General features: G+C 42.9%; 5 protein-coding genes across 18 annotated transcripts; 2 read left to right on the plus strand and 3 right to left on the minus strand.

The window, feature by feature from the left end:
- Positions 1-374: 374 nt before the first annotated feature.
- On the plus strand, positions 375-19,798 carry LOC106495145 (elongation factor 2-like). The gene is made up of 15 exons (XM_067315914.1): positions 375-460; positions 5,635-5,849; positions 6,530-6,711; positions 7,162-7,373; positions 8,463-8,644; positions 9,639-9,744; positions 10,243-10,356; positions 11,517-11,655; positions 13,032-13,227; positions 13,489-13,747; positions 14,476-14,583; positions 15,043-15,396; positions 15,806-15,988; positions 17,237-17,369; positions 19,407-19,798. The coding sequence occupies exons 1-15, from the start codon at positions 458-460 to the stop codon at positions 19,598-19,600; spliced, it is 2,580 nt and encodes an 859-aa protein (XP_067172015.1). The 5' UTR covers positions 375-457; the 3' UTR covers positions 19,601-19,798.
- Positions 19,799-21,514: 1,716 nt separating this feature from the next.
- On the minus strand, positions 21,515-54,016 carry PIAS2 (protein inhibitor of activated STAT 2). Of its 6 annotated transcripts, none has more exons than XM_067315287.1 (14): positions 53,879-54,016; positions 45,548-46,022; positions 41,752-41,836; positions 41,042-41,092; positions 40,834-40,924; positions 35,588-35,722; positions 32,331-32,436; positions 31,621-31,694; positions 30,574-30,734; positions 29,850-29,983; positions 29,238-29,409; positions 26,823-26,962; positions 25,003-25,040; positions 21,515-23,447 (listed from the first exon to the last, which is right to left on the minus strand). In XM_067315287.1, exons 2-14 carry the CDS (start codon positions 46,017-46,019, stop codon positions 23,262-23,264), a joined length of 1,845 nt encoding a protein of 614 aa, XP_067171388.1. In that variant the 5' UTR covers positions 46,020-46,022; positions 53,879-54,016; the 3' UTR covers positions 21,515-23,261. The 6 variants fall into 6 exon arrangements, with proteins under 6 accessions (XP_067171388.1, XP_067171387.1, XP_067171386.1 ...); XM_067315286.1 differs by lacking the exon at positions 53,879-54,016 and adding an exon at positions 53,555-53,669 and having other exon boundaries at positions 21,515-23,444; XM_067315285.1 differs by lacking the exon at positions 53,879-54,016 and adding an exon at positions 53,555-53,669.
- Positions 54,017-58,869: 4,853 nt separating this feature from the next.
- KATNAL2 (katanin catalytic subunit A1 like 2) lies at positions 58,870-89,530 on the plus strand. Of its 8 annotated transcripts, none has more exons than XM_067316677.1 (16): positions 58,870-58,974; positions 66,742-66,812; positions 67,214-67,380; positions 69,756-69,798; positions 70,223-70,346; positions 71,382-71,480; positions 71,998-72,096; positions 72,969-73,046; positions 74,506-74,604; positions 75,129-75,192; positions 75,978-76,096; positions 78,478-78,569; positions 80,446-80,556; positions 87,512-87,674; positions 88,602-88,704; positions 89,058-89,530. In XM_067316677.1, the coding sequence occupies exons 1-16, from the start codon at positions 58,924-58,926 to the stop codon at positions 89,195-89,197; spliced, it is 1,623 nt and encodes a 540-aa protein (XP_067172778.1). In that variant the 5' UTR covers positions 58,870-58,923; the 3' UTR covers positions 89,198-89,530. The 8 variants fall into 8 exon arrangements, 7 of the variants coding, with proteins under 7 accessions (XP_067172778.1, XP_067172779.1, XP_067172780.1 ...); XM_067316678.1 differs by lacking the exon at positions 58,870-58,974 and adding an exon at positions 59,100-59,500; XM_067316673.1 differs by lacking the exon at positions 58,870-58,974 and adding an exon at positions 64,931-65,273.
- A 1,215-nt stretch (positions 89,531-90,745) lies between these two features.
- On the minus strand, positions 90,746-106,418 carry HDHD2 (haloacid dehalogenase like hydrolase domain containing 2). 2 transcript variants are annotated; one of them, XM_067315399.1, is made up of 7 exons: positions 106,360-106,418; positions 104,135-104,236; positions 101,262-101,470; positions 97,940-98,024; positions 93,580-93,796; positions 93,103-93,166; positions 90,746-92,027 (listed from the first exon to the last, which is right to left on the minus strand). In XM_067315399.1, exons 2-7 carry the CDS (start codon positions 104,233-104,235, stop codon positions 91,912-91,914), a joined length of 792 nt encoding a protein of 263 aa, XP_067171500.1. In that variant the 5' UTR covers position 104,236; positions 106,360-106,418; the 3' UTR covers positions 90,746-91,911. The 2 variants fall into 2 exon arrangements, with proteins under 2 accessions (XP_067171500.1, XP_013814076.1); XM_013958622.2 differs by lacking the exon at positions 106,360-106,418 and adding an exon at positions 105,620-105,633.
- Positions 106,419-108,526: 2,108 nt separating this feature from the next.
- On the minus strand, positions 108,527-112,101 carry IER3IP1 (immediate early response 3 interacting protein 1). Its single transcript, XM_067315400.1, has 3 exons — positions 111,953-112,101; positions 110,394-110,495; positions 108,527-110,024 (listed from the first exon to the last, which is right to left on the minus strand). The coding sequence occupies exons 1-3, from the start codon at positions 112,041-112,043 to the stop codon at positions 109,969-109,971; spliced, it is 249 nt and encodes an 82-aa protein (XP_067171501.1). The 5' UTR covers positions 112,044-112,101; the 3' UTR covers positions 108,527-109,968.
- Positions 112,102-125,340: the final 13,239 nt, after the last annotated feature.

Raw genomic sequence — 125,340 nt, forward strand, 5'->3', positions numbered from 1 at the left:
CGCTGCTGCCTCGTAGGCGCGGGCTCTGGGAGCCGCCGCCGCTCCTTCGAGGGCCCCGGCGGCCGTTGGGGGCGCGAGCGACCGTTAGGGGCGCGAGCGACCGTTGGGTGAGGCTCCGGGGAGGACCGGGCGGGAAGCTCGCCCCGAGAGCGGCCAGCTGCCCCCTCTCCCGGGGAAAGGAGACGCCGGGAGCAGGCGGCCAGGGACGGCGAAACAGGGCACGGGGACCCCCAGCGCCGCCCCCCCACGCACCATAGACGCCCGGCGAGCACTAGAGCGCCGGCCGCGCTGTGCGGGTGGGGAAGAAGGGGGGGGGGGAAGAGGATGCTCTAGCCCGGCAACAGCTGATCTCTGTGGTTTTGTTCCCGCCTCCCGCAGCCGGGCTGAGGCGGCAGCGGCGGCAGCCGGGAGGGCGAGTAGCGGCGGCGGCAGGTGGGATCCGGCGCCATCCGCCACCATGGTGAGTGCTCCCTTGGGCAGGCGGCCCGGTGCCGCTCGGCCGGCGGCCCAGCTGCCTGCCCACCGCGGTATTTCCGAGGCAGCCTTGCCCTTCGCGCACGTTGAAGGAGGGCAGCTGCCGCGGGGAGGGGGGGGGGCGGCCATCTTCGTGTCCGTTACCGCGCTGCCTCTCAGGTGGGCGGCGGCGGCAGGGCTGGGGCAGCCGGGCTGGGCCGGCCCGCGGCCGCCGCTGGATCCCGAAGTAGCTTCCGAGGAGCCGCGTATTTTCCCTCAGCCCTGACGCCCCCGGGTTGGCCGGGAGCGGGGCGGCGGCGCTGACAGGAGCCCGGCGAGGCCGGGGCGGCGCTGAGCGCGTCTCCGTCCGCCCTGCACCGGGGCAGCCGCGACCTTATTCACCTGCGTTTCGCCATGCGGGTGCTCACGAGGGTGTCAGGTGCACGGGGAGGGGAGCAGGGGGAGGATTAGCGGCATTTGCTTAGGAAATCGGTCTGCTAGAAACACTGCAGGGTACTGTTTTGTGTTTTTTGCTTTTTTGCTTTTTTTCCCCCCGTGGCAAACCCGTCCTGTTACTTTGAATAACAGCCGTTTTAGTAGTGTGTTTAATCTGTTCTGATTCTCTTCTTATTCTAGTGAATCAGATTTGACCAGCCTGTTTCTGTGATAAAAATAGATGCCCGCACATCTTTGCGTTTCTTGATGATTAATGCTATTGGAACCTTTCTTTTTTCATAATTTTATTCTTTTGACTTTTTGTGGTATTCATCTTCTGTTTGTTTTCATCTTTTACCAAAATGCATATCCTAGTTACCTAGGTGAGCTTCAATAAGTGGCTTCATTTTCCCTGTTTTTAGAATGCGTATTTCTGAACTGAAGCTATATAGTGGGTCATTACAATGAGAATTTGAACCTTTTTAAGAGAAGAGGATGCTCTGCAGAAGAGGAAGACCGTCTGCTCTGGGGTGTTACTAATAGCCAGTGATAAGCAGTGCTGCAGTATGGGCTGCCCAAATAATGTCATGCAGTAGTCAAAAGGAGCAAGGCCACTGTCTGGCTGTAGTGGCCGTAAAACTTGAGATTTTGGCAAAAGGGGTGTTCAGTTTTTACTAAAATATCCATGTTTCTCACTTCTGCAAATACTGCTTTCATCTTGTTTTTTTTTGCCTGCTGTTGACACATATTTACAGAAGACCTTAACTACTCAGCAGCAAGCATTTTGTGGCAAAATACTTTGATCCAGTTGCCCTCTAGGACAGCTGATCAGAAACTCTGTAACAGCTCTTTAATGAAAAACAGCTTTAAAATTAATTTGATTATTAATTTGTAATCTGGCTGTATTTTCAGTTGTATTTATGACAAAGATTTTTGTGATGCCATTGCCTCTCTCCATTATAGAACAACACACACAATAAATTCTGTTTTGGCATTTGGGTAAATCAAGTGGTAAATAAAATGTTTAAAAGTGGGTAGCACTTACTTATTAATGCCTTATGGCAGAAACTTCTGGAACATGTAAGACGTTAATATTAATACTAGAATTGAGCTCTTTAGCTGAAAGAGAGAATAATAAAAGTGCTATTTACCTAAACTTGTCAGTCAGTATTAATGTCATATAAATGATCTATGCATGATACTGACTATGTTGGGAGAATATCACTGGAGTCTTTCTGTTGTTTGGAAGCAGTTCAAAAGGCTAACTGGATCAAAGGATCTTGTTATAAAATGCTTGCTGCAGAATAGTTAAGGTTTCCTGTGTATCCGTGTACGACAGCAAGCAAAAAAATTGTCCTGAAGTTCATTCTAGACAGCAACAGGAATGTGTTTTCTGAGACATGATGAGTAAAGAACTGAAGGATGGCAGCATAATGCTGGTGAGATTGAGGGATAGAGCCATCATCATAGTAGTAAATAAGTCTCTTAGAAGGATTTTTAAGTGTTTTTCCATGAGAATCTTCTCTCTTAATAAAGACATATGTAATATTGTTAGAACTTTTGCAGTATCATACTTATTTAGACAATAGTGACATCCTGACTCTTTATTAGCTTTTGTTTTACTGAATATGGTCTGTAAATACCTTCAACTTCAAAACAATAGTTGCTGATGAATTAATTAGCTAAAGGAAATGATCAGATAGGCTCTTGGAGAAATTTGTTGCGTTCTAATGCTAGTTAACGATTTCATCAATGACCTAGTAGAAAACTGAAATATAACTACTAGTAACGCTTGCAGGTTTTTGTTCAGGTAAATTCTTTATCAATGTTAATAATAATTAACCTCTGCAAACCTAATCACTTGGTAAATTCAATGGTTGTTCAAATCAGTCTGATAGCCAAATGCAAAGAATAAAGAATTCGAGTAATTTTGATGGAGAAATTACTATATTCCAGCAAGCAGTGATACTGAAAAAACTTGAGAATATTTTGTTTAGAATATATATATATATATAAACTCTGTATTGCATTATGTATGTGTTCTGAGTAGGGAGCAGTGAAGCTTTTGATAGCTTTTGGTTTCTCTAGAGGTTTTCTTATACCTTTGGTTGATAGCCAGGGAAGTCTCATCTTCTGCTCCAGATGGGCTCTATTCTGTTGTAGAAAGTAGTGTCATTGATGACAACAGTCTTACCCTTGAAACTTTAGTTAAGACTTTAGTATCCTCAGCCTGGGCCCCTGAATGCCATGAAGATAAGGATCAAAACTTGGAGCTTTTGCTTCAGGTGAACGTAAAGATCCCAGCTGGAGAGTAAGGCTTCACTGTTTTTAGGCCCAAATCAAGGATTTTACAACTCAGATACCACCCTAACTCAGATTACAAGAACAGCTTCAGCAGTCTGTGAGAACATCTAGTCCTTTAGGAGGAAAATGCGCATGAAGTTTACATTTAGAATTAATCTAAGTGGACATGTGTAGAAGACCTGTATGCTTAAGAATAAGGAAGAAATAAACTATTGTTGTCATCTCTGCTCCTTGCCCCAAAAGTAGACCACAGTATTGCTTGTGTATATAAATATATTGGAAACTCTGAAGACAAAGGAAAAATACAGATTTTAGTTAAAAGTGAAATCTGTACTAATTAAATATTTATCAGAACTAAATGTCACTGGGTCTGTTAAGAAAAAGAAATGCATAATTAACAAATACAGAGAGCTGGTAGGTATACTTACCAGCACTTAGTATTTATTTAAATTATGAAATACAAGTATTTGGTACAGCTCTTTCTATCATTATACTTAATTCTTGATAAATACTGATTTTTTTTTTCTTTAGTACAGCACTATTATAAATGGAAAAAATGTTGTTGAAAGAAAAAAAATAGTGCTGCTGTTCTCTTTAAATGGAAAGAAGAAAGAGGAAAGAAATATTTCTAGGTCTCAGAAAAAGTATGTGAATTTTAAAGTGCGTGAGACTGAATGCCACGACAGCCTGGTACAGGCTAGAAAAGAATTAAGTATAATTGGTGTTTATTAAACTGAAGGATAATCCAACAGAACAAAATGTAAAATGAAGTGCCTGAGGTGAATCACTAAAAAAACCTTGGGCATACTCTAAAAATTTTCTTGTTTGTACTAAATGTTCTTTAACAGAAAACAAAGCGGGGTTGGTTTGGGGTTGTTTTTCCCATTGGAGACTTTGGGGTAGGAAGGGGACTTTAAACATAGGTTAAAATGGGACAATAATAGATTTTGGGGGAAAGGCCAGGCTGCTGTTTGGTTTAGAGAATTTTTATCTCTTAAGAAGAATTTACTTAATTATAATTATTCCTTTTTATTGAGAGCCATTTTCTTGAGAAAATGTATAATGAGAAAGTTGAGCTGAATATCTGAAATTACTATAGGAATATGCGGTAATAAAGGTACACATCAGAAGTGTATCTGTTAATATATAAAAGCCCTGTTTTGCCTTGCAGGTATATTTGGAGCTCAGCTGATTCTTTTTATTAATATCTTATTGCAAGAAGACAGGTCCCCTGTCTTCAGATGTGCTCATTAAGACCTGGACTGTTAGAAACGTTTCTTGGTGTAGCGATACAAGCGTGTGTTTCTTTATTTGTGTCAATTATAACTAAGTTAGTTATAATAAGTGTAGATGCAGAACCTATTTAAGTTTAAGTTTTTCTTCTGGTGCATCTTTTTTCCCTTGAACAACTAGTATAAACTAGTGTGGTATAATTATGTGATTTGTGTGTGTGTGTTTAATATTCCCCATCATTTTCTTCTCCTTGTTCTGCCATTTTCCATATCCCTATGAGCACTTCATACATTAAAGAGATTTGCAAGAATAATCCTGTTAAATGTATTCCTGTGACCTACGGGTGACGCCCACTACAGAATGAGAGATTGGTGTGGATTAATAAGATCTCATCTTCCACTGTTAAGTTGTCACATGTTTAATGCGTATTTACCAGGGTTTCTTAGGGTCAGGATTTTTTTCTTCAAATTGAATGGAGGAAACTGTCTGCTTTTGAAAAGAGATGGAATAACTTAGAGAAATGAAAAAAATTCTTTCCAGGATGTCTTTTAGGAGACAGACTCTGAAATTTTTGCACTTCATTAATTAAATCCTTTTTAAAGAGGTTTTTGACTGAGGTGGAGCACCAGTGTCTACGGATAATATATTGGCTGAAAAAGCAGAAGACCCAGGCTGCTCTTAAAACCAGGAACAATGGCTTGAAACAATATCAAACCTAAAGCTAAAATATTTCTTCTTTTTTTTAAATACCTGAAAAGCCTTGGAAGGTGGAGAGGGGGGTGTGGGAGGAAAACTTGGCAAAGTGAGGGGCGGTGGTGGGAGGAGAGGAGCAGGACACGTGTGGAAGCTGTGATGAGAGCTGCAGCTTGTAGCTGTATGTACTAGCCCTCCTGTAACATTTGGTTGAGATTAGCTGTTCTGCCTCCACAGGTGAATCCTTCATTTTTCTGATTATTGCCCTTTTGTGATACTAAATATAAGCTGTATTTTAAGTTATGCCTTCACTCTTTGTAATTATAAAACCATGCCAAAAATGTGAATAAGTGTCTGTAATGCTAAGCTTAAAATTATGAACAACTTCATTTCCTCTTTAGATGTTAATTTAATAACAAATGGTAAGCATTTAAAATGTCTCATCAACTTCTGTAGACTTGAAAAGGAAGCATCTTGTCGTCTTGTCTTTTTTTTTTTTTTTTTACCCTCATTCAGGTGAATTTCACAGTAGACCAGATCCGGGCGATCATGGACAAGAAGTCCAATATTAGGAATATGTCTGTGATTGCTCATGTTGATCATGGCAAATCGACATTGACAGACTCGTTGGTGTGCAAAGCAGGCATCATTGCTTCAGCCAGAGCAGGGGAAACGCGATTCACAGACACACGGAAAGATGAACAAGAAAGATGCATCACAATCAAGTCTACGTAAGAGTTTTTCTGGTTTTTGTTTTTTTCTTTTTAGTCTGAAGACTGAAAAATTGTTTGCTCAAAGCCTGTATGCTTTCAGTTTCTTTTTTAAGCTGACATTTCAATCAAGCTATATATTATTGAACTGAAGTTCACAGTCCATGTCATCTATCTTCTGAGTGGAATATAGGCAATATTGGAGTACAGCTTAAATGATTTTCAGAGACCATTCTTACCTGCTCCTCAATGTGGAAAAAGATGCTTTCAGAAAGATTCTTAGTAGTGACCTTGTTTTGTTTTGTTTTTTATTGAATTGCTTACAGACTAATATACCGTTCCCCCAAGCAACTGCGGTGGGCTCTGTCTTGTTAGTATTACCTCTCTCTATGATAACTGCAACTGCAAAGTTAACAAGTTGTAAAGTGATTTGGACTGTGACTCTACAAGTGTCTGACAGCAATATTGTGATATGACCACTATTTTGAGGTGCTAATTTTGAATAAGAATAAAAATTAATTGCACCCAAAGCATTTTAGATCCCAAGAATTTTATCAACAGAAATACTGAAGTCTTATCGTGGTTCTTCCTTTTCTTTTACGTACATCAAGAAGGTATAGGTGCCTGACCTATGCAAGTTTTAAAATCAGCAAATTATTAAAAATTATTAAATTGTTAAAATGAACTGTCTTCTCTCACAGGGCAATTTCTATGTATTATGAACTCTCAGACAATGACTTGGCCTTTATCAAGCAGTGCAGGGATGGTTCGGGTTTTCTTATTAACTTAATTGACTCCCCTGGACACGTTGATTTCTCCTCTGAAGTTACAGCAGCTCTTCGCGTCACCGATGGTGCCCTTGTTGTGGTTGACTGTGTCTCAGGTAAACATGCTCTTCTAATGAAAAAGACTTCAATGTATTTTTTTTCTTCTTAAGAAAAAATCACGAGTGATGCATGAAGCTTCTTTCTTTGAAGCTTTAACTTCTAATGGCGTGAATTTTAATTTGTAATTTTATTCCCTGGCCTTTCCTCTTACCTGCATCTTAGAGTAAAATCCATTTTGTATGGGGCTTGCGGGTCAAATGCAGAGTAACTGGGGAGACAAAATCCATCCTTCAGCAAAATCCTAGGGCATGGAGCTGCCTCTCGTTCTTCTCCTTCTTCAGTTAGAAAATGGAGCAATGCCTGCAACCGAGTAATGCAAGTTGCAGGGAGCACTGAGACTACCAATGAATTCCCAGTTAGAATTTTATAATCACCTTTGCAAAAAGTAGGTTAGAGACCTTGGCCCTATATATAATACACATTTTAATTGAACTTTATTTTTTAAGGAGTTTGTGTACAGACAGAGACTGTTCTGCGGCAGGCAATTGCAGAACGTATCAAACCAGTGCTGATGATGAACAAAATGGATCGTGCTTTGTTGGAATTGCAGCTGGAGCCTGAGGAACTTTACCAGACATTTCAGCGTATTGTGGAAAATGTCAATGTCATCATTTCCACCTACGGAGAGGGTGAAACTGGACCAATGGGTAATATTATGGTAAAGAAAACTTTAAAACTTTGCTTTGATTGAAATCCTATTTTGGAGAGCAAATGTCAGCCGTTTGCCTGGGGGAAATTGCTGAGAGGAAGCTATGGCTTGAAGGCCATAGGACCAGGAGCCAGAAGATTAGCTTTGTTTTCCTGACTTTGCTGCTCAGGTCACTTAAGTGACAAGAAACATGGCCTTTCTGCTCTTCAGCTTCCTACCTAGGCAACCATGAATCCTTTTCCTGGTTTCTTAGGCAGATGTCTATTTAGCAGTTTACTATTAATTGCTGGCTGATAAGAAATTTCATTAGCTATTTTCTGATCTGAAGATGTAGGTGTTTTTGACTCTACCAGTACCTACATCTCAATATATTAGAGATTGGGAAGAAAGATTTAAAACTAGAAACACGAATATTATTTCCTATATAGCAGTTGAGAATAATAAGATAAAAAAAACACCGTCAATTGAGTCTTTTCTGATGGTCCAGCTGTTAGAATAAGGGACTATCAGAATAAGGCTGCTTTGGATATATTTTCTTTTTCCACCGAATAGCTGCACGGCAGTCCTTCTCACCGCAACCAGAGTTGTTGAACCTGCTTCTCGTTGCTTAAATATAACTCTACTGAACGTACTGCAGTATCGTCTAGTTAGTGCAACGGGGGACTCTTGGCTGGGTTCGTAGTCTGGTTGTTATACTACACTAATCTCGGCCATTCTTAAGTCATACCAGTTTTATCTGCAGGGCAGAAGTGAGCCACCCGTATTTTAACTTCCAGAGAAAGTTCGCTAACAATTCAGATGATATTTTTTACAAAGTTATGATCTTTCAAATCCCACATAGGACTTTACAAACATATCTGTGAAGTTTTTGTTTTAGCCTTTGTTATAAATACTCCTGCAGTGTGGGACAAAGTAAGACCCTTGCTTCAAAGTGAGATTTAACAGACCTATTTTAGGGGAAATATTTCTCTGCGTTCTGTCTCTTATGTTCCAGAAAATATTTGGCATCTTCACTCATGCTACCTGCCATTGAAAACAATTGAAACGTTTCAACTCGGTGTTTTGTGAAATGCATTCACTTTTTTTCCCCTTTTAAAGATTGATCCAGTTATTGGTACTGTTGGGTTTGGCTCTGGTCTGCATGGCTGGGCATTTACTCTGAAGCAGTTTGCCGAGATGTATGTGGCCAAATTTGCTGCTAAAGGTGAAAAAGCACAACTGCCTCCCGTTGAGCGTTCAAAGAAAGTGGAAGAAATGATGAAAAAGCTCTGGGGTGATAAGTAAGTGACACAGTATGGAATGAATGTAGATATCTGCTTAGATACCACAGTGATGCTCTTTAAGAATATCACAGCGATGCGTATCAGTGCATATTGAGTTCATGTTTCTGTAAAACTCAGCTTTCATGGGCAGCTTAGAAAGCTAGTCAGAGACATGATTAGAGACAAGAATTGGTAACTCTTGCAACGGTGTATTTATTTATCCCCAAAAGACAACCACTTGTAATACAATTATGCCGTACATGCATTTTTGGTCAGTTCTGATAACCTACTCCATAAAAACAGAAGATTCATTCTCAGAACTTCAGACTGGAAATGCTTTTATTGAACTGTCTAGGTAAAATTAATATGCAACGAGAGATTACAGACCAAGTCCAAAGTCTTTTGTTACTAATGAGTATTTCTATGAATTTAATGAGCCTCAAATTGTATCTCGTAAAAGATGGAATTAATTTCAAATTAGATCTGTATACAGCTTGCTGTTAACTGACTACTTTATGAATATGTGAAAGCTCAAAGAATATTAGCCTGTCTTCTGGTGTCTTCTAATTAACCTACCTTGACTTGTTTACCTCTTGGGATACTCCAAGATTTGTCTTGCATGGTATTTAAATGATTTTAGCAAAGCTTTAAAACACAGTTGCAGGTAACAGGATGGAGTAAAAGAATTCGTGGAAGCTGTTTTGCTTACAGTACCAAGTCCCCTGTAAAAGCCTAAAAATGCAAACCGAAGTCAGTGTATTGAAGTTTAGTAAACAAACAAAAAATGACAAAAAATCCCTCCCAAAACACCCAAGCCCCTCCCTTTCCCACACCAAACATCTAACAGTGCTACATTCAAATAAGGATTAGCCACTCTTCTGCTATTTTAATAACTGCTTAAATATGAAACTTTCCAAAGTTTTCGTTCTGAAATAACTAAGCAGAAATTTTCAGGAAAAGTGGGGACTCCTGAAGTTCAAACTGGATGAGTAAAAATAAACATCTTCTTTAGATATTTTGATCCAGCAACCGGAAAATTCAGTAAATCAGCCACTAGCCCAGATGGAAAGAAGTTGCCACGGACGTTTTGCCAGCTAATTCTGGATCCTATCTTTAAGGTAAAGCAGTGTTCTGTCTTAATTTTATTTAAAGGCTGTAAGGGGAGACTTCTTTAGTTTAGCAGGCTAACTAACTCTTGGAAAAGCCTAAGAGTCTTGCCCTCTCTCTGATAAAGTAGATCCATGTTTTCTGTAGATGCTAGAAAAATGGTGAGGTAAAAGAAGTGTGCAAAAGGTGTGAGGGAGATAGAAGACAGTAAATCAAAATGCCATATTTTAACACTAAAATTACACCTTCTATATTTTGGCAGATTAAAGAAATGTATGTCTCTTTTGTGTGAACCTCTTCTGGTAGGAGTTTGGAATTTGCTTTGAAATTAGAAACATTTGGTATTATCTGTTAATCTTGAGCTGTGTGACCCTTGTGAGTACAGTTTCTCAAACAAAAGCCCAGAACATAGAGAAAGCCAGAAGGTTTTCAGACATACAGGTTGTTTAAGATACATGTTAAGTAAAAAATCTATATTATATATTCCAGTCACTATAAACTTGTTACAGATCTTTGATGCCATTATGAATTTTAAGAAGGAAGAGGCAGCCAAACTGATAGAGAAACTTGATATCAAGTTGGATGTTGAAGATCGAGATAAAGAAGGGAAACCCCTTCTTAAGGTAAAATGGCCTTTCTGCTTTCTTCGAATTGCCAGAGTGGTAGCATTTCTTACCCTTCAGCTGTGTAGTGAGAACAATCTTCTAGGTCCTTCTAAAATCCAAGAAAACTGTCTTAATTGTCATTTTATAATCTGATCAGTGGTTAACTTGTGCATCTGGAATGTCACGATTTGAACTAAAGTACTCTGTGATGTGCTGTACTGAATTTTCTAGAGAGAGAACAAGACTTAAGCATGTTGCTGCATATGAAAGACATGCCTTTTTTGATTTAAGAAGAGAGATTTAATTTTGTACATCAAAAGAAAACAACCAAATACCCTTTTCCCTCACTCTTCTCAAAGTGTAAATGCAACGCTGATAGAAAGCGTGCGTGTGGCCGCGTGTGTGTGCTGTGGTTATATAATCGGTCAGAAATACGGCTTCATGGTTGGCTCTCACACGTTCTTATATTTTCAACAATATTGCTGAATTCTGTTAAACGTTTTGAAGAGTAATGTCTGGAAGCATACGGTCACTCTTTATGCAGCACTCAGTGTGAAAAACAGAGACTTCAAGAAACTCTGCCCAGTTCCTGTGCTAACCCATGTACTCTTTAGGTATGTTAAACCCCACATAAAGGGGGCCGGGGGGGGAAACATGTGGGAAGTTCTTGAATTAATCACTGGAGAAGGGGAATCCAGTCACATCACTGTGGCAAATGGATAGAGATTTAATAAAACATTTGTTTTTATTTTTATCTCTGTATATAGATAAAATGCGATTATTTATGGAGCTGCTTCTTTCTGCTGTTGTAATCTGTCAGATTACAAGGGCAGAAGAACAAGGGTCCTCATGTTTCATTTCAGGAGTTTCATATAATCTGTAAAACCTAATCTTTCTGTTGAAATGTAGGTCACTAGCCCAAAGAAAAGAGAATATGAAGAATGTTGCCTTTCAGTAATTCAAATACATAGATGTTCATCTTGTTTGTTCTAAATATGTATTCTGCTCATTGCCTTTAACAAGATTTAAGTAATTGCAGGGAAATTTTAAGCATTTACATTACATTTAAACTTTTTACATTGCACACCTCAGTATAGCCTTTTACATGCTATCCAGGAATTTTGGAGTTGGTTATTGTGTTTGTTGAAACACGTTTTAATTAGTGTTTGGGTCCCTAGGCCGTAATGCGCCGTTGGCTGCCTGCTGGAGATGCCTTGCTTCAGATGATCACCATTCACCTTCCTTCCCCTGTAACAGCACAGAAATACCGTTGTGAACTTCTTTATGAGGGGCCACCTGATGATGAAGCTGCTATGGGTAAAAAAAATATTTCTAGCCTACTAGAGGCTGTTGAAAACACAGCACCACTACTGCACAGATGAGTAAAATGGATCAACTTAAAAACGGCCTAAAATGGATTTGGATTAGGTTTTTATGCGCAATGATAATTACTAGTTTGGGACACTATTGAACAAGTATTACCAGAAGTAAGCAAAGTAAAAGCCTTGGGGTACTGCAAATAAAACCTGCTTTATATCCTGATGTACTGGATGTTGACGTGTGAAACCACGTTGTATTTTCTTTAGATTCAGAGAATGTGCAGATGAGATGAGCAGGAAGATAGAGTGTAGTGGCCTTGGATATACTGTAAAAGAGGGGCAGAACAGCAAGTTCATTACCTCATTCTCTCTGAAGCTTTGGTTATGGTCTCCTAGTGAATCCTGTGGGGGTTTTTTTGTTTTTTTTTTTTCACCTCAGTCACAGTCAGAATCATCACAAGATATTTTGCTTTCAGACAGTTCTAACATGTCCCATAATAGCGAACCTGTTGTTACTGTTCTCTGATTTGATCTCTACCTAAAGTTGCTAAGGGAGATCTTGAAGCTACTTGAACTAAAATATCATTTAAAAAAAAGGGAACCATCTCCCAGCTGTGTGCAGGTGTAGCTGAGGTCATAACTAGGTAATGGGCAAATAGCTGAATCCAAATCTGATTAAGGGCCGTGGGTCTCTCACTGATGCATTTGGAAGTACTCATCTGTAATATGGTTCTCAGCTTGAGTGCTTCCTGCAGTATCTGCTTGTCTAGGTTCTCTGTACATTTGTCACTTCCCTTAGAAATCCACAGATGTTAAAATAAATAAATCATATTTGAAGTTATTTTCAAGTGCAATATTAGCAGAAGAGAAGTTCATCTATGAGAGTGCATGTGTTTAATGAACCATTAAACTCTTCCTTGCAAAAACAGGACAGGACTTCGGGTTAGAAGTCTTGCTTCTGACCATACCATCAATGTGGTCACTGAACACCTAGCATTCTAGTACTATTTTATCTTCTGGATTCTGATGGATTACAGGACATCTTTAAATCCCTCTGTCCTAGACTTTTCCTGGGACTAGGCTGCATTAATAGAGACTAAAATAATGGAACCTGCTACCAGAAGAGTGAAACTTCTGCAGCAAGAAAATAAGTTTTAACAAAGGTCTCAGTATTGGAAGAAACAACAACGCTAATGAACCATTACCTTAACAAACTTTAAGATAGCCGTAGTTGTAATTCCTGTATTTCCACGCTTTTGTCCCTTCTTGACTGAAAGATAAGGTTCACTGAATTTTGGAAGTCGTATGTATATAGTTCTAACTTTTGAAGTCTCACAGAAAATGTGTATGATACAGATACGTGTTTCACTGCAGGTGTAAAAAACTGTGATCCCAAGGGCCCTCTGGTGATGTATATTTCCAAAATGGTCCCCACGTCTGATAAGGGGCGTTTCTATGCCTTTGGGCGAGTCTTCTCTGGCATTGTTTCTACTGGACAGAAAGTTCGAATCATGGGACCAAACTACACACCTGGCAAGAAGGAAGATCTTTACCTAAAACCTATTCAAAGGTAGATGAAAATAGTGCATTTCTTTTGAAGAGGATTGCATGCAAAAACAAATGTTTGCTTTTAGTTTTTGAGATCCTAATGAAGGAATATTTTTATTTCTTTTTAAGAGACTTTTTTTTTCTGTTTAACAAAATCAGTAATCCAGAGGGATTTTAGGCAAATAATAGGCAATTTTCCTTTTTATGAAAAGGCATAGCTTTTTGGAAATACTAAGGCTAAAACAAATATTCAAGGATTGTTGCTCATCCTCTGTCTTTATAGAACCATTTTGATGATGGGTCGTTATGTTGAGCCCATTGAGGATGTACCTTGTGGCAACATTGTTGGTCTAGTTGGTGTTGACCAGTTTTTGGTGAAGACGGGTACCATTACCACCTTTGAACATGCCCACAACATGAGAGTGATGAAATTTAGTGTTAGTCCAGTTGTACGTGTTGCTGTTGAAGCAAAAAACCCTGCTGATCTACCAAAACTAGTTGAAGGTCTAAAGCGTCTGGCCAAGTCTGATCCTATGGTTCAGGTGAGTGTTAGCTATGCTAAGTTTTAGCTTTAGAGCTGTTGGTTTGCAGTGAAATATCCAAAGGACTCAACTTTGTTCATAGAGAGCTCTTTCTGTGATCTAATAGCATGGCTGCAGACTCAAGACAGTGTTCTGCTACGATTGTTTGAGGTAACACAAGCTAAATAGGGATAAGTTTAGTCAGAATTTGAATAGGAAGATCCTGAGGAAAAATCCAGATTCTGCAAGTTAGATTGGTCTTTGAGCAGTACTCTTCTTTATATATATTTTTTAAATACTGAAATACATCAGGAGGACAGGAAGTTATTTTTTTTTTTTTTTTTTTGGACCTCTGTACCGTGCATTTTTAAAGACCTTGAGTTTCATGACAGCTGTAGTGACCCAATTAAAGACAGGAGGTTTCTTTGGCCAACCTGAATTCCCCATGCAGTTTCAGTGTAATGAAGTGTTTTTCACTTTTCACCATAATTTCCTGCATAATTTTGTTGAGCGGTATTCAAATTAGCTGCCACGCTTTATTTGAAAGTATTGTTTTGCTGATGAGTGAGGAGATTCATTCTGGATCACTCCTGAACCACAAAGAAACAATATATAGATACGTTGCTAACTTTTCCTATACTCGTTGTTGAGCAGTTTTGGGATCTGACATTTTTCTTATTTAGCCTCTGTGTTTCTGTTAATACTAATAAATTCTTAAAATGTTTACTTCCTGCTGTTTCCTGTTCTAGTGTATTATTGAAGAGTCTGGTGAACACATTATTGCTGGAGCTGGGGAGCTGCATCTAGAAATTTGCCTTAAAGATCTGGAAGAAGATCATGCTTGTATTCCAATTAAGGTATAAAAGGATTTTTGTGGATTGCAATGTACGGAATATGACTAAACATTAACCTTGAAAAATCTCATCTTAATCTGCTGGTGGTGGTTTTCTTAGAGCAGCTTTCTTAAAGCAATTAGAAACTTTTAAAAGGAGACCAACCATTCAAGTAATAATGGGAATTCGTTAGTAGTTTCACTAACGAGCTTAGAATTGGGAAGAGGTGTGAGAAAATTCTAGTGAACCAGAAAACTAAGGTGAACCATGATGGTAACTGTTGATATGCAACTGAAAATGTTGCTGTTTCTCTCGATGAGGCTGGCAGAGCATGCTTGTATGACAGTGAAATTAGCATTAAACACACTGCCTAAGGAGAAGCAGCAGTTTATTATTAGCGTTTCATTGGTATATGGAAATGATTTACATAATCAGCTTTGTACTTCAGCTGAGGAAAATCTTTTTCTTTGATTTACTTGGCAGAAATCAGACCCAGTTGTGTCCTATCGTGAGACAGTTGGTGAGGAGTCGAACCAGATGTGCTTATCCAAATCTCCCAACAAACACAACAGGCTGTACATGAAGGCTCGGCCCTTTCCCGATGGTCTGGCAGAGGATGTAGACAAAGGGGAAGTCAGTTCCCGTCAAGAACTGAAGCAGCGTGCACGTTACCTGGCGGAGAAATATGAGTGGGATGTATCTGAGGCCCGTAAGATTTGGTGCTTCGGACCTGATGGTACGGGTCCAAATATCTTAGTTGATATCACAAAAGGTGTCCAGTATCTAAACGAAATCAAAGACAGCGTTGTTGCTGGCTTCCAGTGGGCTACCAAAGAAGTAAGTATAGTTCTATGCGTTTTACTTATATCTTGTGTTACTGAAATGTATCTGAGCTCTGTAATATTTATTCATGTGAAATCTTAAGAAATTGTCTGTACCCAATGGGAATTGCGCAGGGGGTAGCTGGAGGTTGTCCACCACTGAAGAATGTGTGTCACTCATCCTACGTAATGAACAGCTTGTTATCTGCAGGCATTTCAGTGTTCATTCCAAACATGAGTTCGGAAATGCTGGTGTTCTTGGAAAGTCCTTCCTGTATGTATAGACTGCCTTGATCTGAATATAACTGTTCAGTATCACCATGAGTGACTTAAATCAGAAGGCCAGAATCCTACTAAGGGAGGGTTCCTATCTCGGAAACTGAGTAATACTACACCACTCTTTTTTCCCCCTTTCAATCCTGCAGGGTGTCTTGTGTGAGGAGAACATGCGAGGCGTTCGTTTTGATATCCACGATGTCACTCTGCATGCTGACGCTATTCACCGCGGCGGTGGGCAAATCATTCCCACCGCTAGGCGGGTTCTGCATGCCTCTACGCTGACAGCGCAACCCAGGCTTATGGAGCCCATCTATCTGGTAGAAATCCAGGTATGAAACAGGGTTTTATACTTGAGACAGAGAGAAATATATAATCATGTTTCTGCATTCTCTTCCAAGAAACAATAATAGCTGTTTTAGATCAGTGTTATAAAGACTTTATTTGAGGATACCTTTTCATTCCAAGATAAGAAAGAGCTTGAATAGAAGCAGCAAAACGCAGGAGGGAAGGTGAATTGCACTGTTCTCTATGAACTGCCAGTGCCCTTGGGAAAGTTATGATTCGTTCTTTTTTCCTGCTCTTTTTCTGTCACTGTAAATATTTGGGAGAACAAACTTTGGGTATCCTAAATACCAAGAAAGAGCAGCAAGGAAGGTGTGGGGTTTTGGGTGGGTTTTTTGTTTGTTTTTTTGTTTTTTTTAATAAGCTCTCTTTTGAGCTGTTAAACATTAACTTCTGTTGCTTGAATAATTGTTTTTTCTTGGTAAATGAAATTCTTCCATGAAGGAGCCTTGGAAATGTATTCTAAGCTAAAAGTATTTTTATCCCCAAGTACAATTGTTCGCCTATCAGTTTGTCTTAACTGTCTTAGCAGTGATTAGAAGATTTAAAACCCCGTTTAAAAATTAATTTGAGACTACACTGCTGGGTGGTGGGCAGGAAATCTGTCATCTCAGTTGCTTAAAAATGTCTTAGCCATGAGGACTGAAGAAGATGAATGCAAGTAAAGATAAAGCATGGAAATGGAGAATTTTCTCACCTCTATGACTTGTGAGACCTATCATGACAAAGGAGGGGGTTGTGCAAACTTAGTGGTATGTGTAAGTGCATGTGTGTGTTTATTTAAATAGAGTTTTATCAAAGCATTTGTCCGTCATGTTGTGACTTCTAAGATAATGTGTGGTGAGATTCTCCTGTAGTAATTGTATTTATTATAAAGAGCCAGAAAACTCTGCTTTCTTTTGCCAGAGGATAGTTGTAGGCAGTTCATTGACTCAATATGTGAACTTCAAACCAGTCTAGTTGGTATATACAGTAATTGGAGACTGCACAGTTATGAGAGGCAGAGAAGGCAGGCAGAGCTCCTGACAGATGTTTTCTTGGAAGTGAGAGGGAAGCCACTTGTTACAGAAGAGAGAAATTGCTCTCAGAAAAGAGCAAATACAGGAGAAAAATCGGGAGATCTGTGTAGAGGGATTGCCTCATGCTGCATGCATTCTGGCTGTGTTTTAATAACTGGCGATTTACTACTTGGTAGTTTTTTGTTCTTTTTTTTTTTTTTTTTTTTTTTTTAATAGTGCCCAGAGCAAGTGGTTGGTGGGATCTATGGTGTCCTGAACAGGAAACGTGGACATGTTTTTGAAGAATCCCAAGTGGCAGGAACCCCAATGTTCGTGGTCAAGGCATACCTACCTGTAAATGAGTCATTTGGTAAGACGGCTCTTTATTTATTACCCATATGCAGCTAAAGAAAGAACTCTGCAGGATGAAACAGACTTAAGAATTCCCGTTTCGTTAGCTCCAAGTTTCTTCCTGTTGTCTCTTCACATCTTTGGTTCGTTCATTTAGAACAAATAGTTGACTCCTTTGTTTCTGGCAGCCTTCTGCATTGGGCTTTCAGGCAAGCAGAGGGTGCCAAAAAGATTATGTGCAGTACCTTCTGCAAATTAAGAATTTTCAGTGTTTACCAGGTTCTGTTTCCACCATTTTTAAAAAAAGGCCTTCCTGCGAAGCAAGCTGCATGAAAGGAATTTGACTTCAGTGACAGCAGGCTAGAAAATTTTTACTGATTTTTAGTTTTTAGAAGGACAGAATGTCAGCCAGAGTAGCTTAAACAGCATTACACCTTCTTTCCCATCTTTAAGAACTACCTCTAATATAATGTTACATCTTCCCCTTCTTATATTGCCCTGAAACTTCAACTTTTCAGTGTGGTACAAGGCTGGGGTCTTTTTTTTTTTTTTTTTTTTTTTCCCTTCCCCAAGTTGCCAGAGAGCTTAAACTAATGTCATAAAAGGAAAGAGACATGTTTTCCAAACACGGAAGAACAAAAAGTTTAAACGTAGACTTTGGAGCATATGGATTACGCTGGACCCTCAGTGTCAACTTGCATGGCACGTTAACATCCAAATTCTGAAAAACTGCCTCCCTAGTTGCTTGCAAAAGCTGCTGTTGAATCTTCCTAAAACAATGATCCAAAGATACAGGGAAATACCAGTACTAAGGAGTGGTTAGAGGTCATTCCACAGTAGCAAAGCCTCAGTTCACAGGGAGAAGCTGTTCTTGTGACTGAATACTTGGGAGAAGGGGATGACATCACTATAAAGATGGGGAAAATGGCAAAGGAAACACCCGTATGTCTTCAGTCAAACATAGGTGGCTCTGTGGTGTCAGACTAAAGGTGTAGTTAGACCAGCAGCTTGTTTGTGACAGCACCTGAAAGCGAGTTCTTGGGAAAGAGGAGGAACAAGGCAAGCTTGTGTAATGCTTCCCAGCAAATCTTTTGTAACCACTTTTGAAGGCTTCCTGGGGCAGAGAGAGTTTCTATACAAATTTAGTGACCCTTGGTTGGGTTTCTCTTTATGAACTTATTCCATCTCCCCTTTCAATCAACGTAAAATGTTAGCATCCACAGCGCTGGCAGAGTTGTGCAGATCTACGCTTAGCTGTGTGAAGAACTGCCACCTTCCATGTCTGCTGAATCTGGCTCCTACTGGCTTCATTTGATGTCTCCTTTATATTGGGAAAGACCATGAGATACTGATCTTTATCCAATGTGTCCATGTCACTTATGATTTTGTATACTGCTATTATATCCTTCCTGCTAAGTTGCTGCTCTTTTCACTCTGAAGAGTCTGAGCTTGCTAAGTTGTTCACTGCATGGAAGCCAGTCCAGGGCTTTGGTCATCTCTGTTGCCCTTCTCTGAACCTTCTTCCACTTCTGCAGTATCTGCTTTTGTGATGAAGGGACCAGAACTGCACACGGTATTCAAGGTGTGGGCTTTCACGAAAAATAATAATGGTATTCTCTTCGGTTCTGTGTTCCTTTCCTAACAGTTCCTAGCATCTGACTTCTCTTTTTTGACTGCTTCTGAATGTTGAGCTAATGCTTTTGTACTTGCTAGCATAACCCTAAGATCTCAAACTCGGTGTAGTTGATTATTCAGGTCCCATTACATTATGTGGGAAATATAACTTTTCCCGTGTGCCTTTTCAGCTAAGTTGAATTATATTTGCCATTTTGTTGCCTATTTACTTGGTCACACCAGGTCTTTCTGCAGTTCTACAGAGTTGTCTTCATTTTTACCTACTTGAAATAATCATCTGAAATGTGGAGGCTTCCTAACAGTACCTCACCCAGGTTCTGGAAGAGCGTTCTTAGGGATTTGTCTGTGCAGAAATTCATAATAACCCAAAATCTTTTGGTAACTCATCCATTTTTTTTTCTTTCTCCTTCCTTCCCATTAGGTTTCACTGCTGACTTGAGATCCAACACTGGTGGCCAGGCTTTTCCACAGTGTGTCTTTGATCATTGGCAGATTTTGCCTGGAGATCCTTACGATGCAAATTCTCGTCCTTGGCAAGTTGTGGCTGAAATACGTAAGCGCAAAGGCTTGAAGGAGGGTATTCCACCTCTGGATAACTTCCTAGATAAGTTGTAACCACATCCTCTGTTTTATGTTATATGATACAATGACAGGTTTCATCATGATACTGTTTCCTCATAAAACCAGGAAAGAAATGGAAAGTTTTCAATATCGCGTTAAATACACACATAGTCTAGTTTATTGTGATTATGGCATGATCACCTACTAAAAAGAAAAGAAAATAAAAATAGTAAATGTTTGACTTACGAGATTGTTTTTGCCTGTATCTTGTCTGTGATCACTGATGCCTATAACAAACATGCATAGAAACCAGTTACCTAGGATTCTAATGGTTTTCTTTCCAGTTTGCCTAATCCACAACTGTCTTCTGACCTAGGAAGCAGCTTCCCCTGTTGTTGCACTTACAGGAATTCTTGTTGAACTGTCAGTTTATTTGTCCTCTCAATGAGAAGATGCTTACTTTCATTTTCCAACTTGAATCCTCTGTGCTCTTGAAGACTGATAGTGAAAGGTTTGCAATTACAGGTAAGTTTTCTAGCATTCAGGGGCTAGATTTAAAGGCGGATATTGAAAATCCCACCTAATTTTGGAAATGCTCAATTCTGCTGCTGGACAGGTGCAGAACCGCCTATGGTTGGTGCCATATCATTGGGCAGCAAAGTTCTGCACAGGTGGCTCACAGTTACTTCAGACAATCTTGTCTGACATGGAAGTACGGACAGCTCACAAGTCTTTATATGGGTACAGCCTTTTTACGACTAGTATTTTAGCAGCTAATTGTCCTAATGATGAAGCTCACTTATCTTTCAGAAACTGCAGAAAAAGATGCAAACGCATGAGTGGGGAAAAAAGGGCCATCTCTTGCAGCATGGCTTTCTTTGCTTGTTGGTTAGCCATGCAGGTAGAAGGAACTCCTATTCCTCACCTAAGCTTTCCTTTCCTCCTGCGGTTGGTTTGAAAGTATCTATCTTTGACATAGTACATTCAAAGCACTAAGCAGATACTTCTGTAGTGGAAACAAAAAGGTAAGAAGTCTAACCTTTTCTTCAAGATTTTCTCTTGCTAGAAGTTCTCAGTTAGACATTCTAGTGCATTTTGGCTGCAGCACATAATACTTTACTTTTTCCTAAAGCAATGTTAATTCATCCAGATACAATGGATGGGCTTGCTCAAGGTAGGGAGCACAGCTGGAGTGATAGAGGCCTTGATTAAATCCTGACTCCCCTCCCCTTTCTACCCACCATTGCTCAAGTTCTTGGTTATCTTCTGGAAGAAGGTTTAGCAAATGGGTGATGGGGCTGCATGGCAGTACTCAAAGCACTTGATGTGCACATCATCTACAAAATCAAGTGGATTACACAAGACTAATAAATACTTCCTCTGTGTACATCAGTGTAGCAATAGAATTACATTGTTTACCTTAACACTTACCTCATGCTGCAACCTATGAAAAAAATCTGTCTCCTGAAAGGAAGAAGGGCTCAAGACCCATAAATCTGCTTCTGCCACTGCTGTCATAGGTCTGGAAGGTGTAAGGCTATTGACAGCTGCTGAAGTTGTGCCCCAGATGGCTGGGGGCCCACACCTTAGGCATCTTAAGTAACCACTAGCAGGGTACCGTAGTTAACTTGCTTAGTAAAATTTCAGTCATATTTTATGTATTTTATAATACCAGGACTGTTTTAGAGCACTTGTAAGTCAGAAAAGTTTCTTTTCTTAGGACATGAGAGACATAGTTACATCCCTTCAGGCAGTTCAGCAATTGCCTGTGTCACACGCTGTGATTAGTCGTACAAACAGCATCTTCAGTACCATACCCCTTTTAAACACTTTATTTAGAATGGCTTTTGAACCTCTCAGCACTCTTCCTGTTCAAGTTACTGCACAAGTGTGATGCAGAAAGCGCTGATCAGCTGCAGGCCATTAGGCAGAAAACCTCATGAGTAGCATGGCTTTATTAGAAATAAATCATGCTAAAAAACTGAGCCTTTTAATAGGTAGAAAAAAAAAAGTAACAGATGAGGGAAAGAGAACAAAGGGTAGGTGCAATATTAAGACCAACAGGTGAATTGAAGACTGGTGTGAAAGGTTGTACAAAAAAAGGCAATGAGGAACAGTAATGCAGCATCCAGGATGGGAGTACAGGGCAGACAAAAGTTACAATACATCCTGCTTCAAGAGTTCTTATCTATGTACTTAGTTCAAATACTGTAACAGTAGGCAAAAAGCACCAAACATCTCAGACTAAAGAAATAAAAAAAAAAAAGGAACACAAGATTGGAGAAAACTGAAAGCTGGTAGCTAGGGAAAGAGTAATTTCAAATACAGTTACTCAACGGAAACACAACACTTGGAAAAGTTGCTATGTCAACATATATAGACAATACCATTATTCCAGCTCTATGGAAATGATTTGATTTTCCTGGTCTGTCACCTCTTCTGTGTACAGCCCTGAGGAGGTTATCCCTAGAAATGTGTGCATGCATGTGTGGGGAAACACTGCATACACAGAACAAAGCAGCAGATTCAGAGTATTAAAATAGGAGGAAGTTATTTCAGTCTGATTAGAAAAGCCATGATTCGATGGCTGCGTAATACAGGACAACATGTTGCTAAACCCTAAACATGTAGTTCTAGTTAGGCGGGAAGAGCATGCACCTACAGCATTTGTCTTCCAAAAAGACAAGTCTCCACTACAGCAAGTCAAACTGCAGTATTCCCAGACAGGACACAGCAGTTACTGAAGTGACGGAAGCCATGGGCAGAACATCCTAGAAAACAATCCTGCAGTGGATAAAGTACGAGAGAGACTTTGTGTCCTCACAGCTGCCATACAAAGCATGCACTTCAGTTTATCATCTGATGGGGGCTGGCATTTACAGTAAGGACCAACAAGGACTCTACAATCCAAATAGTTCTTTCTTATCACCTCTTAAAGTGGTCAGGCCAGAGAGTCAGCTATAGCTCAGGGGTGCAGAGGGGGAATTTTGGGGGTTGTGTGTCATAGTTGTGGAGTGACAGCGCACAGTTTGTATAATGCAGGGTTTGCATAGATAGCTTGTCCCCTTCCCAGCCCAAAGAACATTAAGAGGAAGAAGTCAGTTTAGGATTTTGTTGCATTTGTGAACGTGAAATCAAGAAAAAAGCCAATGCATTTACAGAGGCTTCCCCTACCTTCCAGGTCAGGAGGAAGAAGGGAGCAAGAGAAGTACAAAACACAAGTCATGGCTATTTCACAAAGCTTCATTGTCTTAAATGAAGTTTATTACAGGCCCCAGTTGAAAGTATTAAAAATTCACCAATGCATACACTTCTGCACCTTTGTCCAGGTTGCTGTTGTTCTAGAATAGTTAAGTGCCTTTTTTAATTAAAAAAAGTCTGTGTTTTTGTGTTTTGTTTTAACATTATTGCTGTTTTGACAACAAAATTAAAAACCATTCTTGGACTCCATCCAGCAACAAAAAGTCAGTTTCCCCAGAACAAGCCAAAAGGGTAAAAGCAGGTTCTGAAGGGGCCTTTTCTCTACCAGCTATTTAATGAGCAAGAAAAAAAAAATTCTAATCACTTCTGTTCCTAGTGTAGATGAATTTACTCCATTTTCCAGAAGGCAAATCTTTTCAATAAATATCGGAATAACTTCCAAGACACTGCAGTTCCAGAGACACAACAAGCAGCTCTGTGCCGTTTCTCCTGGAGTCCCCTGCTGCCCCTTGTTTCAGTCCAGTGAGATGATGTCAGGAGCGCTGCCTCCGCTGCTGGTTATAACTCCAGTCTCGCTCCTGCTCGAGGAGCTAACGTGAGTGCTGCTCTCGTGGTGACTGGTTGATGTGATGATGCTGCCAGGCGTGCTGCTTGTTAAGGTTGAGGTGAGACTATCCAAAAACATAGGAGGACAGTACTGCTTGAAACAAACAATGAAGAATGAAGAGACTAACTGCACAAGGGAAATGTATGCTCTGAAGATACATCTTCCCTACAACAAGCACAAAACAAGTTACTAGCAGAATCTCACTAAAACATGCATGGTAAGAACCAGAGTTCTGCAAACCAGCAAGTAAGCAAGCAGAGATGGTAGTCACCACCTTTCTTCCTCCTCTTCCCCCTTCTCTAATAAGTGGTCAGCTTGAGCATTTACTGGCACATAAGGAAACACCATCATGACCACAATGATCACCATTAAAAAAATAAATAAAAAGAAGCATTTGTGGACTGTCTGCGCTCCTCATTGTTGCAGGGCACAAATATATATTTCAGGCTCCTTTCATCCTGAAAGGTAACACAATACTCTTTGCTAATTCAACAGAGGTCAGAATAACTTCATCTTCTGAAATGGCAGCAGCTGTACTAGTCACCACTTTCACAGCATGTGTCATCACCAGCAATGATGCATGCAGGCCTCTAAACATTTTGCCAGTGACAAATAAGCTGCAAGTCTGATAAAAAATTTATTATTAAAATGTCCTAAAATGGAAGACAAGCTTTTTCAAAATAAAGCTGAACACCACAAGTATTTAGAAACTGAAAAAGGGTGCCAAGCATCACGGAAGAGGAGAATCTAATATAAGACACCCCCCCTACATGTAGTTCAACACATCTTAATTTCTCTTACCTTGTGGATTCCAATCTTAGAATATATATGTTTGGAATCATATATGTTTGAAACTGAGCCTGAACTGTCTGAACTGTCTAAGATGGACACTTTGTAGCACCATACTTTCTTCTGAAGTCTCCAAATGAACAGACTTCTGGTATTCCCACTTGGGCAGCTCAGATCTCAAGGTCAGGCACAGAATATTGCAAGATGCAGTAAGTGGAAAGAAAAAGGATAAAGTTCATCCTTTAAAGTACCAGAATGTCAGCTCTACAGTAAAGTCCCATTACTGCTGTTTTCTAGTGACAGACCCAGAGAGGAAATAGAGGGTCAGCTTCAGATCCTGCTGTCTTAGTTACAGAGCCAATATTGCCCTTTCTTGAAGGTGTCTGTGTGAGAATCTAGTTACACTAAGAATCATTTTTCCTAACTTTGTAATTTAAAGTTTGTGTTTCTGGGACAGAAAAGGCACCAATTAGTTACTTTTGACTTAGGACATTTCCATATAATCCAAAGCCTAGCTTTCAGATATACAGTATAAACTAAGAGCACAAAAGTCACAATGGTTGTATCCAAGTCAGTGCTATGCAAGTATCTGCTTTAGTAAGGCAAACCACTGGTGAAGAGATTTTCTTGTGCCTGGATTTATTACAGTGAAGATAAACTGCATCTTCCCTGAACGCATCCTTACTCTATTGCCAACTCTGCTTGGGGAAAATGTATGTTTTTCTGCTCTGTGGTTAGGTCTAACCAAGTGGACTGCAAACATGATATGGATGATGGCAGCTTCCTGATAGTTACTGAAGACAGCATGTTGTGAAAAACAGATTTAAAAATTAAGCCCCACTGCAGTTCAGAAACATACCTGTGAATCAACTGGGATTAGTGAAAGAAAATCCAGACCTAGAAAGAAAAGAAGGATAATTAATGTGTCTTTCTTCTGTTCATTTAGCGGTGATACAATTTTAAGGAACTTTGTTGTTGTAGAATAGATTTTGCATTTGTTACAGTTTCTAAATGAAGTATACCACTGTCACACCACTCTCAAGGACTACTTCAGGCAGCAGCAAAAGAATTATCTAGTACAAGTGGCTCTTTTTAAGAATGAAAATGACATAATGATGTATTATTCACTGGATATTGCAGGGTGGTTCAATATGGTTGCTTAGATGGAGGTTGCCAGTTGGAGCTGTTGGTTCATAATGCAAGTTTCACTGCATATTGTACCTGACTTGGCCAAACTGGGACATGAAGAGTGTCATCACATTAAAGATGCTGGAATGAAGTAAAGTCACAACATGCACAAGTCCAAAAACAAGCAGCAGGTCTCTTCCTCCACCCATGGGCAGCCAATAAGGAAACATTTCTAATATCATCCCCGTTTTGTGTCTAGACAAATAAAAGGAATGAAGAAGAGGAAACTACAAGTAGTTCAAGGTATATCCTCCAAGAGCAGTGACAACTAGCATCTGTATTAGGCACCACTAATGTGTAAGCATTTAGGGCACAGTGTTTAAGAATATGAAGACAATGAGAAATCATAGCCTTTGCTTTGTTTCTAGATCTTGGCCTCGTTGGCCATGTCAACAGAAAAGTGATAAACCTACTCCCTCCCTCTCCCCTCACTGTCAAATCTGTTCTGGACAGCAGCATCTCTCTTCCTCCTCCATAAGAGAAAGTTTTTAAGGGAGATTTAAACTCAGCTGCTTTTACAGAATTCACAGCTCCTTGTGTTCCAAAACATTCTAGAGCTTCAGGTAAGAGAGATGAACAAGATTGTTCTAGACTTCAGCTTACTCTCCTGTCCAATTTCGGAAGACAATGGGTTTCTTGACAAGAAGTGGAGGGAGGGAGCAGAAAGGGAACTAAAGAGGGCAGAGGAACGAAGGGAATGACATCCATCTCATAGCCAAACTGATGCTGAAAGATGAGGAAAGAAGCCAGAGGTGTTGCTGAGGAGAAATGGAGACAGGCAATGGAACAAGGGCAAGGGAACTACACGAGGTCCAGTTTGACGCCTGTTGTCAAGTCATCATTTCCTAGGCTCTGGGTTCATTAAAGCTGGTGGAAAACCCCAGAGTCCCTATCTACAATGTTCTTTTGAAGGAGCCAGGATAGAAAATCAGTATCCCCACCTTTTGTCTGATATTTAGCAGCAGTGTTGAAGAATACATCATAGGCATTTAGGGTATGTCTAGGTAAAGAAAGTCAATAGAGGTCAGCTTACATATTGTAGCTCACCTTAAGCTTTTTCATACAGTCTAGACAGAGACCACCACTAGAATCAGCTAGCAGAATTTCTCTATATCTAGGGTCTGGATGAGTTAGTGCCAGTTCTATAACAAAAATAAGCAGCTACTCTCCCTCAAATTTATGACATGTAACAATCAGATGTTCATATAAAGTCTAACTGAATACAGCAAAAAGCATTTCTGGCTGCCACACCAAAATGCCAATTCGAGGGTATAGCCCAGAAGCAACGTTTTTGACACCAGAGATTTGAAGAGCAATCTGAGACTGAAGAGACGGTCAGATAACCTGCCTTTACTAGACTCGTCTAGACACTGCATTAGTCTAGTACTTCATATAGTCTTGTTCCATTAAAAGAGTTAATCCCTCAATTTTTACCCACCCCACAAATTAATAAGGCTGTCAGAATAGGCATTAAAAATAGGCACCACCTACCTGGCAAGTCCGATGAAATACTGGATATTGGTGGATGATGGAATGGTACTGGGTAGTCTGTTAATGAAGGAGGAATAGCAGCAGCATCAACCGTTGTCACACTGGGCACTCTTACAGTAGATGGCTGATACATGAGAACCCTGTTTTAAACAGCATGGGAAATTACAAACAACCTGGCCGTTAGTTACAGGAGAGAAATTATGCACCGCTGTGCACTCTCATTCACAAGGTCACTATGTTACAACACAACTATAGCGTGGCTACTCACTACACAGTACTCCACTCTAATTTCCTCTTTGATAACAGTCTTCATTATAACATGACCGTATCTTGGCTCTCAACAGCAGCTGTGACATAAGAGCAAGTTGGCATTAAAACAAAGTACAGTGCTGGAGTCATTTATAACACTCTACCGTCCAGGAACAGAAATGGATATTTGTACTTGTAGAGTACCCTGGGAGGGATGGGCTGATAGCCGGAGCCAGGAGGAGGGCACTTGTTTAAAGTTCTCCACATAACTGTTCCTCAGTGCTAACCTGTCACGCCAAGGATGCGACTGACCATTATTATTCAGCCCCTGGAGCACAGATTACTAACACAGAGTTAAATATCAAACCCATCTCTACTTGCAGCCCGAGCCCAGGCTGAAGGTCGGCTCTCTAGGAGCACACCACCAGTAAAACCCGGCTGTATCCCCACCTTTTGTCTGATGTTTAGCCGCACTGCTGTGGGATACATCATAGGCATTCAGGCACTCGGCCATTTACATAAGTCTTTCATCAGCTCCCAATCCAGGTGGAAACACCAAGGAGTCCCGCTCGCAGCTGTTCGGTGTCCCTCCCTTCGGCCCACCAGCAGCGAGTTTTATCATGCCTTCCTTCCCAGACTGCTGCATTGATGCATTTGGCTACTTCTGATTGCAGGAGCCACATTTTGGACCCTCCCTTCTAAAGCACTTCAGCCTATGTTGCCTCTGCCTACAGGAGGACACCCCACAATTTTGCAAAGACTAGTGTTCAGGCAACATTGTTTACAGGAGATGAGCTATTCACCAAAAGCCTGTCTTAGGCTTACATTTGAAGAATGAAAACGTCATTTTCATACTCAATAAGAAAAAAAAAAAAACATCAGTAACAGATATACAAGAAAACTCAGTCCTTCTACAGTTATAGTTGCAGGTAGCCATCTCACACAAACCCAGGAGCAGTATTATGGAAGGAAGTCTTGGTGCCTTCTGAAACTTCATTAACAGATGTGGTATTTGTAGCTATTTTGTCTTATAAAAATAAGAAAGTCTCTTGCAGAAGGACTCCTCCACAGTCCTCACAACAAGCAACAGCATTTCAAGTATCACTGCTGAAAATTGTTGAAGACCACCAACTATTTGCTTGCCAAAGACCACACATTCCTGTGAACTAGAGACGCAGTGCACCTGCTCACCACTTCAAGAGGTGGCAAAACAGAAGGTTTATTATCATTTTAATAAAAAGACACAAGCCACTATGCTGAGAGACAGACACACACCTCACACATGCAGGCAGGACTAACCAGTGAGCCATCGCTAAAGGCTGACACTTGGATTCCCCTGTGGACCTTTGACTGCCGGGGAGCCTAACAAGTGTCCCTGTCTCCCTGCTGCGTTGGTTGTGTGCCCTGCAGGTCTCTTACACCCTATGGGGTAACAGCAACAGCTTCACAGAAAGCCACAAGCAGCGACCGCAGCCAAGTTGTACAGAATCGGGACAGAAGACAACAGTAAAGAAGCTAGTCAGCCCTAGAGGAGTCAGAGTCTTAGAGTCAGACTCGACTACAAAGACGAAGTTGGTTACAGAGGGCTTGGGAGGTTCGTTATGCTAACCAAAGGCACAGGACTGACTGATAACCACAGCTGATTACCATGGCCAAGACACTCCAAAGTTTACAGGGAGATGAAGGAAAAACTTGCGTCTTGATTCAAAACATCAGCGTGCCTCCCTTCCAAGACTGATAGGATGGATGAAACATGCAACACAGCCTAGTTCCTGGCAGCCAGAGCAAATAAAGGGCGTTAGAGACAGTGGAAAAGCCTTTACAACAACACTAACTTCGCAAGAATGCATAAGGCTTCTGCACTAGGGATAATCAGCTTTCTCAAGAGAATACTCTATTAGTTTAATCTGTTTCCTTTTCTAGGGAAAACATTCCTGCAAACACAGCAACAGTCAGTGCAAGCCTTTAGTGAGATGAAAAACTATTTAATAATGTTTTGCCTGTACAAAGGTACTGTATCAATACAACCTTCTGCAAGGAGAGGCCTAAAAATTCTCCTCTGGAAATGTGGAGCTGGATCCCAAAGAGAGACTACAAGTCCATTGGTATACACATCAGTTTATCTGAGACATTACAGAATAACAACTAACTTTAAAATTGACAAACCCTTTGGTTGGGCTTCCTTGTGTTTCAGACATAAATATGCACTTCCTTTTGGCAGGAGGATCTTCCTCTTCATCAGAAGAGCTTTCTATTGTCAAGTCAATAACATCAACTTTCTTCTTGTTTACTTCATTGGCCACGGTCACAGCACATGGTTTGCTAACAACACTGGAACCTAAACAAGAACGTAAAATGTCACTATTGCTTAAAGGCTGTTGACAGCAGCAGTTTCGATCCACAACAGAACCAAATCTCCCAAATCCTATTTTAGCTAGTCTTCCTGGTCACTACAGAGGAAGTCAGGGTCCAGGAACAGTTTTACTAGTAGCACTGTGTCATGTCAAGAGCAGTAAGCACAAGCTTTAACCTTCACTTATCAGTTTAAGGACCTTTAAAAAAAGCGCAAGCTTATATTTTCTGAAGTGTTATTATAAAAAACAAAAAAACACACACTTTTAGACATAGGACCCTTTTTTAGTTTAAATGAAAGGGTGAGAACTGTTAACACACACACCCTGCAAAACATTATCTGTACATATTATCCTGACTACAACAAAGTCTTCAAGACATCAAGCTTTTTTTGTGGGTTTGCAACCAGTACCCAGATGCACATACTTTCTATTTTGGCGCACTGTGGACTGGAGACTTTCACGGCTTCTTTCTTAGGCCTCATAGGACACCAGGAACCATCTTCTTGGAATTTAATCTCATCCACATCTGAACATTCATTTAGGATTTCCATAAAGAGCCTGAAAAATAAAAGTTAAGTTGCTTTGATTTTGATTCCAGTCTTTTGCTAAATGAAAAACAGCTGAAAAGCTAATTATGAGGAACTCTGAACCATGGCATATGTACTCTTCTCCTAGTTCACCTTACCTGAAGAACTCCAATCAGTCTTTGCGGAAGTCCATGGGCAATGTACCCATATTCAGCTCAAACATTATTGCAATTCACAGACTTCTGTACAGAAGTAGAAATCATCAGCTTTTAAACCAAGTTGGACATGCTGTATGAGTTAAAACTTAAGTCTAAAAGCTTCACAGCGATAGGTTTGTGTAAGAGGGAGACTATCTCATCCCTAGATGTCATATGTAGATTTCTCCGAAGGAGACTGGCTGTATGTCAAAAGCTTAATGATGCTGTTAGGAGATGAGTTTACCTACTTTGTTACACAGGAATAGTAACTAAAGGATTCTAATGGTTGCTTCCAGCCTAACATATTTTGAGAAAGAAAATAGTTAGAAATGGCTAAATCTCAAGTCTCAACAGTAACTATCAAGTACATTGTGGAAAAACTTCACAAAAATAAATTCTGTAATCTGCAGACCCAGTCTCTTACCCATCTAATATTAGGCTCTCATAAGCTGCCTTTTTGTCACAGACGGGACAAATCCAGGTAGGCTTCTTTTCATTCATTTGAAGATAAAGAGCAGCATCAAAACATTGCAGGTGCGTGCAAGTAACAGCCCGGCATGGGATTGTCAGTCTCATTTTCCCCAGCTGCAGAAGATGCATTAAAAGAGCGTCAAAACAGCAGGAAGCTAAGTAGGCCTTGATGGCTAACAACGAAACCAGACACACGCAGGGAGGCGCAGTCTCTTCTCACTACGGAGGTACCCAAGGTGCAGGCCTTTGCCTGCCAGCCCACCCTACCAAAGTACGCAGTGTGCTCTGAGGAACAGTAAAGCAGTCCTCAAAGTTTTTACCAGGGAGTTGGGATCCACCAGAAACATTTCAAAGACTGCAGCAGTCTGCACTAGCCTTCTATCAATATTATTGCTAGGATTTTATTTTTGCTACTAAGCTATTGCAGCGCCCACTTTATCATTTCCTTTTAGCCAAGTATTTCAAAGGGTTTTTGGGAGCTCCAGTTAAATTTCGACACAGACTGGCATTATAACTATTTTAAACACATGACTTAACAGACCAGTCACAAACATAAGACCAGTTTCTACTTGGGAAGAGAAATCAAGGCAGCCTTTCCTTGTTACAAGTTGATCAGTTTATTTTTCTTTACGGTCACTGGCAGTATAAGAGATCTGAGTTTTATTTCTCACTGTGCCCTTCAATTATTCCATCACCCTGTCCAGATAGTCTCAATGCCTCAGTACTGCCCGATTACTCCTTTTAAAAATCTCAATACACATGTAAATAGCAACTTGATTCTGACTGTGTTAAAGTTGAGGCATTCATAGTTCTAAATCACAGTTGGCTGAATGCTGCTGCAACCAGGTGCTTGTATATGCACCCTTCTCCCCCCGTATTTTATATTTAAGAAACAAAAGCCATTTAACAGTTGGAAAAGCAGGGCCTTTTGAAATCAGCCCAGTTCCACACTGAAGATGAAAACATAGATCTGTATATAGTAATTTCCAGCTTTACTTACAGGACACATCAAAGATACCCGCAGACTGGTTGTGGCAATCTCACTATCAGGATCTGCAGTTAGTTTTTCTTTAACTATTAAAATAAATTAAGAAGTTACACACAGACACCCCCATTATTTAAAATGCTATTCTTGATTCTCCAGTATACAAACTTCGTTTCCAGCTACCTAAAAAATTAAGCATCTAGGAAACTAGTTCATAGCAAATACTAAGTAACAGTAGTTTCACTATTTCAAGGCAACCAGCAAACATGGCGCTTAGTAAGACTGTTTTGATGTGTGGCAGACGCGCTAAGAGCCACAACAGTTAGTAGAGCAGACTCAACCCAACATAGAAGGAGATAAATAAGAGAGTAGTTATCAGTGAGTGAGGTACAAAGACAGGAACAGCAGCATCACTCGCAAGTGAAGAAAATACAGATATTTAGGACATCTTTTTGCATCTTACAGCCCTCCACAGCAAGTGGTGTTCCCCACATTCCTGCGAGAACACCTCGATGTAGTCTCTGGGTGTGCCTACTAGCGCAGGGACCTACCGTGAATCAGTGCGTAACAGCTCAGTGACAGCAAGGGAACCTTTGATCTACTCTGGGCAGGGGCTTTTTTCCACCCCCCATCCCCAAACTGCTGCAAGTCTGCTGCGTGTTACCAGTTCTAAAGAGCTACAACTGCCCTCAAGAAGTACAAACAGGAAAATTGATTCGACTTACTTAGCGCTCTGGAATGATCAGGGTTTCTGATACCTTTCATTTTTAACCTCTGCAAAAGCATAGCTGAAGTAAGCTGACGAACGAGATACACAGACATGGAGTAATTCTACAAAAAAAGCAATTAAAGATGAAAAGTTATTTAACACACTACCACTACAACAGCTCAGTGTTTACAAAAGTCCTAGCATACAGTAAAAACAAAACTGTGCCAGTTTTTTGCTTGATAGCTGTTTTTGAATAGCATTAACAGGTGACTTCACTGCTGTGAAAGAGTCCAAGACTCTGCCAGAATTCTTCTGCTAACCAAGTCCAATTATAGTCTTGCTCCAGTTGTGACCTAACTAAGAAACAACCTGGGCTTTTCTTGAAAAGAGGACTTGGAGACTCACCTTCTTATGCATGTGGCCTTTAAAAAAAAAAAAAAAACAAAAAAACTTTTCACGTTTGTCTCTTAAATCCTTCCTTTTTGTCAGTATTGTTCTGGTATTGGGGAGCTTAGAGACAACTACGTGTTGTAAAGGAGAGATGAACGCTTTTTCAGGTGCACGCGCAACACCTTCACGTGGCACAAAACTGCACCCATTCCTTTGTACTGCAATCTTTTTCTGTAGCTTGCTCTCCACTTTTAAGCCAAGCTTAGTTACGCCATATCCTCTCCTCCCAGGCTGGCTGTATTCCCTAGTGTTTACTACTAGGCCCCAATTTATGCCGCTTGCCAGCTTCCTTTGTGCAGTGTTCACGCTCTCTTCAAGGTTGCTAACGGAGAGGTGACTCTGCCAGTCCCACTACTGCAGAATAATAATGGTTTCATCATTAAAACAAATGCAACCTGCGATCCCCTATTTCCATCTCCTACCAGCCATCTTCCTATGGCTCCTATAATATCCGGGTACCACCCAAGAATTGTAAGCACAGGAACAGCTACTGCCATGCTCCTCCTTAGCCACCGTAGGAAAAACAGTTCTTACCTAGATCAGCAGATATAGGTACTAATGTACACATGAAACCACTCTTGTTTTGTTTTAAAAGAAGGGCCATATATTGCACTGTTTATTGCCTAGAGAATGAAATCTCGAATCAAGCCTGACCAGCTCCATTGGATTTATGCCTCCTTTGCTCAGCAGCTCTGCTCTATCAGTCAGGTGTCACCACCAGCGCAATCCTGACCTCCCGCAACAGCCGCGAGTGATCTCTCAGGCAAGCAGGACCTCTATCACAACAGCCCGAACTGACCACCAAGCGCAAGGAGGGATTGCTGAACACTTACTACTTAGCTGTACCGAAGTACTCGAGCACTCTGAACATTTTATGGACACACCTAGGAACCAGTCAAACACGTGCCAAGAACCCCTCGCCAGGTGAGCCTGCGGACGCTCCACACCATCCCTGCTTCGTGACTTCATTTAAACGAAGAGTGAAGGCTCACTACACGCACGCTGTTACTCAGAACAGAGCATCAACCTTGAACCAAAGAACTCGCTTCTCGGCGCAGGAGGAAATGATGGGACAACCACCAATTTATTTGCTTGCATGGGAATCTATTTTGGCAGAAGCAGGGGAGGGAGAGAGCACGGGGACAGCAGGAAAAGGCTAAGACCACACACACCTTCTGCAGTCATTTCAAGGCTCTCATGCCTCACGATCAGTAGGCAATCGCTTAGATCTTTTTCACACACACCCCCTCTGTTTTAGAGAAGCTTTGCTGTCAGCACTGCCCTTCATTCCCTTTTTGAACATTAACTTTCTCCCCTTTTTTTAAAGCTCCAGTTTGTTCATACATATATATCATAATAGGTTCATGCTAGTCTCACTTTGAAACATATGCCCAGTTCATATAGCTTTCCTTCCACTTTTTTGTTTAATCAAAGGCTCTTTTGATAATTGAGTCCAGAAAGACCTACAAAAATAGCCAGAGACTGAAGAATACGTAATCCATTATTTAGCAACAGCTGCAAGGAACTACTACTTAAAATCAAAGAACTAAAAAAATCCTCACTGCCTTCTCTCCCTATTAAACCATGGGGGAGGAGTGTCTCAGCAGTCATTCAGCCATTTTAAAGACTAATTCCTTTTAAACTCCGATTAGCAACTTTACATTTCCAAAAGCAGTTCATCTACAGGCCCCAGAAAGCAATGCGTATCACATTTCAGTCACCACCCCCTTCTCTGCCTCCTACCACCTGAACTCCAGCACGCGTTTCCCCCACTGCAGCTCTCCGTGAAGTTTAGAATTGCATTATAAACAGGCTTTGATTTTTTTTCCCCTCAACTCTCCATTCCCCCCCCCCATCTGCACTTTAGGAGCCCGCTCCCCCTTTCAAGTCACCCAACACCTTACGGGAATACGCTCAGTTTGTCATAAAGGACATGTTGCTCAGATATCCTACACTGCAAACGCAAGCACAAGCGGAGTCTGATCAAGCATGTCCAAGGCCCATCAAGCCCAGGGACAGCTGACGCTAACAGCCTGATACCTACCCAATAAATCCTCCCCACAACCTGCCATTTAAAAGCTTTCTGAGCTGGAAGTTTCACCTGTGTTTTGGTTCATTTACAAGTGTAGTTTTAATCAGCTCAGGCCATTTTCGGGGGCAGCAGCAGGGGGGAGAATTTCAAAAGAATAAAAGATAGAAATACCTATTAACCAGTTCTTCTTATGAAGCTAAATTTGGTTTTGTAAAGTTACTTACTATCATTTGATTAGAAAATAGAAACACCCAGAAATAAATGTCTGCACCCACACTCCCACAGCCTTCGCACATCTGGTCCTTTTAAAAAGCCTGCCCCAACAGATGTTGAGAAACATGCCTTTGAAGATACGGCTACATAACCTTATTTTCATATTATTACACCATCAAGCTACCAAAAAAAGAAAGCTTCCTTTTTGCTATTTTGTCATGCCCCAACTGTTTGGTACCATTTATCCCTCCAAAAGATTTCAGGGTCTTTAACACCCACAGTTCACATTCATACGTTTCAGGCAATCCCCAATTGCAAACCTACTTATCAAACTCTTGTACTTAAAAGGAACCTGGGAATCTATACTCCCCTTCCATGTGAATGCTGCAGGGAAGTTTTACATATGTATCATAAACTATCATGCTTCTAGAGCTTACCTCGTTTCCTGGAATTCATAATAATTTCATCCACTTATTAATAAACACCTATTGGCATGTGTTGCCAGCAACATCAGGAAGCGGGGAGAAAGGGAACGCTAGGTGAGGTTATTTGGACTACTGCCCACATTCACGGTTTACCTTTCCAATTTCAGAAGCCCAGGAAATGGAAATCTGGTTTGGCACTGCAGATGACAACCTAACTAGAGATGTTATGTTCAAGGGGCGCCCAGGCCGCTTCTGTTCAATTCCGTTTTTTGGCGGTGGAGCGTATCCCTATGGGAAGAAAGGACAGTGAAAGCGTTACCAACTCTCCCTGCTGAAAGACTTGCTAGCTTTAGGCAGAGTTGTGGAAACCAAGTAAGCCTGGAGGTTCTCTCGCCCGGATACTGAAGTCATCACTCACTCAGTCTTTGACAGACCAAAACCATAAATGAATCACAATTTCACAGCATTTGGGCTTTTAAAGTGATTTTACAGAAATGCTGAAACAATGGAAAAGAACACAGTTTTGGTCCAGGTAAGTTTACCGTAAGAGTAAAAAGCAATGGTGATGCTTTGTCCTCTCCCCACCCCGCACTCCTCAAAGATCAGAGCCCCGCTAGGACAACCTTCATGATAGGCAAGCACAGCAAGCCCCGAAGGCTTGAATTCAGCAGTTCTATTCAAAAAACACAATCCAGTCTCATACCAAAAGCTCCACATCTTCTTTAGATATAGTCACTATTTGACTTTCAGAGCCTAAGGGCTAACTCAAAAGAAAAGACACTACTGTAAGGATTCCACTTTGCCTTTGTGCCAACTATACCTAGCCCCATTTGCAACAAGCTGTCATCTGTACTTTGGCCAGCTCCCTGAAGATGAGCTGCACTTGGAATACCAGGTGTATTTAAGAGCTGAGAGGCTTTTTTCCCCCCCCCACTGTTGACAGAAACAAAAACTGGGTATTGTTTGCTCAGCTTTTTCTAGGCTTTGGTGAAGAATTTCACACTCAGGTTGTCTCTGTAGCTGTATTTTCTATGTTTGCAACCTGATTTAGAAGCCATCCACTTCCCTTCTGCTTCTAGACAAGCATATACCCTCAAACATATCATGAGCAGAAAGCACTTGTGCCATGGAAAGAAGCACCTGGCCTAACTGCAGCTTACTCATCTTGTCCCGTGTCTGTCATTATGAAAACAAACCAGTCTGTAACAGGAACTCTGAGAAACTCTGTTCTGAGTTCAAGCAGACAAAGTCTGGAGTCCCCTCTTCCAGCCTGGCTAATCAAGGAGATGGATGACGAAGAGGAAGAGCCACTGTCAAATCTTTTGCTTACAAAGCAGATTTTTACCACTTTAACCACCGCATACTGTTCTTTTCCATGTCTCTTATCAATAGACTTAGTTCTGTGCATTTGAGAGGGAAAAAAATAGTCATCTCTCATCTTACAAGAAAATAAAAAAAATAAATCTTATCGTGTATCACAGAGGATGCCAGTAAGAGATTAGAGCCCTATGTCTCACACAGGAGTACTACAGACTGCCAGATTTCATTTAGTTCAAGACAGTATTGTTCCATGATAGAAACTCTCCTAGAAAGGGTATATTGAAAAACAGGTATACTTGTATATCGTTTTACACAGAGAATAAAAAACACACATTCATAACCTAACACTTTGAAAAAAGAATTACCGGAAAAGAAGTCAGAAAATAAAAATCAGAAGTAACAGACAATCGCTGATATGTTATTTCATCAGCAGCTCTCCCACAGGGCACACAGGATGTGTTACCACGTCCATCTAACGACACGTAAATAAAAGCAATTCGGAAAACTGCTGTTCTGGTCAAGCCGATGCGTGATCTCTGACTTCCGTGGGAACCTGATCAGGAACTCCTTGCAGACTGCTTCTCTTCAGAGTGCCCAGCACAGAACAGGTACCACACCAGCTTTTTCAATAGCAGGTCAGACATCCCAGCGCGAAACCAATTCTGTCTTCCAGTTTTGGATACTTTGGTGTTTCAATTGATTTCAAAGACTAGGAATGTTGATAACTTTGAGGTTTCACTGAACTGCTAGTTCCAAGAAGGAACCTTAGGAATATCTTCACACAGCACCAGGTCACTATTTCTGAAGTTTCCAGCCACTCTCCTCTTTTGAGGTACTTGCCTTCAGAGCCAGCACAGAAGCAACACTGACTCAGAAGATGCAGGTCTTCTGTCTGGCCACATAACCATCATTTAATCCAATTCAGAATTGTTGCAGGCCTCTTCCACTCACTACAGAGTAACTGCTGCCTTTATTCTAGGAAGGACTCAATAGCTGCCATATAATTTCCTCAGTTTCCAAAGCAGCTCTACAGCTAATCCATACTTTTCCCCCCACCCCAACCACCAGCCCCTGGCTGTGCCTCACTACTGCCCTTTAACTTCAGATAGGGTGACTGCTCACGGTGACAGAACAAGGACTCGTGGCTTCCACTGCAAGATCCACCAGACCAAAGTGGTGGACAGCAGTCGCTGAAGAGTTTTTCTAAAAAGGGGGTCTCGCCCCAGATGACAAGCAACATAGCTACTATCAGGAATCTTTCCATATGTGCTCTATCACAGAACGTGGAGGCAGCAGATGTATGAGGACTGCTGACAATCTCATGTTTAAAAGAATGAATGATTTGCCCTTTCTTTAATCAGACATGACAGCTGCAGCACTTTATGGAATATAAATCTCAATCGTTTTCGCTGCAGTGGGCCGGGCCTTTCTCTATCATGGTTCCTTTTAATGAGCTTATCTGGAGAAACACAGCATCCCCCACAATATTCAGGGGAATATTTTCATGCAAACTATACCGGCAGCAGCAAGAGGTTCCTTACTGTTTGTCTCCAGACCGAGGCTACTCTGCTCCCAAGAGAGGGCAAATAAAAAGTTTCCTTATGTTTTCCAACTTTTTTTTTTTTTAATTAATAGACAGACTTGGCAACTCATATGCTTCATTTCAGTCAAGCTTTTGAAGTTTTCTCCCACAAAGCAATCATCTTGAGGTCAGATGCGATCCTGTGTTCCTAGAACACATTAAAACGTTCCCCCTTGGGCTTTTGAGATTCCAATAAAGAGTGTCCTATTTGCCTACCACAACCAGCATGGTCTAGCAGTGTTTAGTTAGCCCGCCAGTTCTAGGGTTAGCATATGCCAAAATTACTTAGGTCTTTAAGTCTTCCATGCTTCTCGCAAGAACTTTAATAGTCAAGGCAGGTGGAATCTGTTGTAGCCAGACAGGTATCAAAAGGAAGTCTGATTGCTCTTCCACATGGCCATTTCCAGCCTGCCTCGGCAGATTTAGGTCTCTCTCAAAGGAGAAAGCCAACAGTGGTCTATGGAGGCTCCCCGGGAAGAAAAACAAGCAAGCTTTTTGGACTTTTGGTTTTCGTTTTGCCTACATTTGCCATAGGAGAACTAGACAGAAGAATCAGCTGCTGTAGTGCATTACACACAAAACCCGTGTTACTGGCCGAGACACCAGCATACAAGGCTCTACACCGATTTCTTTCAAGTAAGAACAAGTACTATAAGAGATGGACACAGATAGCTGTTGGAGTGCGAGGAAACACCATGGTAACGCACGCTGGCACAACCTGCGGCAGTATCGGCACACTGGCAGCATTTCCCTGAAGTTTCGGATAAGCACTGCAAGTAAGGATGCAACTTAGAGTAACAGGATAATTCAGACACCCACAGAGGCATCAACTGCTCTTCCTGGGAAAGCCAGAACAGCGCCCATTTAAGGATTTTTCAAGTTGGAAAAACAAACAGAGTTAAACAACAGTAGTCTCTGAGGCAAAAAAATGGTATCTTGCATTTCCTGCAAAAGAAGAGGAGCCACCAGAGGGATGCAAACTGTGACCAAATCAACAGGAAAGAAAAAAGTCTGTAGCAGCACTTAGGCTGAAGCTATATCTGTCATTCAGCTCATAGTCGAGGAGAGGAGATTTCCAAGACAAGAGTCATTTATTCACCTTCTCATTGAAAGTTTCTGCTGAACAGATTAAAGAATCCTCTTTAGGGATATGCAGAAAGACCCTGTAGGATTCGGATCTAAAGCAAAGCAAGAATCCAAGTTTATGGCCAAGTTCTGTTGAGACTGACACGTTACACAAAATGGACAGCATAGCACGGCAGGATAGAAGCTATTTTAGCGAGACCGAACCAGCAAACATAGAATTGGGTCTGATGTTATCCTGTGGATGTCTTTTTGATGGGATGCTTAAAGAAAGGAGAAGGTAATCGGCAGAAGAGAGGAAATCCTGCAAGGTTATCACAGAGAACCTAATTTATGTCTGTAGAAAGTAGTGACCAGAAAGCATATGAAAGAAGAAAAGGAGACCCTCTTACACACTGAAAAGAGAGAAGATAGTGATGCAATGGTTAAAGAAGAAGGGGAAAAAAGTTAGGGATAGGAAGTTAAGGAAAGCAGAAACAAGAAGAGTCTCAGTGGTGCAGAAAGGGGAAAAAAAATCCCACACAGCTGACATGCTGCAGAGAAGGCAATCATTCTGATAACAAGGCTTCCCACCTCCTCTCCCCACCCAGTGCTTTCCAGCAATACTGGTGAAAAACTCTGTGCTTCCATCTATCTGCTTCCATCTTCTATAACTTCCAGAACTACTTCAGAACAGGTTGCAAAAGAACCCCTGTTCTATAGGGCAGGGATACCCATTTCAGAGTTGTTGGGTTGTTTTTTTTTTGGGGGGGGGGGTTGTTTTTAAATGAGCATCTTTCTTCTTCATCTATATTCAGACCTTGGGGTGACCCTGTCTAAATATTAACTTTTACAACAAGATACATCAGCAGATTAAGTGAGACTCTTCCATCCTGCAATTTCTTATAGCTGCTAACGACGTTCAGCTCCGGCATCAGCCATTGCTGGGAACCCTAGAATTTTTCCATTCATCTCCACTATGAACATGTCTAACTAGACAGATACATGACAGCGTGCAAACACGCACACAAAAGGTGATCCTATTCCTTCACAACAAGGAGGGACTCAAGCCAATACATGAGCCCAGATAGCCCAAACAGCAAGAGCAACTGTCAATCACACCAAATAAACTCAGTGCGAAGATCTACAAGGAGAATCCCCTATGCAGACACCGTTTTCTTTTGACATTGTCCTGTCCTAACTGCAGATCAGGTTTGCTGCAAGCGGCTGAAATACAATTAAGCCATGCAGTGATTGTAACATGATTAATATTAGTAATGGGAAACTGGCACAGCAAGTGCACAAATCATATGCCTAACAGCAACAGCTAGAGGAATTAGCAATAGAAATGAAGAGCTGACAGTTTAAGCAAGCTAACACTACATGGAGGAAAAAAAAAGACAAATAGCCACCAAGGGCAAATAAACAAGCTTACCGGCAATGGAAACAGCTTCCCATTTACTTTAATACACAAACTATTAGGGTAATTATCTTCTTGAGGGCAGCTTGTCTCCGCTAGGCATAACCTATATCCCCAAAGAGAAGAGGTGTCATTTTCAAGCGTCACTACATCCAAAACGGTTCACATATATGAAGACGTTGATTACATCAGCCAAGTTACAAGAGAACACTGAGGAAGATACCTTAGCTGAACTTGGACTGTGTAATCTCTCCTGCCTCCTGGCAAGAAGTCCCTGCGACAAAGAAAGGAAAAGAGAAATACCCATTTAGACAGCAAATCTCACATTCTAGTCATACACAGGAAGAACTGGCCCAACATCACTAAGCTTTGTTCTTTTTTTTTTCCCCCTTCCTTTTAATTAAGATAAAGCTATGAACAAGTCTTACAGGCCCCTACTGTTTTAGCTACTGCAAGTTAAGCAGAACTTTAGGACCATCATCTTCTATCAAGAGTTTATAGCGACAATAAAGTACGACACTGCCAGGAAGAACCAAATCCCATGCATTCTTCCGGCTCACACCATAGTTCTTATGACAACCCGAATCCTGGGACAAAAGACAAAAGCAGCTTTCCATTCACCCAGCCAGGAAACATACAGGGAAGAAGAGCTTACCACCTCTCCCAACAGCCACAATTATTTAAAACAGAGTAATTTTTAACTCCCTAGTGGTGCAGCATCACCCCCAGCTGCACATAAGTTCTGTGCAGAGTAGTTCTGGATGAAAAGAGCCTGTTACCCAGTATAATTCTGTGAGGATTACTCCTCCACACCTGCAAGCTTATGGGATGCATATAGACGCACAAAACAAACCATACCACAACAAACAACCTGTTCTGCTGAAACTTTGCAAAAATAGTTATCTACACTAGTGCCACACTCCTTCCACTTACCTGGAAATACAGATTTCTCTGACCTGCTGAGGTGTTAAAGCAAAGATAAAAAACTTCTCTTGGAACCTCTGAATACTGCTCTGTACTGAAAAAGAGAGAAAGAAAAAGAGGTTTAACCATAGCGGTTGAAGTCATTGATTAACACAGGACTCGCAACCAAGATTTCCTGGATTAAGGCACACGTCGGTTACGAATATAATCAACTTGTTGCACCGCCTGTAACTGACAGCAGGAAAGCAAGGGTACAAATCATTCATTCAGCTATATTCAGATGGCTTAATATCGCATTACACTTTGGTCCTAAGAAGCTTGGCGAGCTGCATTGTAATCCTCAGAGGGAGGAAGGATAAGCTGAAGCTTCCCAGAATTCTCACACATCGACCGAAGAACGCAAGACAATACAACACTGGATACCCGATGGGGGGGGGGGGGAGGGGAGAACCATAACAAGATGCTGACAACTATTTTAAGATACTAAGAGGAGAATGTGCATAGGAAGTTATTAATGGACAGCTGGAAATTATTTAATTCAAAAACAGCTAAAGGTAACTATGCCTTTGGGGAGGAAGGGAGCGAATGACCCCCAGTGCTAGAGAAGCCAGCTGCGCTACATGTCTGGGAATACCCTTTACTAGCATTTGGAAAAAAACAAAAAATAAATATTCAGCTTTAGTATCAGAATCCTACTTGGCCATTAGTGATGGGAAGCAATAATGTTTTGCTATTAAGGATTCACAGCATATATCCATTCCTTCTCTACTTCTTCTGGATGTGAAAAATTAGAAGTCTTGACCTGAAATAAAACCAGGTTGGACTCGTTCAACAGTTTAAAGTATCCAACCAGGAGGACAATTGTAAAGACAGTATAATTAAACCATGCAAATTTGGAAAAGCTACACTGTCACGGTACACTTCAACATTCGGAGAAGAAAAGAGCCTCTATCCAAAACATACACAAGAGGACACACCATGAAACAGAATCCAGGCGAAGCACATGCACCACCTTCCTCAAACACTTCAAAGGCACTACGCTGTGTTTGGATGCACGCACAGCACATGCGGCGTTTTATATTTCAAAATAGTACTTGAGCACGTTTTTAAGAGACCATAAAAGGGTCTTCTCTTATTGAATTGAGGAAGAGTTAAAGCAAAAAAAAAAATCCACATCTACATCCCCTCTTACGTTATCACACTAGTATAAAAGGATATGGATGCTGAGTCCTTTTAAAGAGTCACACTGATGCAGACTATATTCCTAGCTCTCTGACCTATTCTGCCTATTTGCTTTCTAAATCCTTAATTCTCAAAGACGGAATGAACAAGTTTTCTGCTTCTCAATGCACAATTCATGATCTAAAAATATTAAACAACGGAAGTATCTTCTCCAAATTTGCTCATGAATCCCTGTTAGAGTGATTTTCAGCTGACGCTCACACATTTTTTTCAACATCAGAAAAGCCCACTACTCGCCTATCAAGCTACTCTTCACACCTCGTTTCCCCACTCTTCCTCAGACACAAACCTAAGTTGTAGCTCCAGCTGCTGCCACCTTCGGGTACCGTGTTCTGGAAGGGGGCGTAATTCCAATTTGGGAGGTTGAAGGCAAGCAAGTGCTCAAGTAAGACCATCCTTTCCCCCCACCTCACCCATTTCCAAAGGGAACCCAAATGGTACAGAACCAGATGATCCCCTCTCTTATGAGGGCTGGGCAACACGCAATGAAGAGCCTATGATTTTCAAGCAAAAAAGAGGAATTCACACGCAGCCCTAACTACAACTCGGTGACACTCCCAAGGAAGCATTCTCCTTTCAGGAACAGGAGGATTTCCCACAGTGGAAGAAGCCGGCTGTTAAGAAAATTCTTTAACTTATTACTGCCATCTCTAGGTTTCATTAAGCAGAAGACAAAAGTTAATTACACAGCAGAAATATAGTGCAGAGCACACACTGCTTTCAAATTTTCCAACTGAAATATTTCAGTTGAAATACTTTTTTTCAATTGGGAAAGCAGGATTTAAACAGGACATCAGTGCACCATCGGATTCTCTTGAAATGCAATGGCAGTATTAGCCATAGAGCTGCCCAGTACCAAAGCAGCTATTGTACTAATGCATAATTTTTGACAATAAATGCCTCAGTCTCATCAAACAGGGTGTCACAATATGTAAACAGAGGTGACAGCAAGCATTACAAATAATGATTGCTACTTGAGATGCCGGAGGGTGACTATCAGCAGATGCCCTTCCTGAGGTACAAAGTCACAACCTTGAAGACACTATTATTGCTTAGGAAATTAAGCTGTTTTAGAGGATGCAAACAGCTGACAAAAAGCTGAAAGCGTTTCTATTGAGAAAAAACTCAAAAGTATGATAACTACACCAAGGCAAAAATTTGAGTAACACAACATTTAGTAAAATGGCACTGATGCCTGCTTTTGTTATTTGGTCTTTAATAAAAGAGTCCCCTTGTTATCTGTAGTCCCCAGCTACACTACTCACTTTAGATCACCGCCATTTGATTTCACACCCTAATTCAAAGGCTGTGCATCAAGTCATGTGTGCACAGCTGCATGCCAGAAAACTGCAAGTAAGGTATCCCTCTGCTGCAGTAGTACAGAAAATAAGCTAATTTCATGAAGATTTTAGCTTCAAAAACAATACCCAATTGAAATATGTATTTCTACAATCTTGAAGCAAGTTCTCTCCTACAGGTCACCCCCAAAAATTATTATACAGACTGAAACACAGGTTTGCACCTGGCTGAAGTCATAGTTACCCAGGCAGAAGTCTTACAGGGTTCAGATTCCAGTATCTATTCAAAAGCTGTTAACGAATCAAGGGGAAAAAAAAATGAAGGGGAAGTTATCACTTCCATGCTGAATCATTTGTGCATAAAAACTGTTTTAGATTGACTGGGTTACCACAAACCAGACCGTGATATGTAAGTGGATTGTACTTGCATCTTGTTGAAAAGAATTTTATTCAACATTTGCCAACTGAAGACAATAGTTACGCTGAAGTCTTACGTGGAAGTGCTTTTCACACTGCTGAGCAGCAAGCTATTATTTACAATCAGTTGGTATTACTAAATCATTACGGAACATTTTCTACCCTATACACAGGGTAAGACAGGTTGAATTTCAAGACAGAAAACAACCTATTTGCAAATAATTCAAATGCCTTTCTCTTCTGAGCGTATTGAGAAAGCTACCCAAGATTTCAAATTAGTTGGAACACACAGAGATCTACTCTGCCATACTGTACTGATTAAAATGCAAAAACAGATAGGCTGAGAATCCATCACTAAAACTGGGTATAAAAAAGCTGAACATTTGCTGTACAGTCAAAGCATGTATTTCAGTGCAATATGCCAAAACCTGCAGTTGCAGGGAGAGAGACGCAGACTAACAAACCAGTGAACTTGTTTTTCTGACACTGTAACAACTTACTACCGAACCCGAAATCCACTTCCTGACAGCCCCGACAAGTGTGCTCATTTGTACCAGTCAGATACCTCAGGTCCAAATCTTCCAGACAAATGTAATTTAATATTCAAAAGACAGGAATTTACATTTATCTTCAATTATATATTTGCAGAAGAGAACACTGCTTGCTGCAGTGTGGCTTGACAATACTGGGGAGAGAGGAGGAGAAGAGGGGAAGCGTAGAGATGAGAAGGGAAGGAAGCGTCCACTTTTCACCATCTGCAGAAAGCTTTTCATTAAGCCTGGACTTAGGTGTTGCTTAAGTCAACGTTATTTCACAGCTTAAGCAACACAGAACCATTAAACACTTACCTAGGCTTGTAGGTTTGATGAGCACATCAAGCACATCATAAAAAGGTAGGCTTTTCAGCTGGACATCAGGATGAACAGGTGGAATCGGCGGGGACGGCTGCTGCATCTCAAAGTGCGGCTTAGTGTCTTGGAGAAGCACCGAACTGACAGGCGACGAGGGAGACTGAGGCGTGACCGACGTAGACGGGAGCGGGTGAATTCCAGCAACAGCTAAGTCAGGCTCTACAGGAGAGGAACTGCTGTCCAAATTGAAAACTGCAGGTTTTATGGCCGATAAGTCCGAAAGTCCTTCAATCGTCCTTGGGTACCGACGCCTATAGAGTTCTCGGATTTTTATCTGAACTGCTGGGCTGCAGCCACTCTTCAGTAAGTGCAGTGCCCTCATCAGGAGGTCATGCTTCCGCCCGCTTTTATTACGTCCAGCAAAGCCCAGCAACACTTGTAGTTCAGAAACACGAAAACTGGATACCATATTCTAGAAAGAAAATGGAGATAAGCATAGGTGAACCAACAGTACACTAAGTGAGCCTTTCCGAGGAGCACAGTGAAGTATCTGAACTTCCACCATTCTAGTTTCACATTTATCATCTTAGACACATCTCACTCATACCCTTACCCAACACAAGAGTATTTAAATTTAAAGCAAAAGATTGAAGTGTCCAGGAAGAAGCTTGAGGTTGGCTGGATTATCTCAAAAGACTTCCAGTTCCCCTCACAAACAATTAAAACAAGAACCCATGCAGTGATATCTTGAGTTTAGAAGAAGCCAGAAGTATCAGCTCTCTCTGCCTCACTTGAAGAGGCACCAAATCAAAAGTTTAACCACTATTACCACCTATCCTCCACCATGCTTTAAGAAGTATTTAAGTTCTATATAGTTTATTTTGAAGCATCCTTTATTTTGGGCAGCATTTTAAACGCATGCATGATCACAGACAGGCGTGTCAGCTTTCACTCTTGAAGGAATGGCACAGCAAGATGGACATTTTGTTAAAAAGTTACAGCATTTCACATTAACAGACTGTTTAATCACCATAATTGATTCTTCTAGACTATGACAGAAAACTTCCTGACTGTTCTCTTAATATCATATGTTGGTACCTTAGGACACTGAAGGATCTCTTCAAAGAAAATGATCAAGTAAACGGTACTCTTATCAGAGTTTAGAACACAAACAAAAAACCCTACTACAGACTAGTAACTTGGCACATGCCCCCAGTCTTTCATTTTTGTGAGTGAGCTCTATTTTCAGAGAGGTCTAAAATTGCCTAGGATTCTGCTAAGCAATTTCCTTTCTATTTGTGTATCAGTTTATGCACCTTAAAGTGATTATCTAAAATCCTAAGGTACTATTCTCATCATCCATACCCTCTTTTTTTTTTTTTTTTTCCTTATTTGTGTGTGGGGCAGGGGGGAGGTAAGATGGCTTATTTCAGGTATTGATGTTTTAGTTTTTCCCCAGTATCACCAGATAGTCAGTTTGGCTATGGCGATGTTTCTATCAGGAAATCAACTAAGCAGTCTTCAAACTGGTATTCCCTATCCCCAACACAAATGCACCAAAGACGTAATAGCTGGTGAAAACTGTCTTATATACAGTGCCTATTCCAAGTGGCTCACCCTAACTTTTGAAGAAAGAGAGGCCAAGAGCAGATGTCTTCTTAATTTCATCGCAGCAACTTCTCGCAACAGCAAAACAATACAGGGGAAAAAAGGAGATGGAGAACAAACAGAAATCTGAAGTTCATTTGCAAGCTGCCAGAGAGGTTTCTTGCCACCCATCCTTCCCTTGTTACTTTTCCTTAGACTCATAGTCAAGCACGGTGAAGAAAATTAAACTTCTCAATAGTCTTTAAAAATAGCTTGGAGTACTATAACAACTTTATAGTCATGCCACATAAAAGAAAAATGGTGTTAATTGTAAAAGAGAACACCAATATTGAAGAATTTATTGCAAACTTATCTATAGACAGTTAGAAAGGAGTTAATGTTACTACCAAGCTTGTGCATCAGATAGGGAGAGTAAGCACAATTCTGATTCTATAATCAGAACATAAATGGATAAAATAATCCTTTACATTGAGATTAAGGAAGCAGTGCGCCCTGCAACAAACTTTCTATTACCCTTACTGCTGCCTTCGTTGCATTCCTGCAAGTTAATCAAGGTGAAATATGCAGTCAATCATGCCTGGAAACAGCTAACATTTTATGTGGAAATTCTACAAACTAGCACTTTGTTCCAAGATGGATTTCATTTTATTAGAAGTCACACGCTGACTTCAATATCACAGTCAGCAAGATTTTAAATTGAGTAACGCCTCCATTAAAAATGCTTGGGAGTATAAAAAAATACATTTTTGCCCAGCCGTGCAAAAATCTTACATGCGCTTTTGAAAGAAGAGTCTTGCAAAAGTGAATTTTACTGGAAGTAATTAAACAATGGCTTTTGCAACATTTTCCCCCGAGCGCTGATTCTGTGTTCCCTCTAAGGCAATAATAATTGCACGCATGAAAATATGGCAAGTCTGATCTACGCACTTTAGTTCATCATTACATTTACAGATATACCAAAGTGGACACACCATAATCAATAAGGTTTTATGAACGCATAACACATGCTTAGGAGCAACTATAATCATGGTACAAGACAGATGACTTCAAATAAACCTCATCAAATCATTTTCTTTTGGGGTTCCACTGGTATTGCAGAAGATCACAGCCAAGCTATTAGCATGCTTTTCACACCACCGAATCAAGATGAGACACTCAAATTGTCATGTAAATGCCATCAATTTTCTCTTAAATTCTTTACAGATACACATTCCAATAAGGTTTTTTTCAATGCAGAAGGCCAAAGCTACTTTATTTTTACTGTTTCTCCATAAACCACAAAAAATAGTTAGACTGAACTTTAAGAAAGGAAATCAGTCCCGATATGTCAAGTACTTTGATACTCCAGAAACTCCCCTCCAACCTCAAAACACATTCTTGAAGGTCATAAGACATTTCACAGGGTTTTTTTGTTTCTTTTTCCTGAACTATAGCAACAATGACTCAAGCAGAAATATTGTTTCAGAGCAGTAAGCTGTAGGTGCATGTGGAAGTGCACCCATTTAACAGGGGTGGCGTTAGGGAACCCAGGAAACGCTGACACTCCACCAAAATTAATGGAAGGCATGTTTCAGAGCAGGATAAGGGATCAAGCCATCTCTAAACAAGACACTTGGTTCTCCGCACTCCCCCTGCCAGAGCCACCTGCTATTTAACACTGTTATCGTACTTACGCGCACATTTGAATGACAGGTAGCCCAGAAAGCCTGTTCAGTTCCTGACATACGTCTGTGTAATCACTGACAACGAATACAGCTTCTGGGGCAACCTTAACTATGTAAGTCGCAAATCCTACGCTTGAAGCTGCGGACGCAATCCAAAACAACCCAAAAGCTCTAGTCGGTCTCCACCGAACAGTCCTGCTCCAGCCATACTTGCTTCTAGCCATTTTCTGGAGAGCCTGAAGATGATATAGGGAAGGAAGACACCGAGGATCAACTCCACAAGCCTCCGCTCCTGACTTTGAGCCCTTTTCCCAACCGCTCGTTAGTGAAGAGCGGCTCACTTTTGACAAGTTTTGCAGTAAATTAACATGCATACTGTTTCAGGTGGGTTACAAATGCAAGATATTTATAAGAGCAACTCATGTCTTGGGATGGTTGAAGACGACCTCTATATGCTAACCTTAAACATATTCTGAAAAATGATGTACTGAAATGTAAAACTGGAAATTCTGGGCAAGAATGAAGATGCCTCTGGTAAAATCTACATTAGCAAGTAGTGCAGTACAGTAAGAGCAGCTCTGAAGGCCAAAACCGTGCAGACAGCAGGAACATCTGATCCTCAGTATTATGGGGATTTTACTTTGTATTAAGTCTGGTCTGGTCCCCAAATTAGGTATTAAATTCTTCAAAGCTGCATGCCCCTAACACCACAATATAAATCCTAAATCAAACACTTATGTACAATTCAAAGAAGTCCCTCAAAATAAAGCTTGATCCATTTCGTTACACTTTTTTTTTTTAAAAGCATCATGAACTACATTGTCTCATTCCTCTCCCCATCACAGTAGCACAGTTTGAGCATTAATTGCTAATTATTCTCAATACATGGATATTTTAAGGTTTGATCTCTGGCTTGATTAAGTGATTGTGCATTTAGGAAGCACAGGAGAATGAAGCACAGATGCAAGATAACCTCTAATAAAACACTGTTAGTAACTTAGCTTTTTAACGATGCTGAATGTTAATTGCAACCTAAAGATCACTACATCACCAAGACAGAAGTTCAGTATGTCTAGTCTGTCCATTACATTCCATCATTTTAAGTTCACCCCAGATCAACATGTGGAGTTTGAGTGAGAAGTTAAACTCCCAAACCAGCTGGCATATATAATACAATATTATTAACATGTTTAAAATGAAAGAGTACAAAAAAAGAAGCGTTTGGCAATGCAGCTTTAAATGGACACATGCAAATAGCTCTCAGCGTTTTCTTCTCTGCCAACAATTTAGAACCCAAGCTTTAAAGTAGACGCTTACATCTGCAACATGTTATAACCACCGATTTAAATGTTATTTAAATGTTATTGTTGAGAAGACTATGTCAAGTAAGACAGGCACCTATAAGGATCCTCTTTGTCATATTATCACCATCATCTCTCTCATTCCTCAACTAGACTGAATCCGTTGGCTTCTAGAGATCAGCAGCCTGTCAAGGACAGCATGCAGACTGTCCTGTTCTTTACCAAATCAGAGTCAGGAGGCCAGCAGAAACTCGGGGGGAGCCAGGAGATGTGCGCTCTCTCTCTCAAAGCGACAAACTACAACCAAGTCACCTTATTTACAGTATTTTGCTTAGATGCAAACCATCAAGCCATATCTTGGCAAATTGAGAGTTTGGTAGGAGCTGTAATCATTTTCTCACAGACAGCCCTCAGAAGGAGCTGGAGTTCCCAGGTCCTGGGCATTATATTCTGTTCAAAAACCTGTCCATGTGCCATCTTTGGCCTCCAGGCCACAGGTTGCTGACCTCTGCTCCAAGTCCATCTTTACCTACATAATCCCTTTGACATCCACAGGGCTACTTCTGAGCAAAGATTACGGAAAAAGGTATGAGCCATGTTTAGAAACGCATCCATGAACAGCTGGTCTGGAAATTGTATTTCTAAACTAAAAAAATAAAGTGAAAAAGTGGCACTCTCCATGTCACCTCACCATCAACTCCTTAATATTCCATAAACTGATAACCTACAGGATTTAACAAACTACTAATTAATAGAGGCCTTATCTGAAGTAGCTTCTCTCTCTCTCTCCAAAGCTTAAGGTCTATAAGGGTAAGCCTTATCTTGGCCTTTTTTCAGCAATACCTTGAAAAGAAGCGACTATGGTTACAACCATTTCTGAATCTTTAAATAAAAGTAGATATCCCCAAAAGGCACAACGTAACAGCAGGTTCTTGTGAATCTCTTAGTTTTCTTTCACACAGGGAAAGCCTTCTTTCAGTTACAACCCTTTGGGTCGCAGCTCCCCGGAACTTTTAAAGATCCAGATGATGGTGGGGGTGGCACTAACCAATATTAAAATGATGTTTCAGCTTGAGAAGAGAAGCATGCTGCCCCTGTAAGCTTCCCTCAAAAACAGGATTGAAGACAGAACTCTGACCTCCCGCTTTTAATCAGTCCCTAACAGCTTACTAGAAGAAATTCAACGCTCCAAATTGCCCCAGTGTCCTTTTATAAGGCAGGTAGAGATCACATATTACAGGAAGCTGCAATCAACACAAGAGCAGCAAACAATACTGCCATTAAAAAAACCCACTGTAGGTTAATCTATAAAGCAGCAGTTTAAGATCACTCCTGAAGGTCAATTCATAGATGATAAGGATAAGAAGGAAAAAAAAAATCCTGCAAAAACAAAAAAAAACCATACACACACACTCTGGCCAAAAGTAGGAAGAAATTGTTGTCAGAAATAAAACTTAAACAAACAAGTCCAGTATCTGCTAGATATACCCAAACATACCCCCCCCCCCAAAAAAAAACAACTTAGCAGTAGTAAGGGCCTTTAAGGCAAGAGGCAGTCTTCTATATTTGTTTCCAAAAAAAAAAAAAGGAGAGGTTTCCCAAAATGGACCATGAATTACTATCAGCTGTGTGCTGAGCAGACATTCAGACAAGCTCCAGACTAGTGGATTCATTTCACAGGCACTCCAGTTTAGAGATAAGATGAATGGAAACATCAAAAGAGGTTTCTTCAGACTAGTGTTTAACTACCAAAACCCTCTAATCTCCAGTGAAGAAAGGGTAGTCCTGCAGTTGGCCTGAAACCCAGTTCCTTTTTCCTTCCATACTGCCCGCGTTACTTTTGGCAGGCGACTCAGGTGCGTATCTACATTTCAAAGGTACTTAGACACCCATTTCCCAGGAAGAGCCTATCAATGCTTTTACACATCTAGGTAAGTGAGCACAGGGCTTTGGAAGAAGCAAATCATGTCTCTGGCTCAAGTGCCCAGAAGAAGTGCTACATAAATGAGTAACCTCCTCTACAAACACTGGGGTTTTAGCCACCAATGTAGCTACACGAGTTTGAAAGATATTGGAGAGAGGGCTAGAAATGAGTCAGGGCAGCCAACAAGAAAATAAGTAAACACAAACAAGAATGTTAAAACACTCTTTTCACAGCTTCAGGTTTAAGAAGTGCTGCTTTATTCCCACCTCCTTCCAAGACTGAGAGCACTGCTGCCCTCAAGAAAAATAAAATAGTAATAAAAGTCTGATAGGAACAACCGGGCTCCTCACTGACACTACAGTCGCTTCAACCAAAGCGGTGTTAGCACTGGAAGAAGCCTGACCAAAGGAAATTCTCCGGCGATTGCAGCATATTTCCTACTGCTGGTCAGACCACTACAAGCCAGTTCAGCCATCGGACCTTTCTCCGCACTAAAGCCTAACTCGCACTGGTTCATATTTAACTGGCTTTTTTCCTCCCCCCCCCCCCACACCCTTTTCCCTCTCCATTTTGTGTAAAAGCCTGGGCAGGGGGGAGGACTTCGGTGCTCACGTCGTGCTCGGCAGGCAGCACTTTCGCCGGCGTGGATGCTGCCCAAGGAGAGATCCCCCTCCTAACAAAGATACGGACAGATTCCTCGCGAAATGGAGAGGCCTCTGAGCGGAGATTATGTACGAACATATACGTATTTTTATCTACATGAAACGCGTGGAAGAGGCGACGTGGTTAGCGCCTCACGTACCCAGCTTAAAACACCCAGGGACTCCCCCCCTCCCTCCCGAGAAATCTGCTACAGAAAGTCCACGAGCACAACACAAAAGGCGCCCGATTAAAAGCGACAAAACGGGTCTGCAAAGAGACGCCAGAAGCCACGCTCGAGAGGGGCATCCTTCGCGATCGGAAAGCGGTTAATGACTCAAAAAAAAAATAAATAAATAACAAAATAAAGACGACAACGAAGCCGGCGGCGCTGCCCCTGCCCCGGTGCGCACAAAGCACACGACCTTCCCGGCAGCGGCAGAGCCGCCCGGTGCTGCGGGAGGGGCCGCCACCGCCGCGGTGGCTTGTAAGATGTCGGAGGAAAAAAAAAATAGATAAAAAATAAAAATAATAAAATAACGTGAAAATGGAAGCTGGGCTCGCCACCCCCACCCCCGGCAATCCCGCCGGGACCGCCGGGGCGAGGCGCGGAGCCCCCCGCCCGCCCCAGGCCGCGCTACCGGCGGCGCCGCTCCCGCCCGGGCGAAGGCAGCGGCGGCGCCGCGCGTGATTTCCGGCGGGCCGTTACGGGCTGCCGCCGCCGCCGCCCCGGCGCCACAGGGGATGCGCGGCGGCGGCGGCGGCTCCCCGCGCCCCGGCAGGAAGGGCCGGCGGCGGCGCGGGGGGCTCCAAGGGCCGGGCGACATCTTGGCCGCGCTCTTCCCCCGCCGCCTCGCGCCCTCCTCACCCGCAGCTCCTCGAAATCCGCCATTTTCTACCCGCTGCTGCCGCCGCCGCCGCTGCTGCCGCCGCCGTCGCCGGGCCCCGCCGCGGCCGCCACCATCGTGCACCCCGTGCGCGCCCCCGGCACGTGACGGCGGAGGGCGGCGCCACCGGGGGGGGGGGCGGGAGCCCGGCCCGACCCGACCCGCCTCGCTCCGCGGGGGGCGCCCGCGCCGACCGGCCGCCGCCTCGCCGCCCTCTGAGGGGAGCGCGCCGCGGGCCGGGGCCCTGGGGGCGAGGGCAGGGCTGAGCCCGACACCCCGGGGATAAAAATATAAAAATAAATCACCACAAGAACCGGGCTAAACTCCTCCGGGCCCCTCGGGGCACCAGCCGGCGGCCCAGGCCCCAGGGAGGCCGCGGTGCTTTCGGCACCCCGTGGGGAGCCACCTTCCAGCTGACCTTCAGGGGTCCCTGCGGGACGCGATTACACACCTCCCCTACCCCCCCCCCCAAAAAAAAAAAAAAATCACGATTACAGGCGTTTTTAGGTACCCCGTAGTCACAAAGGGTCAGCCCAGCATTTCATCGGCAGCACCCTACTTCTAAAGGGATCTATTGCAAGAACTTACGCAGTACTTAAGCAGTGTTATTATATTAACCAAAAGGAAGAAAGAACAGCTAAAGAAGAAATAGACTGGCGACTGAAGCGTATTAAATCGAAAAGGCTGGGCTTACGCAGCAATTTTATTGCTTTCTTAGCTTTATCCATCAGCAGCGCTCTCATTATTTGTATTATAATGATAACATGACACATTTTATTAATAAAAAAATGAAGCAAAAAATGTCACTGGCAGTAAACTTCAAACCTGGCTAATGGGTTTCCTGCTGTAAGGGAAACGCTGAGACATTTACAGAAATATAAACAGTGAGGTGCGGCTGAGAATAGTATTTTCCAAAGCAGCCAGAGATCATTATCTAGTCACAATAATTACCTCGTCGCAATATTCGGTTGCATTGGCAACTGGGCCGTTAAACCCAACAACTGATTTATTGCAATAGAAAGCAAAGGCTGAGCCAACAAACAGGCAAGCAGCCAACGCAGCTCCAACGAGAGACATCGGAAAGGTCCGAAGTACTCGGCACCCTTGCTTGCATTAACCGAAAGGCAGCACTTTTTGCATGATTGACAGATTCAGAGAGTGGATTAGAAATGGCCCAAGTCTGCAGTAAGCTCTGCTAGTTCTGGCAGACCGTTTTGTGGAAGAAATGGTGGAAATGGTTCCGCCACCCCAGGGCAGGGGAGAAAGGAAGGGCTACAGCAGGACCTCTGCTAAGGCTTAACCATAACCACAGATAGCTAGCCCTTACTTCCATAAGGCCAAACACAGGACCAGCTTATAATAGTCATCACCTTGAAGACTCAAACATAATGATTTTATCGAACAGGCACAAACTCCTTCTGTTAGTCAAAAAATGGGAGTTTACAGTCTTTAATCTACCACATCATCTGAGTTCAGCTTGGTGAACTACGACCATCGACCACTTCTTTTTCCCTGCAATTCAAAACACCCCTTTAGTCTGGAATTACAGGTTCCCTTCTCTTAAATCACTAAAGCACACACCAGCACAGACCAGACCAAAGCTTTGTCACTTATTTTTTTCCCCCACACACCCTCACACATTTCTTCCTTTAAATGCATATGGAAAAGTTTCAAGGTTGAAACTTGCACCAAAGCTGGGTATTGCCTTTTTCATGTACACTCACCTCTCATTTCATAACCACATCTGTCAGCCTTCCCATCGACCACATCCCCAACATCTGCTGAGATAAGAGCAAATAGACTGTAGCCTGAGTTTTTATGCCTCATGGCCATAAGATAGTAAGAAGGTTTACCTTACTTATTAGTCTGTCCTCATTTTTCCTTAAAGAGCTGCCTAGAGCTCTTCCTCATTACCACTGTTTTGGTTTTCCCTGTTTTTCCTTATAGCCATTCTCCTACTTGCCCCTGGGGCCACACACTCAAGCAAACAAGTGCTCCATACTTGGTCTTCTTCAAGTGTTTTCTTAAGTCCCTACTCCACAAAAGCATAGGGCACAGGCCTATCTTCTCCTATATCCAGACTGAGGTTTCTCTCAAATTTCCTCCTTGTGAGTTTTCTAGTAACTCAGAGCAATTCACCCCTGTCTTGCTCTAATCCTTCAAAAACCCCACAGGTTTCCAGAATTCATCACAGACCAGCTCCAGACTTACACTCCTAAACAATTTTCCCAGGTACCAGGCCATCTCAGGCAGCTTAGCAAAGCTTCAACTCTTCCAACATTTCTCCTTCCACCCAACTTTGAAGAAACCTACCTCAAACGTCAGACATTCCTCCGGCTTCTGATGTTTCTTCTGGTGCCGCTGATATTTCTTCCACCCCCGTTTCCAGTACCTCTTCCTTCCCCTCCTCTTTCTCTTACAACCCCCTGCTGCAGCTACTAAAGCACTTCCCACACTCTCCCCCTGAGTCCTTTCTGTTTTTGTATGCCTTGCGACACAAGACTGAGAGCTGGGTGCAGCACTAGCCATCAGAGGAGCAGGCAACCTGCCTTACTCCAAGGCAGCTAATTAATGCTCCCATCTGAGAGGATATCACAGCAGCAGTTGGTTTGCTTTTCCAATAAGCTCTCACCAGGGTCAGGAGGGAGCCTATAGGAACTGAGCACCCTGCCCCCTAAATAGAGTTAGGCTTGTTAGGAATAAAATACAGATCTGGGCTTCTCTAGTAATCTTTCTAGGACTGTGTGCAATACGTGCATACAAGCACTGACCCTCCCATAGCTGTATTAGCTAGTGTAATATTGATGTGTGAACATCTAAATACATTCTTCCCACAAACACATCCCAGAGAGTAAGAAACTCTACAGCTGCTCCCAGCATTGCAGCAATTGCCCTCATCAGCGTTACACCTCAACAAACTCCTCCTGTGCTCCTTAACCAGCTGGTAATAGACAACCAAATACAGATTAGCAGGGATAGGATGAGGGGTCTGAGATGACCGAATGGATTAAAAGTAGATTTTGTGTGTACTGTGTTTAGCGAAAAAACATTATAATGCAAGCCTTAGGTTTCTCCATGGTCTTTCCTATCCCATAGCCATTTACTTTTTAATTTAACCCTAGAGAAAGTGGGTGGGAAATTATAATTGAGTTGTGTTTAATGCCCACACTCCTGTGTTAGGTCTAGAGCTCTCAAAGTATGGAAGCTCACAGATGCCCTTGATTGCTCTACTGCCCATAAAAATATGGGCTTTGATTCTGATACAAGATGTTCTGAGTCGGATACTTATTCTATTTATTGGAGAGAAAACTCTTCTATGGGTGCTTTATATCTGCACTACCTATAGCCCAGCTAATTGACAAAACAGAGCTTAGCAATGGGACATGATCTTGTATTTGTTATGTCAAGACAAACAATGAAGTGCTATCTAATTCTAAAGCAATGGTAGGCTCATTAGATATATTAATGTTTAGCAGACTAAAATGTAAATTAGAAAACTAATTTACTCTTCTCTATTTTTTTCATAATCAGTTTTCATGGTGAAATACACATTAGTTTTACTTGCCTATTCTAACACACTATGGTTATATAACTATATAGTGGTTATATGCACAGCCAAGGAATATTTAAATGTTAGGTATAAATTGGTTTAACTGACCATTATTATTTTTTATTAAATTATGTCTGTTGAATGTAAAGCCTAGATAATCTGAGTGTCCTAGCAAGGTTTCTGAGTAGACTCTTGATTTGCTTGGTGACACCTTAGTCCTGCCAGTCAGCTCCATCTGCCCTTGCAGTTCTAATTGCAAGAACAAGCTTGAGTTTTCACAGGCATATCACAGTCCCGAAAACAGCCCCCTTTCCTGTGGGTGTGCATTTGTCTCTAAAGCCTTTCTGAAAGATTCATTCACAACCATATGGTGAAAATTATCCTCAGGTTTGCGTTCTTGTGACTGAAGACTCTCTTTTTCCATCAAAACAATAGCAAACCACACATTAAGATGGATGCTACTACCCCATTAAAAGAGACGTTGTAGAAAACACTCTCCAATCAAGCAAAGATGAGAATTCAGGCTATTCTCCCAACAGTAGTGAGATATGGTCTTGGAAACCTAATTGGGATGACTTGAATACTAACTTCAATTATAGGAATTTCTCTTTCAGAGCAATAAAACAGAAGCACCCCATAATGGAAAACAAACCTATTACCTACTATGCTGCAACATTAAGGCCACAAAATTAAACACAAAATCCAGTAAGAGAGGGCTGAAGTTGGATGCAGCAACATTAATCTGATCCACTTCGTACACTCCATGGTTTATGGGATGAATCTCATAAAAGGATGTTTATTAAATTACGTGCTTAATAGGACGAACCTGCAATACACGTGCAGCACAACTGACTTAGCAGTTAACGTCTGCTGAAGTCGTACGTTTTTGCTTAGGATATCCCTGAAAGCAGGATGTATTGAAAGGCCAGAGAGGAAGGTTATGGTAGGAGGTATGGGCAGCTGGAGATACTTCAGCAAAGGGAGCTCGAGGGAACAGAAAGCGTACATTGGGACAGTGGCAGGTGCCAACTGCTGCGCCACCGGCCCTCACAGCAGTGGCTTGGGTCTGGTATCAGACGGCTTTTGATGAAGACACTTGTTGAGGACAATGGTCAGCTTGACAGGCAGCAAGAGGAACCTACGTGCGGATACTGGATACATTTATCTTGTTATTAAAATGTATTATTCACAGAGTTTTGCTGGGAGGCGAGTCATAGGTGCGTATTCAAGCCACAGCCAGCGTTTCTGCAGGTGCCACGGCTGCCTCCATTTTTAACGCGTGCCGCCGGCCTCGGTGTGAGGGTCAGGCAGTACCCCGCTGCTCCTCGGGGGTGACCCGCCTGTTTGGGCGAGCTGGGCATCCTTTACCCCGGTAGGGTAGGCTATGGTTTGACTCGGTTTGGTTTAGTTTAGTTTAGCTTAGCTTAGCTTAGCTTGGTCTGGTCTGGTCTGGTCTGGTCCGGTCGGGTTTGTCTCCAACCCGCCCCGCCCGCCCGCCAAACTCCTCGGCGGGCACCGCTGAGATAAGTCAAGCGGCGATTGGCCAGCACAGCTGACAGTCCCGCCCTTCCTCCCCGCCGTGATTGGCCCATCCTTTAAACAGCCCCCCCACACTCCAGTCGGGATTGGTTATCTCTTCGGGCAATCTTTCACCCTCCCGCGTTCCGATTGGCCACGGGTGCGCCCGGCGCCCCGCCTCCCCGCCGCCGCGGGGTGCCAGGGCTGGGCGCTGCCGGGAGGTCGCTCCGACTCCCCGCCGCGGGCTGCACCCGCCTGTGGCGGGGCCTCCTCGGCGCCCCGATGGAGCTCTCCTGCCACGCGCTGAGAACCGCCCACCAGGCGAGGGAGGCGGTGAGACCCAGCGGGCCAGGCGGCCGCGCTTCCCCGTTGCTATGGAGACCGCGCGGGGCCTCCTCTGCGCGTGCGCGGCAGGGCGGCGCTCAGTGCGCAGGCGCGGTGGTGTCATGGCGGCGGGTCCCCGGCGCGGTGCGCTTGTGGGGGCGGGCGGTCCCCAGGGTCCCTGTCCTTAAGGATGCGGGGGGCTCTCCCGGCTCCTTCCCCCCCCTTCTGCAGGACGCGCTTGTTGTCCTGCCCGCTCCGCGGCCTGGGGCAGGCCCCTCTGCCCCCCGTCCTCGGCCGTTGCCTGAGCAGGCCCGGCAGCGAGTGAAGAGGGAGAGCAGAAATGCTCATTCCTGGCGCTCTCAGGCGCCTTTTGCATAAATAAGGGCCGTATTGTACCACCGTGCCTTCATCCCGTGCGTGGGTCGTGGCTCCAGGGAGCCCCGTCTGTATAGGAGCCTGGAACCATTAGTACTTATCTACATTTCTTAAGCTGTTCTTCTATCTCCACCTGCTGGACGATTTCAGCTAAAATAAGGTATGGTTTAGCAGATAAAGCTGTAGGTCCCCTGCAGGACCACTGAAAAGCTATTTCCCGGAAAGGTTCTAGTTTTGTGAGGTGCTCTACACGCTTACACAAATCCCTGTGCCTGCTATGCGTAAGGAGGATGGGCTTCCTTGCAAAGTGTGCTTGTAGTTGCTGTGGGGCGGTTGTGAGGGTTAAGTAATGTCTGCCTCCTAGATTAGTAGATAATATACTCACCTGGGAAGCGGAGGCTCTGGGTTAGTGCCTTCTTGAGCCCTCAGGAGGTTTCAGATCCCAGCCACTAAGACTGGTGCCCCAAAGTGGCCAGTTGAAATGGCTTTAATGTGCAAATGGAAGATAGGGCTCCTAGGGCTAGAAAGAAAGGAGAAAAAGGGATAGGACTTGCAACCCTTAAATAACTAATGAGGATTTGAGTGGTTCTGGTCCCGGGGCTGTTTTGACTCTTAAGTGCAGAAACACTTGTGGAAGTAAGACCTGGAACCTGGGAATTCTTCCCCCTAAGCTGTATCACTGATTTTTGGTTGGTTTGTTTTGTAAACCGATCTATCTGTAGACCTTTGAGAGAACGGATGTGAAGATCAGATTTTCCATTTTGAATGTCAAGCAGAGGGAGGCCAAATTCTGCAGAGGTCCAGAAATTTGGAGCCCACTGGATTAAGCCTGTGTTAGCGACTAAGGAACGAGCTGGAAATAGCTAAGGGGAATAGATTTTTTGATCTTGTTCTAAGGTCTCTTGCTTTCTGTGGAGCGACCCTAGATACTTAATTTCTGATTTCTGAATTCCAGCACTCCTGTAAGCAATGTCTGAAAGGCTACTCCATCTTTTATTTGTAGCACAAAATACTTACTGGAATTCCTGGTCCCCAATCCTGTTCTCATCTGTATTGCATATTTCCATTGATTTCTTCTATAGAATGGAGATAATTGTTTTCTAACAATTTTGGGAAAGGTATTTCAAAAAAAAAAAAATCCACCCTCCTGTAATGAACACCTACTTTTCAGTAGGATAATTCTAGTCTAATTCCAGCTAGTTAATGCTTATGACTGTAATATATGAACGTTTGTTGATACTGAAAGATTTTATTTGCCTGAGCTGGATTCATTTGTTGAACTGACCCAAAACACATGCACACACAGACACACACACACGTGTGTTAGTTTTCTCTCAGACCAGTGCACTCAGACCTACCATTTAGCTGCAGGGTTTTTACGTTTGAGGCAAGATAAGGGCTAAGCTGGGTAGCTGAGGTCAAAGACGAAAGGGAGAAGAGCGGACATGTGGCTTTCAGTGATAACTCATGCTCGGAGCAGGCGAATGAGAGATTGCGCTCCTTGCCTCTCCTTTGAACTTCATGTTCCAGCTGGAAACAAGTATGGTATCCAAGACATTGTTTTTCCAACTGCGAAGGATGTATCTGAGGTGGAAGCATGTGAAAGCAGCGCTTTTTGGAGGCCTCCTGGGATTCTCAAAAGTTGTGTCCCTTGCTCGTCTTGCTGGCTTTGGTGAATTATGGCAGAGCGTTAGGTTAGCAACACGCGCCCGCTGGGGAAGGGAGGGAAGGAAAACCTTGGAGGGAGAGAAAGGGCATCCCAATTTGGTGTCCCTGAGGGACGAGCTCTGGGTGAGCCCCAGCTGGAGCATCTCCAGGCTGCCTTCCCTTTGGCACAAGGCACTGCTGTCCATGCAACATGCTGCCCTGATTTGCTACATACACGTGTACGTACACCTCACGTCCTCAGGGATGTTAAATATTTCCTATGTTTGTTCTGTAAATCACTCTCTAAAAGCAGTATTAGCGTAAACTGCAGTAGAACTTTGCTAATTCACACAAATGAATCAGAGAGTTAATGCTTAGTAATTCACTTGTAAATTTGGTGAACAAATTCCGCATCCTTGAACAACAGCATTCTGTTGTTTAATAACTCACCATATTTTGTGTTCGTTCATTTTTATGTATTTTCCCCAATACATATCACTTCAAATTAGTGAAGTCGTGGCAATGTAATACCTGACATTAGGGAAATTTGTTGTAAAAGTTAGATATTAGCATTCTGCGAGTGGCACTGGTGGAGAGTGCATATTGTTGGCATGTGAGTTAATGACATACAACATAACTATTGCGTTAGTTGGGGAAATCAGATTTCTGTTTTCAATGCACCAAGCTCAAATCGTAAAAAGTCTTTAGATTTTAAATGCCACACCTCCTGAACGCATCTCCGTGTTAGTACTAGGGCAGCTATAACTTCTGTGCTTAGCTTGCTATATGTTTTTAATTATGAAAGCTGTTTGTAATCCCTCTTGAGAAACTTTGCCAGCTCTATTGTTTGCAGTAGACTTGTATAATCTGGAAGAGAGAAGAGACCAAAGAAGCGCCTCCGCTTTGTGCTGTGAAATTCTATTCACTCATAGCCAAGTAATACGTCATTTAAAAATTACTGTTTCCCTTCTCTGCTTGTGTTTCTCAGAAAATATTGTCAGGAAGCCAAACAATAGTTGAGCATCAATCTTCTAAAAAGCCTGGCAAAGCTGCAACTATAAGATGCAAAAGGCTGGGTGGGGAGGGGAAAACGGGGGGGGGGATATGGGGTGGTGGAGGAAGAAAAGCGGGTGAGTTCATGGTCCCGCGGCTACTCTCTGTGGCCTGGCACACGGTGCCGCTGTGACAGCTTGCTCTCTAGGAACGCTGCGCTTGGCAGGCGTCCTGGGATCCCGAAGGCAAAAGGGAGAAAGGACACTGTTCTAAGCGAGTCCTACTGCCTGCTCTCGCTCCTCATCCCGGCGTCCCGTTCTCCTTCTCTGACAGCAATGTCGTTTTTACCTTCCGTGGGGCGAGAAAACAGGAGCGACTGGGAAAGAATAATTTCCATCTGATCCATTTTCATTTAAAAGTTTGTATGTCGCAGCAGAATATTTTAGCTTGTGAGCTCAAGACTTAAAAGTTGGGAAATGCTAAAAGTATGGTTGCCTGTGCAGCTGTCGTCTTATCCTTTGGGGTATGTGCATTATGATATGGTCTTTTCTTACATGATTATGGAGCTGGCTGCTTGCCTCTTGTCCGAATTCTTGATCACAGATCCTGCTGGACTCTTGTCTTGTTTGCTGCCCTAGTTGGATGTACAAGGGCGCAAAGTCAGTAATATAGTCATCATTTCTAAACTTCTTAGACCGTGAGTTACTTTGTAACTCTGTTCTTTCTTTAGGCAATCGTACACATTAATGCAGAAATATAGAGTCAAATAATAATGAAACATTATGGGGTTAAATTAGTCTTTTAGCAGCTCCATTAATTTGATGGGGTTACACAAGAGACTAGGCTGATTTATAATGTAAATCCGTTTTAGTAAAAGGTATGGAAATGAACGATTGCAGTTTAAAGATGCATGACTCTAATAGAGTTTAATTTTGAACGGCTCCAAAGAAAGTAGTACATAGCACTCTATTTTGTTAAGCTGGAAATAAATAAAACACACTGTAAGTGTTGTAGCTAATTAGTTAAGTGCTCAACTATTTAGCTTTTAAAACAAGATCACGCTTAAGTGCCTTAAGCTTTTATTAATTGCATGGACTCCAAAATCCCCTATAGTAATTGAAAATTTAATTACATACTTTTTTTTGGTTTAAGAATGGAAGCTTATTAAACTTTAAGCACTTAAACATCTATGGAAATACCAGTGGCTATAAACAACATGCAATTCTAAGTACTAATTAAACAGGAAGGCTAAATCACTATAAAGCTAAACTGAATTTTAAGTAACTTTGTACTGGTAAGTGCTCCTATTTTTTCATGCAATATAAGATTTACCATTTCCTCTCTAAACACGGCTGAAGTCCTGTGCCGTTTTAGTATCTGCCTCTACTTTGGCAGACAGGCTGTTGTGTGGAAGTATTTGGAGTGAGGGAATGAACCGGAGTCTGGGAAAGCAGACCAGCATGGGCAGGCGGCTAAGGTTGCCGATGGCACTGCCACGTGTGGAAGACAGGGGCACATGGTAGGATAAGACTGGTGGAAAAACAGGGAGACGTGACTTTGGGATTGGCCAAGGAATCAATGTTCCACGCACAAGTGACTCAGAAGGTCTCTGATTCGATAACAGTTACATCAAAGGTCCTTAAATTCTCTTAGATTTACAGAAACCTCATGTAACTGGGACCAGAGATTTTGATATCTCCATTCTGTTTTTCAGATCCAATCTGAGGCAAGTTGTTCTCAGTTGATCAACTGATTTGATGGCTCAGTTAATTTTCTTTGGACAGCTGCCTGCTTCTCCAAATTAACCATCAGTGTTTGCATTCTAATTAATACAAGATAAAGACAGAATGGACCACTCAGTCTAAACTATCCTCTGATTTTTAGACGGTGCTCGCTTGGGCACGTTTTTCGGATGTAAAGGTTCACTTTGGCTTCTGCTCAGTCAACCCAACAACAAGACCATTAATATGTTAAGGTTGAAGGGCGCTGCCCATACTGTGTTATCCTATATGCTCAAGGCAAGTCTCTACCTGAAAGAGTATTTGAGATGCTGCTCCTCGCTGTATGCCTGCCTATACTAGAATTTAAAACGCCTCTAGGGACAGCAGAAGTAACCTAGCGGGCTTAATGGCAAAAGGCGCACCAGAATACAGATTCTTTTCAAGGAGTCTTCCAAGCACCGGTTGCGAGCCCTACCAGTTTATCAGGCAGACGTAGTTCCTCCCTCATCAGTGTGACTGTAAATACTCAAACATTAAACACTCGATATGTTTGTCTTCTGCGGCAACCACTGTGTTTTCATACTGGTTTTTGAATATTCAAAGGCAGCCGTAATCTTGCCCTTTGATACGTGGGCAAACACAACAGTAATTTTTCTCAGGATAAATCAGCATGAGCAGTTGCATTTAAAAGAATGTACTGGAGGCTTTCTCAGCAAGTGGTGACTCCAGCTTCTCTCTCACCCCTCAGACTCCGTCTCGGACGATTCAAGTCATGCAGGAAAAATAGCAGGAGGACGGCAATTCCAATTCTGTTTTCCAAATGCCAATAGCAGTGCGAACAATGGGAGGGGAAAGAGCTTTTCATCCCAGGGTGCCAGTGTGTTGTCTTTGCTTTTCGTTTGCGTGTGACCGTTTGCAGAATTTGGCCATTTCTTCTTGCAGCACTTTTCTGGAACTGGTTTAGTTCATTCAAAAAATATGAATCTGCTAAGCATTTACAGAGAACTCTTCTTCCTCAAAATGCTTTGTAAAAATCATCTTTGTACCACCCCTGGAAGGCAAATAGTATTGCAGCTTCGTTAGGATAAAGAAACCGAATGGGGGTGCAATTTTATCAAGACAATAAAAAGTAGCAAAGGTGAGAGGGGGGGTATAGTTTCTTCCCCTTTTCCCAGACACTTTGAGTCCGTTCTCTAGAAAACCAGAATGAAAATTTTACCAGCCTTTTTGTTAAACTGTGCAGCAGAAACACACTTTCAGCTCCTGGGATACGCTGTTAAAAGCAAAGCCCAGCCCTTTCCGAATCGTGTCACTAGATGGCCCCACGTCTGAAGCAAACGTCCCACAAAAAACCCTGCGATACTGGAAGACCTTCTCCCTGCTCTGCCCAGTACTTTTTACAGATTAACAGACACACGGATGAGCATTAGTCTCAAAATAAAACACTCGTTGATTGTGCTATCTCAGATGTGTAAGTTAGCCGGGAATGCTCTATGGCTAATATCCATTGCTGTGCGCAGCGCAGAAGGAGCAGACACGTCCCAACTGACAAGGGAAAGGCACAGGGAAGAGGTAAGCTGGTTTTGCAGCACGTTCCACCGCCCAAAATCACCCTATCTGCAGTTTGCTGCCATGAAGCTGCGTTTCAAGAGGCCCGAAGGAATAGAGTGAATGTCTTTCTGTATGAATATTCCTTTCGCACGTCTTTGGGGCTTTAAAAACATAAGTTACTGCTTTAATCGGTAGTGATTCTTTTGTCTTGTTTGTGTGCCAAGAACTGGCAGAGAGCAGAGGAAGCCGTTGCTATAGAGGCGGAAGCTCAGTGTCCAGTACGAAGAAGCCAAAGACTTGTGGGTTTGTCTCCCGCGGACCCCACCGTCGAACGCTTGGGCTAGGCTTTTACTAGGGGAGGGATGCAGTCACTGAGTCGGCTAGGAGGGACGGAAACTGGGAGCAGAAGTGGGATTCTGTATATCCATTGCTGTGCAGTATGCTCTGGGATATAGGTGCTACACGAGCAATGTAAACTACCTCTCTTCCCCCCATCTATTAAATCAGTGCCAGTTCTTCATGCTTGCGCTGGGTCCACCTTATGAGTTGAGGATGCCAGCATCCTAAAAGAGAGTGGTAATGATCTATTTGCCTGAATGTAGGTTTGGAAATACCTACTGTTCATGTGATCCCATCTTCAAATCCCAGTGAGGCAGACTGGAGTCAATATGCTGAGGGTCTAGAGCTTTCCTTCTAATGACTTCTGCTAAGACCTTAAAATCTCAGAGCTTCTTGTTTGCAGATGTTATGCACATGTGGCAGCACTATCTGCTCCCCCAGATACAGCTTCCCTGCCTGACGGCAAAGATGTGTTTTACGCTGCTGTGCTCTTATCACTGAACCAAGCGCAAATGCCTTCGGTCACTCAAATCTGAGTGAAGAAATCTATGAGACTGGCTCCATACTGAAATTTCTGTGGGTAGGGGCCTGACTTTGGTCACATCTGTGTTAAAATTGGGCAAGTCTGGTATTATCCCGAGCTATTAGTTCAAGTGTTCTGTATTTCACTTGCGTTAATGTATTGAGGCACACGAAAGGGGAGGTGCCAACGGTGTTGAGATCCCAGACCTGTTCTCCATCCCCCAGCTCCGAGCACGCGGAAGACAGGTTTTGCAGGGGAGGGACACGTGAGGTTTGCTTGCAGAGCCCTTGGAGACGCTGTGCATGTGGTCCATGAGTCCTGTCCTGAAATCCGTGTCGGCCTGAACGTGTTGGAGAACCATAGTCACAGTAAGGGAAGTAACTTATTTTTTTCAACCACAAGGTAATTTTCTTTCCTCTGGGAAAAGGTTTCTACCCATCCTGGATCCCTGATAATGCGTAAGAAAAATCACATTGAAAACCACTTCTGTTTACTAGCAGTGAGTTGTTTTACAGTTCTGAGATGCTGTTGTCTTAATTTGTTTGTTTCCACAGGCTACGTTTAGATGCTGCTTACAGCAATAAAGAGAATATTACATTTGATCTAGAGTTGTGTCTTAATTCACAGGAAGAGATGCGAACAGAAGCTCGTCGAAAAAATCTCCTCATTCTGATTTTGCATTATTTAATGGAGGAAGGGTATGTTTTTTTTTTTTAAATAATAGTGCCCTACTATTATTTGTGTGTGTCTGTAACATGTAGTTTTGCCCTCTGTTGGGTGGATGTACAGCATGGCCTGTTGGTTCTATGTGAGGAAGATGAAAAGGCAAACTACTGTTAAATACCTTGACTGTTTACTTTAATTAATTTCAGTTTCTGGAGCAAAATATCCTATATCAGTTTAAAAAGATATTTAAGTGATCAGCAAAGGACTTTTAAATACAGTTTATGGCATTTATAATGAATAGAGAGATGTGGACATCCTAAAAATAGCATATACTTACGGATGTCACTGTTTGCTTTTTCTCTCAAAAATCAGAATAAGATAATGACTCTCAGTTTCTTGTTCTTTACTCTCTTTTTTTTTTTGAACTTACCAGGTATATTGATGCTGCAAATGCTTTGGAACAAGAGACCAAATTAGGTTTACGTGGCTTTGAAGTTTGTGACAACATCGATCTTGAGACAATTTTGATGGAATACGAAAGCTATTACTTCGTAAAATTCCAAAAATATCCTAAGATTACTAAAAAGGTCCTGGACACTGGTATGTGACTGTGTTCCAAGAGGAAAGCTTTTTTTTTTTTCCTCAAAGCTTAAAAAGTGTATTTACCTGCAATACTGGCTGCGCTTCTCATGCATGTCTGTGTTTAATGTTTGAACTCTCTTATACTTTTATATATGTATATATACACACACACTTATATATAATATATATATTATATATATATGTTACAGAGCTACATTTCTAGCACTTAGGACATAGGAATTAAGAGATGGGGAGTTTCAGCCTTTCTGCTCTTTTTTCCCCTCTGTTCTAAACGAACAAGAAGATGGTATTTTTCTGTCTTTTAAAAATTACTTAGATATTGGAAAATGCTATGTGAGTGCAAAGTATAAATGTTTTCTCTCTTTTTTTTTGATAGGGTAGGAAGAGTAAGTCGGTTCTATTTCTGATTAAATATTTAGATTGAAATATACACTTAAATGAAGTGTTGTATCTTAGCTCATCTAAGCTAGGGCTTAGGAGTTTATCACCACCATTCTGATTAACCACTTAGGTTGCACATGTTCATTCAGCAGAGTTAATGTGCCAAAAAAATAGTAGGCTTATTTGCCCCAAAGGACTTAAAAGTCTGAGGTATAAATGAATGATGGGGAATAAGACAAATCAGAACTTAAACATTTCCGTAGGACCCTGACAGCCCGAATGGTTTTGAACTTCAGCAAAGTGTAACTTATCGAAGCCATAAGAACAGTTGTATAGGAGTCGGTTATGAAGAGCCGAGAGGGTGCAGAGAACACAAGCAACTCTACCTATATTTCTTGTAAGAAAGATACAATAATTAGGGAAGGGAATAACTGGCCAGGGACCATCTCCAAGCAGTTTTCATTGTTTCATATGGCTGCCAGCAACTTTGAAATCCCAGGTAAATGAAACATTATGTAAATATAATTAAATTACCTGTGTAGGTGAAATGATTTTGCAAACCGCTAAAGCCATTAGTCATCATGACATTCACTGTGATGTAGATGATCAGAGCTAGCTGGAAGCTGACCATATCTGCATGAAAGAGAGATTTACAGCCAGAGCCCATTGACTGGTGTCAATACAAAAAGGAACAGCCCTGCAGCACATAAACCGAGGGATTTGTTATGAATCAAAAAGGAAAATGCATTACAAAGCATTTGTTACATTGTACTTATTCTAATATTCTCAAACTGAGTGGTAGCTGAGGCTGGATCCCTTAAAACGGAGCTTAGATCCGAGTGAGCAATTCCCCAAAGCCCGCTAAATCTTGCAAGCTCTCGGTCCCCTTTTTTGGTAAGTCAAGTTAAGCAGACGCTGGCGCTCAGCTGCTGCTCAAGCCCAGAGCTGCTGCCGCGCTGGCGGGGATGTAGCTGCTTCTTGTGCTGAAACCCAAGCAGCCTTCCTCCCGTGTGCGTCTCGGCGACGAAGCTACCGCCTGGTAGCTTGTGACCTGCTGTAAATTGTCTCCACCGTCAAATCGGGGCATAAGCACGCCCAAGGAAAAGATCAGTGTGGTGGCCTTTCCTGTTAAACTCTTTGTAATACTCCAGGCAAGTCCTATAGAACCAGCTTGATTATTTCTATGCTGAATTACAGTTTGCACTGTAGATGTATCTCCCAGGGTTATGAATATCATGCATGGGGTAAGGATAAGTATCCCGTGTCCCCAAGCACTGACAGTGAATCAGCTGTTTGGGGAGTATTATTTTATGTAAGCGTATGAGAATTTGGGTGCAAGAGTGTTGTGCGGAGAGCACTGATGGGAGATACGTTTTGGAGCAATGAGGCACGTGCTAGTTTGATACAAAGCCTCGGGTTTATGAGTTCAGGTCTGGGCGTTGGAGTTAGCATGAGTTTGATGTTTTGTGAAAAAGCTTTACTTTGAGATTTTCTCAAACAAAAAAAAACCCCAAAGTTTGATAACCACGATTGCAGTGTGACCTTTTTGCTGTCTGACTATGTTGAACATGATAGATGTACTAAGAGTGAGGCAAATTTTTTTTCTTAATTTGGTAAGGGAAAAGTTATTAGCATTAAATAATCATTCTGCAAGGTATATGGAATTAGTCTGTTGTGCTTAATCTGATTTGTGGTAGGGTCCATTTTACTGTGAAAATGACATTTGTTTTAAAATATAAAGAGAGAAACGAAAGACTAAATGGATCTAAAAATTTAACAAGCCTGAACTCTGAAAACTGATCTCTCCGGCATCAGTTCTGTTCTCAAAACATTTTTGCAGGCTTGAATTGCTTATAATCACGCTGATCCTGTCTACGCATATTACTGAAATCATTAATATGTGCTCAAATATATTTTTAAAAGGAAAAAAATCAAGTTGTCCTTTTTTATATTCTTAATTATGTTCTATCTCAATATTTATTTTGCCGCAGCAGAAAATAAACAGCAACTGAGAACTGGAGGAAAGTCAAGAAGGTAAGAGAAATGCGTGGGGCATTTTCTGGGCAGAAAATTTTCCTCCAAGAGCAACATGCAGTGCAGTTAAAATAATGTTGTGATACTATAGGAATCCTAAACTTGCCTGAACTAGCCTAGAATCGTGCTGCTGACCACATGGTAAATTTTCCTGTATCTTTTAGAAGTAAGTAAAGAGCTTTTTCCCAGATGGAGATGCAGGCAATTTGCTAAAGTTTCTGTGCTGTGGGATAAGGTAGGATGGAGTGTTTGAAAGCAATGAGCTTTGGACTTCGCTGTGACGGAAGTCACTGCTTTAACTTCAAGCAAAGCAAAGTTGGCCCAAAAAGGTTTTATCTGAAAACTGTGCTTCTTAATCTTTCAGTATTTTGAAGAAAACAAAAAGTTGTAAAAGCCTTTCAGGACATGATTTTTTGTACTGTAGGGCAGCAAGCTCTTCTCAGAGTCTCCCGAGGATCAAACATCAGACAGTGCAGCGACCGTTGTCCAAAACTTCGCCTGGGAGGACAGCAGAATTGAAATCATCCACCAAGGAGAGCCCCAAACAGGTCTGGATGTGTTTTATCTTGACAGTGTTACGGTTGCAATTAATGGGATTTTATTCTGAGTGGCCATAGCCAGTGAGAGGATGCAAGATACACAGTTTGTGATTGTGTAGCTAAATGGGTTTCACTATTTACATAATTTAAGCATAATAGATACAAGATTCCGTTTCATCCAGGAATTCATATTACCCAGCATGTGCTGAAATCAACAGAGTCTTTCCATTAACATCAGTGAATTTAAGGATTGATTCTTTAGTGCCAGAAAGCAGGAAAAACAAACCAGGTAGTAAGTCTGGTGTTGGTTGAAGCATCTTCACAGGGCATAAGGTGTTTGAGCTTGGGGGAGTAATTTGGTTCACTAATTTTCAGCTTTGTGAGTCTCATTTCAATAAGACCGCTGAGAAAACTACTTTATTACCCTATCTTACATTGCGGGGAGCAGGAACAGCAGGTTGGTGGGCAAGCGAGACACTTTGTTACAGCTCTTGAGGAACTGGGTGAGTGAGAGCCTCTTTTTTTAAGGTCTTTGCCCAGTTTCTTTGAGGGGCCAGATCTCATGTTTGACCAGTTCTTGCTTTTTTTTAAATGTAGGTCTTGGACACTACAACAGTAACTGCTTTGAAATGAATGTCAGAGTAACTTACAGTCCTCAAGTGTCTCCTTGTTTCTGTCTAAGCGGATGTATTGTGCCCTGTACTTGTCTGTTGTTTCCGCTGTACTTTAGTGAACGGTTTCTTCTCACTGCTGAGTAAGATGCAGATTTCTACAACTTTACGGTGGAAGATCTGCAAATGAAATAGCTCTAAAGCTCAGCGTTCAGTTATGGCTCTCAGCATTGCTGTCAGCAGACAGATGAACCGAAGTCTAACAAACTGCACGTCAGTGTTTGACTAATAGGAGATTACTGTTGCGAGTTCTGTGTAATGAAACAGTTCATCTGGGCGTGTGTAAAGAGGTGGGATGACACCTATAATGGGATGATATCTGCAGCTCATCTGCTTGGCAACACATTTGTTCTAAAATTGATTTTTTCTGTAGAATAATGACAGTACAGTTACGCTGGAGCAATCTGACTTTGGCTTAAGCATCTCAGCAATCAACAAAACTGGAGGAGGAGAAAGCGCTCACCCCAGAAGGGTTCGTAGAAACCTAATATGTGGTTTATAACAGGAATGTGTATGTAGGAAAAAAAAAGAAAAAAAAATCACAAATATGTGATATGAGCTTTTTGTGTATGTTTTTATATAAAATGTCGCTGTATAATTAGCTGAAGTGTCAATTTTATCTGATTTGGGCAGTATTTTTTTGCACAGGAGGCTCTGCTTGCTATAAATAATATTTCAGACATACACAAGAAGGAACAGGTGTTTTTGTTCTTAAAGCCCAATGGTTATAATTAATGTGGAAGATAGATCTCAGATTCCTGAATGAGATAAGAGATTTTGCAGTTAAATTGTTGCACCAAATGTGAAGAGATGTGTATTCTTTTCCTGTTGTTACCACTGATTCTGTGGTCAGTTTTTGCCATGTTTAGAACTGTACAGGCACTAACGGAAGGATACATGGAAATATTAAGCAAAATTTGGCCCAGTGCATTTTTAGCAGTAGAGCTACCATCCTGGTAAAGTTTATCACGACGTTATTTTCTCCAAAGGGCCAAATAATCGACCTCCGTGGGATGATCCAAGATGCCATCAAAGTATCATCAAATGAAATAGCCTTGAACAGCCTTAATTGTGATCCAGATCCATCAGTAAGTGTTTCTGTTCGTATTTCCATCCAATTAGCATGAACATCGGTTATACAACCAGGAACAAAATAAAATACTGTAACAACATTGTCTTGGTTCCCAAGTGCTAAAGAAGGGCTTGGTTCCTGGTAGTGTCTCCTTTTCCAGTGGACGATCCTACCTGATACTCATCTGATTTGTTGATAGTTGTTTACTCTTTGAACACAGAAGTAGGCGACAAATACAAACTATTCCTTACGATTCACAAACTACTCACTTTGCAGAAACCCACAGAAACTTCTGTGGGTGAAGTTCTGGTTCCACCAAATTCAGCGTGTCAGTTAGCATTCGCCTCAGCTGAGTCAGGACCATGGTTTGGAGGGTTGGGATAGAAATTTTAAGTAAATTGATCATTCCTGACACAAACCACAGCTTCCAGGATGGTGCATCCAGCTTACTCGGTGCCAGTCTGTCTATCTGTCAACTGTTCCATTTGAAGAAAATTTCAAAACAGAGCATGTGGCAATGTGGTGACCCATATTTACATTTTTCACTCCCTTTAAGCTACATAGGGTGTATTTAGGACTACTTGGGCAGTAAGAGAGCTACTCATTTTAATGTTAATTCAGGCTTAGATTCTGTCATTCTTAAATAAAGGAAACTGCATTATGGGAAGATACAGGTTTTTAAACCTCATTCTGGAAAGATGAGGTTACTGCAAATATGATGTATTTTGAGATATTTATTATTATATATATATTCTTATATCCATATCTTTACAGCTTTAGAAGTTGATATTATTATGATATATCAATTTTTGGAAACTATTTCACAATTTGTCTTCTATTTAAAATAATTGAACTTTGACAAGTACTTATTTTTGTCTTTTTTTTTAGGAACGATTATTAAAACCCCTTAGCGCTTTTATTGGCATGACGGGCGAGATGAGAGAACTTGCAACAGTTGTAAGCAAAGTAAGGTTGGACCTCCGTTTCGGTTGCGCAGAGATCTTTTTGTCATCTGAAAATGCTGTTTGTTTCTTTTTGGGGTCACTGACAGTGCTTATTCTTGAAGGTACAAGCCTTTTCTGAACTGTGCAACTCCCTGCAAGTCGTTCTTTTCTCTGCACGTAACAACGTTTCTTCCCGATACACAGTGGAAGGAAATAATTAAGACCCTTGCCTTTCTAATAGGGACCACGCAATCTCATCACGCTGTACCTAGTAGACTCTCACAGCTCTTCCCTTTATTCTTGCTACAAAAAAATGTACATAATTTCTCTGAAAAGAGATTTAAATATATTATCTTAGTATCACAATATTTGGCAGTGTTGTGACTCTTTCTGAATATAAGCATTAGAAAAGAGCCAAATGGTGTCCGCCGTTGCTCCCACACACTTAAAATCAGCTGTTTAAATAGCATCGAAGACTTCTGCTGGCTGATTTTGTAGTTTTGTGTGGCCCAGATTCTCGATCTGAAAATTTTGCTTTTGCAGTTCAGTAGAACTGAAGTCCAGCAAATTTCCAACCTTGAAGAAAATTTTCATTCATTTCAACGCTTGTCTGTTTTTTAATTTACGGTGAACCTGTAAAACAGTGTTTTTCTTGCTGCTGTTTTAGAAAAAAGCAATAGGGACGTGCTAGCCTTTGTTATGGAATATTTTTTTTAATTGTGCTGGTATGTTCCTAGTTGCTATGGTAATTATCACTCTGTAAATCAATAAAAATAAATAGCATGTGATATTTATTTCACCACGTAATCTAATTTAATTTGGAAACACTTATGGAAGTCTCTACTTAGTATCATAAATCCGATTCGTCTTAATTTGCTGTTAATAGAAAGGGAAAGTGTAATCTACTCTATATAAATAATTTTTCTAATTGTATTAAATCAAATTTTCCCCTTGGATACAAGTACATAATTTTTCTTCAGTCTCTGGGGACTGCCTGTTTTTATTGAAGAGGAGAATTTATCCCAAGTATTTGTATTGAGGGTATGATATTTTCTGCAGAACAATTAGTCTCTGGAACGCCAAGCCACAAAATATTACCGAGACAAATGGAAAGATTCATAGAAGATTTGGATACTTTGACGAATTAAATGAAATTAATTGAGTCAGTGCTTCAGGGCATAGACTAATTACCGACTATCTTTTGAGAGATGCTTGGGGGGAAATATTCCTCCTGTTACAGAGCTTCTCACACCTTTTCCTGCAGTATACGTAATCTTGCAGAGTGTGGAGTAAACGGAGGGCAATTTTTCACTGTTATTTATAACATAAGTTGTAGTTGTAGCCATCAAGTTGTTGAGCTGCAAGTTCACTTAATAGCACTATTGCCTTATAACTGAGTGGATTCTTTTCCTTTGCCAGCGGTGGTTATCCTAGTGCAGGAAAATCTAATTTTTACTAACAGGATGCAATATATGTTGCAGGACATTTATCTCCATAATCTAAATGTGAAGTGGGATGATATTATTGGACTGGATGCAGCCAAAAGGCTGGTCAAGGAAGCAGTTGTTTATCCAATAAGGGTAAGGTTTTAAATAGACTTGAGAAAACCGCTGTTGGGCTTCCTGGCTTTTACCTTGTAAATACAATGGTCGTCTTGAATTCTCACTGTTTCTGTGATTTTGTAGGCAGTTCCTCTTTGAACAACAGGGTTTTATTTGATAATGTCATACAGATTCTCCCATAGGAAAATAGCCTTTCATATTGAAATGGCAACTGTGGGGTACTCTTCTTTGGCACCTTGGCAATATAAAAGATTCTGGATTTGGCCTATACCATTTCAAAGGAAAATTACTTACAGAAGAGAATAGCAAACCAGTTGCATTTGAAAAAAAAACACTTAAAACAGATTTAATCTGGTAAATATAGTATTTTTCTTAGTATTCAGATTGTATTTATTATATTGGTTTTATATGGGTTTTTTTCCTCCTTTTGGTTTTCTTAGGTTTTCTGAATGCATTAGAAGCAGTGGGGCAGGGGCTGGAATCCCTTCTATTTCATTATAGATGATACATTTAATCCCTGAATTACTTTTTTGTTTCCACAGTACCCACAACTGTTTACAGGCATTCTCTCTCCTTGGAAAGGATTATTGCTGTATGGACCACCAGGTATGGAGAGCTTTATACCATATCCATTAGTTTATCACTACTTCTGTTTTGTCCTACAAATAAATTATTGGTGCTAATCAACTGTATTAAAGTATCACTAATAACATATTCTGTAAATTGAAATAAAAGGAGATGATTTTGGATGATTATGTCTGTCTCTCATTGCTGTCAAACCTGTCCATTTACCTTTCGCACAGTCCTAGACTGTTTCTACACCTGAATCTTCCAAAAAACATTACTTATACTAGTCATTCAGAGGAGTGAGGATTCATGTTATACTTCTGTTGTTACTCAGCTTGGACCACATTAATCAAGTTTGACTTGACTTGATCTTCTAGAATGTGAATAAATCTGGCTCGAACTCGCCTTCCTAAGGAAAATGTCCTTGCTTTCTCTTCTGCCTTTAGGGATTGTATTGGAAATGGGACGGAGCCTCTGTCCTTTGTGCTAGCTGGGTGTTTTCCGTGGCAGCTCGGCCTCCTCGCTCCCTCTGCTCCACTTGGACACGAGGAACGAAGCACTGCCACAGCACTAATGTGGCTGGGAGGGGAAGGAGGGCACAGCCCACGAGTACTGCCCGAGGCAGGTTGTGAAGGCTGCCGCTGCGCTAAACTCCATTTGCCCCTGTGAATGCTTTGATGTACTTCCCACAGAAGGACTCTGACCATTTCAGCATGTGGTTTCTCCAGATCATCCTGGAAAGACTTCACCTGTTTATTCTCCCATTGAAACATTTGCTTTGTATTTCTTCGGAGAGTAAATTTCTTCGACACTGTTGTTTGTAGGTACCGGAAAAACTTTGCTTGCGAAGGCTGTTGCCACTGAATGCAATACAACCTTTTTCAACATATCAGCATCCACTATTGTCAGCAAATGGAGAGGTGATTCAGAAAAACTTGTCCGGGTAAGAATGATCTTATTTGTTATACTTTAGCAAACATCACGTTCCCACTTAAAGAACTAGAGTTTTCAGATGAACTGAACAGAGAACTGGAAAATGGGTATTTCTCCGATACTCATTCTTTGCCATCTTGGACAAAGAATGTGACACTGTATCTAGTTCCTAAAACTGGATTAACATCACTTCTGCAGAAGTATCATGCTGGATTCTTGCAGTGGAATTCTAGTTTTGTAATGCAAGATGAAGCAGATATCCCAAAGCCAGCAAAGATATTTGACCCACTGATAAGGGACAGGCAAGCAGAATTCCTAAATAAAATGGCACTTGCTTAGTGACCCCTTTGAAGTGCTTCACATCCTTGCTGCAAGGATTGGCTCATAGGCTCCCTATGAAAATTTACCTTTTATTTAAGTTTCCAAATTTGCTGCTATTCTTAGTCTGCAGGACACAATTGGTAGAGAGTTCCCTTGTCACAAAGATCTTAGTCAAACGCAGACGTGATGCTGTTTTAAGGTAGGTAGTTGGCTGGCAAGTAGGTCGATGCATTTTGGCACGTAGACTGGCAAGTAGCTTGCATGATTCAGCTGTCATACAAAAAAAGTCCAGGTCGTCATGCAATGGAATTCAGGCGTAGCATCCTCATCCTGAGATGCTCCTCCTAATTTCTCAGTAATTGCCACCATTTCAGTGGAAGAAATCAATGGACTTTTAGCCTTTCTTTACACTCATCTGTTAGGATATACTTCAGAGAGCTAAAAAAGCTCTTGAAAATGAGTAATCGTGATGGATTGCACTTGGCAAATGGCATTACAAGCACTGTTGATGCTTTAAAATAGCCCTTCAAATTTAGGCAATGTCTGCAACGTAATTTTTCTTCGTGTGTCCTTTGTCCTTTCAAATGGCACGTTTTTCTTCTGACAGAAGGTACCTTCACCTCCTGTGTTATTGATCCTCCTGGCGTCTGTCTCAGTAACTTCCTAGAAGCTTCCCTCCTGGCAGGAGAAGGGATGGGACGGTCTGCTTTGTGTCACGGCATGGTCCAAAAGGGTTTTGTGAACATGCTGCAGCATTTGCGTTGATATCGAATCTGTGGTATTTCACCCTTAGTTGAGTTTTTGGCAGAATCCAGAAATGAAATCGGATTGTGGCCGTGGACAGCTCGAAGGGAAGTGTTCCATGAAGTTATACGCTGAAATGACACGAGGCTGGTGTGTGGGTCTTCAGAAGCTGTGTGAAGTATATGCCGGTTTTGTGCTCGTTCGGAAGAAAGCCCACTCGTGCTTTTTTTCCGCACTTCTTAGCTGCATTAGGGTGGATTCATATTTTAAATTTGTAGTAAAATTATAAACTGCAAACTGTTGACATTTCTTACGTGAGCGCAGTGATAGGAGATGTACAAACAAAACTGATACCATAGCACCCAATTTTTGCTTCAGCAACCGCCTCGGAAAAGCTACTTGTGAGGCAAGATTATTATATAATCCAGCGTTCTACTTAATCATAAACTTCTGCTACCTCAAACAGTACGAATTAATGCTGATCATGGAGTGCCTGTGAGTCTAGGCAAATAATTTAAGCCCTGTGCTTCATATACAAAGTGTAGAAAAAAACATATATATCCTTTTAAAAGTGTTTTTTTTAAGTGTTCAGATTAAAAGTGCTGGGTTAATAGATGCTGTCAGTGATACTCATTTAGAAAGTCAAAGGACACCTCACTGAAGAGCACTAGATAGCATATTCTTATGATTAATTTAAGTCTCTTCATGTTCACAGCAAAAACGGACAAAACTTTTTTTGAAATGGCGGACCCAGATTTTGTGTCAGCTTAATATTCCATGTTTTTAATCTAACCCTGATTATTTCAACAGTTTATATTTGTTTTCACCAGGCAAAACAAAAGAACTGCTTAATTCTTATCAAGAGAATCAGTCCATTTTCTTTCATTATGGTTCAGCGATTTTTTTTTTTTTTCCTTCTCAAATCCTTATTTAAAAAAAAAACCCTACAAATGGAGCAACAACAAAAGAGGAAGGATGTTTAATCTCTGATAACAGTTTAGGTATTCCCAGAATCCTCTGATGGATCATTTTCTTTTATCCCATTATTCTCAGGGTACTCGGATAGGATTTAGACAGGAAGATTTACATATAAAGACAGGATTATGTGCCTGTGTTCTTCATCTCTCCTTTAGAAACCTTTCAGGATCCGAGAGGATTCAGGGACCCTCGGCTACCCCTGAGCCTTTTCCCAGCGTATATCCATTTTGTCCCAGAAGTTCTGGAACGTGGGTATTATTTATCTGTTGTGTCGGTGGCCCTTAATGCCTTTTTGTGTTAGTTTTCTCATTAATCTTTTCCTGTTGCTTTTACTCTTCTCTCTAACAGGTGTTATTTGAGCTCGCCCGCTACCATGCTCCTTCCACGATTTTCTTGGATGAGCTGGAGTCGGTTATGAGTCAGAGAGGCACTGTTACTGGGTAACCGCCGAGATCGCTCCCTACGGCTTCGGGGGAATCGCTGCCCCCTTATTACCGCCTCTTTTCGATAGCGGGTTTGTTCGGGTGTCGGTAAATCACACAGCGTACCCGTTAGAAACAAATCTCAGCTCAACTAGAGCCGGAAGCTGCTCCGCAAACTGCCGTAAGAGCGTGCCGGGGCCCCTGAAAGACTTGTCTTTTTTAGACTGTACTGGCAGTAAAATTATTTTGAGTGATAATGGTAATTTTCCTGACTTTTTATTAGGCGTTTTTTTCTTTTATTCTGTTGTCAGCTTTAGGAGCCTCGCAGGGCGGTGTTGTCAGAGTGCCTGTCCCCTCTGAAAGTACTGCTTCGTAGCAGCGTCGCGGGGGCTTAGAGAGAGAGAGAGATGGGGTTGTTCCTTCACTCACAGTAGATGAGATCAGTAGAGAAGACAGCGTGTAAGCCAGGTCGTGGGACGGTTAGCAAGGGACGATGGAAATAATGGCTCCGGCAAGACCGTGAGCAGCAGAGAGGTGCAAGGCGACATAACCAGCGGTGTGGTATTTTAAAATAATATATTCGAAGTGGAAGTAAAGGCAGTGGGGAGAAACAACAGATAAGAAGTAGGTGATTTTGTGATGCTTTGGACAGGCCTAGGCATAGCAGGGAAAGATGCACGGTGTGATCCCGTTTTCGTTAATGGGTCAAATTTTGATGGCGCTGTCAGAACTTGCAGGCATGGAAGAATATTGTTATTGCCACCCACGGTGCAGACGGTTTATAGTTTACAAAACAGATTGGAAAGATTGGGCATGGAGGAGAAACAGGAGAAGTATAAAGAAATTGGTGTACCCGTTAGGAGCCCATAGCAATGAATTTTATGTATTGTAAATTAAGTGCTCAGAGATAAATAGAATACGCCATATAGTAAATATACAACTTGTAATACTTGCCATTTAATAGCCATAAATTATGGGCCAAATTTTGCCTTTATATATCTTTTTAAAGCTCTCATTAACATCGCTAGATTATCTATTTTAAGCATGGTTTGTATCTAAGATTACACAGGTTACTATAATACGTCATTTTTAAATATTGACAGAGGCATCTAGAGATGCCTTTGCAGAAATAAGCCCTTAAACCTAAAGTGTAGTTTTTACCATCTAAGGCCATGATGTTTTCTCTGGATTCAGTTCCATGAGGTGCCAAGAACTCCACGTCTGGGACCTAAAGTTCAAACTGGTTTCCCGCAAAATTGATTTCCTGGATCAGGGCCAGAATTCTTGGCACTTTGCAGGAGAAAGTCCTTAAGTTCCTTTTTTTTTTTTTCTTGAGGAAGGATCCTTTTTGCGTTGTTTCAAGGAGAACTCTGCCCTATTTTCCAGTTTGTTTCAACACCGTGTATTTTTCTGTTTGCTTCTGATAAAACATTTTGTGATATATCGAATGCAGCGGTAGGTGTATCTTCTTGTGACCACTTAAAATTCACTCACAGAAAAGTGCAAGTAGTTGCCCTGGATGGGTAGATGTCTTAATTGTTTAATGCCAACTGTTACATTACAAAAATTCTCCTACATAGATCAATCAAAGCTGTTTTCCAGTAAACATCAACTCTGCATAAAGATTAATATGAAGAAAAAAAGAAACTAAACATGGTTTTGGGGGGAGTTCAGAAATAGTGACCTCTCCTCACTTTAATGCACTGAAAAGAGCCCATTTAAGTAATCATAGAAAGCTTGATTTTAATGCTTAGATGTTAGCTAATGGAGCTTAATCATGCTCTGAACTGGGACAAAACTGTGACGAGGGCTCAGTTGCTGTGAATGACACTGTATAAATAAAGATGATTACTTTAATGCACTGAGCAAATAATATTTCTCTGCATCTTGGTAGTGGTGAACATGAAGGAAGTCGGCGGATGAAAACAGAATTACTGGTGCAGATGGATGGCTTGGCCCGATCTGATGATCTTGTATTTGTTTTAGCAGCTTCCAATCTGCCATGGTAAGAGATCCAGAGAGTACATTTTGAATACATTTGCTTGAGCTTCTAAGCACAGATAAAGATTTTATTTAGAATTTTGCAGAAAAAAGCCTTGATATTTGGTTAAAGCATTTAAAGATTAATTTGGAGCTTTTACTTTTAAACTCTACAATTCTTGCTATTTGTGCCACATGACAGTAATCCATAGTAAATTCAACATATGCTGGTGCTACTGGCTGCTAGTATTTAAAATGGAATACTTTATTTCATAGCCAAGTTATTTACTATGTTTAAGCTAAGAAGGGTTTCAGCCTGGAACTATAAGGTGCTTAAAACAGCTAGTGCTTAGAAGGATACTCCATAAATAGGAAGGATGGGTTCTTGTTGGTGTCAAACATGACTTTTAAAAAGATGGGGACAAAATTTTTCAGTTTCTTTACCATAATTTCGTATACAAGAATAAGTGGTTTATAATGGGAGCTTCTGGACTTGCCGGCCACCAAAAGTTGTGGAGACAGGCAGCATCGGCAGTTCAGAAGAGGGATTAGGCAAATTCCTGGACAACAGTCCAAAAAGGGATGTTGGGAGGACTAAGCAGGGATGTAATATTTGTACTTCCCCAGCATCCACAGTTGTTATACTACAACAGATGGAAGAAAACATTCAGCTCGTGACTCCTTGAATAGCGTTTCCTATTTCTGCTGTCAGAAACAGCATGTTGACCTGGCTGGACCACTCTTCTGACCTGGTGTGGTATTTCTTTTCTTTCGTATAAGCCATTACCAAATGTTTGCAGATAGGACAAGGAGAAAATAATGGCTTTGGGGCAAGCACGGTTGTTTTCAGCAGTCTTTGATTTGTACACTAGTAATCATTTTCCAGAGCAGGAGCCAGCACCTGCATAGGGGATTGACATGTACTGATAACGGGCTTGTTTTTGAAGTTAACTTTCATAGATCTGGGACTAGTCTGTGGACTTCTGCCTGCCCCTGGGATGAAACATCTTTTCTTACAGAGAAAACTGTGGCCTGAAAGCAGAGAGGGGGAACCTCAGCAAAGTAATTGGCAGAAATTGTCTGTTAGGTGAGAGACAGTCTTAGGGGCAGATGTCTGCAAGAAGGAGATGAGACAGGCATAGGAAAGGTTATTTGTCCGTGCTCCTTCCCCTCCCTGGACTATGACTGAAGCAGAGAAATACAGTGTGTCTGCTGCCATGGGAATTTGGGGTAGACTCCCTGGCTGGCTAATGTTTTGCAGTCTGCTGGTCATCACAGCATTGAGGTCTTTACTTCCATGCCCCTAAAGGCCTTCAGACCTAAGTGGGCCAAATCACCTCTGCAGTGTAGAAGGGGTTGAGCTAGGTGTCTGAAAAGAAGACAGCAGTCGTGCTTCCAGGGAACTTCGAGTCGGGGCTTGGGAAGCATTTGGTGGAGCCCAATGGAAGCTTTCGTCTCAGCTCGGCAGATGTTCGCAGGAACAACTTTGTGTGAGCCAGGGCTCAGTGGCAGTGCTTGAAACTTGACTGTGCAAGGCTTGTTCATTCCTGTATACACATACGTATACATAAATTAACATACAAATGCACTTCTCAGTTGTTACACGCCGCTTAATGTTCTTTCACAAAGTTTGTGTTAATACTCTATTCCTCTCCCCAGTCGATCCCCTTTTTGGCAGGGCCGGCTGAAAGGCCAAGGGAACAGGCAAAGAGAATTAAACACTGGAAGTGATTTTGATGCCTCAGAATTAAGGCGAAAAGGTAACATTTTCAGTCAAACCCATGCGGCCTATGAGCTTGGCCCATTTCAAAACGTGCTGTGGGCACTGAGAAGCCCAAGTCCTTACAGAGACGCAGGAGGACGTAGGTTCCCAAGTCACCTTGGCTCTGTGGGCGGCTCTGTTTTACGGTAGGATGAACAAAGGGGTTTCTTACCTCAATGCAGCATCTTTCCTGAGCACTGGGGGTGTTCACGTCATAAAATTTTGGCACCTAAAGTAAAAGACAGGTTTCCTCTGCTATGAGACAGTCAACAGAGAAAGAACGGAGCCAGCAGTTCAGAGTAATTTGGAGTACCCCAGGGGCCAGTAGTGTTTCACATCCTCGCTGATGAACTGGCCAATGGGACAGAGCGCACCCTCAGCAAGTTTGCAGATGATACAAAATTAGGAGGAGTGGTTGATAGACCAGGTGGTTGTGCTGCCGTTCAGAGGGACTGAAGCATCCCGGAGAAATGGGCCCACGGGAGACTCATAAAGTTCGAGAAAGGGATATGCCAAGTCCTGCACCTGGGGAGGAATAACCCCAGGCACCAGTACGGGCTGGGAGCTCACTGGAAAGCTTGATGTCTGAAGCTCTTTCCTAAAGCAAAAGCCCGTTTCCCATCCAATCAATGGAGAATGCTTCGGAAAACCATCAGACAGACGTCTTATCTGCTGAAATTCAAATGCCAAAGTAGCAACATATTCAGAGGCTTTCATCTGCCTCTTTCCGTGGCCTACACAGGGCTTTCAGGAGAACGGCTATGTGGGCACCTAAAATTTATATGCAAGTTAGGTGTATGAGTTAGGCCGGTTCCTACCCTGGCCTAACAGCATAAGCACAAAGCCATCACTGGCTTTTGTAGCTGTAATAGCAGAATGTGTGTGTCGGTTTGGGGGATTTATGCCTTGGACAGTCTCATGAATTTAAATCAGTGCAAAATCTACCCCGTTTTGTGTTACAATAGCTATGTGAAAATGGTGAAAGATAAATAGCTACTGTGTGTGTGTGAACAGTTAACTTTGGAGGAGAATTAATACATTAATAACCCATTCTTCTCTTCATGGTTCATTAGTAGCATGCTAGAAAATGCTTATGTTATTATAGCATCGTTACTCTTTTAGAAAGAGAAGCTCTAAGCAATGCATTGAACTGTTTCATGGTCTCTTGCTTAAATTATGTTCAGAGTAGCTAAGCTTCACAAGTAATGCTGCAACATGGCAGTACTAAAAAGGATCAGATGTCTTTAGAGGATCCATGTCTTTCTACTCTTGCGCTCTGGTTTGAAAGGAAAAATTGGGTATTCCAGACCCACCGAGGAAGAGTTCAGAGACAGCAGCTGGCCTGAAGGTCACAGTCTGGCTGGTGCTTGAGCTAGGGATCTTGGAGATGTGTTAATGCACGTGTGAGGCTGACACCCCTCTGAATGCTTCTGTAGAAGAAGAGATCTCTGAACGCGTTGTCTTGTTATGCATCTTTCTTATGCAACTAATAAACTCCTCATGGAAAGTCATGCCAAAATTACAGAATACAATTTTGAATGTCTTATAAGTTTGATTTTGGATCATTTTGCAATTCTGAAGTGCTAATTTCTGCAAATTTGCCCGCTTGAAATGTCCAAAAAAAAATGACACCGCTTTTCTAAGGTAGATGCAAGATGACAAGATTTCTATTTTAGAGGAACTGCTCCCCCAGGAAGCTGGCAATCCATGTTGGGACAAGGGTGGGAGCTGAGCTGTTGTCAGAATCCAGATCCCACTTTGGGAAGTCTTATACTTGAGGGCTTACACTTCCTTTCTGGAATTTTTCAACATTTTTCATGGGGGCTGTTGAATTTCGCCCTCTCCTCAGCAAATCCAACCTATGAGTGTCACGACTAGATTGTTGGCCAGAACTGTGCCTACCACAGAGAATGATGCTCAAAAAATGTAGCCGAGTAAATACTTGGAAACGTATTTTAGGGGGAATGGAAAGCCAATGAAATCTGTAAGTATCCTGCATTGTCACTGAGGTTCACAGCCATGAGGAATTTGGGAATGCCTGCCTCTAGAGAGTGGGCTTTGAACTCCCACCTGATGATCTCAAGTATATGTTTGCTGGTTATTTTTATGTGTATTAGACTACATTGAGTCCTACTGTAAGACGCTGGACTTCAGCTGAGTAGGGATATTTTATTATATTTTATATATGCATATATAAAAATATATTAAAAATATATAATATTTTATATATATATATATGTAATTAAGTTTATGAAATACCTAGTACCTAGCTGACTGCTCTGAAGGTTGTGGCTTCACAGCACGACCCTGTGTTCTTTCAAACATTTGGTATTAAGCTAGATTTTTAAGAGATTTGTTTAACTTGGATGTTTATTGATCATCAAAAAAAATGAGTGCCAAGCTGCTTTTAGATGAATGAAAGGAAGCTTAAACAAAGCTCTTTAGGCTGTCCTAAACTGCACTGCGACTATTGATCTTCCTTTCCACCCAGGCCTTGCCGCCCAGGCTCGCTTCCTGCTGCTCATCAGCGAGGCACTCTTTATTGACAAACTACTTGTCGAAATGGTTCAACGTAATTAAATAAAGTAAAGGCCTCGCTGATGAAGAAATGAAGTGATCCTGAACCACGTAGTGAATGGTTCCTAATGTCTCAGTGCGTTTAGTTTGACTCCCATTGCAGTGCTTTCTTCTCCCTCCCCACCCGTGGGGTGGGTGAAGCTTTGGTGCAGGCTGATTGACTCTTTGCTTCAGTCCGAGCTAAGTCCTGTCGGAGCGGCAAGTGGATGGACAAGATGGTCCATCCAGGGGGTCCATTCAGGGTGAGCTGGGCTGCAAAACCCAAACCAGACTTTGTGCTCGTGAGCCCTCTCCTTTGCTCTCAGCAGCATAAGCCTCCCTGCTGCATACGGTGGAGGAGAGCGAGGAGGGAGAGCTGAGGACAAGGGTGTGGGAAAGCCCTGGAGGAACAGGAGAGGACGTGGAGTGAGAGCCTGGTCGCGTGGGGTCTCCAGGCTGCCCTTACACGGGAGGACGGGAGCTGGGAAGGGATGAGGAGCTCGCTCTTTCTTGGTGCCTCTTCAAAGCACTGCCATGATCGTCATACTAGACGATCACAGCAGTCTAGTGATCTAGAGGTTAATTTTGGACCAGTCTTCTCTTGTTGCTGTCTCTGGGTTCATCTTTGGAATTGTTGTGGCATGTCTCGATTTCTGCCTAAGGCATTAGTTACCGTTCTTTATTCTGGAAATCAAAATAGTTATCGTGTTTATCCTCATGAAATTTGGCAGTGACAACATGGCGCGATGTCCTGTGATGTCATCCTGGAAGAGCTCTGAAAAGACCCTCTTTTATAGGTCCTGTACAGCTTTATGGGTTCTTTTTGTGAGCATTTCTTAATGCTTTTTACTGGTTATTACTTTAGAGGATATTTTTATTGGCTCAGTGCTTATTCTGTGCTGGATATTACTGTCATTTAACCTTGCATTTGATCACTAACAAAACAATTGTAGCAAAAAACCTAAACACTCTTAGGATAACAAAAATATTATGTCTTTATTTTCCTCCTTAGCCAACAAGTAGGGTCACTGTAACCTTTCTGAATAAATAGAGCAACTTCTATGCATCAGCACACTTATTTACAGAACAGTTCCCTACGCCAAGAACGCTTCTTAGCTCTCAATTCCCCTGCTTGCATTTTTGCAAAGCTGAAACCCTGTCAAGAGATGAACAGCTGGAAATATTGCCTGCAAGCCTGATGCCTCTTGGGCAGTGCGGTATTGCAGTGTTAATAGAGGAGGGGGGACTAGTGGTGTTCTTCATCCTTTTGGGGCCGGATGCCGCCTGAGAGGCGTTGCACCGCGGTTTGCATGGCGTAGGCTCAACGTGAAGGCTCAAGCCCCAGGGCTGCTCGGAAACCATCTCCTAAGGAGCCTAAAGCTATCGATGCACTAACAGCCATTGATTAGCAAATCCTTCTGAGGCTGTGAGTAGAAGTACTGGGATGGATCTGTACAAATTCCTGTTATCCGTTAAGATCCTCTTGAGCTGGTTTTCCAAGCTTTGTTTGCATTGCCCTTGGCTCAGCTCAAGCGTCGCAGCTCTCCGAAACGGAGAGGTCCATCCCTGGGAGAGGGGCACTTCTGCCCCCGCTGAGCTGAGGAAGCCACGCATGGAGAACCTACATGGGCACTTATGTGTGGATTTGGGAGCCCGTTTTGGGTTTCTTTATCATGTTCTACGTCAGCAGAAAACATTTGCTATTAAAAAATAAGGACAAGTCCCCAAAAGCGGTAGAAATAAGCTTGCTTGGTGCGCTGCAGATCTGTCCCGAGTTGGCAACTGGAGCTCCCTGTAAACTGAAGAGGAGTTCAACAACTGCCAAGCGCTTTGGAGAAAACTTGATTAAAACAAATGGTTTGGATGCCTGTTGGAGAGTTGCTGGCCTGCAAGGCATAGCAGGACTCCTGAAATTTGACCAAATCTGTGGCGCTAGCAGGAAGTTGTGAAATGTAGTAAGAGCGGAACAGAGAGAGATGTTCATTTTTATTTCAGGCTTCCTTTATGCAGCAGAAGAAAATAAAAACAGAGTGTGTCCCAGACACTTTATTTATTTATTTTAAGGCAAAACACCTTTATTAATGCTGATGTTGTCAGAGGTTCTGGTTCACTGGCACATTTTTTCCAATCTGTCCATCTTTCGCACGATCCTTTTTATAGGATGCTTCCCTTTGTGGCTGTATTTTTTATTATTTGTGTTTCGGGAGCAGTCTCAGCTCAAGATCCTGATCTGCCACATGCTGTACAAACAAACCCCAAATGTGGCCCCCATATCCAAGACCTTCAAGTCTGTATTTTATACATACTAAGCAATTAAGTAATCCCCACAGTGCCCCAGACAGATGATTTCCAGGGTCTCCTTAATAGCAAAGAGAGAAATCGGAAGGTCATTACTGACAGGGGACGTGGCACAAGTACAAGAGCCAGGGAAGATAACTAAAACTCCTGGCTGTTACTGTTAAGCCTCGCTGCCGCCAGCCAGAGCATCGCTAACACAGCGAACAGGAATACGCTGGGTAATTAATCCTTTCTTTTCAAAACTGGGTCGACACAGTTACAGGTGGGGTTGCAAGAAGTCAGTGGCTGCAGCGAGGCGCTTGCTGCCAAAGCCGCGTCTGCAGGAAGCGACGGGCTGATGTTTCCTCTCCTTCGTTGCCTGCAGGGAGTTGGATTCTGCCATGCTGCGGCGCCTGGAGAAGAGGATTTTGGTGGACCTCCCGAGCAAAGAGGCACGGCAGGCCATGATTCGGCACTGGCTGCCCGCCCTGAGCAACAGCGGAGGAGTCGAGCTGAGGACGGAGCTGGACTACGGCTTACTGGGCCAGGTGAGGCAGGACGGAAGCGGGTACAGCTCACTGCTGACCGCTCGGGTGCCCGCCGTCTCCAGGGTGGGAAGCGGAGGTGAGGGTGACGTACGTCAGCAGCGGGAGCGTGTCGTGGTAGGAGAGGTCCGAAGCAGAGAGGTGGGACAGCACCTCTCGCAATCCGGCAACTGCTGCGTACGGAGCTGGGGGGACGGACCACAGCTCGGTCGGAGGCTCCAGCCCAAGGGAGACCAGGCGAGATGGGCTCTTCTGATCCCCTCGGCCTTAAATACGGGGAGACTTGCGGCAGTAGTATATACTATCGCTCTTCGTCCCGTCAGCCTGGGAGCCCTTTCAGTCTGTTGGGGTAACGAACAGTTAATTTAGGGAAGGTGTCACAGCTTCAGTGCTGCAGGAGCAAAGAGCACTTCGATGGTGAAGAGATCCACTAGGATATCAGGCTCCAGAGATGTTCTTCAGACCCTGAATTTAGCCTTTGTATCAGCCTAAATTCTTCAAAAATAACATACAACAAGGGCCACTTGACCCTTGTTTTATTTCTGATCGCAGAGACCATACTGCTCAGATCTTGTTTCATAGATGTTAGAAAAGAAATAGTTATTTTATAAACAGGCAAGTTGGGAGACAGACACGGGTGAGTTTTATTTGACCTATGGAAAATTGCCCTTAAGAAAGAACATGTCCGATATTTTGCTTGCTATTACAAGGTACCTTGGACATTCAAATCAAGAACAAGCAACATGATGCTTGATGTGTGTGTGTACATATATATATACGTTCACGTGTATGTATATGTGTATTTCAGAAAGGAATGGAATTTACAAGCATAATTATAAATACATACAAAAATATATGTGCTTGTAAATTCTATTCCTGTCTGCTTTGTAAGCCTGCGAGCTGTAATGTGTCGCTCTGCTCTTGCCATAGGAAACAGATGGCTACTCCGGCTCCGACATTAAACTGGTGTGCAAGGAAGCAGCTATGAGGCCAGTGAGAAAAATTTTCAATGCTCTTGAAAATCATCAACCAGGTACCACAGAAAATCCTATATGGGAAATGCTGAGCCGCTACTGTAACTCTAGCAATTGTAATGTTAACCCCAGCAGGTGGAGCTCTGTTATCTGCTTAGAGAAGCTTTAAACTGTACATTTCTAAAAAAAAAAAAAAAAAAAAAAAAAAAAAAAAAAAAAAAAAAAATCCACGTAAGCCATCAGTTCTGAAAACTGGGCTTTTTTTTTGTCTGTCTCTGTGCACAAACACAAATTTTTCTCTTTCTCACTGGGTCAGGTCTGCTGCTTTTGTATATTAAGTATGTTGCATTATGCATGGACTTAATGTTTTTCAGTAGTAATTACAGTATTTAATGAGTTTTCTTCTCTTTAGGCAACAGTAACTTACCCATGATCCATCTGGACACGATCACAACGGCAGATTTCCTGGATGTGATCGCCCACACCAAGCCCTCGGCAAAGAACCTAAGCCAGAAGTACACAGCCTGGCAGAGAGAATTTGAGTCAGTTTGAAAAGAAAGAAAAAGAAAAACCCAAACACCAAAATCTTTAAAGAAAAACTTTTGCCATCCAAAAATGGCATCTCCGTTGCCTCCAAAGGATTGAATGGTGAGGGAGAAGGAAGCGCTGTTGTTTTCAGGACGGAGAACACTATGAGAAGCGTGAGGGGGAAATCGGTACTTTCAGAATTGTAATGGGGGGGTGGTTTGGTTATTTTATTTTTTTACTAGCCATTTTCAATGACCATTCTAAAATATTCTTCGTGGAAGTAATGTAATGGCAGAATAGCAGCTGCTGTATAATGAACACTCCGGCATTAATTTTACGATAAAGATTTATAAACTGCTTGTTTTGCAGTCTTTATTCGTTACAGCTGTTTTCAGGTTTGGGGTAGAAGGACTGGAGTAGAAAACTTGTTGTTAGACATTTAGCCTAATTCTTCCACTCTGAGACTCGCTAAAGCATCACAACCAGTGTCGCTTTACCAGCAGACCTGCGTAGTTGTTAATGAAGGAATTCAGGACATTATTAGTGTCTTGGAGATTTGGTCACTGCTGTTTTGAGCTGAGATAAAAGCCTTGATATGCTACGTCTATTATTTGCCAGTTGGTTTGGGGTATTCCCAAACTGGAAACAACAAGAGATCAGAGAAGTTTGGAGATTTTGTGGAAAATTGGCATAATCTAAGCTAATCAGCTAGAAACTGGCTGGACAGTTATGCAATAGTTTGCAGCCAGCCATAAAAGGTAAATAGCAAGTCAGTGCAGTGGTAAATAATAGCCAATTTGGAGACTTTTCTACTCATAAACATGGCCAGGTAACCAGTTGCAAGGACGGCCACGTGCCCTTCAACCAATGATTTTATTAGACGCCATATTCTAAGAAAACATTTCGCAGGCTTCCAGGTCCCGTTACTTCCCCTCTCTTACCCACCCTCAAGGCAGTTATCCTCTTTGCGTTTCTGCCGGTGTTTCCCTTACCCGGTCTTCTGGGGGCAGTTGCTTTTCTGAGTATCATGGTCTTTTGCGCTTCGCTGAAGAACCGACAGGCTCTTTTCGTTCTAGCGTCACTCACGTTTTCAGAGGTCTTTGCGGGAAATTTCTTCATGGGAGTTTTTGCCTATAGATCCGTCGTGTGAATTTATTCAAAACTGCAGGTTACAACTTATTAGGTAGCCTAAGATAAGGCCTTCAATGATCCCTTTTTTTTTTTTTTTTTTTTTTTTTGCTTTGTACATTTGGCAAAGGCATTAGTCTCTTGACTAATGTGTTTGTGTAACAGCAGCTCCAAGTTCCTAAACCCTGCTGCGGGGTGCGCAGCACATTTTTAATGCAGATGATGTTCACCTTATTGTCACACGTGTAACAGTGCTAAGCACAGATCTTCTTTTACAGGCTAAAACACAAACAATCTCTGAAGATGGCCCTTGTTTCCAGGGGTTTCTGTTGTTTCTTGCATTTCTACTGCAGCACCTACTCAGTCCAAGTATGTTTTGTCACTGCCAGCGATTGAATCTTAGTGTAGGTAGCCACCAACCTGATGAGATTACAGATAATCTTTCATTTATGGAGAGTGTCCCACTCATTCATCAGGATGGTTTTCCTTAACAGGAATCAGCATGGCTCATTAACACAAAACTGTATTTTCAATAAGGTTGATACTGCAGCAATGTATAATTACAATCTAATAATTTAACACTCAGGAGCACTGTAAAACAAATGTAAAGGACTTTGATTATTACAGTTTGCAAATGGACCAGAAAAGCTATTTACCATCATTACAAAGTTGGTTCATATTGGTGTATTTAACACATGTAGGAAAAGCAACGCATCCTACAGAATTAAATTTCATTTTATAGCTCTACTAACCAACTGCATAAAACCTTGAATCTGTCCCCATGGCTTGTAAAGGATTTTTCCCATAACATTAGAAAGAAACAAAAAAAACCAACAATAGTGAAATTTTGCAACTGTAGCATAAATAGGACCCTGCTGAAGTCTTTCTTCAAACATTCATAGTCATTTAATACCAGATTTTTGTTGCTGTACCATTCGTTTTAATAATGGCATCTAGCTGAAACATCAGAAAATTCTGTAAGTTTTAATTTCACACAAAATTTGAAAAACAAAAACCAGTGCCTGTTTTAATGAGAAGAAAAATATCAACAGTAGTTCTTACTGATAATGGTGATATCTTAATTTAAAAGTCACTCCTAGATGTGCATAATCTCTACCTTTAAATCACAGCAGAGCACAGACATACTCAGTGCAAACAAACCCATAGAATGAGCATAACTAACTGTTACCACTACGGGCTGACTAGGGCTCTGTTAGTGGTTGTGCTTTATTTACGTATTTCCAGTAGGTTTTACAGTACAGCTAATTCGGCACAAGAACCTGACGCTTTTTAGACAGGGTTTTAATCAGTTATTTCTTGAAAGCTAAAAACAAGCAGAGCTCTGCGCCATGTTCCCTAATCGTTCACGAACACAAGCAGTGTTGGCTGTAGCCTTCTCGATGCTGTCTAACCTGCTGAGTACCCGAGGTCTCTCATCGCATCCTCGTGCGACCACTACAGGAAAAGGGATTTGCCGTGACCGTGCTGGGGCCACGCACCAATCCTCTTTCCTCATGGCTAGGTTTCAGGTGCATGCACTGATCCTGTGGCCTTTATTTTTGAAGCAAGAATAACAGAAATTACGTGAAACAGAAGTTTCTTCAAACTGACTACTCCCTTTCTCCCAGCAGATGCTCTAGGATATGTTCCACAGCCTCTGGGAAATTCTCACAGGTTAAGTAAGGAGCCGGATTGATTTTGTCTTCATCTGCTGGTCGGTATTTACCTGTAACAGATGATGAACAAAAAGATGCATTTATAAAGCTGCTCTGGGTAACCTGTCAGCTTGATCTTTTTCCCCCCAAAACTAGAGCCTCCTAGGATCAGAAGCAGCCAGACATAGTAGGACGGATACCCATCTGACGTTCTCCTGGAACAGACATCTCTCAGGTCTTTCCCAAACAAACACTGAGATTTCCTGAAGACTGCTCTAGGAGAGGCTCTGGCTCAAAAGCAACATTACTTACGCACTGTTTTCAATCTACGGTACTGCAGTGACACTATTCTCTGTCATTTGGGTTGCAGAGTCTTGAAATTACAACGTTACATCTCCCCTTCTGGCTTTTGTGAGAAGAGTAGGATTACTCGCTTTCATTTTGAGGGTAGTGGAGTGTGTGGCACGAACAGCTACTACCTCAGAAAGACCTTAGCAGTATATAGTATTACCACAGTATCAGTAATGTTGAGGGTACTTGTCAGTCCCTTAAGGTTCTGCTTTTGTTTGAAGCAAAATGGTGTACGTAATTATCAGCGTAATTACTAGGGAATGTCATCGGAGTTTCTGAACGGTCAGAGGTTACATCGACATGACTGATCTTGGTAATCTAAGATATCGCGTTTTAGATAAGTACCACTCCTCTGTGTTCTTGGCCTAATGCTCTTATTTTAGTCATTGTAAAATTCAAATCTGCGAGATCAGCCACCCCCGTCTATTACCTCATATCATCTTGCTATCAGTGAGGAGTCTCTGCTCTAAACCTGTTGTTCAAACATTAAGTCCAATCTACGGCCTACCTTGACTTAATCGCAATCTCCTGCCTGACAGGCTGCCAAGCCACAGCTGAGGAAATCTACTTGCTGAATTAATCCCCAAACGAGCTGCTCCGTAACGATACGTTCAGGGTCTCCCAGCAGCCCCTGGGTGGACTGAACTGCAGGAACAGCAGGCATCTGCAGAAGCCTGGAGCTTGCCCTGGGCTCAGAGTCTACCTGCGCTCGGTCAGGAGCACGTGGGCTGTCATACCCTGGGCAAGATCGATGCACCACTGTCTCCCGACAGGACCGATTCAACACGTACTTACCGGTCCTCACTAAAATCCCTCGCATGCCAGCGTTCTGGGCCCCTCCAACATCATCCCTGCAGTCCTGGGACAGAACAGGAGATTAGTAAGTTAGTGGCCACGGACATAACTCGTTAACGAGTGTTTTATAACATCCTCTGCCTTGCATGTCACTAATGAACCACTTGAAAGCAACTATACTGAGTCAAATCCTTCAGTTACCTATCACAGGAATGATTTACTACGTGGTTTTGGCCTGAAGCCAGCAGACTTCCCCGGGCAGGATGTTTATGGCTGCTCCAGCACCCACTCAAGTCAGAGAGCCGACCCCAGGGGCGACACTCAGTCCTGCAAGTTTCCACGCTTCAGTTTTCACCCCTTATTTCACCCAGCGCCTTCGGAAAGACGGGTTCACATGGCGTTTGGGAGGCACCTACACGCAGCGGAGAGGAGCGCTGCATTAGTGGGCAGGCGATAAGATATTCGGTCCCCACATACATCACCAATCATGACGGCCTCCTCTGGGGCACAGTCGGTCCCTCGTAAAGCTTCGAGGAAGAAAGTCTTCTCTGGTTTCCCCACCACCGTGGCTTCGGTGCCTGTTGCGTATTCCAGTCCAGTTACAAAAGGGCCAGGTCCCAGAGCCAAGCCGTTCTTTTTCTTGAAATACCTGGCTTTATGTATGGCTATAAGAGGAGCGCCATCCAATATCAACCTAGGGAACCAAGGAAGAAGGAAATGCATAATTATATTACAGGTATTTACAGCTGAAGGTCTGATCCTGCTTTCATCTACATTGATGACAAGACTCCCACTGACGTTCATTTATTTGGAGAGTTAAATAAAGTTCCTTCCTTTTTTTTCCCCAGAAACCGCTAATAAAACAAATCCCCCAAATAAAATCCTCAAGACAGGAGTTTCTTTAACAGTTAAGTATTTTTTAACTCCTTTCTATATCTCTAGTGCAATTAGCTTCATTTTTCTAAGCAACCCGACTCTTCAGAAAGGCTAACATCCTACCGTCAGAACCGATCTGATTTCCCCATGCAAATATTTTAAGATACATTAACCATAAGCAACGGCTGTAGGTAGCAGCTCGACTGCCACAGCCTTAATTTCCTGTTCATCTCCCTGCCTTGACGGAAAACACAGCAGGGCTTTCAAAACACTGCTTCAGCCAGGAAACCTGCAGCCCAGGTTGTTAGCGGAGCAGCTCTTGGGGCTGTTTGCATCACCTGTAACAGCCAGATGATTAAACAGCTATATGTTTCCAGCAGGGCTGGGTGTTTAGGTGAATCCCAAGCAAAAGGTGAGTCATTAAACCTTGACTTTTATATTTTAACGTTGAAGGAAGAGCAGATTACGTGAAAAATCACAAAGATATCGGGCACATTCCTGCCCCACTGAATTCCCCAGTCAGCAGTGCTATTACCATTCCTTTTAGAAACAAAGCTGGATTTGATCTCCTTGCTATCCAGGACCAAAAATTCCAAAAGGGAGATGGTTCAAAGCAACGGATCACAAGATTCCTAACGCTTCCGAGCAGAACGAAAGGGTCAAAGAATAAGGACCACAATACGCGGCATTACAGCATTGCCCCAAGGGTCTCAGCTGGCCGCAGCACCCGGGAGGCTCAGAAAGCGAGGGCAGCAGTGGTCTGACGGGCTGGGAACAACAGCGGGGATGCTCCCGCTTCCCCCGGGCCCATTTGTGCCCCGATGCACCAGCAGGAACTCTCCTTGGGTTTTCACAGGTTTAAAGAGCAAAAGGAGTCTTTTATTCCTCCCTGACAGCTGCCCTAGGCATTAAAAAAGAATCTTCCTGGTACTACCAAGCTCAGCAATGTTACTGCAGTCCTCCCCCATCCCCAGCCTCAGTTTCAGTGCCATAAAAGCCCTCTAGATAGCATCCATAAAAGCTGAGGTTCCCTGCCAAACGCTTCCCGTCTGATTTTACGGCACCTTCTTCAGGTCCTGCAGGCAGCTCCAGTCTTTATCACAACAGGTAGAAATGTAACTAGCACAGTGGAAACAGCAAAGCTGGGTATAGAAGGGCACCACTGGCCGTTATCTTGAGAGCAGAAAGGAGGATTTCTTTTCCCCTTAACCCTGTTTTACAAAAAAAGCCTTTAAGAAAACAAAAAAAATAATCTTGTTTTGTCCCTTTATAGCCTTTCTGGAGCTCTGCTGTGCCTCTGTTCAAAGCGGCCGGCGTAGGTTAGCTGTGCGCTCCTTGGAGAACGTCTCTTCTTTCCCCCGTGTCGGCAGAGCAACTTGGGTACTTTGAGCAATGCATAAATGATAATATTTCATTTCACTTAATTATCACAAAGCACTTGTACTGAATCGACACGTTCCAAAGCAAGCTCAACAAGAACTAAGCTGGCAGGCGTATCTGCGAGCAGCCAGATATGTTCACAACAGGAGGATGCCTCTAGGATACAGAAAAATTTAATTTGACAGTGGCACCGCAACCACTTACAGGAAGGATCTCACCTGAGAGAATTCCTCTAAACGTGGCATCAAAATCCCATGTATACAAAAAGGGAAACTTATTCCCAGGCATTTCAAATGGTGCCTAGAGAATGATCTTTGCGTATCACGTTTTGGGACTCATATTGGGTTAGATGATTGATCTAACCTCACGTTGGATGTCAGTAGAGTAGTTGCAGTTAGTCAGCCTGGGCTCCTCACAGTCAGTGAGAAGGAAGCAGCCCTTCTGGGGCACGGTTCATCTGTCCTATTTTAAGCCTTGCTAGGGGAAAAATGAATGGTGTCTTCCAAGTGCCTCCTCTCTCCCAGGTCACTAGCTCAGACACAGGCATCTGCATTGTAGATATCTGCGTTTAATCAGATTCACCTCAATGTTTCGCTGCGAGCAATGCGAATCCCAAATGAGTTAGTTATCAGAGCAGTAAAGGACAGTGGTATAAGGCTCAAAGAAGAGAATGGGTCAGTAGTTAGTTAAGCATTTCCTTCAGACCAAACCAAAGTGACACCAGCAGGACAGAAGTTTATCCCCAACAGAAGACTAGGGGAAAACCCCAGAACAAGTCAGTGAGATATTCAAGATCAACTAGAGCACCTCCTAGGGCCTCTGCCCAGCTTGAACGGCAGGACCAGGACAAACACCGGACAAATCCAGGCAGTATTCAGGGAGGATGAAATCCTCCTCCAGGTAGAAGAGTCAGCCAAGAGGCTGGGAAAGCATCCGCCACAAGGCAAGGCCGGCTGAAGGGCTCGGGATTGCTCAGCCTATGCTCCACGCTTGAATCCAGGTCTCTCTTGGGCAGCAAGGGCAGCTCAGGCCCACTGCCAGCTGCAGAGGCATGGACCAGATTTGCCCTTCGGCATCTCCCTTCTGTCACCAGACCAAGTGTCCAGTTCTGTGTTTAACGCAACAAGTCCAAATCCAGGCTGGGATAACCTCCTTCACTTCTGTAGGACCTGTTCTGTAGGCTTTCTTGTGTACTCTGGCCCCATAAAGCCCGGGGCCCTTGGTCACTCTGAACATGACTTGACTGGTTCCTTGTTTTAAGTGTCCAGGTCTCCAGCCTGAGGCAGCTAATGACTATCATTCAACAGCTAATGTATTCATGACAGAAATATCAATAACCAAAATGAAGCAAGCACTGGAATCCAGGATGAGATGACTTTGTGCAGTCGTGAAATTAAGAGTCCCCTCATGAGCGCAGTATAAAACACAATGCCACTGGCAACATGCACTAATGAGGCAGCCACAAGGTTGGTTTGGGTCTATACGTGTTTTTATGACGTAGAACTGGCATGCAGATAAGGACAGCACTGGCTTGCTATTATAAGCAGCCTCCACAAGCTACTGGTGAACAGTAATTGTTAGCTCCTCTTCACATTTAGTGCTTATAAAGACAGATTGAGACGCTCAAGACCACATTTTTTTCCAATTTCAAGGTGAAAAACCGTGCAGTGGCAGCCACCCTGAGAGCAGAGAGCAGGAAGGATTCATCATATGTGTTGTACCACAGCAGGGAGTTAACCAGGAAGGGGTTAGCCAGCAGGGGTTAGCGCTCCCGCAGCAGAGGTAGGTTGTGCCTCTCGGTAACAGGCTCACATTCAAGTCTCTCCAAGCTAAAGTCTTCTCCTGGTTAAAAGTTATGACTAGTCTGTTGAGCAGAACCTAGAACTGGAGAGAACGGTGCAGGGCTACGCACCTCTGCACACGTTACTGCAATCTGACGCAGTCGCAGACAGCTTTTATCTGACTTACCACTTATATAATCTACAGACAAAATTACAGGTTTTAGTGATAACATGGACTGGACCAGATCCACAGTTCATCTAACCCAGCATGTTGTGGTGGCCACTGCCGAAAACAAGATGCTTCAAAAGAAATTACTAGAAATCCGACATTAGGCAGATAAGGAATAATCTGCCCTAAATACTGGGTTTCCATCTAGCCCCTATAAGATTTGGGCTCTGAAGACAGAGGTTTTGAACACAGAAGCCTTCTCCCTACTCCTTCTTGTTTCTGTGTAAGCATTTCCTCTTGAAATGTTACTAACCTTTTCACGTCAACGTTTTAATTTTGTTATGTTTGTAATTGTCTTGTTAATGCCGTAACTAAGTTTAATTACAGACTAAAACCTATGAAACCCAGGGCTGGCCTGCCTGAGGCTCATGGTTAAGGTCCCCGAATCCACAAAGGTTAGTGGTTCCCTCTCAGACACGGAAGAGGACACCACAACCCTCACTACGTAATGGTGATGTTGTTATCACCCTCTTCTCTCCATACAGGAAGGAATTCCTCTCATACGTGGAGATACAGAGGCCAGCATGAGACAACCATCATCCAAAAAATCAACGTGGAGACACAGACTTACCGGAATGCCTTGTTCATCATCTCATAGTTAAAGTGCTCAGGAGCCAGTCCTACTACCACTGCGTTAGGGTCATGAGTGGCTATCCCTGGAAAATCAAAAATGGTACCACTGATTATTCTGAGTGAACCAGATTTTGTTCATACTTAGCAATACAGTCAGCTTTTTGCATGGCCAAGTGATCCCCCAACTATCCACACCACCCAAGCAGACCCAGTCGTTACAGCATGTCTATTAAGAACGTGGGTCACAGTCTGTAGCTACGTCTGCCCCTCTTCACAGAAGTTCATTGATAACTGACTGCCTTCAGACCCTTTTTATAGCGGATTATACTGGGAATAAATTGAAAACATTCTCAGTGCCCTTCAGAGGGAGGCCGAAGAAAAATGACTGACTTCTCTCAGTCTCACTGCACAAACAAACGCTGGAAAGTCTGAATGAGGAATTAAGAGCTAGAGCAGTTCAAGTTCCTAAGAATCTTGCGGGCTATCGCCCCCGGGGAGCACAGCGAAAGGCGAAGCGGGTCATCAGGTCAAGAGCGGCCCATGGAAGAGTGTCACATTTCCCCAGCGGCAGGCAAGACTGGATTTGTTAGCTGACAAGTTTCAGTTACCGTCTTCCATGGAGTGAAGGGAAGTGTCAGCTCTTGATTTGCACAGGAAGTAAAATTTTCCACGCTTTAAACCAACTGAATTTCTGTCATTTGCCAAGCTAGGCAACAAGTGCGATTAATCACTTTACAACAAAAAATAGCATTTTTTGGCACAGATAAATCACTTAGATGAGATATATGTCTTTCAGAAATGAGGAAAGCCTCACTGGAGAAGGTGTTGATCCATCCAGAGTCTGTCACCCTTCATGAAGCACGCACCTGTATAGTCTAACAGCAATTCTCTCACCGTCTCCACTGAAATTCAGCATTGTTTTTAAACTGAATGACTTTTTATTATCTAAGAATATCAATTTGCACTTAGGGTGGAAAGCCTGATTGCCGTTCTGCAAAGCAGTCTGGTTATGATGGCAAAGATGGTCTTGCTGCATGACCTAGAAGTTGTTACACTAGGTTACTTTTGGCTGTTTTGAAAGGTCTTTTTTAATGTGGATTAGTTCCCTCGAGAACAGCTTACACCTCCTTTGTCCTGCACTGTTCTGGAGGAGCACGGTCATCTTCAGATGGCAGCGTCACCTCTGAAGGAACTAGATATAGCCCTGTAACGGCTGGGAGGAACAGGACCATGGCACAGAACCAGCAATGGAGGCAGAGCAGCATCTCCAGGAGAAACAGGAGTACCGGAGAGATTTATTTTAAATAGTCTAAGTAACAGCTGCACCCTGCACTTGCTGGAGTTTTTGCTCTGCCTTCACACAGCACATACTCTACACCTTTCCCAGGACAACTAGAACTGCTGCATCTCCAGAGAGCATCACTGCAAGCCCCTGGCTGATGTCTCATGCTGCGTGTCCTTCAGTTGGCACAGGCAGCAAAAAGTAGCACTCACAGACGCCATGTGGATTTGTGACACCACCCGAAAGCATCTGGGGCCATTAACCATGAATGGATTACATTCATCCATCTGTGACCAATTTTATAGAGAGATTATCCAAGAATAATTCAATAGCAGTCACTAACAGGGTTTTAAAACATTCTCCATTGTACTTAAATGTTTCAAGAGCAGTCCTGAGAGAATGTGAGCCAAATCGCTTGTAGAAGAAAAACTAACAAAGCTATCCATGCCAGATTCAGGCTACACACAAAATGCCACCCATTTACTCTGCTGGTATCTCTGTCTTTGCCATCTTGTACAAAATTAGCATCAGCTACTGTTAAACTGATGGAAAGATCCCAAATACATAGAGATTAAACTGATTTATCTACCTGAAGTGCAATCAGCTGCTGTCTCCGACCCAAGAAAGCCTTCCTGAGAACACAAATACAGAATGGTGCTGGGGGGATATTTCTCCAGATACAATGTTAGGCGGAGCAGATCATCAGGTTTCACTGCCCTCACAGCCCATCCGGCCTTTCCTCCTCTGTGCGCTTATCTTTCTGAAGATGACTGAATAGACCACGGCACTAAAATTTAACAGAAAATGTCCACCTCCTAGCAAGACTAGAACCTACTTAAATTACAAACAGTAAGGATTTAAATTTATAAGGCAAGGAGCAGTGGCAAATCATCCACATTTTCACTGCCCTGAGTTTAGATGAAAGACTATTCACAATCCAATGGACTGTTTTCAACTCCAAGCAAGCTAAAAACATGCGTATCTCCACTCTTCTTCAAACGAAGATGTGGGATAAGTCAAGGATTAACTGTCCTAACTTTAGGCACCTGCCTGAGGTGTCCAAGTTAGAATACATCAGCTTAGGCTCCCCTTATTGTTGAGGGGGAGAGACAGGCACATCTGAAACTAAAGCAGGTGTTAACCACGTCTTTAGAGATGACAATCTAGAGTGATAAAGTGAAAAGCTTTAGAGATGACAATCTAGGGTGATAAAGCTTCTATCACCCAATTAGGTATCAAAAGTACATGGAATGAGACCTAGATGTTCAATAACTCAAGCTAAACAGTAACTACCTGGAGATTTCACATTTAATAGCCATCTATTAAGAGAGAAAGAGCTTCCCGTGTCTCTACACGGAGACTTTTTAGCAGTTTGTCTCACTGCTGATCTAGCAATACGCATGGGACACTTTGATCACTTTGTCATCTAACTTTGCTCAAGAAAGATCTTTGTGAGCCAGTGGGACAAAATGCACTGCAAGCAGCACGGGACCAACGTCAGCTGGGAAAATTGCTTGGAAGTGCTAGTTCTATATGGACACAATCTCTGTACAATAGCGGAGGAAAACTTCTGATTTCCCACAAATTGACCCATTTTTGCTACAAAACATATCAGCATTGGTAGGTGGAATAGCTCTCCAATGATCTAGTAATAAATATTACTTTCTACACTGGAAATTAATAGAAAGTAGTGAGTTTTATCTGAATTCCTGCCCCTTTGAAGGTTTTAGCTGCCATTCCCACTACTCCTCAAGCAGCTATGACAATCATGGCTTTAGATTGTTTACTGTTGAATTAAAAAGAATAAAGAATTTTTATGACTCTGGAGAGTTCCATGTTTTAGGCTTCCATCATGGCTAGACGTCACCGAAAGTACTGTTTACAACCAGTTTATCACAGTGAGAAGTAGCGGACACTTGAACTCTGAGAAGGCAGAGCAGTGTTTTACATGCTCGTCGTTCTACAAAAGGGAGAGCGCAATGTTTCCTCAGCTAGCGCTTCAACAACCTTTCCCTGTGCCGTTCTCCCACCATCTCACCTGTGAAGTCAGGCAAGGCCTTATCATCCACCAGGAGAAGAGGCCGCACCTGCTTTTGCTCCAGGAGATTTCTGGCTGCTGTCAGAGATGTGAAGATCTCATTTTCCGCAATGTCAAATCCCAGTTTCGTCAGCCTCTCCAGCAGGTCTCTCTTGCACTCTTTCGTTGTGTTGGTCACAAATCGAACGGTAACTGGAGCACCCCGGAGCCTGATGTGGAAGAGCAAAGGCAAATTGGACAGATAATCCTTTTACTTGCACACTTCGTATGCCTCTCTGGGATTTAAAAAGGATGATCTGTCTAAAGGTGGCAGCTGAAAAGATTGCCCATGTCCCAGGCTACCGGTGGTACAGTCCAGAAGCAACAGGAGGTCGTTACCTTCTGCGTGGACTGGAGCACAGCGTGAAACAGAGGACAAAAATTACAGCTATGCTCTGCAGAACAGGATCAGGTCTCCCCTGCTCTGCTTCTGCCAGGAAGAGTCAGGAGGAAAATGGTGATTCCAAATTCCATCTTCACAGGAGTAACAAAAACACCTTTGAGCAACTGCAACTAGTCTGAAAAGCCTTTTAATTCAAACTGGAGCATAAGTAGTCCAGCCCTGCGTTCTGGATTAACAGAATCCTGAACCAAAATAAACAAACAGAAGAACCTTGCTGCTAAATTAATATATTGAACTCAACATGCCGGGTGAACTTCACAGTAGCTGTAGCTCACTCGGAGATGCAGGATGCTCTAGGAGCCTACGTTATCTGCGTGGCAATTTTATGTCGGCTTTTGCAGCCATTTCTCCCTTTACAGAGGAACATTGATCATCACATAAAACCACATTATTGCCCTACGCTGACGGTACATGCTACCGAACAACCAAATAATTCCAAGTGACAATTTCAATGGCATTTCCTTTAATTGCTCCCCCACCATCACTTTCTCTGTTTGTTACTATAGAAACAAACTCTGGCATCACGACTGCATGGAGAACAGCAGAATAAAGTTGGTCAATGCTGGAGACTTGCTTGCACCTGCCACTTCTTGCCCTTGTCTGTTCTGCTTCCTGGAAAGACACGCTGGCCTTTCACAGCTATGAACTGGCTTAAAAAAAAAAAAAAAAAAAAAAAAAAAAAAAAAGTCCCCTGTTTACCAATAAAATAGAAATTAAGATTTATGCCCTCAATACTAAGAGGCAATCCTGAAAATACAATCTATCCATTTGTTCCCGAAGCAAGCTGTCTGCCAATCATTTCAGGTTCTCTCTAGGAAGGACAATTACCTGGATTAGCAAAAAAAATTATGAGAATCTTTCTTTTCTTTTTTCTTATCTTCAAGCAGAAAGACCTGGCTGTTCTTTGCAGGGAAATGACCTCTGTTCTCCAGACCTGTGATCCTCAACGGAAGCACAACAGAGCACTGGACGATCTCCATGTCTTTTCCCTTCTCTAATTTCCTCCCAAAGCTAGGACAGGGCCCGCATGAGCAAAGCCCAGTAGGAATCGAGCAGAAGCACAGCAGAAGGCAGAGGAGAATCAACGGCTTTATAAAATATTGTCCGTCTTCTGATTCCACAAAAATCCTTTCTATTGCCCTGCCTATTGCCTGAGGGCTTGGAGGTGAGCAGCAGACAGGAGAGACGCAGAGCCGTTCTTGACAGCATCGTCCCTTTCGTACATGCAGGGAATTTCCAGAACGCTAACTCTCATCCGGCACAAGTTCTCCCTGCAGCATGAAACACGGGCAGGCAGGATCCAGCGAATGAGTGCATATGAATGAATACCCAGCACTTCAGTAGTTTTTACTTCCTTGCAGTCCTACATCTTTAGGGGATAATTACTTCCACAGAATTACTGGTAAAAAGAAATGCAGAGTTTCCTAGTCCATCTGCTTTCCCTCTGAGCAACAGTCTAGCTTTACAAAAATCTAAGCAGTCGACAGAACTCCAGCAAAAACTTCCCATGCTTAATTCAACCCTACTTCTCTCCCCTCATTAATTCTCACTGCTCCAGTATCTTAAGGTGTCCCCTGCCACTCACCACGGCGGCATACATCACTTTATACTGTTTCTCTTCATCCTTTGCATCCCTGACTTCTTCAGGGAAACAGTGTCAGAACACAATACAAAGATCCCTGGCACTGCATATCCTACTTTGCTGCCGACCTGGTCCTTCAACTAGAGCAAATCATTTTACTGTGCCTCAGTTTCTGTACTTACTGCACTGCTAATTAATGTGTTGAGATTCATACAAATCTGTATTATCAAACACTTCCCAACTAAAAGGCTGAGGTTGTTTACCTAGCAGAAAAAAAATTTTTTTAAAAGAAAGCCTTGTCTGAAAGACCAAAGGAAATGAGGACTTGGTAAAGGATACCTTCCTCACTGGGCCAAGTTATTCTCGCTGTTATTCCAATCTAGCCCACCCCAGGCTTAAGGGCTCACACATATGATCAAGCTTCTGTAGTTAAACGAAGCACCAAGCATCAGCTGAGCTGAAGTGACCTTGTTACGCATGGGGTGATCCAGGTTAACCTAACAACCTTCCTCTTTGGGCTAAGGCTGCAGTCCCGCATGAATTAGCTGAAATGCTCGGAATAATAAGTCTTTTCTACACAGAAAAGACTTGCAAAAGACCTTAAGCGAGCTTCTTAGGGAAACCGCAGGGGATCAGGTGGTTTGTAGTAACAGCTCAATGTCCAGGCCCTTTGCAGAGTTCTCCTGGTGTTAATACAGGTGTAACTAAAAAGCAGAATTTGGCCACATATTTGCTTACGTATGTCAGTAAAATAAGGCAGAACCTTCAAGCCCCTTTCATTAAAAGAAGCATCTTTGTGCAAACAGCACTGACACAACCCACAAGAGGAAATGGAAAAAAGCAACTTGCCTTTTAAGAGCTTCCTGCGCGCCTGGCACAGCTGAGTCTTCAACGTGAAGCGTGCCGCTGAGATCCACCAAGACAGCTTTCAGCGCGCGCCGAGCTGCCATCCTTCATTCCCCAGGGAAATGGCAAATAAATGAAACAACGAAAAACTGGTTAGCAGACAATGGATAATAAAAATAAGGAACTCGGTTAAGCGCCTCATTTGTGCCAAGCCCAGTATTACTCAGAACATTACTCGTAGTATTAAATGGGCCCCTTTAGACAGAGAAATAAAAGGCAGTGTTTAAAAAAAATACATAATTGATGGGGTGGTATTTTCCCAAAGACTCTATATATGGAAATCAGGTGCTATTTGTTTTTTAAGTGCCTTTATTTGTGCGTGTCAAAAAAATCTCTAAACAACTAAGACTGTTGGGAAGGGGATCGTTACGTCTGGTATTGCTGGCTCAAGGCCTCAGCGAGCACGTTTCAGCAAGTCCCATCGACACCAGCGGTGTTGTTCAAGTAAAAATAAATACAATACTACTAAGCAATGATACAAGTGCTCTATAATGCTCAAAACGCACTGCAGAAGTGGCTATTGCTAACTTTATTTTTGTAAGCCGGATCTACAGCGATCCGGCCCACAACACAACTCAGGCGTCCCAGTTTTTAGGCCCAGACTACCTGCTCGTCATCAAACAAATGAAGGCAGGTAGGACCAGCTCCTGAGCCAGCAGTGTGGATTTTGCAGGTGGCTAGTCTGGAAGCCATCAGGGCTCAAGGATATCCAGCACCCAAAAGGATTACTCCCTCCTCTCGCAAAGGGGGCAGCCGTGCAGTCTTTCTGCAGCGAGCTTGTGTGTCTTACAAACAGGTGTAGGACACTCAGCCTAAAACAGAAACCAGCGTTCGAAGAATAAAGGCACCGGGGAAGAGAACATTAAGCTTTGGTGCGAGTCATCTGGCTAAAAAGTTGTCTTTGAAAACTAGTACATCTTTATAAAACACCTGCTCTTTACGTATTTTGCAAGTGCTCTACCTCCACAGGCAAATTTGCTGAGCCATTTCTTAGCGAATGTCCAATACAGGAGCTTTTCTCCTGTTTGTCAGACATTACTTTCCGAGCTGTCATCACTAACAATCCATCAGGATTTTCTGTTGAGCTGTTCTGGTTACAGACGGAGCATGCAACATGTATGTACTTTTAAAAACATCCATAGCAGTCAGCCCCATGACTGGAACTTGTCTTAACAAATTTAATTTTCTATCAGGACATTTTTATCTTTGCAGACAGATTTATCAGCTACTAAGATCATGTGAACTTGATGTCTAAGGTACAAGATACAGCGTGCGGACAACTTTATGAGATGCCACTTTAATTATTCCTCCTGGTTCCCTACAATAAGAAAAAAAAATGCTTATTTTATATTATGTCTGCTGCCAGAGAGATCAAGGTTAAATGTCTACGATAAAGAACCGATAACAGAACTACTCAGGGAGCTTCACCAGTATCTCGGGAAAAGAGGGCACCAGGTTTCTCAGACCTCCTCCCGGGGTAAAATCCTTGGCGCAGATAAAGTGCCTGAGCAGAGTGGAATTTGGATGAGTCCACAATATCTGCGGGACACAGAACCGTCCTCTCTCGGGCCCTTCGGCCCCGGCACGGGGAATTTGGAGCGCTGAGGGGGATTAAAAAGCTGCGAAAACCGCAGAGCCACAGAGCGAGCGGCCTGCACGGGCAGCACAGCTGGGGGAAGGCTTCCCCGCCTTGGCAGAAAACAGGATTTCTATTTTATTTTATTTTTTCACCCCCCTTTTCCCCTGCTGATTTTCCTGTTTGCAGTCTGTTTATGCAGGCTGCGCGTAAGTCGTTTGCGGGGACGGTTTTCAGCATCGCCTAATTCAGCGCAGGCTGATTCAGGAATAAAGCTCGCAGCCCAGCAAGCCCTAAAAACCTGAGAAATCACTGAATATAATCATTGCCTTATTCCTGTGCCTCAAAGAAACCTTCCTCTCGCCTGCTCTCCCCACTGGCAGCAGCTATCCACCCAAAGTGCGTTCAGCGGAGCTCTGCCCAAGCCCCCCAGCCCACGGGGGGCTGCTGGTGCCCGGCGCCGCCCCCCCTCTCCGGCTGCGATGGTACCGCCCGCCCGCCGCCTCCCGCACAGCGCGGGCGGGCCCACTCTGCCGTGGAGGGGGGGGAGCAGGGTGGCGCCCCCCCCCCCCACTCCCGCGCATATACTAACCTGGCTGCGGCCGCCCGACCGGGTCCTGCGGGCTGCCCGCCGCCGCCGCCACGCGGGGTCCTCGCCGGCCGGGGCTGCCCGCCCAAGCGCCTGAGCCCGCCTGGCGCCGCCGTTCCGCGCAGGGCTCCGGTAGCTGCCGACAGGCACCTCGGCGGGCAGCCCGCCGCGGGGGCGGGGGGCGCTGAGGGGAAAGGGCGCGCGGGGCCGTTGGTGATGGAAGAAGGTCCGTTAGGCGGGGCCGCACCGGGATGGGGGAGGGGGATCCCTCAGGCGGGGCCGCACCGGGATGGGGCGGGGGGATCCCACAGGGCTGCGGGCGCTGTCCTGGGCGCCCTCGTTCATCCGATGACAAGGGCAGGCAGAGCTGGGTGCTGAGGGGGCGTCAAGGGAGGGGAAACATCCAGCCCGCGTAGCAGAGGAGGGGGCTGCGCCAGGGCCTAGTCATTTGGGGGATACAGTACGGTCCCTGTGTTCTTCCCTGCTGCCCTGTCACACCCGGCAGCCCCAGAGACACCGGTGGACACTTGGACACTACAAACTCAGCCTCATACTGCTGCTGTATTGGTAATTGCAAGAACTGCGCTTCACTTTTTACAGGGTCCCTGTATTCAGCCAGAAAATAGCTGTTTGCCGCTGTTGAGAATAACACGCCAGGAGACACAGCAGGCTTCAGCATGCCGGTGACAGCTATGGAAGCACCTGTTTGCAAGTGCTTAGTAGAAACCTCTCCAGTTATTCTATAGTGGACTTAGTCCTCATCAAAATGCTTTGGTTATTGACATTTCTGAGCCAGCTATGAGCGATAATCATGTGCTGTCGTGGTTTAGGAAGTGCCGGTCACTCCTGGAGGGCAGGCAGTAACTTTGCGCATGGAGCTCTTTGCCAAGCAGAAACTCTTTTCTGAATGCTCCCTGTTATTGAGGTACCTGGAGCCCCTGCCAGTTTTTAGGGTGTTTTCTACCCAAGAGCTTGTGAGGGTAAAGATGTGCTGTTATGAGTGGAAAACTCAAGTACTGCAAGTAGGAGTCAAATGTAAAATAATTAAAAAAAAAAGGTAGGGAAATGCTTTACCTGGTTCAAACAAAGAATTACAGTCACAGTAGGCACGTTTCAGAAGTGCTCAAATGCACACGCTGAGGAGGCAGTGTTGTTATTCCCCTGTGTTTTCCCTCTACAACCCTGCCTTCTCTGCCCGTATGCTGTCTACCCTTTTCCCCCTTCCATGCTCATTACTTACCTCAGCTGCTGTCCCATCTTGAATCGCTGTCTTGCAGCCCCCAGGTAAAACTTGTCCCAGTTCTGCCCCAAACACAGCATTCCGGCAGCACAGAACTACTGGCCCTTTCTACTGCATGCATCTAATCTGCTATTTGGAAATAATCTGAAATAAGCATGTGAACACATGCTGTAAACCATATAGTGAAGCTTCAGCCTTTCTGAGAGAATGGGAGGAAGGGAGAAATCACTTATTTCACATGTTTGCAAAGCTGCTGCTTGCAGTCTTCAGTACTGCCTTTTATTTCAGTAAGAAATAGTGTTTTAACAGCTCCGGTCAATACAGATGGAAATGAAATGATACACAAGCAATGCTTCATTCAGGGCCCCAATGCAATGCATCAGCAGTGGGAACATCTACCGCTGCTTTTTTAAAAAATGCTGTGATTCCTACATGCGGTTCACATCTGCAGCCTCCATACCTTCTGTGATCTGGGTAGCAAAGGCCTTATATATCATAGGGCAATGTAGTAAGACTCAAACTGTCATCATCTTTTTTTTTAAATCTGTTTCATGTAAGTACTGTTCAATTCCCATGAAAGAAGATATGTTTATGAAATTAACTGATCCAGAGTATAGCCTAGTCACCTCTGAATTACACACTTTTTTTTTTTTTAATAAAAAAATACTTTGTAATAGATTTACTTACTCTGGAATTTAAGACATGGCATGATTATATTCTGCCTCTGCCCAATGTTAACTATGGCTCACTGGGTTTGCTACCTAACACCAAAATATTGCCTCATAGTGGAGAGCTGGTATTTGCAAGAGCCATAGGAATAAGAAGTATTTTATATAAGAACACTAATTTTGGTATGTAGAGCAGGATGAAGTTGAGTTTTGAGATACTACCGCTGTACACAGATATGGAGCAAGTTATGAAAGAGAGTGCTTAACTTAGAAATTCAAAATTTATTTACAAGTTTTCACTAAAAAAAGGAAACAACAGAAAACCCTCCTCTTGGATATACTCTACTCTGCAAAACACTGCAACTGAGGACCATTAAATTCATTTACACATTTTACAGACTTATCTTTGTATACAACCATACTTTAGTCCTCAAGACATCAGAAGAAGAGATCAACTAAGCTGTTTTAAAATAACGTAACTGCCGGGTTTCTCTAGCCCTTCCCTCTTTTAAAAATAAGCAAAACCAACTTAAGTCACACTCTAGCAGAGAGAAATAGAAAAGACTTTTGAAGTTTAACTTTTCTAAAAAGGTACACGAGGATCAGTTTTCTTGCATTCAAAGTTGCTATATAACACTGGACCTGACCCAGCAGCCTGCACTGAAACAAGATCTGTATCAAAGTTATTAGCAGTACTGAGAAAGAGCTGCAAGATCATACCCATAGGATCAGTTCAGAAACTCCTTACTTTAACTAAGGAAGATGAAGAGGCAGGATGGAGGTTGCAAATTTGCTGTTTAGAAAAAGAACCGCATTTGCAGAGGGCGCAATATTCTCCTCCCGTATTACCCCAAAAGCTCAGAATACAAATGGCTCCCCACTTCTAGCACACAAAGTGCTACACAGAAGTTCAACACATGCTTAAAAAAGTAATAATAATCCTTGAAAGAATAGTAACAAATACTAGTTACTAAGATTGCTTGCTAGTCTAAATTAACACTGAGTTGCCTCCATTTAGGTACAGCTCTTTGAGGTTTTGCATAGCTATCGCACGTATTTTCACCCTACTTTGCCATTAGCATCAAACATCATTGATCTGAGAAAGCGATCAAACACCAAGAGAAGAATCCTGGCCTCAACCTAGCCAGAAAAATTCCACTTATAAGTTGAACTGAAACAGTTTGGTTTTTTTCCCCCATCTAGCTTTAGCCTCCTCAAAATCACAACGGTATTTTCAATAGTTTAGAATATTTCTAGAGCCAAATCCATACTCTGTTAAATAGTACCGCAGCAGTAACTATGAAATAACAAACACTAGATTTTTTTTTTTAATTTAAAAATAAACTGGGAGTGTACCGAAGGAAATCCATCCCTGAGTGACAAGACGATTAAAAACCGCATCCTATTGACAATCATTGCAATATGTCACAACGCGTATTTGAACAGTCAGTGCTATTAACAGGCAGCAGTAGAACTTGTTGGAGTCCAATATATTTACAGCGTTGTTGCACCGATCCCATTTTCTTGTTTAATGAAACTGCAAGCGAACATTAGGAAATAACATAAATAGAAACAGTGTCTTTATTACTGCAAGTTGAATGTCAGATTGACAGCTAAACCACGTTGGATCCCAGAAAACTCAAAGCAGTGATGGTTGGCAACTTTCCTCTTTGGATGTCCGAAAGCTTTTGCAACACATCATCTTCAGCCGAACAACAGGAGCAGCACAATTGTAACGGAGTTCACTGCTATTAACGGCACTGCAGAGAAATAACAGAGGAACTGTGAAATTTTTCTTTTACGCATCACAAAGAGGCAGAATTTCATGTTATGTTGAGAGACTACCTTTTAAGGAGTAAAATGCATTAAATTTTTTAGTTTATATTTTTAGTTTTATACTTTATTCAACCTAGGGCACGAGGGCTGCGTGCTGGGACCTGGGCCTTCCTCTGCAGAGTCCATGCAGGAAGGAAGGACGGAACCAGAAGGAAGGACAGACTGAAAAGGGCAAGTAGAAATGGCAGCCGGTTGATAAGAGAAAGAATCAAATGCTGAGATTCCTTCCTTAAGGTACAGGAACAAAACTTTACAGCCCGTGGATAGTTAACAAAACATTATCGTCACCTTACCTCTCATAACAGTTCGTACAGATCGAATGAGGTTCATTAGCTGCGCTTTAATTCCTGGTTCTTCTCCAAATCCTCCGATCCCTTGATCGCTTCCCCAGCCAACTGTGTCACATAAAGACAGTCAGCTGTGTTAAAAAATATCATCCGTTCAACAAGTGCTATTAGCAATATTAATTGGTGATCCATCTTGAAGAGGGTAAGTTTATCACTAACACCAGAAAGACAAATTACAAGCCAATTAGCTTTATTTCCAGACCACGTACATTGCTTAAAGCAGTGTATTGAAAAATGTTAAACCTTTCAATGAACACAGCAGCAATGACAGATCAGCATTTCTGAAAAGGAAACCCTTACCTCATAAGTATCCCTTACGTACTATTAGTCTCTGCATGTCAGAGAACCACATGAGTTTATTTAGACTTCAAAAAAAACCCCCAAAACTGCCAATACAAAAATCCTACATCTGTTCACAGTCCCTTACCAGAAGCTACAATAGCAAATAGGGTCAGCAAATAGTAGCAATAGCAATAGCAAAAAATGGGTAAGAAATGACATTTTAGCACAAGTTAGAAACCAGCTACGTGACAGAAAACGGTCAGAACAAATTCCAAATATACGGGATTATGATTTCCTTGACTTCTATAAAATGTAAAACTGGACATTTCCAGCAAAACGCCTTGGAAATTTCTCAAAGGGCAGCGGAACGGCCGGAGTTTTGCAAAGAGTTTCGGCGGGACCCAGCGCCGGACGAGCCGGCAGCGCGACGGCCAGGTCGGCACTGACAACCGCGAGGCTCCGTAACAAGGAGAAATACCGGGACACGGTCGCATCTGCGGCTGGATTCCACGTGGAAGAACAGGGAGAAGCTCTGCGCATCACCCCAGGTGGCTCGATGCACCGTCTCTGCCCAGAGCATGGTAATATTCACCGGCAAGCAGAGCATTAGGATGCGTGAGAAGTATTAAAATGCCTTTTTGTAAACCACGCGTGACTCTCTGCAACGCTGCTTTTCACTGAGGCTGGACCTCAGCCCCCACGCCGAGCCCCGAGCTGCCGCGTTTCGGGCAAGGCCTGGACCCGGCCTCGGGCACCTCCCGGCGGCGCGGCTCCGTGAAAAGATGCGACGTAATAGAAAAGAAAAGAATAAAAAGAAAATGGAAAAAAAAGAAAATAATAAAAATTAAATAAAAATTAAATTAAAATACAATTAGATTAAAATAAAAAATAAAAATAGAAATAAAATAGAAATAAAATAAAATAAAATAAAGGGGGGTGGGGGGAGGGTCTCACGCGACCACCGGATCCTGGTGTGCGGCGCAAACGCAAATAAAACTGTAGAAACGCTAAACAAAAAATAAGCGAAAGGAAAAAAAGGAAAAAAAAAGGAAAAAAAGGACAAGACGAGGGAAGATTTCAAGCGCGCCGGCGGAAAACTGGAGCCCGGGGACCACCGCGACCGCCGGTGTCTCCCGCCCTCTCGCCCCGGTGACGCTACGGGCGCCAGAAGGGCCGCGACATGGCGGCTCCCCCCCCCGCCCCGCCGCCGCGGCGCCGCTCACCGTGGCGCAGGAAGCGCTCCTCGTGCAGCACCGCGATGGCGTTGACGAAGAGCAGCGCGGCCTGCAGCAGCGAGTACAGCGTGAACGCCATGGCCGCCGCCGCCGCTGCCGCCGCCGCCGGGGCGGGACCGGGCGCCGCAGCGGGACGTGGCGGGGCGGGGCGGCGCCATGGCGGGGCGGGAGCGGCCGTGAGGCAGGGCCGGGCTGGGCCCCCCGAGTGGGGGGGGGGACCCGGGCGTGGGGCGGGGCCGGGCAAAATTTTGGTGTCTGGGTGACACCTTGAGAGAACTATTAAAGAATATTTTCTATTTAATTTTATGGACACTATCACTTGATTTGGTTTTTTTCCCCCTGTATTTTTTTTTTTAATTTATTTCGCAGCATCCGTTGCCTTAAATTTTCGTGCTAACGGGAAATCGGCTCGGATCCTAACTGCTGTTTATCCAAAATGCAATGACTGCAGCAGCGCGGCTTCGTAACAGAAACCAGAATAAAACAATTATATTACAATTCTTGTATTGATCGGGGCCTCTGGGCGCTTCCGCAGTCAAATAACAAAAATAATAACAACTGGAGCTCAGGGATACTGTATTGTTACTGATGCATAAATATATGTATTTTTTTTTCCACTTGCGTCTTTGGGTCTGGCTGGCTGAGGGGGTTTGATTTGCATAATCGCCCTGATTTTATTTCCCAATAATAGTACAATAATCCGACACGGATGCGTTCGCTAGCCAGCACGAAGCGGTCCGATGCCACGGCGGCAGTTTAACAGTTTAAAACGGAACTGTCTCTCATTGCCCAAACGCCTCCAAAGTTCCCAGAAAGATTTTTAAACATGCAAACTACCTTTTTCCGTGCACCTGTAAATAACAAAAAAGGCTGATCTTGACCCCAGATAAATATCAGGGGTCGAAACCAAGCGTCTCTAATAACCACGGTCATCAAGCAGCATTTCCCGGGCTACCTTCTTGCAGTATCCAAACTATAAATAAATACTAACCTCAACGAAGAGCTAATATTTAGAATGACGGCAATGAAAAAACGAGGCTTTTAAAATAAGGATACAAGTTATGGCTTAATATTTTTACCCATAATTAAGATGTATTTCCAAACAGCAGCTGCTATAAAACTTCAACTCGACATGGTTTTCCCCTTTCTAAGATCCATCACGGCAACTTAACAACCACCTGAGTCTTATCTCTGAATCACCATGCTACGTGGTTGGAGGCAAAACCAGACAAAGTTGCTTGCGTTAAAAGGAAAACATTTTTTTTCTTTATTGGAGCATTATGTTTCATTTCAGTAAATTCCTGTGGTGTCATCTGCAGAGTGTCTGAAACCGTTTTACAGATGTCAAAGGATTAGAGTTTAGGTGAGCGACATATTGTGCAGACCTTAGGATTTTTCGTTCTTTTACCTTTTTCCTTCGTTTTTTTGTTTGGGGTTGGTGTACAGGGCATAGCTCTTTGGGCCTGACTCTCCTTTTTTCTGCTGCAGCCCACGAGACTCAATGCAACCGTTCTCAGGGTTGTGTTAGATTATTCCTGGTGAGCAGATACCAGGCCACCGAATGCAAAGGAAGTCTTCTCATGACTTAAACCCTCAGCCTCATGTACCATCATCTTCTGAGCTTCTTTTGTGAAATAGCTTTGACCATTTCCTCCTGTAGGTATCTTACGTACGTATCAGTACACACCACGCTGCTGCAAAGGACGGTGATGTACCGCGGACGTAACTGCTCTACTGTAGGACAAATTGGACGCTCGGATGATTTAACGGCGGGTTTGTTTTAACCACCAAATCCGGGAATGTGATACGGCTTTGTGCATTCGAGTGAATTAGTATCTGGTTCTTACCCTTCATTAGCTGTACAGAGACCTTTGTCCTGTCCGCTGCTCTACATGCACTGCACGCGATCGTGTCTGCCTTGCCGTTGATATTCGGGAAGCGTATAGGTCCATCCCCTTCAGAACACTGACATCCTTTCCTAGGATTTAGCACTGTGAAAGAATTTAACACAGTTTCACATACAAACAGACTACCTGGAGATTGCAGGAAAAAGGACAAATAAATACACCGTTCTGAACTTACATATAAATTTATTGGTGCCATTTCCCAAATTTATCACGCTTGGCTCTGCCACCATAATCTTTTAATTATGTCGCTTGTTGTGCAGTGCATACACACGCGCGCGCTGCTGTTCATCATGGTATTATCAATACCGCAGTATCACATTATATTACATTATTTTACATTACGTTGTGTTATTCCCATCGTGATCCCTGTCACCATTTGTATTACGCTCATGCTGCGATACGCCAGTCGAGACCCAAGGCCCCGTTATGCCAGATGCCATGTAGATATTTTTCAGAGATGACAGGCCGAGAGATTTCCCCGTCTACGTGTCAGCTATGCTACAGCGGCTATATAACAGGCCAAGAAGGGAACAAATCGACTTAGCCAGAGAACTGGAAGTCCCTGCTTAGACTTGCCTTGCCCGCGGCAGACAGGGCGGATTTGCAGGCGTTGGGGCCGCGGCAGGTTTTAAGGGGGGGATTTACAGGAGGATGAGCAGCATGGGAGAAAGCGCAGGAGCACCAACGAGGGCGGCGAAGGTGCTCGCGGTCGCTGTTCCAGGCTGCAGGAAGGCAGGAACGACTCGCTAAATTTAATGCGGGTGTAGAAAGACGGTGATGGAAACGGCAAAGGCTGTTGCAGGCCCCGGGCTCGTGTTTTTCGCCACGGACGTGCAGTCACATGTTTGCATTGAACCACAGCAAAATGACAGCAGCAGCATGTTAACGTGAGTTAACGGCATCACTTTCCTGCACCATGGGTGGCTACAGCCGTTAGCTAAGGCACCGTTCTGGATGCCGAGACCAGCCGCATGGAAGACAACCTGTCGGCAAATCTTAACGCTGTAATGATCCTGCAGATCCTTGCAGCGCTCTGAGATGCGTGGGCACCAAGGAGGAACCGAACACGCCAACTCCCTTTTAGAGGAATAAGCGTTGGCCAAAGGGCTTTTCTCCTGCTTCCTGCGACTTTTCCAGGCTGGCAGTAGGCCAAGAAAGTTGGAAAGACGAACGGGAAAAGATATACCCTCCCCACAGCACGCCCACAGCAGCTGTTGGCCAAGGGCATGAGGGAGGACTACGCTGCGTGGAGGCAAGGAACCAACCTCTGCCTCCCCGTGCCAGATCTCGGGCTAATCTGCCCCCTTGTAACTGCCACCGGGACGGGAGAACACCGGGCTTGTGTCTTAGCGAGTTGGCATCACGCCGGAGGCAGAGGTCACTGGTTCCAGGAAAGTGGCAGCACTCAGTTTAAAGATTAATAGACGCTATCTTCCTTCAGCCTCTGAAGGTGGGCAGATTAAAAAAAAAAATCACATACATGGCTGACTTACAGATTGCAACCTATGTGATAACGTTAGCGCAGGCACAGATTCGCTCCACCGCAGCTAGGAGGAAACCGTGTGTAAAAGGTTAGGTCTCAGCTCAGCGTGCGGCATTCAAGGGTGAGTCAGAAGGATTGAGAAATTGGTGTAAAAACTACCAGAAATCCCTCCTGTGTGTTTTCCCGTGACTCACCCCATGGAAGCAGGTACTACAGCGTGATGCAGGTCTCTACGGAGTGGTACCTCCTCGCCAAGGACAGGGGAAAAGGGAACGAAGGGGGCAAGGCCCTTCTCAGTACACCTTTGCTCCACTCGCAGCGCTGCCTGCGAAGCCTTAGCTGAGACTAAGCCAACAGCTCTAACTCTTTATTAACTACATGCCCAGCTTTCTGCCCAGAAATCTAGCTGAGCCAGAGGAACAGATCCTACAGGGCAGCACCTCTTCTGCGCACCGGCCAAGCACCTCAAATACCTCTGTAAAAACCAAAGGTGGCACAGGGAGGGAATATAGCTGCTGGAGAAGAGGCCTGGGTTTCTACGTGGGGAGAGGCGTCACTTGAACTGATCACTCCATCCTTGGCTTTCTTTCAGCAAATCTTTAACGCAAGATATCGCACGGGTAGAGTACATCTATCTACAGAGAAGGTTAGCACTTTTTCTTTGCTTCCCGAAAGAACTGCCAGTTTCTCGTGTTTTCTAATACTGGTGTGGTACGAGTTCACAGTCCAAAGCTACGGCATTTCCCCGTGAGTGGAGGAAATGAAGTGGGGCCTAGCAATCCATCAGTTTGCCAGCGTACACCCAGAGTCCTTCAGGCACTTTTCTCTCTGGAAGAAAGCAAGAAGCTGCTAAGAACAGCGGTGGGGTATCACTGCTCTGGCGGTGAATCAGGGGGTGTTATCGAGGCAGCAAAGGAGAAGTATGGCAGCCCCAAAATGGAAATCGTCTCTTCAGAGACGGCAAACTCTGTGGATCCAGTTTGCTGTTCAGAAATGTAACTTATATACACCGGGCCAGTCAAATCCACTGTTGAAATCTTATCAGCGCTACTGTTTGCCGCTGTAATATTTTCCAGAACCACTGCAGGCTTACTGAGATCTTTGGAAGAATAACGTGATCCACAGCGCCTGACACAACAGAAATGGAGCAAAATAAGTCATTAGGCATTCGATAAGCATGAAGAGCTGTTTGTATTTTCAACCCAGTTCAATTAATGAAAGCTTTTAACTATCAGCAGTAGAGAGCTAATAGCTGAGGATGCTGGTGATAGCACTGATTTAATCAATTATGAAGGTGACCTTTTCCTCTGTCCCTAATTTTTTTGTCCTTTAACATAAAGATAGGTCTCATGACCCATCTCCCTCCTCCATTTGGCTGGTTACATTCAAACTAAAGCTGAACAAAGTTTTTTGTTTGAAGAAATTTCTTTAAAAAAGATTGTAGACTTTCTCTTTATAGAAAGGAAAAATCTTAGCGGGATGTCCCTCTTCTCTTGCCTTCTGGCTGTCCTTGCAAAAATGCAAAATGAAAACTTTGGCCACAGTAAGAAATGAGGGGTTTGGTTCTCTCTCTTTGCCTCACTACAATTTCCATACGTATATTTAAAATCTGAGGGAAGGGGAGAAGAATTTGGTTCAGACATGAAACAAAACCAAATGTCATTTCCCCCAAATGCCATACCCAGACCCACATCCAAGCCGTTCTCCAGCCACCGTCGCTCCCCTGTGCCACGGGCAGATCTCCCCAGTGACTCTGCATCCTCCACCCTGCCGTAACACTCACCTCCGGAGCACCTTCACTGCTACGCTGACCGCGACCAACAGTAGGAGACTTCCACTGAGAGACACCATGACAATCTCGTAAGTAAGCGGTGAGGAACCTAGGAGAGAGCATGGAAACCGCAGGTGAGTTTTGCCAACAAACTGCTTCAGCAATCTTGCAGCCCAGTTAATTAACTCACGGGTCTGTAACTGCCAAAGTACAAACCAAAACTAAGTCGCAGGGCTGAGGCTAAAACCCAGCTCTCCGGAGCTGAGGGTGGGCAAGGATAGTCCTACACTGTTAGACTACGGAGCTATTTCACACGTTAGCCACTGATTCACAGTGAAGCCATAGCGGGATCCCATATCCTACTCCCTTTCCAGCCAGCATTTTCCATCCCCTTCCAGCTTTTGCAATCTCAGTTTCCATCCATTTCACCTCTTGGGTTTAATCCAAAACTTAATGGGGTGAAATTTGACTTAGATCCCCCTCCTCCAAGTTTCTCACTCCTCTCTTCTGTTGCAAAAGCTCCTTTTACTTCCATCATTTCTCCCTCTCTAAAACCCCAACAGAAATGGGTCCAACATTCATTATACTAATTCATCCATCCCTTTTGAGCCCATTCACGAATCCGTATCTGCTAAATCTTATATGTTTGATAACACTGCTATTGCCTGGGGCCTCAGAGTACTGTTGTCGCACAAATACACACTGCAAAAATGATTTTAAGTGCTAATGACAGCAAACAGAAAAGCATAGCACCTTCTTCCTTGGCAACCAGTGTGTTGTGAAAAGTTCCTTCAGCATCATTGACCATTCTGCAAAAGAAAACCGGCAGATAGTCAGATCACAGTTTAATGTTCAAAATCAGTGTATTTATTCTAGACCCGTTAATGACGTCTGTATATTCGACCATCTCGAATGTGAATTATCTTTACAACTTCCTGGTGAGATAGGGACATTCTGCTATTGCCATTTTGCAGATTAGGAACCAAAGCACAGAGGGGTTAAGGGACAGATCTGAAAAGCCATCACAAGCCTAAATGTTTCCTTTAAGGTAATAAACTTCCCCAAGTGCCTGGAGTTTGACTTCATGCTTGTCTGAAGCACCTAACTTTGACAAGTGCTGGGGCACATCACGTCCCCAACTGGGATCCAGAGACTGACATTTGTCCACATCCCCCAAATGGGTGCAGTCAGGTAGCTGCAAAGAAAACACACGGACAGCTGCAACGCTTTAAAAAGGACGGTAGCCAAGTGCGTGCACCTTCCTTGCCCCACTCCGCAGCGCGCCTGGGCTCAGCAGGCTTGTCCAGAGCGTGAGAAACTCCCGCTGAAATGGCACAAGCTGTTTTCTTCTGCCACCAAGCCAGTCTGGGAAGCGTCTCCCTCCTTCCCCTCTTCTGCAGCGCCCCTGGCACTTCCTAATGGCCCTTTAGTTGTGCGTTATTACCCTGCTGTCACGATAGGGAAACTTGAGGCTAACAATTTGCCTCAAATAAGCCACATTCTGTGGCACGGCTGGGAATTTCAAGCAGGTCTCCCGTCTCTTGTTTTTACGCCTTCACCATAAGAATATTCCTCTCACAGAAGCTTCAAATCATAACACATCTTGTTACTGGCAAGTGTAATGGATAAAAAAAGGAGAATCCTGTGAAATCTTAAGTCAGATTCAGGTGTCACCTGTTACTAATACCTCCATACAAGCACATGGACACACAAATGCACACACATATTTCCAGCTTGTGTTGGTGATATACAGATTCTCATTCATTATTTTATTCTAGTCTAGCTCTTTTTCCAGAACAGAAATGAAATGTGGAATCACAGGGTATATCCTGATGACATCTAGTTAATAAACACATTAATCAGTTGCTTGCAATATGTTCTCAGGTATCAAAAGAGCTCGCACCTAATGTCTTATACATTGCATTTTAAATTCTTTTCTCTTTGCATCAATAGGCTTAAATTTAAATGTAATTATTGTGAAAACTCGATTTAGCCCCAAGTTGCATAAGAAAAAGCAAGTGACTGAAGAAAATACAACCCTATAGGAAAAAATGCCAAGCCAAACTCATACTCACATTTATATCAAAAATGATACCAACTCCGAAATGCTGCTGAGGTTGAAATACTACACATGGCATGAATTAGACGTATCTGCAACAACTCCTACTTCTAAAAACCTTTAACAGCAAAACCAGGCAGCAAAGTTTTGTAGCTTCGTAGATTGTATCCCATTTTTGTCTCTTATCCATTAGTGTGTGTGTACATGCCTGCGAGTAAGCTGAAATGTTGGCCCCAAAGTTGTTTCAAAAACTCATGTGAAAATTCCCCGGGACCGAGGAGAGCTGGGCTGAGTGTCCGTTACTGAAAATGGAAGACCACCTGCTTACAACAGACAGAGAGTCCTCCAGCTTCCCGTGGTACAATCTCTTTTTCTCACACCATTAAGATGTCCCAAGGGGCACCTTGCTTTCACCCTTTGAAGTTAAAAAAAAAAGGCCATGGAAATTTAAATCTGTAACAGAATGAGAAGAAAAATTATAAATTTCTAGATTACCTTGTGGCTGCTGGAGATCCTTCAGTCAGCATCATGCTGCTAAGACCTTGCAGGAAAGGAAAGCTAGTCTGAAGGGTTTCAGACTAATTGCTCGCTTCATTTGCCTCTGTTGATTGCTTTCTTGTCTGCATGGTTTTTATTAGGGCACAGCAATCTCTTCCTTTTATAGGCAATCAATAAAGTGCGGAGGTGGATCAAACAGAGGCTTTATTCACCATCCTTTCACTAAGCAACTCCTTTTGCAGTTTTTCTTGCCGGAGGATGAAGCATGGCTGGACTCCACCTAGAGGCCTGGCAGGGCTGCCTTCAAGCTCCCCAACTCCTTTCTGTGTGCTACAAATATGCAGTCCTCCAACAAAAACTGCATTTTGCATCCAGGAATGCTCCAGCAAACTCGGTGGAGGGAGCAGGCGGACAATGGGTTAGGGCGCTCTCACGGCCCTGGGTGCAGAGGGAGGGAAGTCCCACCAGCCGAGATGGGTCCTCACCAAGGGGCAACCACAGGACCAAAGTAAGTCATAGTCTGGCCCTTGCTTTTTGGGTGTTAGGCAGACCAGGCTAGCTCTCCACGCTGAAAGGAATGCTGTAGGACCTTAAGGAGCTGCTGTTGAGCCGTGACTCTGGACAGGGGCTGGGCTTCAGATGTGCTTCTTTCTGGTATTTTCTGCTGACTGGCTTTGCTATTCTTCACAACACCATGGGCAGGATGTCATGAATCCTGCTCTGCAGCACCTACCTCTTCCCACTCCTCCTCAAGGGAATTCACACACCTTGTGGTATGAATTTCAATCCTGGAGCTGAGTGTCTGAAAGTTAAAGCGTGCCACTACTACATCTCTGCAGATGTGGACCTCACTGTTTGCTCTATAGAAGCCCCTGCTCCTTATTGTCTTATTAGCTGGCAACTGCCCTATCTTGCAAAAAAACCAAACAAACCATTTATCACTTGAGTAATTTGTGCTTTGTGATCCAAGGGGGTGTGGTACTGTTGGGTGGACTCCTTTTCCGTTAATACATTCACACACTCTAGATTGGCAGGTGAGCAGGTATCTAAAAAATAACAGTAGAGATTGACACATTTTTCCGCCGTGCTTAGATAAATCGCTGCAAAACAATTCCAGCTCCTCTTGTCCCAGTGCTTGTCTCAAACAGTACCAAAGAGCCTCCCCAAATCCCCTGGAGATTGTTTGGCAGGGTTTGAGATAGCCACAATCCAAATCACTGAGCACATTTAGATAACGACCGAGGCAGTGATTTTGTTTCTACAACATAAGAAACCAGTGAACGTACCAAATTCAATATATTCTACAGAGAAGTGAACAGCAGAGAGCAGGTCAGACTAATACCCAGACAGGGCTAGGTTAAGCCACACACCAATTTTGCATTCTGTACTATCCACAGAGCAGGAAACTTGGCATGGAGGAAACTTGGTATGTACGTCCTACAGGGAGGGCATCACTGTCCTTTTATTTGGTTTTGAGTCATAGCAACCATGGTGTGAAAAATGGTTTTTATGTTGCGCATGACATAAAAGACTTCCTGAGAACTGAGGATTTTATATCCAGGCAAGCGCCAGTGCTTTCCCTCTTTATTAAGCAAACAGAAAACTCCCTTCTAACTAAGGCATAAATTGCTTTGTTAGTGAATTGGGATTTTGAATCTGATCCAAAGCTCACCCAAGTCAATGGGAGTCTCTGCTGGCTTCTCTGGCATTCAGACCATGCCCTGTGGGGAAAGGTGCTAAATACACACCAGAGCTCACTCTTGCAAGCTGCTGAACATGTTTCATGTGGTACTTTTAAAGCCCTCCATCCCTGTGTGCAAGCCCAGTGTGAAGGCACTGATAGAAGTGTCTGAGACACGTTCCTGTAACGAAACATCTCTCTGAATGAAACTCACTTTGAATGAACTTTAGGAGACAATCGGAAAAAAATCAACGGGAGATTTTGAATATTCCTGAAGGGGATCCATAACTTTTTAATTCAATGCACAGTTTTTTTTTTAACTGGTATCTGCCTCACTCTAAGTTGGGTTTTGTGGAGAAACTTGAAACCACTGACACAGTGTGGAGCTACAGTGGAGAAGGCAGTTCTTTCTGCAGGGACATGTTGTCTCATGGGGATGGGCGCAGTACACCACTGAGAACTGCCAGCATAGAAAAAACAAAGTCAACGAGATCATGGCAACTAGCCAAGTATGGACATGGCCCAAGGGACACACCTTAGACTGCGAGATCGGATGAGCCATGTGCAGGGCCTGAGGTTCTTCAGGTATTTCTTAGCCTGGTTGTAGATTATGAACCTGCCCTACATGGATGCTTTGAGATTTATTAGTGACTGCTTGGCTAGTAGTCTGGAGATGAAACATTTTGTACGGGGTACATCTGAAGTACAACCTCATTATAGCAAAAAAGCCATTTACTGAGTTATAGAGTCCTCTCAAGAATGTACTGAATAAGCCAAACCAGTAACACTGTGTCAAAATACATTTGCTCATATGGGCATAAACTACATAGACAAACCCCTCGGAGGTAAGTAAAGTTACAGATGGTTACAGGAAAACAGTGAGACGCCGGAAAGCAGCACTCCCAACAGTTTTGCTTAGCAGAGCGATTCTGCTTTGAAATGTAATGGGATAAAAGTGGTTATCCAAGAGGGTTGGAGCAAATGCTAGTCTTTGCTTCTGTTAATTCCTCATCGCTCCACATACAAGGCAGCTACAAACAATTCTCTAGTGAGGGTAAAGCTATGCTATAATGCCAAATATCTAGATTTGCTGAGAAGGTGCAATTTTTATACACTACAAACTTTATACAAAGACTTCCGGCACAACTGCCTTGAAGTCTCACGTGAAGTTTATGGAATAGGGGGAGGAATAAATTTTGAGGAAGCCTGGACTTTAATCCCTCAAAGAAGACAAGCATATGATGCAGGAACTGTAAAGGGCTGGTCAGTAGTGCAAAAACATGCAGTGATTTTATTTATTATTACCTGGAAATAATACAGTGGTACCAAACTTCTGCCATTCAGACTTCTAGGGTATCGAGTTTTACTTTGATTAAATTCATTACTAGTGATAAAGAAATCGGGAATACCCAGCAATAAATTTCTGCCGATATTGTAAATGGTAGTGGAGCTGATGGCTGGCCAGCACTTTAACCCCAGGTGCCTTCTAACTTTCTGACTCAGAAAACCAAATCGGACAATTAATTAGCTTATCTTGCTTGCCTTACCCTCAGACAAAACTTCCAACTCTCTGCTGTAACGCCTTTATCAATCAGCCGCATTCATACTGAGATAAATTTTTTCTACTACTCAAGGTATCGTTTTTTCAGCGTGATGGATGTCAAGAGCAGTAAATACTCAGATATGTTGTCCAAATAGCTTGCTCGTGACTCAGTGTTTTTCACCTGCAACTGATCAACAAGAACAAAATCAACAAAAGGTAAAAAGGTCTTCAAGGGAGATGGTTTGAAGGCGTGCAAAGTGCTGTCCCAAGAGAAGGCCTGTTCCCATGTCCTACAGCAAGGGAAAGTACGTACCTTCTTGCTTTTCTTGGTGCACCTTCTCACCAACATAAATAACTGTGCTGAAGTATCACGGAGGCAAATAGCTTAGGCGAAAATCCTGGAGAAGCACCACCACGTCTGAAGGACAGAGCTCCAGAGGCTTTGGAGTTCTTGTGAGCTGTACAGAGAAAGCCAACTCTGCAGAAAAAAAGGATAAAGGGACTGTGAACCACTGATGAATTCTCTATATATTTATTGTTCATCCAAATGCCCACAGAAATTCAAATCAGAGCTCAATGTGCAGTGTTTTGGGGGGTTTTTTGCCATTCTTGGGGGGTTTTGACAGAAGAAAGGCTAAAACCAAAATCTGTAATATGGCTATACTGTTTGCCTCTCATGTTGTAACAGCTGTAGAAGTGGAAATTTGGCTAACTATATTAATTTCTTAGAGGTACTGACAAGACAAGCTGCAGGCTATGTTACTCTGTGTTTGAAGAGCTGAGCTTGTCTTTTCTTTCCAACATGACATTTATTTTAAGGACAGCAATAATTAGAACAATTCTGTACTATATATAGTATATAATTTACTATACTAGCAAATTAAATGCACCTGGGATCGTTCTCTGGCAGGGCAGCCACTTGGCGCAGAGCAGCCAGCATCCGTACCATGAAACTCTCCTACCTTTGGGGTCGGGACGGCCACGTCCGAGCTGCCGGCTGGGAATGGCGGCAGGCCTGGGCTGACCCACGGTCCAGGCCTGGGACCTGTTCACGAGGACGTCATTTGGCTCCAACAGAAACCCTGCTGGGGACACTACAACAATTGAACCATATAATTGAGTTCAAGTACAGGAGAACGTCAGTATAGACACCGCCTCAGGGTATGTATGCAACCGTATCAACTCTTTAGTGTATTTTTCAGTATCTTTTTCCTCGTCTCTGTGATGCCAGCTGGCAGAAGAAAATATTGAGGGTGTGTTTGTGAAACGCTACGGAGTACTAGAACGGGATTCTTGTCGCTTCAACATGTACAAACCTTGGCACAAGGGGAAAAGTAAAAAAAACAAACGGTGATAAGGAGCACTCACGGATATTTGCTGAAGTAGATTTGGCTAGGTGGTGGCTCTTCTGTGTTTGCTTTCTAGGATCACATTCTTGAGCTTTATCAGTGCGAGGGATGTTTTTTTTAACTCTAAAGTCTTCATTCACACCGAATTCTGAGCTGTATGTTCCACCTTAGCATCTGCACTTGTGGCCTGTAGGTCAGTTATAAACCAGAAAAGTGGTGTTTCCATTTCCTGACTGGGGAATTTATTATAACTAACCAAGTAAGAGAGCAAAATGGACATTTTAAGTTTGAAACATAGGCTCTGTTGACTGGTTACACATCCATCCTGTCGTTTGCGTGAACGCGCAGCTTGCTCCTTCCACAGATGAGAACTTCAGCAATGTACAGCTGCACTAAATTTTTGTTGTGGAAAGTCACTGGAGAACGTAATGGTTTGAACACTACTGAACAGAAAGTAGAAAACAAATAAATCGCTTATTGAGCAATGTGATTACTTTATGTCTGAGCAAAATTTTGAGCTGCGGTGCTAAGACGTCTCACCAAGACACTACAGAAGAGTTCACTCTTCAAGAAAATATCTGAAAACACCATTATGCCTTTCTCTACATCTGTAGTGTGCCTGGATCCTGAATACTCTATGCCACTCTGTTCCCCCAACTCAAAAAAGATATAGCTCAGCAGGAAAAGGTACATAAAGGCTACAAGGCCATTCCTCAAACTGGAAAAAAAGACAACTGAAAAGGACAGATAGAAGCTTATGAAATCAGGACTGGCAAGGAGAAGGTGGACAAGGATTGACCATGTCCTGTCTCATCCAGTACAAGAAGGGGGCACAAAATGAGCTTAACAGGTGGTGGCTCCGAACACAAGGAGCTGGTTCTTCATACAATATGTAGCTCAGCTGTGCAACCTACTGCCGTAGGATGCTGTAGCTGCTAGAGGTGTACCTGGGTTAAAAAGTCACTGGACAAATTCATGGAAGAAAAATCCATTGAGGGTTATTAAATACAAGACATTATGTCTGGATCAAAAAACCCATGAGCCATAAATCATTAGAAGTTAAAAGAATATTCTGGGAACATACC

The sequence above is a fragment of the Apteryx mantelli genome, chromosome Z, assembly GCF_036417845.1.
Source record: "Apteryx mantelli isolate bAptMan1 chromosome Z, bAptMan1.hap1, whole genome shotgun sequence".
Taxonomy (NCBI): Eukaryota; Metazoa; Chordata; class Aves; order Apterygiformes; family Apterygidae; genus Apteryx; species Apteryx mantelli.

Excerpts from the sequence above, each read along its gene's own strand:
- KATNAL2 (XM_067316673.1), top strand. The coding sequence starts at position 65,121 with ATGAGCATTAGTCTCAAAATAAAACACTCGTTGATTGTGCTATCTCAG. Across the intron at positions 67,381-69,755 it reads TAAAAAGGTCCTGGACACTG|CAGAAAATAAACAGCAACTG; the intron begins GTATGTGACTGT and ends ATTTTGCCGCAG. Across the intron at positions 80,557-87,511 it reads GCAGCTTCCAATCTGCCATG|GGAGTTGGATTCTGCCATGC; the intron begins GTAAGAGATCCA and ends CGTTGCCTGCAG.
- IER3IP1 (XM_067315400.1), bottom strand. The coding sequence starts at position 112,043 with ATGGCGTTCACGCTGTACTCGCTGCTGCAGGCCGCGCTGCTCTTCGTC. Across the intron at positions 110,496-111,952 it reads GGAGCGCTTCCTGCGCCACG|TTGGCTGGGGAAGCGATCAA; the intron begins GTGAGCGGCGCC and ends TATGTGACACAG. Across the intron at positions 110,025-110,393 it reads TGTACGAACTGTTATGAGAG|TGCCGTTAATAGCAGTGAAC; the intron begins GTAAGGTGACGA and ends ATTTCTCTGCAG.
- HDHD2 (XM_067315399.1), bottom strand. The coding sequence starts at position 104,235 with ATGGCAGCTCGGCGCGCGCTGAAAGCTGTCTTGGTGGATCTCAGCGGC. Across the intron at positions 101,471-104,134 it reads GCGCAGGAAGCTCTTAAAAG|GCTCCGGGGTGCTCCAGTTA; the intron begins GCAAGTTGCTTT and ends CTTCCACATCAG. Across the intron at positions 92,028-93,102 it reads AGGGATTTTAGTGAGGACCG|GTAAATACCGACCAGCAGAT; the intron begins GTAAGTACGTGT and ends CATCTGTTACAG.
- LOC106495145 (XM_067315914.1), top strand. Across the intron at positions 10,357-11,516 it reads AAGGGAAACCCCTTCTTAAG|GCCGTAATGCGCCGTTGGCT; the intron begins GTAAAATGGCCT and ends TTGGGTCCCTAG. Across the intron at positions 13,228-13,488 it reads TACCTAAAACCTATTCAAAG|AACCATTTTGATGATGGGTC; the intron begins GTAGATGAAAAT and ends CTGTCTTTATAG.
- PIAS2 (XM_067315282.1), bottom strand. The coding sequence starts at position 47,218 with ATGAAATTAAGAAGACATCTGCTCTTGGCCTCTCTTTCTTCAAAAGTT. Across the intron at positions 41,093-41,751 it reads AGAGAAATCTGTATTTCCAG|GGACTTCTTGCCAGGAGGCA; the intron begins GTAAGTGGAAGG and ends TCTTTGTCGCAG. Across the intron at positions 31,695-32,330 it reads TGATCATTCCAGAGCGCTAA|TTAAAGAAAAACTAACTGCA; the intron begins GTAAGTCGAATC and ends TTATTTTAATAG.